Below are 144,179 nucleotides of genomic sequence, written 5' to 3' on the forward strand. Positions count from 1 at the left end.
GTTTTCAGTGTTTGGATGTCACATCTAGCACAAAGCCTCACTGCTTTTCCACCCCCGCTCAGAGTTTTTTTGCCAGGCTACATTTTGGGGAGAGAACCTGTTTTATACAAGGGATGAGAGGGGACCCACTGTGGAGGAGTGGGTACCAGTGTGGTGGCCAGGGAACAACAGGACATTGACAACAATACAAATCAGGTAACTCCAAGCTTGATAAAACCTGAACCAGCAATGGAGCAAAATCCCACAAGCTACAAAGCCCACAGCTCAAACCTGGGGAGAGCTGAGGCCACAATACCTTCCCAGGTATAGAACATCACCCCCAGTGCAGAACAGGCTGCAGGACACAGATGCGAGCCCAGCCTGTGGTAATTCAGCCAGCGAGGATGGGCAGGCACACAGAACGTCTGGCTGGCCTCTTAAGGCAGGGACACACGCTCACAGCTTCTGGCCGGTGACTCTGTTCCGAAAAAAGGAGCAGAAATAAACAACGTTGTCAAAAACAAAGCCCCAAGTGATGTTGGGAAACATCAATTGCCTCTTACACAATGTAAAGCAGCTCAGCATCCCCAGGTTGCTTGCCTGTATGTTTTGGAGCTTGCACAGTATTGGGAGAGAGCAGACAGTATGCTAGGAGGTGTAGCTGTTGCTATGGCTCCCTAATTACCTTCTGTGAGGTTACCATAGAGAAAAGCCCAGAGCTGACTTCAGAAACAATAGCACTTCTACTTTGTTTACATGGACATTTCAGTTTTTAAATAAAACTTTACATGAGCCAGAAATTGAGCCTTCAGTCCGCTGCGGAGCAGGGAGGATTTTATCACTGCAGAAACTAAACAAATATTTAAACAGTTGTTTCTCTAGTTCAGATTTCATTGAAACACTGAAAGCAAGATTGGGGGTGGAGGTGGTGGGGTGGGATGTTGTTTGGTGGCTGGCTACTGCGTTACTGCTTCTGTGAAAAGAAAACAGCCTGGCCTCTGATGATGGGCGGTCAGGCCCCTAGAACTATTTCTAGCCAAAACAAAAGAGGTATTGTTGGTCTAAGAAATTTTTGCTTGCAGAAAACATGCATTCTCTCAAAAAGCTCAAGTGTAAACAAAGCCACATTTCCGAACAAGAACCTGCTTGGCAGAGCCATGGCTTTGTTTGACACCATCCCCTGCTTTACAGCTCCTATGAGGGCATAGGGTGTGCAGATCTGAGGCAGTATAAAAGCTGCTTATAACCATGACACTGCAGAGTGGCTTCTCTGGTGGAAATAAACTATGTTTACTGCCCTAAAAACTTTTTGTATTGCATAAGGGTCAGGAATAGTTGCAGCAACTGAAAGAGAGAGGTGGCTCCCGTCATCAGTCCCTTGGCAATGGGTGGGTTCGGTGTGCAGATCATTGTGAAGAGGTAGGGAGGGAACTGAAGAGTTCACTTGGGAGCAGATGTCTGTGGTATCTTGCAAAAGGCATCCTGGGATCACAAAGCACCTTATCACTGTAGTCTGAGGCTGCCTCTCCGCATGTACTCTGCCATGCACTGACACACCTGGGTCCTGAGACTCAGCCCAAGAGCTGGCTGAGAGGCTGGCACCACAATGAGCCGGTCATGGAGCCTCCTCCACACCTCACCCACCTCAAGAGAAGGTGGCATGGGTGTCCTTCAGAAAGGATTTAGACTAGACTGCACAAAAATGGAGCCTTCTCCATTGCACACAGATACTTGCAGTACAGGCCACCCTGGTGCAGGTCTGGTTGATAGAGCCAGTACTTCCTGGAGTGTGCTTTATGTCCTCTTGAAGTAGATGTCTACACTGGAGAGAAGAATTGCTCCTCACAGTGCCTATTTCTCTTCACTGACTTTGAAAGCAGTCTGTAGGGTCTACTTCAGCTGTAGCAGCATACTTCACTGACTTGTAGCTAAGTGAGATGAATCCTACCCTGAACTTAAGTGCTGCCTTTAATTTCTTGAATGTCTAAAGTTACTGTGCATCTTAGTGATGAGGCAAACATGGACAATTCACCATTTAACCTCTTTAATTGACCTCAGCAACTCCACTGACTCTGAAGAATTTGAGGGATGGAGATTGGTATCAGGATTTTGAGAAAAGCCAGATCAGGGTGACCACAAAGTTAGTAATAGGCTAAAAATTGAGAAGTAATTCCTACAAGGTGTCACCTCCTGCCGCTTGGTACAAAAGGAAATTCAGAAAACTCTTCTTGCTGCTGCAGTCATAGACATAACTTCTCACAACACTGTCAGAAAGACAGAGAATGCCATACCCCCTTTTTGGCATCAGTAATATAATAGTTTATTAATTCTCCAGCAGAAGAAGTTAATTGGCTGGGGATAAATTATGAATGTAGCAGGAGGCAGGGGAGGTCTGTATTCCTCTTGCTCACAATAAATGAAATAGAGTATTATTAATACATAGCAAAATTAAAGCAATTTCTCTCTGATTCATGGTCCTGCTTTCTCTAAAGACAAGTGAGAGGGACAGAATTGTCTGTTTCTGCTTTCATGTCTCAAAGGTTTCCATCAAATTTGCACTTGTTTTCTGTCCTATTGAAGAGGAGAAATACTACTACTGCCTGAAACCAGCTACTGGTGGTCAGAAAAGAAATCACGGAACCATAGGACCATTTAAGTTGGAAAAGACACATAAGATCCTCAAGTCCAAACATCATGCTACCAAATCCACCACCAAACCATGTCCCTAAGCTCCATGCCCATACCTCCAGGGATGGCAACTCCACCACTCCATCCTGTCTCGATGCCTACCCACCCTTTCTAAGAAATTTCTTTTTCCCTGATATCTAATCTAAACCTCCCCTTGCACTGCTTGAGGCTGTTTCCTTGTGTCCTAATAACGTAAACTGCTTGTGTGTTTTGGCCTTTTAGATTCTCTAACAAACAAACAAACAAACAAATAAAAGGAAAAAAAAAGCCTCTGAAACAAATCAAGCTGACTTAACTACCGGTAGTGAAAAACTGAAAAGAGTACTGGTGCAGTTTTACACTGTATGCTGGCATTGAAATGCTAAATAACCTGCGACAAGCAGCACTTCTAAGATGTGCTATAAGAGAGGTCATTAGCCCTTTTAAGAAATAAAAGCAGCAATTCAGTTTGCAAACAAGCTAGAAAAGAGGGAAAGCAGAGGACCAAGGAGGTCACTGAGGAAGCTAACAAAAAGTGCCTAGTCCCTTCTGCTGAAAAGAATGTGGAGAAAGACTGCGAATTAAACCTTCCTTCTAATGGGCCGCCGTGGAGAATAATGGGGCGAAGATGACAGCAGAAAAGTTGTTTTTTCAAGTATTGGAAAAATGACAGGCCCTTCAGGCTTCCCAGAGTAACCCATGACTTGCAGAGCAGCGGAGGAAGCGCAGGACCACCTGCATTATCTTGCAAGCACAGGTTTGCAGGAAGCAGATGTGAGGATATCAGGGTCTGCTGGAGATTCAGCTAGGTTAGTGATCTCCTTTCACCCGAGTCTGATGCGAATGCATTCATTTTGCTCATGATTTGAGAGGTATTATGGCCATGTTGCCATGAACTAGGTGGCCTTAGCTTGAGAGAGAGTGTGACCATGTTTCCCTCTAGTAGCTACCTCTAGCAATGAAAATTACCTCCACCTTGCTGTCTTCAAATAAGTGAATTTTCCATTTCTCCATAAGTAGAGAACTCTGGCTTTCACCTTGAGGATATTTGGTTTGATTCACACCATCTGTACACCTCCTGTCTGGCCCACTGCACCAATATATTGCTGCAGTGCATAGGAGTGGTCCTGGCCACTGAAGAAAAAAAGTGCATGTTGCGAGAGTAACAAGGATACAGCTCCATCTGTCCTGAGCTTTCTCTTATCTTTTACATAAGTAAACATGAGAACAAGGGAAATGTGAGTCATTCCACTGTGATTCAGAAAAATTTTACACCCTGCCTGCATGAATGGAAATGGTATGAAAGAACATCAGAGAAGAAAACGTCTAGCAACCTGCCTACTAGCTATATGAATACATATGTCAGGTTCTCTCTGCATGTACTTTTTGAAATACTTCACCCCGATTTCCTTCTCATGGCTCTGCAATGTCTGCTTTCTCAAAAGCTAGTCATTTTTTTCACCTCAATGATACCAATTGTTCTAATAGAAGCTATTACCGCTCCTTGCAAACCTTGTCTCCATGGAATCCTTTGACCATCATGGTCAAAGCACCACTACCATTTTCCACTCCTGCACATCCATCTCATTAACACACTTCCATCATTCCGGTGCTTCACCACGTTGTCCTCCAGGAGACTTCCAGCAGCCCTTATCCACAGCCCCATCTGCTCCCATTTTTGGCAGGCTCATGCCTCATATCATTCCCTGTCACATTTCTCTCTTCAATAGCCCATGAAAATAGTCAGATGGATGACCTTTTTTGTAATGCTGAATAGAAAAGTCCATTCCCACACGTGCAAGTCTTTAACTTTCTCTCCATAGCCCCACTGCCTCCCCCCTGGATTCCCCAGGACCCTTGATGGCTGTCACATTCCCAGAGGTAAGGGAGCAGGCTGCAGCCTCTAAACCAGGAAGGTCTGGGTGCAGCAGCATTCCTTTGGTTTTGCAATTTTCTTTAATCTCACAACAGCAAAGAATGTGCTTTTAGACATGAGATCCAAGGACCAGCTACTGACACAGGCAGAGAAGTTGCTACAATCAAATTCAAAGACTTCTCCCCATGCTCACCACGAGTTTGTTTTATTTTCTTTTAAAACCAGGAATCAGAGCACTCTATGTTTCTCTACAGAACTGTAAATTGAAACTAAAGGGTAGATTGAAAAGGAGCAGCTTGTACCATATAACCACTGACCTTCCTGAAGAACTTTAATGCCTGAAACATCCTAAAATTTGTTTTGAATCAATTCAATATCACCTCAGCACAAGGCAATCTCTACATCTGAAAAAGGCTTCAAGGATCAACATGCTTGTCTAAGCCAGCCTGGCAGTGTTGCAGGTAGCAGTTTGCTTACAGCAGTGTAGATACCACTTCTCTTTAATGGGATTGATTAAAAGCTTCAAATGTATTATCCTTTACATGGGGGTCAGTTTTATCTAGGGGTATGCATTTTTTTTCCCTCACAGGTGCAGGTTCATCACTTCTGCTGATGCTAATAGATGCCACGTGTTCTTGTTGGCAACAGGGCCACAGAAAGTTACACAAATCCTTTTACCCTCAAGTCAAGTTGGCAATGGCTCCTCTCAGAATAATAATGTACATGGATCAGAAAGGGCTCCAGCCTACAGAGGGTCCTGCAGTAATTTGGAGAGTGCTGTGTTGAAAGTGCCTGCAGTGATTTGGGGTAAGTCACTTACAATTTGCATTGCACTTTTTTGCATTGCAGAGGACAAAACCTCTTTTTCCTGATCCTGCTTTCCAGTTAGACATTTGTACAAGTCACCTCTTGCAAGTGATTTGAATCATACCTAATGCAGATCTGGGTCTTCCCACAACCCACACTCTTCGGAATTTTACAACAAGGAGTAGTGCTCAGATACAGCTTCTCAGGCCTGACACCACAGTTGCACGGTGTCCTGAATGGGAGCCCATCAGTTATTCAGTTTAACTTTAGAGTATACATAGCCAGCAAGTGGCTGCAAAATGCTATGATGTATGTGAACCCTACATTTGTTTCGCAGGAGTCAGTGAACCCCCAAAGAGGTGCACTGGAGAGAGAGAAAAAAGTTGCAGTAGAAGGGCAGTGTGCAGGGTTTTCACATCCCTGGACCATGAGTGTTCCACTTCTGGTATCATCCACAGGTGATACCTTGATACTCGGTTCATCTGCCAGCTGCCTGGTTTCAGAGGATGTAAATGATATCTCTCATAGGCCAGGGAGAAGCTGAGGCTTTGCAGCTGAACCCAATGGCTTGTCAAAGAAATCACAAAAAAAAAAAAAAAAGAAAAAGTAGGAAACATGAAGCATGCCAGCCTGGGAGCGAGCAGCAGCTGGTGCTGGCCACCACTGACACCAGTGAAATGAGCTGACAGCCTGAGGTCACCAGGGGTGTTGCAGGTGGCCGCTGCCCTGTGTCCCCGATGTCACTTATCCCAGTCACTGGAGAGACAGCACCATCTGCAGACTTGGGTGATTAAGGGAACAGTGAGGCACGGCAGGGAAATGGCTGTGTTGGGAGCCTGAGCCACAGTCTGAAGGAAACTCACCTCTGCTTTGGTGCTGACAAGATTTTGGTTTGTGCTTGTCAGCAGAGGCATTGTGCTGAAACAGCACAGGTGCCTGGACACTCTCCTTCCCTTATGTTGTACTCAAGCCTCAGTAAGCCAGCAGTATGTGGAAGCCTGGGGCAAAGGTGCTGCTGCTGGACACTCAGCCCAATACCCTCTCCATTCTATTGGTTACAACAAGAATTGGAAAACTTGCGACTGGTTGTTACTAGTCCCAGATGGGCAACTCTGTCCTGTGAGCAATTAATGGCTGTATTGTTTGTTTGAGCTCCCAGGAATGACTGGTCCTTGATGTCAGCCACCACTGACCAAGAGGAGGATCACTGGAAACCCAGCTGAGACCCAGATCCCATAATTTTCCCCTACATCCCCATTTTGTTTGAATTTTATCCATTCCTCTTGCAGAAAAATGATATTGTTTTTCCCCCTCTGCCAGAGTACATTAGGAGATCTTTGATTTCTGACCTTGTCCATGTCTGGATGAGTTGCTCTTCCCTTATATTTCCTGACAGCTTCCTCTTTGCCAGTCTGCATCTGCCCTAGGCTGCATTCTCCCCTTGGGCATTTCAGCATTTTGGTGCTCAGGGGTAATGGGTTAGGAATTAAACAGATCAGTATGAATGTTCTCTTCCCTTGTCCTCACACTATCTACCCTGGTTGGTATCGCTCTCATGAGCCTGGCATCCTCCATTCGCAGTCAAGCCTGAGCTCCGTGTGATGGATCACCCCTCCAGGCAGCTAAACACAGTCCTCCATTAGCTGCCTGAACCCTGGCAGTGGTATCAGCGTCAAATTGAGTATGTGGTACCTGAGGCTACTCTACCGATAGACTTCACAAGCAGCTAGGCTGGCATGCCCTCACACTTCGATGACGCTCTCCAGAATGGATGGTGGCAGGCAGTGCAGATGAGAGGGGGGAATTTGATTAATAAAAGAAGCATTTCTTACTCCCCCGCTCTTCTCTCATTACTGGCATTTGAAAGCCAGGATTCACATTTCTTGTAAGCTCTGGTGTTGTGTACAGATGTGGAGCTGTGTCTCCCGGGAGTGCTTCCACCAGCAGAATTCTGATGGGAGGAAATGGGCCTGCGACACCCAGCAGACAATAATCTATCAGAAAGTATCCTCTGCAGATGTGCTTCCCACTCTCCCTCTTCATCAGCACTTATTATCAATAGGATTCCTTCCCCTGATGCCCCACGCTAAAAAGTGACTGATATTTTATCTTGTTTTTCCAGAAGGATGAAACAAATGAACAGAAGAAAGAAAAAGCGTCTGTTTGGATGGGACTGACTTCCATGCAGAAAAGATGAAGCAAGCTTCTGGGTCACGCTAGTTCCACTTAGGCCTAGATGCCAGCTTTCCTAAGCAGTATCTGTGGGTCATTGTGGTCCATGGGTTTTAACTGTGACACACCCTGGGCAGGCTTTCACTGCTTCAGTAAAAGCACAGAGCCTTTTCTCCTTCTGAAGCTTTTTGGGGTAGGCCTTGATGCTCCCCTGAAGGTTATAGTGGCCTGGTGGACTTGCAAGGCAAATCTGTGGCAGGTCTGTTATCTTCCTGCTGTGTGGCCCTTTTACCACAGTTGCGTTTTATCCATAACACAGTTGTGTTTTATTTTGGGGTACAGCATTGTTCTTTGTCAGATGGCAGCACCCAGTTCATCAGCACCTGAGCTCAATTGGGTCCTGAGTGGCTGATCCACCATTGTAAGTCCTCAGCCTCATCAGGCTCTACCTACTAAGAACGCTGTTGAGCCTTGTAACTGCTTGTGGGTCTCAGTCCTCCCAGAGGTGAGAAGGGATGTCACAATGGTGTGGCTTGTGAAGTGCTTTGGGACCTACAGCAGGGATGTACAAAAGGACAGCTGGTGCTACCACAGATGGTGTTGGCTGAAGGTGCAATGTGATGAACAGAAGCTGTGAAGGAATAGAGAATTGAAGATAATCAGCGTATCAGAGGTCCTGCAGGATGAGACCTTAATTTAATAGGAATTCATGGTGCTATTCTTTGTAAACAGCTCTCCTTCAGAATCTGTACAAAACCTTTACCCTCAATGATTTCTGAGCCTGGTTGCCAGAAAGTCTAAAAGGCAGAGCTCCACTGACCACAAAGAAGCTTGGACCATCACAGAGCTCAGCAGGAAACAAAGATCTTTCCCACAGAAAATGTGGTGGCTAAGCCTTTGGTTAGACATGTTTCAAGCAAGCAGGATTGTTTTGTTGCTCTAGTTTTTTATTTAAATAGGAGAAACATGAAACTTTGAGAGGGTGAGAGAACAACTGAAACGAGAACAGTTGGCTGTGCTTCAATACATTCACTTGAAATGATGCTGTTTGTTTCTTTTCAACCTAAGCTGTGATTCTTGATTTTTGGAAGCAAAAAAAAAAATCCATGCTAAAATTTTGGCATGTGGCTTTCCTCCCTACTGTCTTGGATTTACTGTATTTATTTATTTTTTTTTCCCACAGAAAGCCTATTTTTTTCCCGTTCCAAAATCCCAAACAAAACATAGTATTACAATTATTGGAATCCAAAATTATTTTCTGATGTCTCTTTTTGGAAAGTTGGACTATTTTTTCTAGTAGAGTTCAAATATTTTTCAAGGAAAAACAATCGTAAAACTTTGTTTTGAATAGGGAAATCTAAATACTTCATAGAAGAAACAGGTCCAGTATGTTTTTCATTTCATGACATCTATTTTATGTATTAAACATTCTGAGTGATGGCTTTCATTTAAGTGAACCTTGTTCTTTGTTTGATTCAGGGAGGGCTAGTGAAAGGATCAGGATCTTTTCTGAAGTAACAACTGCTGGAAAAGGTTTCTTTCTTGAAGAGAATGAAAATGAGAATTTGAATGCTTTCTCCCACCCTGGGAATTCTGGAAGAGCTTCCCCCCTTACTACCCCAACCTCAAACAGTTGTTTCTGTTTGATTTTTCTGAAACAATATAAAGCTTCTTGTTGCCCTGACTACTGGGTTGCATTCCCATGGACATCACATACTAGGGCTGTAAATAGGACCCCATTGACCACCCCAGGCTTTCAGCCTTGTAGCCTCAGCAGGGCCTGGCTCCAGTGCAGCCAGCTGGGAGCAGCTCTCGGTTTGAGCAATGGGCCATAACTCATTTCATGCAGGCCACCAGACATAAACCATGCACATCTGGGCTCCCGCTTCAAGTGGTGAGGATGTGGGACAGGAACACTGGATTTTATTTTCCAGTCTGTCTTTGTCCTCCTCTAAATTGCTTCACTCTTATTCTCATCCACCCCAGCCTAAGGCACTTAGGAGGATATTTCAACCCAAGACGAAGCAGATGATCCCTAGCAAGCTAAGCTCTAGTTTCACCGCTGTGTAATCCCTGTATCTGAGCCAGACACAGCTGGGTGACCTGGAGGTGAAAGAGTCTTCCACAGTCTGCTATGGACAAACAAACCAAGCAAACAAAAAAAATGAGCCATATTGCTTGATTTTGCAATCTCCATAGATGTTGGAGGCAGTAACGGACACAGAATAAAGATATCCTGTTCAGAGGAAATAAATAAGATGTTGATTGGCAAGCTAAATCCTCCACAGTGTTGCTGCCTCTATGACTGGAATTCCAAATGAGCCAAACTGCAACATGTTTTATGCTGTTTCCGCATTCCTAATGCATTTTTCAATCTATTTCTTTAAGCCTGCAGAACTGCTGTCTCAAATTCCACTTCCCGTTTCTCCACTTGGACAGAAACACTAAATACAAGCTCTCCTTACCGACAGCACCTTTCATTTCCTTTCTCAGATTTCTAAGCACATCGGAAGGGTTAGCCTGTGTTAACAGAGCCATTGTCATGAGATAATGGGCTGCTATTAGAGCATCTTTTTTTTTTTTTTTTTTTTTTTTTTTTTTTTTTTTTTTTTTTTTTTTTTTTCCCTTTTGATGGCCGTGGGCCATTTTCCTGTGATATGAGAAATGATGTCTTGCAGTTCCTGGGCATATTATGGGATCAGCCTTCTCCTGTCTCCCTGTCACACAGCACAAGCAGTTCTGCGATCTCTTTTGAGAAAGAAAGAAGAAAAATGTCCCCCTGGGATGTTGTGAGATACTGTGACCAACTCAGGCCACTGAAGAGGGAACAACCATTCCAAGTCTGAATAAACCCCGAGCCTAAAGATCAGCATCCCCAAGCAGGGTGCTCTGCAAAAGCACTCTCGCCCTCTACCTTTAAATGAGAATGTCTCCAAGGGGAATGGAGCTACTTGTCCTCCTCTGCACAGCCTGGAGAATTGGAAAGCTTCAGCCTAAGCAGATAAATGTTGAGGTCAAAGTCTAAGGCTTTATCAGCTCCAGTTACAGTCTCCACTTGCCTCTCCTTAAGGAAATAAAGTAGCTTAAATGACCTGGAAATATTAAGTCTGAGATGAGCAGCTAGGTAAAACAAGACAGAGGACATGGGTAGAGGAGCACGGACTGCAAACAATAGCTTACAGCTGCTATAAGGACTGTCCATGGACTGCCAGAGGGATGGCCCTGATTCCTGCATGTAGATCCAAAGGCAAAAATGTTCTGCCTGTCCCTGAAGCATGGGATTGGGGGGGGGGGGGGAGGGGGGGGTGGCCCTGTGGAGAAAATGGTCTGTCCAGCAAGGCATCCACCCTTGTTCCATTTCTTGTTTGTGCCCTGTAGTAAGGGGTGCAGACAGATAGGTGAGAGGAGCTTGCAGCCTTAAGAGTCCTCCAAAAATCTGAAAGAGTCTGTGGTTTGGGACTGAAAACCTCCCAGCCATTCCTTGCTGGTGACCCAGGCTCTAGGCTAGGACACAGCAGTTGCAGAGGCTTCTGTAATGCCATTAATCTTCTTGCAAGAGCTTCTGTGCAGCATTGCAGAGTGATGACAGCTGGATGGGAGATATCAGGATCCAGACAGCGAGGGCTGAACTACAGGCTTGTACAAGCAGAGCCTGGAAAGGGCCTGGAGGAGAAATGTTAGGACACGGGGTTGTCTGTGTGGGAGGAGACATCTGGAGGTCTCTGGTCCTGCAATTTGTTCAAAGTAGGGCAAATAGAGAGCAGGTTGCTCAGGGCATTGTCCAGCTGAGCTCTGAATGCGTCAAATGCCCCCACCCTTATACCGCTACTGAACCTCTGAGGACTGAAAATCTCACACTCATCCTTCACTTGTGGCCAGATCACGCTGTTTGCTTTGGCTCCCTCCTCCCAGGCTCACTCTCCCTCTGGCCATTCTTGTTCTTTGCCTCTGGCATAGCTCCATGGGCCTGGGGGGATTCACGTCACATCTGTGCCTTACTTTCTCTTACCTGGGGCTACCTGACAGCTTAACATCTGGGTTAATCCATGCTCCCAGCATGAAAATCAAGATGGGAACAGTCAGTACTTCCAGCTCTGACACCATTTTCAGGAAGAGACCAGTGTATTTTCCTTTCAGTGAACTGCCACCAGCAATTCCCTCCAAGAACAGGGACAAGAGGGGAGCAGAGAGGGGCCGGGGGAAGAACCCCACCGCCCTGGTGGTGCAGAGAGCACGCAGGATGCCAACAGGCTGCACCAACTTGGAGTAAAGGTCTCTGAGCATCCTTCCCTTTGCCCCACGTCCTTCTCGTAGCCCCACGTCGTCCCCACCGCCGCCAATTCCCTGTTGGGCTCTGCACGCCCTGCCGAGGCTCTTATTTATTTATTTAACTTTTCTGATGCAAAGGTTAAACAAATCAAACATTACTGATTCAGTGCAAATGACAGAAGGCTAAGTGGTGTTATCTTTAATTACTGTCAGCGTCAAGGAGAGCAGCCAGGGAGCGGTGTGTGGGGGGGTGCGGGGCTGGGTTTGTGTGCGTGCTGGAGCCGGGGGACGGTGGCAGGGTTGTCATTTGTATTCAGATGGGGCCATCTAGTGACCGCTGTGCCATGTTGCAAGGATAGAGCTCAAAGCCCTACCTGACAGAACTGCTTGGGAAGCAGTTCTTGCTGTGGACAGTGCCCCCCACACCTCACCTCCGCATCCTTCAGAGGATGTCCCCAGGGCAGCAAGATCTGACCCTGCTCTGATCCGGTGCTGTGTGGGGCAGGGGAAAGGCCCCCCGAGCAGAGTCCAGTGCAAGCTTTGGGCTCCTTTTGGTGCCCAGGGGTGTACACAGTGCCAGGGGATGTCTTGGGGTCAAGTGTTGTTCGAAATTACACTGAACATGTCAGGGTGTGACGTGAAGAAATGGGACTGAGGCCTACTGCCCCACGTGCGATTTGCATGGTGCTGGATGAAGGCTGCTCCCTGTCTCTCTTTGTGCTGGATCGGTCCCTTGGTCCTACACAGGAAAGCCATCCTGGCTGCTGCTCTCTGCCCCTTCTCCAGGGCTGTTTCTTATTCAGTGTATGACCAAGGCTGTGGGTGGGCACCCGGAGCTGGGTTTTCTGCAGGGTAGGTGTGTGTCTGACCTCCTGGGAGCAGGGGGCCTTTCATCCAGCTGCTCTGCAGAGAGGGCATCTCTGCCTCCTCTCCACTGTAGCTGGTGTCCCAGATGTCTAGAAAACTTACCTAAAAAGAAAAAGCACAGCTTTTTTCTTTTATTCATGCTCTAAGGCAGGCAGCCTCATCCAGGCCAGGATGCTGCCTGCCTTTCAAACCACCTATCCTTTCCCTCTCACACTGATCTCATTCCCTTCTGGCAGCTGTCTCCCAGTTTTGCTGTGCATTCAGTGTTCTGGGGATACAGAGAAACTGAAGGTTTTGGTAAAAAATGTGGCCCAGTATGATCCTACTGAGTGTGAGGGTGAGAGACCTCTCTGCAACCCCTCCCACTGCTTATATGGGGGAGTTCCCCCTGTTATAGCCTAGCCCCTTCTAGAGGCCAGCATGGTGAGAGGAGATGTATCCCCATCCCCTTTTTACATGCCAGCAGCTGGGAAGACACCGGCCGTGTCTTGTTTCAGATTTATTCCCACCAGTCCTTGCACTTCTTCCCAGTGCAGCATTTGGGGGTCTGCAGCGTGGCATGTCAGATTGTCCATTTTAATCAGGTGTAGTTTTGTTGGCTTAATATCAGCCTGATCTCCCCTCTCCCCATACTCTGATTATGGGGACAAGCCCCTCAGACGTGGAAGGATACCTCCTTATCTCATTACCTTCTCTTTGTGAGTTTTATTTGTTTAGTTATTACTGGAAGGAAATGGCCTCTGGGTTTGAGAAGTCTCAGCTGCCGTCCAAGATGCTAAAAGGATTGAACCTTAATTCCAAATACATGTTCACTTCTAAAATTGTATCTCTCTTCCCACAATTATGTCAACTTTAAATTTTCTTTTCCCCTTACACCTGCTGCTATCAAGATCTCCTACATATATATTTGAAATTAATCCTTTATTTCCCAAAGAAGCCCTTGCTATCAGCTCCAGCAGTAGTGCCAGTAATTACTTTCCTCCTATTAGTTGGTGAGACACCGTGGCTAATTTGTGGGTATACTGATAAAAACGAGAAGTGTCAGGTGATTACATTGAAGTTTGATTGCATGAAAGGTCAGGAAGTGATTTCCCCCATGGAGGCAGTTTACTAATTTTATGCCTGTCTGAATGGTCTGCAACAGAGTCCCTGAGACTGAGAGGCCTGGCACATGATGTGAGTGGGGCCGCTGCTGCCAGAGGGGCAATGCCATTCCAGATCCTCGCTGTGTGCTGAGATGTCTGTACTCTGAGTCACCAGGAGCTCCAGGACAGGATGTGCCCACATCAGCTACCTGGTAGCAGCTCGACTCATGTAAGATTGTGCTGTGGTGCTGAAGACCCTGTTTCCAGCTGATTGATGGATATGGGGACATTGCCCCTTTGTCTCTCTGTTGCCCACCATATCGGGGGATTGCTTCTTCCCTTGCTGTACCTGCTTCTAAGGCAGTAAGAAAGAGGTGGCTGTAGTATGAGCCTGCAATGGTCTGGGCTGCAACATTCAGCCCCAAGCATGGGAACGGGCCTTTTACCCTTCTCTTTGAAACTGGGACTTTTTCATCAGGTGAAGGTCACAGAGCTGTGCAGTGTGAGAGCACAATGTGGGAAGCAGTCTGCTGTGACCCCAGAAATATTACTGTGAGCTTTGTGTTGGGGGCTGTTCCAAAAGCTGCCCTTTGACAACTGTAGACAGGTCTCTGTCATCCAGGATGGACAGTCAGACGTGTGGGAATGTGCTCAGTCGTATGGGAAGGAGAGCACCTCATTGCTCACCCGTACGTTTACCTACGTGCTTTGTCCTTCACTTTTCTTAGGATAGTCTGGGAGAGCAAAGACTCTCTGTCCCTACCCATTCCTACAGTGCCTTGTTTGATGCCTCAAGCACTTTATCATGCCACCTGCTCCCTATCATTAGGGTTAATTTTCTCCACGAAGAGAAGAGGGATAACAATCTCCACTGAAGAACATAGTACTACCTGAGGACAGATAACTGTTCAACATTTATTGTTATTTCCAGTCTAATCTTTGCAGTATATAATAGTGGGAAGCAGGCCACAGAACAATAAAATAACACAGCAATTGTAAAACTCAAAAAACAGTTCTGGCCATGATTGGTGATTAAAAAATAAATAAATCCAAATGTCTATCTGAAGTGTAAAGCCATTTAAAATTTATTGCCAGAGCTCTGATCCTTAGTTAGTTCATTAAAGGAATTGCGCAGGGTAGTGTACATTGGCTTGTTGAAGCTTCTTCCCAAGTTGAACATTAAATGACAAATAATTTTCACAACATAAATTTACTAGCACCTTAAACTGTCTGTTCACTGAATTACCTCAGAGGACCAGGAGAGAGGAAGTTCAATGCTTTTCACAAGGAACAGTAAATTCATACAGCCTGAGACACTTTTCAGTGCCTGATGTTGCTTGGAGAAAAATCATAATAATAACTGGTCTGCTACCTACCCATTTATTAGCAGCAATTATGCTGTATTAGTGTTACAAATTGCTATTGAAAGATGTTATCAAACCAGAAGCCCTCAGTTTAATTGAAAGCACTTTTTATTTGATTACTAATGGCCCTCTGTTATAATATCAATGACCTGCATGAGAAAATCACTTCCCCGGAGGGATGATGTTGGCAAAAGAGCTCTGCTAAGAGATTAAACTTTTCCCCTGCCTTTGGGAAGAGTCAGGCTCCTGTCTTCTGATGCCCAGGGGGAGGTAAGGAAAGCGTGGTCAAGGATATTTTACCAGACCCAAAAGACAGTGTTTTAAAAACTCTTTTGCCAAAAGATCTAAAGGAACTCAGGACTTGGTGGCAATGTGGTGAGGTCATATTTAGGACGCAGCAGCAAAGAGAGGGAAAAGAAGTTCCATGTCAGCAGAAGGATCTCTTTCCAACCTTCAAGAAGGAGGCTTTCACCCTAAGTCCATTATTCCAGAATTTGGGACAATACAAATAATTTTTTTCATTGTGTGCAGCATCTTTTGTTTCCAAGATAAGCATGTAATTAACTGAACGAAAATGCAAAGGGAGGCTCATCTAGTAGGTTTGCATCTTGCTGCCTTTGGCGATCCATTAATGAAGTCTAATTACAATGTCAAAAGCCTATGTTCTAGCCCAGTGACTAATTGACTTTGGAGAGGCAAGAGCTCTTTTGTTGTTTTAAGCAATGAGAGGCAAAAAGGGAGGAAAAATAATTGTTAATTAGTTTAGTTCTGCTTTATCTGTAACACAAAACAAAATATTAGTTACAGAAGTAATTCTATGCCTGATAATATATCTTGGCCCTCACATCACTGGAGAGCATTGGAAAAACATTTCTTTCTGTTTATACTTGCAAATTGTTTATGGCCCAATCTTGTGTTGTGTTCCTTAAGGAGGATTTTATTGTGTGAGGTGGGTCTGCTGACACCAAAATGTTAGTTTGGGTTATGGTTTTCCATGAATAAGGACTATTGGATTGAGAAATATGAAGATAGCTACCTGGCTGCTTGGATGGTTGCTTGGATAGTTGGATGGGTGGATGGACAGGAAGATTTTAGGAATGATAGCTAGGGGAAGATGTATAATGTTACATTCTCCATCAATACTGAAAACAAGAGCTGCCATGTCTTCATGTAGGGGCAGTTCTTTGCAGCATCCAGGAGCGCTGCTCTGAAACTCAGAACTTGGTGATTTAAGAAGACACTGTGTCTGCTAGGTCCTTCCTCGAGGTGGCTTGCAGAGATTTGAAGGAGCAATGTTTGATATCTCAGCCCTTCATGGCCCAGTTTGAGTTACTGGCCCCTAGGCATGGCCTAGAAAGAAAAGGGCTGGGGCTGGGTTCAGTCCCAAAGACATGAACAATATTGAGTTTTATGGTGCAAGTTGTTGGATTAAACTGGCAATGGTAGGCTGAATGGATGTAGTTTTCTGTGAAAGTGACAATCCAGCCCTCACTTTACATACCTTTATCCCATTACCAAAGAAGTCAGCCAAATGGGTTAAACTGCAGAGTGACAATGGTAATATTTAAACATATAGAGATGTGATGTCATGGGTGCTGTGACAGGAATTCAAATCAAATCCATCTTATAGTTCCTGAGACTGCTAAACTTAACTTTCAAGGTATTTAAAGAATAAATAGGCATGTAAGAAAATTAAATACAGGAGCTCATTTCCATGATTGGCAAACTGATTATAGCTGGGGATAAAAGAGAAAAAAAAAAAAAAAAAAAGAGAGAGAGAGAGAAATAATGCTGTCATCATCAGGTGGAAGTGAATTGCCTCCCATCAGCTGATAGATTGAAGAGACATAGCAAACTAAAAGGGAAAATAAAATAAAATAAAATAAAATAAAATAAAATAAATAATAAAATAAAATAAAATAACAGAGTAAAGAAAAAGGCTCAGAAATATGTCAGGGATCCTGGGCATTGTATTGCCCCAGGACTAGATGAGTGGCAGACTGTATGAAGATGACAGAAACAACAGTTTTACTGGCCAAATAGATCCTATTCTCTTTGAAAACCTGTCTCAAGGCAACAATTTCAACATAGCTACAGTCTCATCTGGTTTCTGAGAGTAATAAATGAGGCTCCCAGTCACCCCCAGTGGCTTCATCCCCCACCTTACCTGCTGAGATCAGCCTGCCAAGCAGTGAGGTTTCCAGTCCCTGAGCTGAGGTTTGCCTTGCTTCCTCTGCATTTCTCAAAGCCCTTTTTTTTTTTTTTTTTTTTTTTTTTTCCTTGCTTTCTCTCCCCTGACCAAGGATTGCTGTTATCTCTTCCCCTGACTTTTCCATAGAACAAAACCACTTCTGACTCATCCCAGGATATGTGGTGCTGGGAGGGTTTTTGAGCCCAGTCCATTTCCCAGTGAAGCCAGTAGGGGTCATGGTAAGAACTGTTAAATATTTCCACAATCTTTGATGTTTTCTGATCTATATTTGAAACCTAGTTGTAAACAGAGAGGCAGAGATTAGGATCAACAGCTCATTAAGTGACAGAGAGAAGAGCTGATGCAAAGCCTTGTTCAGTTGTCTGCAACCTCCAGATCTTCTCATCCACAACCATCATGGGTTCATTATTCCTGACTCTTGGAGATGAACCTTTACAGCCCTGAATGTTTCACCTTGTTTTCACACCAGCCGCCTGAATTGCTACTCACTCGCTTCCTCGCCAGCAGCTTGTTTGTGTAACACTTTCTATCTGCATGAATACAGGACCCTGGCTTGCAGATGCTTTTTTTCTTGAACTGTCTGTAGCACTGTGCTGAAACACAATGTTATTCATTAGCAAGGTGAGATTCTGAACTGTCAGGAGCTCAAAGCAGGCAAACCTTGGTGAAACGAGAAGTTGAAAACCAGCACACGCAGATTCTTTTCTTCTGCTGACTGTGGTGTGTTTTTTTCCCCCATTATAAATACATTCTCTTTAAGATGGAAAGTGATTCTGCAAAACCAGGAAAAAGATTCCTCAGATGGCAGCAGAGGAGGCTCGGTTGCCCCGGGTGAGGTGTTTAGATGTTAGTTGCATACATTTGAAGGAGTCATTATAATCTATAATGAGAAATAGGCTCCGGCACTGCTTTGTCTCACTAAGACATGCACATTTAGACAATCCTGAAAATTATGCCCTGTGGTGTCCATTTCTACTGAGAAACAAATGTAACATGAGAAGCTCAAGCTAAGAGGTCTAGATTTTATATGTGAATAATTAGACAATGGAAATCTTATCCCTGTAAGTACAGGAGTTGCTAGGGATTACTCTGGATCTACAGACTGTACACTATTTGACTGAGACAACTAGGTTTGGCTATCAAAAACTGACTATAGTCTTTGAGATAATGTTTGGGAATGTGTGGCCTTATTCCTCCAAGTCCAAGAGTATAATAATGGATTTTTGTTGTCAAAGATTTTTGTTTTGAGAGAACGGTCTCAGTATCTCTATGGATGTGCTTCTTTTCTAGCATTGAAATAAAAGGTTGTGGCTTGAGATGGAGGCTTTCCTACCCACTACCAAGCCTATGGAGAGGTGTTGTCAGGCAGTTACGTCAAACTTACGCAAAGAAATACGTCTAAAATCACTTTTAAAATTTTCAGCAAACTTTTAATATTTACTCAGAAAACATCTGCTATGGTTTCATTTCTGAACAGGCCAAGTTATTCTGAAAAGCTTTTCACATAGTCTCAAGTATAAATATTTTGATACAAAAAAAAATAAAAATAAAACCCCCTCCAAACCCAACCCCTTGTGCTCACATTCAACAGTGCGCCATCGTGGCATGCATAGCCATGGCCTCTTCTCTCCTCTCCTAGCCAGACTGCAGCACTAGGAGACAGGCAGCATTAGATGCTTCTGGCCCACACCATTTTCTTTTTCTTTATTTTTTTTCTTGTCAGCATTGGGAATCCAGGAAGGGCAGTCCAAAAGGTGTTGAGATGAACTTACTGGTTTTGAAGGTGCTTAGCAGCGTGGGCTAAGGAAGGAGCTGTGAGCCTCTGGGCACCTCTGTGATGAGAGCACCCTTTCCATCAGCAGGCAGCAGCTTCAGCAACAGTTCCCTATGTTTTAGGTGCTAATGATGCTTCGGAGCTTGGGTTTTGGATGTGGAGACCAGAGAGCTGAGGAGGAGCACATCTCCTGGGGCTGGTGTTAACAGGACTGCCTTTGATCTACAGAGCCATGGCCACTGGCTCATTGCACATTATCTCAGGACTTCACCAGAACTGGCCTAGTTCGGACAGCTGCTAGTTCACTGAAACATTGTGAGGGCATTTGCTAGTTAGGAAAGCTGAGCTTTTGTACTTTCTGTATTTTACAGTAGCTATGGATAAACCCAACTAGCAGCAGCATCCTATCCTATCTTATCTGTAATGCACACTTAGAGATCATTATTATATTTCATCTACTTACAGACAAATGCTTCATGTTTACAATAACAAGACGATCAGCTGCTTGGATTGACTTTTTACACTCAGCATCTGAGTTGATTTTAAGTCACTTTGACTTTTAAATTAAATTACCTCATGCATAGAAACAAAAGATGCAGAAGAACACAGCAAGGATTCACAGAACTCGTAGTCAAGTACCTTTAAACACACACACATATATATATTAAGCTTTAAATCAAAAACAAATCTTCCCAGGTTTTTTATATATGCACTCTACATGATGCAATGAACATTAGCATGGTCTAGCTCTCTGTCACGCACAGTGCTCTGCCTGTTATACAATGTCTGCTCTACTGTTATACTTTTTCCCTTTTAAACAAATGCATGTAGACTAGACTCTTAAAAATACAAGCTGGCCATAGCACTGTGGCTGAGCTGCCCTCCATACAAAGGAAGGATTTCTAGTTTTGTTACACTCAGAAGGAGAGAAATAATACTCTTTTGGGATCTTAGATGATCTTGTTCTCCAGGGCTTCAATCCTTTTTGCCACAGCTTCCAGTAAGCAAGAGTTAAGGAGAAAAAATGACAGTGTGCGTTGGTGATTGATTGCTCAAGGCTTATAGCACAGATACTGGAACTACCTGGCTGGGAGCAGGTAGCAGAGGAACACCAAAAATCATCTCCCTAGCATTTCCCCAACTGTTCAGGCTGAACAGGTTTGGTTTTGTTTGTTTGTTTTTCAACTTTTACTGAAGGTAAAACATTCACACAAACACACATACTCACATGCATCTATATAAAACACTATAAAAGGAAGGGTAAAAAAATACAGGAATGGTTAGATTGTATTTTGAGAGGTTGACAGAGAATTCCTGACCTGGAGCAGTATGGGTTGCGTGAAGAGTGGAGCAGGATGCTTTTCTTGGAGTTATACCATGTCGCAATTTTCTGCTCTTTTCACTAATTGCTTTTTGTGATGTGCCTGGGAGCGGCAACCCGCTGGGTGAGAACTGCTGATTTACTCTGACCTTTTGCATAATATAAGTCACAGATTTCGCTCAATTTGACTTAAAGAGGAGAAAATATACTGTGTAACTGACATAACAAACCACAGAAATGTGTGTATAAATTAGAATATTGTTTTTAAGATGCTATGTAACGAAGCCTGTCCCTAACCCTGTTGTGAGTTGCTCCAATGTTTCACTAATTCCTTTCCTCATGAGAAGGCTGAATCTTACCCACATCTCTTTTTCTTTTCCTTATTTCTCTTCCCACCACTTATTCCTGGTCTTTGTGCAATATGAAAGAACCCAGCATAACAGAATGCAATCCCACAGACTCAGTTCAGATGAGATCCTACCCACCTCCCCAGAGGTGTTTACAGTTATGTGGGAATTAGTCCCTCAGGATGGAGGCTTAGACAACTAAGAAAAATTGGACCTATACAATGCAATTTGCCTGACTTTAGTGTCACTAACAATACGGCAGAAGTGTTGTGCTCTAGATGACCCTCCTTCCCTCCAGTTCTGTGGAGAAATTCAGGCAGCCAACTCAGATGCTTGCATGGCAGACATTTACCATCATAAAAAAGAATCCCATCCATGGAGTTTAATGACTTAGCAGCTGCATGCACGCACCAGTGTTTTCTTCTGTTCACAGTCCAGTGTTAGCCACTGGTGCTCTCAGCCCTCACATTCTGGCCTGCTTTGCAGGACCTGCAGCCCGCAGAGGCAGCAGCTTTATCCCATGCAGGAACCATGCTCCCATACTTCTCTCATTGGCATCATTTAAGCATCTTCCTAAAAACTGACCCAGGTCTTGGTGCCTGCAGTTCATTACTTCCCAGCAATGGGTTGGCATGTTCTGCTTTGGCTCTGTTGGTTTCAGCCTATTCTTATGTCAGGCCAGAATCTTGCACTCTGGTGCAGGGACTCTTCCTGGTAGACACAGTCAGAACACAAGGGTCTCACTTCCCAGCTTTCTGACCACATATCTAAGTTGCTTTCCACACGTGTAGGCTTTCCCCACTGATCCCTCCAGAAAGCCCAGCCCAACCCACTAGGTTCTGAACAAAGACAGCTTCCAAAGGATATATTTCCTTTGCAATGAATCGATGAGTTCTTCTACTTTTGTCTGGAACTTCACAATAGATTTACATTCACATGGATCTTCCTCTGTGGACCAGAGTATCAAGAAGATGTGTTAAGTGGAACAACAGTGAAAAAAATACTGAAATATAAAATAAGGCAAATCTTATATTCTCTATCACAAACATGAAAGAAATCAAAATGCCATTCCTTCTAACTATCTGACTGATCACTTCTGTCTTTAAGCCCAGTTGTCTAGAGACTCCCACATTTCATTGTTATATAGGGCAGCCTCAGTGCAAGAAGCCTTTCCTGGACTTCCAGTTTCCTGAAAACCCATTGAGTCTTAAAGCGTGCCCCCAGAATTTGAATCTGACCAAATGCAGGGCTCTTCCAATGAGGACAAGATGCCTGAGATTTGTGAGTGGCTGCGGTTCAGGCAACCACCCAAATATGAGATGTCTCATGACCTTTCTGAGTAATCTGCAAACTTGATACCCTGAGAATGGAGAGCTCTTTGTAACAATCATCTGAAGGGGGCATTTTTGTCCTTTTGCCTCAGTCTTCTAGGCCTTGTTGCTCTCCAAATGCTGTGACTAATTCCTTCCTTCCCCCCAGTCCAGTCCCCCACTCTCACCAATGCAGATCTTCATTTGCAGCTTTTTCCCGATGTTGCTGATGGTTCTGAAGTCAGCTGTGTAGAAGTAGTGCTCAGCTACTGGTTCTGAAGCAATTTCCCTCAGCTCATCCTCCACTGCGTTACCAACTCCCACAGCAAACATCCTAAATCCTGTGAGCAATAAGAACCAGTCAGCTGGGCAGCTGTGGAGCATCGTGCTGCTGTGGCACCAGTCCCCCATCATCTTGTACATCCTTGCCTTTCTTCTGCACCCCCAGCCTACTTGAAACTCCGCGGTTGTTAATTGGGAAACTAACTCCTTTACTCTCTACTTTTATAGACTTTTTTCAGGTCACCCAAAGTTCCAAAATATTTTGCAGGCTAAGTTTTACTAGAATTATCCAGATAATGGCCACTATCACCACAAGAACAATGTTTTAGAGACACAAGAAAGGACAGATCATTATAACACCTTGACAGCATCATGCATCCAGCTAATATGGAAGCAATGATACAGCAAAAGGAAACGGTGGAAGTTTTCATAATAGCCTCCAGCCATCATTATCAACCTATGTAGTGGCAAAGTTCTCTGCAACAGAGACCTGCGGGTTCAGTAAAATTGTACCTGGACGGCTTTCTAAAATTGCAACTCATATTTTCTATCACAAGCAACCCCTACTGTGAGTTAAGAACATGTGTCCAGGTACTGTGCTTCACTGCCAAGAGACTGATTGCCACCTCTGGTTTCAATCCGGTTTCTATTGAACTGAACTGCAGTTTTCCCCTTGACTTGAATGATAACGCTACTTAACACCTGTTTAGAAATATTTGTCTCTACTTGTCCACGTTTAGGTCTAGACTTTGGTAATGCTTTCCCTTCCTCCCCTTTTTTCCTTGTCTTTCTGCCTCTGGTTGTGTCCATTTATTTCTCCCCGAAGTACAGTACAAGGAACGTGTTTGGAATCTCGTTGTAAGTATCTTGTTATTTATCCCAGTGAAATCACTTAGTAGCAGCTGTTGGGGATGTCTGCGTGGGGAGAAGAGAAGAGGAAGAAGCAAGGCCTGAAGTCTTGTTTCTATGCATGCAGTTTAGGAGGACCTTTTGTTTTATGAGAGCTGAACAACCACATAACCTGTCAACTTGTTTTGTAGACATCAGCTTTTCATAAGCTTGTATTTGACCTGCATTGGCTATGTGCTAGCCCTTAGTCACATCCAGTGGTTGAGACCAAACTTAAAAGGAAGTGAAGGATTTAACAGTTCATGAAGGTATTCACACGGGCTGCATCCATTTAATGGTGAGGCAGAAGACTGCGAACTTGTGCAGCAGGAGGTCAGCAAAGGGGCAGATCTCAGATATGCTTGACAGTATTTAGACATTTAAATATATCCATATGTAGCCTTTGTACTCTTTTAATGTTCCATAAGAAACTGAAGAAAATTTCTTATTAACATGTCTGGGTGTGTCTAGGATTTGGGCAGAGAGTCCACATTTTCTCCCTCATTATGTGTTTCTGCTTTGTTTATTGTTTTATTGTTTCTTATTTTTCTTTTACAGGCCTTAAGGCTGATACAGACAAACCACGTTTGGCCCTGCAACTCCTGTTATTCTCCATGTGGCTCTCTGCTGGTTGTCTTTGCCTCACTGTGAGTGCCACTGATGGTGGCTTGAATTTGACTAATAACAACAGATAGATCCTCAGTTTTCCCCTGAAGTTTCCTTTTTATTTGTGTGAGATGCTGCACCAGTGTGTATCCCATAACAAATGTATGAAACCCCATTCTGTCCAGCAAAGAGACATCCTGCAGACTTAGATCAAAGACACAGAGGAGCTGTGGGAGCACAAAACAGCTGCTGGCAAACCAAGGTCCAGCTGAAGCCCGAGCCAGAGCTGCTCCATGTTTTGTATGAGTGCGCAGAGACAGCCAAGCAACATCTGGGAAAAGTTGTTCTATAGTATCCTATTTCTGTCCTAGGTAAGAGACACCTGGTAATGAGTGATGCCTAGATTGATACTAGATGCAGCATTTGCTTGAAGGGAGAAACAAACCACTAAGAATTCAGTAGACCCACCTAAATCTTTGGCTTTCTTGGCAGCATCGGTGATGTAATCTTGTGACCGTCCATCGGTGAACACTATGCCCACCTTTGGGACCCCAGGCCTCGCACCATTGGCAATGGAAAATGAACTGTCAATGAGGTACTTCAGAGCCTGGCCAGTCATTGTTCCTTTCTCCATGTAGTCCATTTTCTTGACCGCTGCTTTGATGTCCTTCTTGTTCTTGAACTGCCCCAGAGGAAACTCCTGCCTGACAGAACTGGAGTATTGAACCAGGCCAACTTGGGCCTGTTTTTCTGACACCTCCAGCGACTCCACGATCTGGTTGATGAATTTCTTCACCAGCTCAAAGTTCTCAGGCCGTACACTCTTGGATCCATCGATCAGGAAAACAAGATCCAGGGCAGATCCTGACCCACCACTGCAAGCTGAAGCAAAATATGAGAAGAGGGAGAAAGGAGACAGCAACTGGGACTGCTTAATTATGTAGGAAAATATAAGCCTAGTATCATTTTATTGCTCATGACATATGTTTGATCAATCAAAAATCACCAACAATTCCCATTATGTGGTTTCCTTCCCTGATTTTTCTGAGCAGAACATGTGTGCCATGTCTCAATCTTATCCCTACCCCATGACCACAGATCGCAGCTCAGCTCAGTGCAAATGAAAATCATTACGTACCGCTGCAGGTCTTCCCATCATTGTTCAGCGTGAAACCCTCTTTACAAGCACACTTGTATGATCCTGGAGTGCTGATACAGATCTGCTCACAGTCGTGGTCTCCAGTGGCACACAGGTCTGACACCACTGCAAGAAAAGGTGCAGATTAAAAACAGGGACCTTGCCAAGGCTTCTCAACCCAGAGCCAACACAGCCTGTGAAGAAGGTATGATATTTATCCTATACGCTGAGTGATAACTAAACCCACCCTGCAGCAATACAAAGCAGCAGGAAGCCATTACTCTTGGATAGTAATTGAGATATAAGAAGCAAGGAGAAATAGTGACAAGTCTCCTGACTCCAAGACACAGCCAGGACTAGAAATAGTCTCCACAACAAGGGCAAAAACCATCTGTCTGTTGGGCATATCATAATCTACTTCACTCTCCAAAGCTACGGGATGAGATCGGGTTTCCAAACTACCATCTGGGCTGGCCAGTACCCATTTTCCCAGCTACATAGTACAGTTATGATTAGTGAGTTCAGTGCCAGGTACAGCTGTCATTCCCGGATGGGCTTCATGTCCAAACATACTTGGAATTCACTTCAGAGCTACCTTCACACGTACAACTTTCAGACTCACTCTTTACAAATATTTCTGCCTGCTGATCTTAACCTGGATCTGACTCCTATAAGATGCTGAGCAAACAGAAGCTGAGCTGCAGCAGTTTGAGCCAGCAGCACTCAGTGACTGACAGCACTGTCATGGCTACAGCAATGATGATGGAAAACAAATCTGAAGCTAAACAAATCTGGTTGTAGCAAATTTATTCACAAAGAGCATGGAAATCTGTGCAGAAAATGGAGCATTTTTGGTTTTATTGTAATAATGGGAGGTGGTGTGAAGTCTTTCAAAATCAAGGGGATTTTGCTCATTATTTCTATTTGTTTGTGTTCTGCTCTACATGTATTTTGTACTTTTGGCCTTCCCAGTTCATGCACCTGCATATTGTGCCATATAATGGTAGCTGATGTAATTAGGAATATTATTAGCTATGCAGTTGGCTATAACACTGGGCTCTCAGGTTGAGTTCTTTGAAGGCTACAGAGATCTTATCAGTCTAACTAGTAGCTGGATCATTAAAGGTCTCACTTTTCCTCATGTGTTTGTTGAGCATTATGGGGTAGCAGCTTGGACAGTGCTGCACAGCTCCTCCTGCTTCCACTGCACACTGCTTCCACAAGCTGTGCTGTGCAATAGCAGGTGGTGTTTGGGTACATCTCCAAGGACAGTTTTGTGCAGCTGCTTGCATAGCATGATAACAACCCACTTGGCAGCTAATATGGTGCTGCTGTCTGTTAGTTGTAATAATCCTTAGCACAGTGCTTCCCTTGGATGCATCTCTGAGGGTTTTTACCATGGGGAGAACTTTGTCAGCTGCATGTTACAAATCTGAAAAGCGAGGCCCAGAAAAGGTTTTTTTCTTCCTCTTTTTGAATGACACCAATGCCAGAACTTCAAAACAGATTTTCAGGTCCTTGGCTGACTCCTGACACCAGGGCAGCCAACACAAACTCCCACGAATATTCATGGCCTGGATTCCACCTTCTTGAATATTGTCTCTGCTCCCCTTAGTATGTAGTATTTGTTCCCTTCTTTCATGAGCTTCTGCTGTGGTGACACCTCATTATAATACATGACTCACTTTATATTCAAAGTTTTCCTCCTTCCTACAGAGGACAAAGTTTTCCTCGACAAAAAGCTGCTCCCCCCCATCATTTGTAGGCTGAAAGTTGAATCATGAAATTTTACACCTCTTGAAGAAATCAGTCTCAGAGAGTTTTACAGGTCCATCTGTGTGTACGTGTTTGCAATACTTTGCCGTAGGCACTGTGGTGTATTGCACCTTTCAAAAAAGTGTTGCCACACGTCTGTGCTTTGGCAGGATGGGCGTGTGAAGCCCCCAGGCCGCTCTTGCTGACACAAAACGGGTATTTATAGACCACCTCCTACAGCTTCTGGGTACGTTTGAAAGCAATAAAGCTCTCTCATTCCATTCACTGGTTCGTGTAGGCGTGAATATGTGTTTGTAGGATAGTCAGGCTCTTTTTATATACTATGCAGATAGGTGTTAGGTACTGTACCAACCAGGAGAATTTCCTGCTGCACAGGGCTTGCAGAAATAACAGCACAGTCAGGCAAAGGTCTCTCAGCCTCCAGCAAGCAAGTGAAACCATCCCTTGTTTAACAGGGAATTCAGAAGATGCTGGCAGGGGAAATTACCAACCAGATCGTCAGCACTGCCCAGATAGGCTTAAACATAAGGGCAACGATTTTAGCTATTTAAAGCTCCTGGTTTTGAGGTTCTTTTTCTCTGCCTCAGGTAGTAGATGGGTCCTGTGTACAAACTCTTGGGTGCAAATGAAGTCTGGAGACTTCTGTAAACAAAACCTGAAATTCCCTAAACAAAACCTCAGACTCTTGAAAAGCAACTTCAGAGAGCACCTCTCTGCTATACTGATTTGTTCTGCAGACCCGAGTCCTTGGAAAAAGGAAGCAGATGGGTGAAGGATGATCACATGTGACATTTCTGTGAAAAGCTTGCTGGCAGCCACTTGCACTTCTTGGCTAGGAACCCAGGGGTTGTGGCAAGGACTTACCACAGAAAGCTTCTTGAAACTTGTGGGTCAGTTTCTCTATAACACTGTAGCTCTCCACGTAGTCCACGTGGTCATCCAGGGGCTCGCTAGCAATTTGCCGCAGGGTGTGCATGTCCACCCGGCCAACCCCGATGGCAAAGATCTCGATGCCAGCTGCTCTGGCCCTTGCTGACACATCCTGCACTCCATCCTGGGGACGTCCATCGGTCACAACAATCGCCACCTGCACAGAGAGGGGCAGAGAGCAGGGGTGTGTGTGAAATGGGCTCAGTATCACTACTGCGCATGGAACAGCCTGGAGTAGTAAAGAAGGGTTCACATTTCTAAAATTAAAGAAAAAAGGAAATGGCACCTCCTCCCCCTCTTCCTGTTCTTCCTGAGATCACACAAGCCATTCTTTTCATGTGCAGTTTGTTTCTTCCTGAGCTGGAAAGGTTAAACTGCCGTGGACCTGACTGTTTTAATTAAGGGACATCTGGTGCATCTCGGCCCTATTGAAACCAAAGTAAAGGTTACATTCTTCATAAGCAAACTAATGCTCAAACCAAACTCTAACTATTTTCATGAACCCCCAGCTGACACTAAGGGCACCTCTGGGATGTGGTAGCATCTTTGTCCATCTAAGAATCTCAGGAATATGGTAAACTTAAGGAGGTTAAGGCTTTTTCCCATTTTATGGATGAAGAAATTGAAGCAGAAAGAGAGGAAGTGATCTGTGTAAGGTCACACCATGTGTCTGTCGGTGCCAAGTATGATTTCTGATTTCCCATTAAACCACAAAGAGCAGTGGTGAAATCCTACCCCTACTAACATCAGCATTAAAATGACAGCTGATATAAGTGAGAACTGGATGTCACCATGGATGGTGACACCCTAAACCAGTGGAAAGCCTCCAAGAGCCCTGCTCCTGTTGCTAGATCGCCTGTTTTCCTTTTTATTCTTCTTATGATAAGTAACATTGTCACAAAACCTCCAGTTCCATTCTTTGGCAATTCATCTGCTCCTGCCACTTTTCCTTACAATTGTTTTATTGTGACACTGCTGTCAAGTCCCAAGCAACTAATTGGGATGTAATGCAGTATGGAGAAACATAATGAGCAGTAAAAAAAAAAAAAAAAAAAAAAAAAAAAAGAAAAGAAAAAAAAGAGAGAGAGTGAGAGAGAGAAAGAGAAACACAGATGAGTCTGTCTAGCAGCACCAATGGGTTTGAGTGAGCCATCGTCAGGTCACCAAAGTGGTATTTGCTGTTGTCCTCTAGGCCATATATGCTCTCCATCTTTCTGAAGATGAAATCAGGAGACCCACCAGCTGCTCAGCTGGGACAGCATGATGGCTGTTTTGCGCCCTCGGGAGGGAGAAGAGTCAGCTTGGTAAGGTCAGGAGTGGGGTTCCTATTCCCACGGGGCCCAGGCCATGCTGCTGAAGTGGTTCCTTCCCCTCTGCCCACCCGTCTGCAGAGGGATGACTGAGTGCTGCACTCATCTGCCCCAGTGCATTTGCAATGATAAAATAACCTGCTGCCCTGTCCAGAGCTTTCCTTCTGTACAAAAGATGGGTGAAGCTGGGAAAATGCAGAACTTTCAGTCTGGTGAAGGGCTGCAAGCTCAGGTTTATCTGCTCTTCATAAGGGCTACAGGATTAAAAGATTATGGACATGAGGATTCTGCAACTAAATGCTTCTAAGAGAATAAGTAAAATACATGGAACTATTTCTCTTTTGCTCAAGACTGAAATAAGAAAAGAGTCACCTGTGGCAGCTGTCAGTGCTTGTTCACGGGAATGAATGTGGCAAACACAGACTGACCAAGAGGAGCACTGGGCTGTTTCAGGAGCAGCAGCCATGCAGTCGTGCTTTCTGCCAGGAGAGAGAGCCCTTGGCTCAGCAGCGGGTTGAGCAGCTCTGAGATGGAGCTGCCAGTCAGAGCTTAGCAAAAGCCTGTCAGAAACAAGATGTGCCACCAAGTCACATCTGCGAGGAGCTCTGCCCTGTGAACAGGTCTCGATCAGCAGCTGCGTATTTTTCTTGCAGTGCTTGTCACAGGACAGAGGTGTTCCGTGTCCTCCTGGCATTTCCCTGTCTAAGCAAAGTGATTCTCCAAGTTTAATCAGTCCCTGAGTTTCTTCACATCAGAGTGGCATCTCCACATAGGCCAGAGCCCCAGACACAACCCAGGAGATGTCTGGTAGCAGCATCCACATCTGGATCTGATGGGAAAGATTTTCGCAATGGATCTGTGTGAAAATCTACTACAGTGCAGTCAATATTCATGCTGCTTTCTGACCTGCTGTTGGAATTTGGAGAGAACAGAATTTGGACACAAAAAGAGTCTGGCATTGAGAATTTAGCAGCAAGCCCATGGCTAAAGTAACTGTAACAGGAGTCAGACCCAGCACTGGCCAGACAGGGAGGCTTTCTGGGACTGTGGACAGAACCAGGTGCTTACAGAAAGAGTGTGAGAAATAGAAACAAATTTAAAGTGAATTTGCTATTGTATATATTTACGCATATATCTTGATAATCAGGAAATCCTTATTTTTCCCAGAATTCCGCCTCTAGACTTTTGCCCTTTCTTCCAGCCTGAAGCAAAGAGTTCCAGCATGAAAAAAAAAAAAATACATCTTTTTATTTTAAACCTACCTCCAAATGATTTTCAGTCACAGGATCTCTGTAATTCTCTGTGTTATGACCTTGTCTCATTTAAAAAACTGGAAGTCCTGATATGTGCCTTGCTTGGAAAAGAGCATGACGGGTCAGAAGCAAGGAGCAACCACCACACCTGCAGAGGCTGCTTTTGCTCTGCAGCAGAGGTTGTGCTGGGCTCAGCTGGTGGCCGTGTGGGAAGAATTAAGAAAGGGTGAAATCTCTTTGCTGTCCTGAATAACTCAACAGGATCTCCAGATTTTCCCTAGGGAAACTCAGAAACGTTTACTTTTGAGGTCAAATTTCTACTCATTCTACCACCACCTTTCTTTTTTTTGCTGTGAATTCCTCACTTTCTGGATCCAGAATCTCTGTCTTGTGTTACTTCTCTCATATAGAAATCCCCTATGTTCTCATGACACAATTTATTCTCGGTTAACTAAGGCACTAGAGTATTCACAGGCATCCCTAGATATTCATATTTTAGGGCAGCCATGTGTAGACAATCCAGCAGCTAATGAGGGAGCTATGTCTCATTGCGCAGCATATTACATGCGTGTTGTAACAGCAGTGAAAGGGGAATTGGGAAGAAAGCTGAATAAGCCCCTGATTTTCTCATCAGTTTGACAACCTATTTGTTGTTCTTCCTAAAGAAAGATAAAAGTAATTGGGCACCCCTGTAGTTTTGACAGAGGTATAAAGAGACTTTACTTTGAGCTCTTGCAGAAACAAATAGTGTTTTTCACCATCCTGTGGTGACATTTGCAGCACAGAGCACAGCAAGACCAAATGATCTTGTGATGCTTTGGCCAATCCCACGTGGTTAAAAATCCTAGTGCCAATTTTCACAAGGTCTTACTGGATATCTGCCGTGTGAAGGAGCAAGGACTGTGCCCAGCGTTTCTGGAAGCTTCCCCTCCTTAAATTACTGCATGGTCTATTCATCATCCCAGCAGATGATGGGGCCATCCTGAAAAGCAAGAAGGTCACAGAAGGGAAAGAGTTTGCTAGACTTACTTTGTCTTGCTTTGTGCACCTTGGTCTGGAAGTACTGAGCAAGAATTAATGGAGTGAGATAAAAAATAAGCTTTAAGTAAATGGCCTTTTTGTCTGTCAATATTCAACAATTGAAATGTTTCAGTGGTCTGGCATTCAAACTGTTGGGATTTTTTGTGTGGAAGGCAAAATGTTTTCTTTGTTCTTGTTTAGCTTTTTTTTTTTTTTTTTTTTTTTTTTTTTTTTTTTTTTTTTTTTTTTTTTTTTTTTTAGTTTCAATCACATTAAGAATTTCTGAAAAGCAGGAATAGATACTATCACCCAGATAGTTTTGTTGTTGTTGTTTTGGTTCAGTTGCCTAGTTTTGTGCTAAGCGATACCCAGAAAAGAAGAACATTTCCCATAACATTTTTCTTCTGGACAGAAAGTCACTGTTTGTACGTGGCTATGGATGATCCTGCTTAAAGGAGACCTGCAGCCCCCCTCTGCTCACATTTCTCCAGCACAGGGTGCTCTGGCCAAGCTGGGCTCTTGGCGAGGTGGCAAAAGAGCTCTGCTGGGGAGCTAGCACCTTCCCTTCATTTCTCCTGGAATAGTTTCACTGGAGGAAACGTCTCTTGCACGCAAGATCTGGAAAAATTCTTCAGTGAAGTGGTTCATGGAGAAACTGGGCAGCCCCGAGCTCACTGAGAAGTGAGTCTCCTCCAAGTCCTGTGAGCGGTGGGAGTGGGCAGCGTCTACCACTGCTGCCTTGCCTGGTGGCTGGTGGCATGTTTGCTGCTGCTGGGGCAGTGGGGAAATGCAAAACACAGCTTGGCAGCTGCAGGAAGTTGTTTGTACCACCAGAAAACAGCAGGCTTGAGTGAAAGTCTGATTCCACACTTGATTTCTTTGAAGTAGTTGAATGAGAACAATTAGTCTCGCACCTAAAGGATTTTAAAGCTCTTTACTAAAAATTAATGACAATAGAATATTAATAATGCCTTGCCATATTGCAATGCTTTCTTTCAGTGAACCTCAAAGCACTTGACAAGCAAAAAACATTACTCCTTTTGAATAAAAAGCCATCAGGCCCCTGAGCTGCCCTGTGAGAGCTGGGTTATTAGATTTTGACTCCTAAGCTCGAGGAGTGATGTGATTGTGATGGCTGGTCAGATGAGTTTTGCTGAAGCTGATTACCAGTGAAACTTAGGGAAAGTTTCTCAGAGTGTAATTTTCTTGGGCTATCACTCTTGGTTTTCTTCCTATTGTGTGAAGCCAGATTTAGACTAAAATACAGATAATTTCCCCAATCTGAGCCCCACAATGAAAGACAATATGAGGATGGATTCATTCACATATGCAAGTTGCCTGTGGTTGAACAGGGTGAAGGAGCACACAAGAAAATTAATTAGATCATCTTTTGGGGAGATGGTCTCATTTTTCAGGGGTGTCTTGTGAATTCCAGTCCAGTAAAGCTTTCAGGATGCTGCTTTTTGCAGATGACAGATCATTATAGGTGCCTGTTTTACACTTTTCAGTATTATTTTTGACTTGCCATCCCTGGGCATCTTTCCATGTACTGCTCTGCCTTCCCTAGAGCATTACCAGCAGTAAGGGAAATGGAAAGCATCCGACGTTCCAAAAATGTTGTAATCAGGAGAAAAATCCCAAGCTTCCTCACTCCAAAAGCTGGGCTGTTGTCCAGCTGGTGGAAAGCTCTCTCTGCTAGCTAAAGCCTTTGCTTATTTTTCTGGTCTGGTCTTATAGCAGAGAGCCAGCAGAGAGACCTGGCACAGGACAAAAAGGCCTAGGAGGTTCATTTATGATGTTTAGATAAAACATATATTGCAAATTATATGCATTTTCCACATGCTCAGAAGAGAGTTTTCCTGATGACTGTCACTGGGCTGAGGTCTGGTTGTCTTCAGGGCCAAATCTGGAGGGGATGAGTGAGGTATCTGGGGAGTATTTTTTTTAAAGGGTGAGTTTTCTGAGCAGGGAAACTGGGTCAGGAGCAGTGATGGAACCACGTATGGAATTAATCTGATCTTATACCACAGCCTTAAAAGCTAAATAGTCATTAAAGCCAGTGTACAAGAAGGAAATACCCTGGAAGGAAAACATAGCCATTAGCCAGCCTATGAGTAACTGTGAGAGAAGTGGAGGATACAGAAACAGCACTTTGCTTTATATATGCAACTGAAAGGGCCCATTTCAAAGGAAACTTTCAGAAGGTTGTCTCACTTTTCACTATGGTGGATTCTGAAGCATTTTTATTACAGTGCGCTGGGGAAGATTTCAGATAATCATCAAATACATTCAGGCCTAGGAAACCTGGCTGAAACAAGCATCTCAGGGTGGCATGTTTTGGAAGCCGGGAGCCATGTACCACAGCACAGACTTTCCAGCCAGGGAGGAGAGCTGGTGAAACTGGGTTAAATTTACCCCAGCAACTTCTGTCCAACTCTTTGCCCCATGAAATCACAGAATCACAGAATCACAGATTTTTCTAGGTTGGAAGAGACCTCAAGATCATCGAGTCCAACCTCTGACCTAACACTAACAGTCCCCACTAAATCAAAGTATTTAACATCTCAAGGATGTCTCAGTATCGTCCCACACAAGCAGAATCACCTTTCCACCTCTCCAATTTTTCAACCATACCCCCTGAAAGAGGGAGCTCCCAAGCAAGGGATAGCCTCCTTACCTTATTAATATTGGGAGACCTCAGCCTGGCCCCTTCTGAGTCACTAAAAGCCCGGCTGATGGCAAACTGGATGGCCAGGCCAGTCATAGTCCCAGTGGATAGCGGCTCTATCCTCCGGACCGCCTGCAGGAGCCCGGCTTTGGTTTGGTGTGTCTTGAGGGAGAACTCGTTCTTGACGGCGCTTGCATAATTGATCACACCCACCCGGGTGGAGTTGGGGCCCACGTCCAGTCCCTCGATCACCCGGGACATGAAGACTTTGACTTTCTCGAACTCCTGTGGGCGCACGCTTCGAGAGCTGTCGATGACGAACACCAGGTCGGTGGGTTTGGTTCGACACAGGGTGCCTGGAAACAAAAAGGAGGAAGACAAAAAATAAAAGAAAAAGAAGAGAAAAATATACGAGGAGGAAAAAAAAAAAATCTTACAGCTGAGGACCTGCAAGCTGCAATCTTTTCTTTCCCTTTCTTAGAGAGGCCCACAGAGACCAGTTTAACCTCATGTTTCTAAATGTTCTTTTCCCTTTCATAGAAAAATGTCTGGAAGAACAACACATTTACCGGTTGACAACATGTACTTCTACAGCAGTGAGCTGATGAGATACCAGCTCTGCGCTTGTGGGAGCAGGTTGCCCACTTGTAACACCAGGCTGCTGCTAATGTTGACACGAAACTTAATTCACTCACAGCAGCACGGAGGGAGGAGGAAAGCTGTGAGCTGGAGCCCGTTATATGCACTTCTGTATCAAAGGAAGTCTCAAAAGAAGTTACTGCGTTTTGGACATGTATAAGCAAGCCACATGGACATTAATTAATGAGCTTGTGCCTTTGTCATGCTTGACCAGAAGCAGGCATTACACTTGGCAGTTCGGTTTCAGTTGTGAAGCAAGAGCCCCAGATTAACTAATGAACATAACACAATCCAGTCTCATGTTTTTCAGCTAGTGTCACTAATAATGAAATTCTGTAACATGGCAAAGACCAGCACTTTTTTTTTTTTTTCTTTGAGCTGTTGAGGGAGAACACAACAGAGATGTAGAACCATGCCATTGATAGATAATTTCTGCAAGATCATAGTAAGGCATGAGTATCCACTGTAAAAAATAAATGGATAAACAGGAAACATTAGCAATGCAAACAGCTGACTAATATTTTTCTTTTTTAATTTCTAATTTTCATTCTTTTTTTCCATCTTAATGTTAAGCTGTAGCAATGCATAAAAAGGACTAATATTTTTTATGAATTTCTGAATGAATTGCCCCATTTTCCCCACCAGACCTATAACATTCTGATATTATTATTATTATTTCCATCATTTAGCCTGTCTCTGAGGAATATCAAGCACTCTGCTAATATTTGATTTCCATAGAGAGAGATGATATAGGTTATATCATAAAGGAGGTTTCTGTGTAAATTTTTAAATGTGAGTTTTGGGCCAACAAAGCTGTTCCAAATTATGGCATAAATATTATAGCTGGTCCTCAGTGTGAAATCTAATGTGGCTTTCAGTCTTTCAGACACATGAAAATAAATACCCTGTGATATATCCATAAAGAATATAATCAGGTTAGTTTCCTGAGAGACACTAATGCTGAATCTGCTTCTGGCTCCCAGAAAAGGTCCCTCTAAATGATGCCGTGTGTAGAAGAGAAGCAGGCATCGGTTTCTTCCTCAGATGCTCTAGTTTCAACTAAAATGCAGTCGAACCTTTTCCTATATAGGGGACTTTTGATTTGCCATAATAATTCATTGCAGAGGAAGGAAAAAGTCCGTTGGCAGTCCATTTTCTACAGTATTGCAAATCCCCCTACCAGGGGTTGGTTATGCCCATTTTACAGGAGATAAATGAAGATACAGAGAAAAGCTCAAGGTCTTGCAATCAGCTCCTCCAGAAATAAAGTACATATTCCCCTTTGCCACTGTAGCTAATGCATCACATCCATTTTTAGGGATAAACCAAGGACCAAAAGTTATTTTTTCCCTTAGGAACAATTGGATCCTATAGAAGTTTTGAAGTATATTTTCTTTTTTGCATAGGAGCTCTGTGATTTTGCTCTAAATAACATTTTAACTTTTTTTTTTTTTTTTTTTTTTTTTTTTTTTTTTAATGGGAGTGAAGTATATTTCAGGGAAATGAAGAGAAAAAAGTTATAAAGCATCAGGAGCTTTGGGATTTCAGCCTGTCTGGTCTCAGCTGCTGTGCACATCTGGCTCTGCAGGACAGGCCTGCATTATCTCCAGGAGGTGACAGTCAGGCACACTTGTTCCGAGTGACATCTTGACTCAACATTGTTTATTTTAAAGTAGAATTAAACCAGAAGTAAAATCCTCCACTAGTATTAAAAATGTCCACACTTGAAGTTATTCAGGAATAGCTGAACTTCATGAACTGATTTAGCAGAAAATCTCTCTTAGGGCACCTTTCCCGTATTGATTAAGAGAACAAGACTCTTGCCTAGTAATTCAGAATGAAAAGATGTTTATTTTAGAAATAGTGATGGCTCACAGTAGGGCTGGGCTGAATGGCTGCTCTGTTCGGTTTTCTGACTTCAGTAGTGCTTAGTGGTTCCACATCAAAGATAACTCTCCCTTTCCAAGTTAGTAAGAAAAATCTGGTCAGTATATCAGAAAACTCCCCTTCATAAGCCACAGCCTGCCCCTGGAAGAGAAGTTTTCTCAGTACCAGGCCACCAGCCCTTCCCTTCTGAGTCCAGCACTTTCTGACACGAATTGCAAGCAAGGATTTAGAGACACTGGAGCTGCACCCTGCAACCTCAAAGAGCCAGCGGCTCCTCTCCCACCTGGTTGCTTTACACCCCTCTTGAAATACAAACAGAGCTGGGTTTTGCTCAAGGATGGCTGAAGTAAAACCTAGGGAAGGCCCGGCCTCAGGAACCTGGCCCAGACCTTCCTGCTCGGTGAGGTTAACCAGAGCTGGAGGGTCTGGCCAAGTCCTCCACAAACTCCCAGCCAAGCCAGCCTTCTGCAGAGCTGTGCCGAGGAGGAGACATTTCGGAGGCACAGTGAAACCTCCTCCAGCCCAAAGCAGCGAGCCCCAAAGCTGCTGCCACGCCACAGCTAGGGCTGACCTGATGCCACCTCTGCACAGCATCCTGCTTCTACTCTAAAGCAATGACAGAGGCAGAAGAAAATGCATCTGCAGGTTTTACTGCCTTGGGAAAATACCTGAGAAAGCTCCTCTGCTTCCCAGACTGATGTTGGGTATTGCTTCATCCTTCTCCTTGCCAACAAACCCATCCCAACCCTAGGCAGCTGGTGACCAGCAGCTGGGGACAGACCCCCAGCTCCCCCAGGAGCTGCTCAGCTCCCACTTACCTCTGGGCTGTGGAGGTGCCCCCCAAACTCCATAGCTCTGGAGGAGAAGCAGCAAAGAGAGCAGCACGGTGGAGAAAATCCTGTCCATGGCTGCGGAGGAGCCGGAGGCTGGATGTGGAGTGGCAAGCAGGAGCCTTGGCCCGGAGGTATTAACCTGCCCTTCCTCGGGGAGGCATGGGGCCAGCCCCTGACACGTGTGAAGTGCCGGGGGGGGGCACAAGGGGCAAGCGAGAAGGACTGGGAGAAAATATTGCACGAAGGTGGGGAGGAGGTGGACGTCCAGCCCTGCCGGCCCCCAGCCCCTCCACAATGGCTCCATTGCTCAGCGAAGGGGATGGGAGGCTATAAAGGGACCCGCAACAGCACGGTATGTGGGGAATCTGGGACCGTAACAGTGGGACCAGTGAAACCAGCCCTGGGGAACTGGGCTTATCCTGTCAATCACCAGCTCCCGTCTGCGTTTGCTGGGCTTTGCCACTGTAAGCAAACGCCCTGCGGTGTGTCAGGCTCGTGTCCTTCCTGCGGCAGAGCCCGGGGAGGGGGCGGCGGAGGGAAGGGGGATGCACAAATCATCGCTCAGTCCCCATGCTGGCCAAGAGCAGGGCTGGAAACCAGCCTGCGGGACTGGGGGCTTCACTTTCCTGCCTTAATTTGTGGGTTAAAGCCCTGTCGAGGGAAGGGGGAGAGGAAGAAAAGAGCTAGGCTTGGGCAGGCACAGGCAAAAGTGCAGGATGGAGAACAAATTTCTTCCTGCAGGGAACAGGCACTTCTCTATGAGGCTGTGCTCCTGCACAGGAGAGCAGGGGGAAAGAGAGAGAAAGAAGTCAGTAGTCTAAACTAGATAAATAGACAAGGAACTCAGGATAGACAGGCAGATTATAAGTTTGATTTATTTTTAACAGCAGAGCGTTCAGGTCCGTACACACGAGGGAGATACAGCTCCTGCCACAAGAAGCCAATAATCTGAATCAACAAATAAGACAGATGATGCTGCAAGTGAGCAGAAATCCAATGTCTTCTTTATGGAAGAACAGCAGGGAGATTTTGTACTAGAGTAAGATGAATTTAATGATGGATCCATCACAAAGCAGTGCATCTATTTTCTTTTTATTAACTGCAGTATTACACTGCTGTCAGCTGATTAAAGCCCTTCCACTGTGATGGATTAGTCTTTGCTCACCTTTCAGCTGCACCCTTGGAGCACTCATCCATTGCATCTGCATTGTGTTAGTGCAGTGCCATGGCAAACTACCTGTAATTCAAAGGCTGGTTTCCCTTCCCTTATTCAGAGTCTCTCTTTACTCCAAAAGTGCTTCAACAGAGACTGAGACTTCCCGGAGAGAAGGGCTCTTTGATTAGGAAAAAAAAAAGGACCTGCCCTTAGTGCAGTTGCCAGACTATTCTTAACTCTTCCAACATTAAAAGTGTTAATTAAAATATTAAAACATGGCTATGTTTTCATGCAAAATCAGCATGGATTTGACCCACTGATATCCCAGATACACACAAACACAGCCAGGGACATGCTTTCCAGCCTCTCTGGAGCTGGCTGGAAATTTTTAGCCTGGAGGAACAAATGCGTCACCTGAACTTTTTCTTGCTCCCATTTCACCTCTTTCTGTCACTGAGGTCTGGAGCCACCTTCCCTTTTCCAAGCTTGGTGGCATCTTGTTTCGTTTGGTTCCTACTTCAGAGGAACCCCTGGGATTAAAAGGGCTACTGTGTAGGATGTGAAAATTGCAGAATATGAGTGTGGATTAATATAGAAAACACATGCAGACCTTCACCTATTAGTGTGCATATACAAATGACCCTGCATAAAACCTGAACATATAAATGCTTATATATCATATATATATATATACATATGAAAATACATGCAATACATACATCATTGCATGTGTTTGCTCATATATATACATTTGTATGTGGCATATATACAGACATGTAGGTCTCTTCCATTCATGCTTTTTGTGGATGTGTTTATACATGCATGGGTGCAAATAGGCATAAATCCTACACACTGATATCACCTGTGTGCTCATATGCACACAGACACATTTGTCCCTCAGATATACAAAACAGATAGATAAACAGATAAACAGATAAACACACACATTTACAATTAGTAGGGAACAAAGTGAAATAAAAACATAAAATCCTGGAGATTTTGCTTCCAGCTGTCTCTGTGATGGGGTTTTGCCCATTGCTCTGCCATGCATACAAGGCCCTATTGGTGCAGACAGTACTTGCTTGCCATGAATAGGGATCATTCAGAGCCCTCCATAAATGAAGTCTCTATGGCTGTTCTTGCTGAGGAAAATATAAAGTTTCTCTGTGTCATTTTGCTGCTAATTAGCAAAGAAAGATAAATACATTTCAGGTGAATATTTTCACTAGCAGAGGTTGGGGCACACAAGCAACATTAAAGCTTTGAAAATAAGGCAAGAGGCAAAGGTGTGCTGGATACTATAGGTCTGCATTTATACCTCTGTAAAAGCAGTGTTTATTTTTAAAATATGAAACATAATTTTTCCCCAGGCCTCCGAAAATGAAAACACTGGGTTCAATATTTCAAGAGGAAAATATGCATTTAAAGCTCTTCCCGAGCCCGCTTGCAACGTAAACAGACGAGACATTAATGGCTCACGCCGGCCCCAGAGCGGCCCTGCCCTTCTGCAGAGCTGCTGTTGGAGGCTTCTCGTGTCCCAGTGCGAGGAAACGCCGCTCTCCCCACACCTCCTGCATGTCCGAGTCCCTCGGCTGAAGGAGCACTTGTTGTACAGCCCAGATCCTCACTTCTCTTCCTCTGCTGGAGAATCCCGGGCCTGACTTTCTCCTGCCAAAATCAAGTGCTTCAGCCTTGTGGCAAGCTGTGTAGCCAGGGAGATTTTTTCCCCCATGGTCCCGTTTTGTTATTATCCGAGTGCAGATGGAAGAGGAAAGGCACGTATGTGCTTTGTGTCATGGCAAGGAAGGGGGCAGGGAAAGGCAAAGACTGTACCCACAGGGATTTTCTGGCTTGGGTTTGCAGCAAGTTCCCTTGCTCTTCTGTGCTCAGATTATGGCCCTGCCTGGACTAGTCTCAGGCTGGAGGTGACAAATGTCATTTTTGGAGAAATCTCCAATATGCGACCTCTCTATAGGAATGGCCTGTTGAGCTCCATCAGCAGTGGCTGGGCGGAGGGGCTGGAGATGCTGGGGTTGTCTCATGACCACTGGTGTGAGGCTGTGCTCACTGATGCCCATTGGGAGGCTCGGCTGCGATGAGTTGGCTGCAGTGCCTGGGTGTCACGGCACAGATGAGACACACTTAGAGACATGGCAGTGTGAAATGAAGCTCACCGTCAGTGCTTGAACCGCTGGGAGACTTCGGCTGGAAAATAATAAAATTGGAAGTGCTTAGTGGGGTAGAGAGCTTTGCACTGCCGTAACAAGTGACACAGCCAAGCTATAGCCAAGGCTTCTGCTTGCACAGATGAGACTGAATTAAAATCAATGCCTTTCCAGAGGCAGTCAGGGACAGCAGGAGGAAATTAGGAAACACAGCTTGTCCTCCCCAGCATGACAGATCAGGAAAGTAAGCATCAGCCTCTGCATCCAAGCAGGAGATAGGCTTTCCTTCAGCACCTGCAAGCTCTGCATGATGCTCCAGCACACTGCAAACTTTGTGGTTTGCTCCTTGTGCTGTGCTCTCCTTCCCATCTTCCCTTGCTTTTCTAACTCATTTTCCTGTTTCCTAAAACCCCAATCCTACACTACCCTGCTGCTTGGTGCCTTCATGCTTTGTATCATCACATTTGCCAGCCTAGGGATGGGGCAGGAAAGAGCACATCCCAGTTTAAGAAAAAGTATTACAAGGAAGGAAACCCATACTGATACAGGTAGTGATCAGCTGGGAAAGCTGCTGGCTTCTGCTGTCGTACAACAAGAATGTCTGATGGCATAAACTGTATAAATTGAGATGCTTTCTCTATCATTATATGCATAACATTTCACAGGATTGTAGATTGGATGGAAAAAGCCAAGAAAAATGACATTTTAGTTCTGATAATGCAGAAACGCTTTGTTTTGATTTGGCATTTTAGTTTTCCAATTTCTTTTGTTTGTTTTCTTTTAAAAAGGCATTTTAGTTTTATATTTACATGTTTCCAATAAATACACCATTACCACATTTAATATGGCAGCATAAATGTCACGCTGCAATGAATTGAAATGACAAAATCAAAATGAATCAGTCCATAAGTCACTTCCATGCAAATGACCTAGCAGAAGGGAGTGGTTTTCTGTGCGAAAAAGGAAATCAGACCTCCAGGATGTCAGGACATTTCCAAATTTCCGCTAGGGTTCAGACAGAAGGCATTTAAAATGTTGGATTTTCCTTAAAAAGAAAGCACAGTGTTTGTAGCCCTGGGCTGTAAATACTTCCTAGAGGGAATCTGGCAATGTGGCTAAGTCACGCCAGTTGGCCATGGAGGCAGCAGAGCAAGGAGAGTGCTTGGGAAGAGACAAGCAGCCAAATCCTGAGTAGTTTACTGTTGAGTTTTATTTCACTCTAAACAAACGTGGTGGTTGTAGTAAACACAGCTTTCTTGCCCGCCAGCCACCAGAAAACTCCTACGTTTAGCAAAATACTCAGTAATTTTTCTGTCTTTTTCAGGTTTCCTTTGATGTTCCCATGTGAGTGTTTCTGAGATGGATTCATAGCCTCCATTTTTCAAATACTCAGAGAAATAGTTACAAAAGCTGCCATTTAGTCAAAGCTCCAGTTCCCATGTTTTATCCCTGCAGTGTTTCTGTACAAGTTAGGGGACTGGAGGAGTCCCTCCCAGTCTGCTTCTTTATCAGAAAAGTTATTTGCTGCACCACCACTGTACTGCAGAAGTGATATTTACAGCAGTGGGATCAGTATAAAGTATAAAACAAATGATGTAAAGGGTGAAAGACTGGAGAAAGGAATGGCTTTAAATACAGTCCTTTTGACAACTCAAGATCAAAAGAACCACTGTTTATCCTTTAAGCTGCAAATGGCTGGCAAATATCCTCCTGCTCTGATGCTGTAAATAGTAAATGCTGTTTATGGCTAGTCAATGTTTATGTGTTTTATGGGTCACATTTATTTCAGAGAGATTGTTTTCATTTGCCGTGTTAACCTTGCCCACATTCCCCTGAGGCCAACGTTGCCTCCTGGGCGCTATTCCTGGCCCTCCGGCAGACCACCACCTGCAGAGCTTTGGGCAGATCCCTTCATGCCTTGACTTTTCCACCTGGGCAGTGCCACCAGTGCTGGCCTGGCCCAGAAGGCTCTGTCCCTCTAAACTGCTTGAATGAAGCAGCAGGAGAAGACTTACTACCTGTGAAGATGAAGGTCACCATGTGGGCAGTTTTTCTTCTCCAAGGTGAATGAGCCAACATAGCAGAACAAAGCAAACCTTTCAAACAGACCAGGAAAGGTCTGTGTAGTAATAAAGACTGTGGGATCAGACGAGAAGAGCTTTATGAATTAAGTTTCACCAGCAGAAATGTTGCAGAAATCCTGTGGACAGACAGAGGGATGAGGGAGATCCTCAGCTGGAGTCCATGCGGCATCTGGCCTGATGGATGGATGGGCACACAGACAAAAACAGAGACAGCACAAGGATTTGGGTTGATGCATGACCACGCTTGTCAGTGTCTGTCATTCTGGGCCACCACTGGGGACTTCAGTTGCAGCGACTTCGTTCGACTGATGTAAGTAATTACTTTAATGAACTGTCTGCAGGAACGCTAAAGAAAAAAAAAAAAAGACTTTTAATGATGTTTGATTAATGCAATTATAATGGCACCTGTCCCAGGCTCTAGGGTCTGATCCTGGCAGGTTTGTAGGTGCCACTCAAAGCAGCAGGAATGAAGGCAGGGAGAAAGCCCAGCCGGGCAGCCCCGTCTCCCTGCGGTGCAGGGCGGTCTGCGGTGACAGGGTGCTGGAGAAGCGCCACGCATCCATCACCGGGATTCCCTCAGCTGCTGCAGAGCCAGTCAGCACGTGGGCTTACATCAGCCTGAGGAGGTGCCAGGGAATGCCGCCAAGTTGCTGTCTTTGCCCTCTTCAAGGTCTATTTATATGTCCCTCTGATGGACATCAGGATACCCTTGGGCTAGGAGAGCCCTTTCCATCATAGTGGGCGCTATGACTAGTTCTGCCTGGTTTTGAGCGCTGTCGTTCCTGTCGCATTATGCACTGTTTTTGCCAAGTTGCTAGCAGTTACATCACGTTTCCAGATGCCATTTCAAAGTCTGATAGCAGCCGGCACCAGAAAAATGCTTCCAATCCTCCCCGGGCTCTACAGCCCCTGTACCGCCTGCCAGCTTGGTGATGTTTACCCTCCAACGCGATTTGTAGAATCAGAACTTTTACTGAATTTCTGTGCCAAATCTCTGACAAAATTATGTGGCCTGGATGGCTGGGGCAGCTCATGGTGGTTTTCTTCATCAGAAAACTCTCCCAATCACTGGACAGGTTTATCAAACATCTCACTATGAGGCTGTGAGTGGCAGATGGGAGGATTTCCAGCACTTGTCTTGGGTTCGCAGCACCATCCCAGTAGGACCAGCATAAGCCTGGGGAAAGGTGCCTCAAGTAGAACTACCTTCTGTCAATAAAACAGACAGCCATGAGGATGACCTGCAGGCAGCCTTTAGGGATTTGCTTGCACCTTTAGAGGCCTTTCTTGCAGTCTCAAGTACTGAGCCTGATTCTCAGAGCAGCCCAGGACCACCCTCACCTGTTTTGCAGTTTCCTTTCCTCCTCTGAGTGGTCCCATTATATTGCAGGAGCTGTTTCCTTTTCCTTCATGCTTCAGTTTCCCTTTCTGTGGCATAGGCAGAACAGCGAGGTGTATTTGGTTTAGCTTCTTTTCTTCAAGCGTGTAGTGGGTTTACGTGGCAAGGTTTTGGTAGCAGGGGGCCATAGGGGTGGCTCCCTTAGCCACCCCTTTTTATTACAAAGCAGAGGGAGAGGCCTTCACTGACTGAAGGCAATGGCACAGGATGCTAGGAGAAGAAAAATAAATTAAACCCAACAGAAGTGCTCAAAGCAAAGTGCAAGACAGCACAGACACTTAAAACAAAATGCCCTCTTCCCACTCATGTCAAACACATTTCCAGCTGCCAAGTTCCCTAATTTTCATTCTGCAAAAGGGGAAATGGGAGAGGGGAAACCAAAACCAAAAGCTTTTTCTTCAGGTCAGGTGGGGGAAAACCACAGTCAGACAGGGAATCTAACGGACATCTCTGGAGTCCCAGAGCATCTCTGCCCCCATGAGATGCTGCTGTTTCTGCAGGTGGTTCTGTCACTTTCACTTATCTGGCCTGCCAGTACTGACATTATCAGCTCAATCCTCTATCTGTAGCAAAGAATTGCTGCTCATTTCTCTTCTGCTTTAGGGAAAAAAAAAAAAAAAGAAAAAAAAAAAAAAAGGAAGTGCAGAGCAGCATTAAGCATATCTGTGTGAATTGGTTCGCAACCTATTTTAGAGAGACTCACATCCATAAATCAATCAGTTCAGAGGTGAAAAAACAGTGCAACAGTAGCATATTAAAAAGAGTCTTTTATCAGTCTCAAAAACAGCATTGATAGTGCCATCATCTGACTTCTTAGCAAACTGGTGACAGCTCGTGTTTGGTTTGTGTTGGCCAAATCATCTAACATTTCAGAAAACCAAAACCATTTCCTGTCTAGAACTCAGCCCTGACCTGGCTGGAAACTCACAATAAATCTATACATTTTATCAGATTGTAGGTTTTTCTGAGCCAGGCTTTCACAGGGAGCTATTCTGAGCCCCTCAGAGAACACAGTGCACGAAGCAGAGACGGTCTGGCTTGCTGAAAGCCACAAAACATCAGGTTCATTTAGAAGATCAGGTGTATACCTGGAGGCTTGACTGCTCATGCACTTTGAAACAAACCTCACCTCAATGAGATGCTGAGTGTATTTTAGTTACTTCAGTTCTGTTATCAAAGTCAATTAACCCAAGAGGCTTGGGGCGTTCTAATTAATGGGAATTTAATTAGGAGCAGAATTTGAGCCACTTAAAGAGATGAGAAAGGATTATTAACACCATTCAGTTGGATCACATTGAGGAACTCTCTTCAGTTTATAAGCCAAGTAAAACTACCTGCATTTCTCCTAACGAGGCCTTGGGCAGACCCAGGCCTGGTTGATGGCAGGCAGTGGGGTGAAGATGTCACACCCCACCTCGGCACCTACAAAGGGAGGGACTGTGCTTCCAAATATCTCCCTAAACAACTAACAAGGGGGGAGGCTCCACACAGGTTTGTGCCTTGGAGGTCACCCAGCCCCATTCCCCCTCCAGACCTGGCCTCGAGGACTGCAGCCATAGGGGCTGGTAGCTGATGGGATTGGAAGCAGCCAGTTTCGGCATCCAGCCTGGTTTTCAGGACCGTAACCAAGAAGACAGACAGGCGATGACTGGAAGGTGTTGCAGACTAATGATTATTCATATTTTCAAAACCAAGGTTTTCTCTCTCCACCTGATTAAGCAAGAAATTGGTTTGGAACTTGATGCAAGAAGCTGGTTCTTCACCTATTTCTGAGAAGTTTCCTGGCTGAATTTTGGGTTGGTCTCTTGCTCACTGGTCACAATTAAACAAATGCCAAATTTAGGATCAGAAAGTTCTTTTCTGTTTGTGACTGCTCTAGGATTTTGATGGGTCTATACTTTGAGTGGTGATTTTAAGCACATTTAAAATCAGTAGGAATGTTAAGACGACAGTGCACCCTTCCAGATTTCTTATCTATTGTTGAGTATCCTGGTCCCCAGAACTAATGAGATGAAGCACAGAGAAGGGAAATCATCCCTTTTCAACAATGAGAACAGCAGCTTAAGTATAAGGTCGACATCGTTATCTTCATCACCATATACATGTACTTTACTCCTTCAGTCAAAAGAACATGGGCAACACTGATACTTATTTATACTTTGGCAAATCTTTCATTGAAGGTTTTGTTTTGTTTCAGAGCAGTAAAAGAATCTCAGGCCATGGCCCACACTGTAGATGATATTGGAATAGTTATTACTCAGCAAATCACACTTTCATACTGATGTAATTTTAAAAAGCAGGGAACCATCCAAAAAGGTGAGCAGATGCTAAATTCCAGCTACTGCCCACCTATTGTTAGCAACATTATTCACTAACATCTACACAGACTGACCTGTGCAATCAGTGGTAGGGTCATGGATGTGCCACAAAAAGCACACACATTGCAGGATCTTTATCAGCAGTGATAATGTGCAAGAGGAAGGAACAAGCAAGATTCTCAGGTGAATATGTAGGGCTGGCTGGTGGAAATACCAGATTTTTGTTTGCAAACAGCATACACGTGAGCTGATGCCAATAAGATGACATTAACCTAAACCCAAAGTACCGTTTTTTGTGAATTAATTTTTCAAAAAAGTGAATTATTGCTCCCTTGTGACATGCTTCACACAGTAAGGACAGCACCCCTTTAGAAATCAGAGAGCAAAGTATTGAAGCTGTTAACAGTTTGTCATTATTTTATTGAAACTTCTCTTTCAATTCACACTAAAAGCAAAAAATAAAAAATAAAAAAATTGCAAACACTCAGATATAAAATGGCAGAGCAATACTGTCACAATTCCAGCATGTTGTATGTTCTGAAATACACACTATTAATCATTATCGTAAGCAGACAGAATGAAAGCTGCATCTTTGTTCATTTAAGAACTTCATTTTTTTGCTGATCACTTTCCCTTAGGTCCTCATTAAAAGATGCTGGTTAGCATAGCATACTTCAGGGTTGGCCTATCTCAGAGAAAAGCTTCTTGCTTGTTTTTCCCCCCATTCCACTTCCTAAATGCCTCATCTGCTGGGTTAGAGATCTAAGACAGATGAGAAGCAGCATTCTGCCTGACAAGGGATCCAGGCCAATGCCTCCATTTCCACATTAGGCAGATGTCAGAGGCCAGTGATGGGAACCTCTGATGCCTGGTGTCAAATTTATTACAATTAGCACTGCAACTCAAAACTGCTAGTGTAGAATGAGGCACCAGCACCAGTGGTTCACCATCACTCTTCACAGGCTCATAAAAGTGAGCTGGAGTGTAATAAGCATGATATGCTATAAAGTAAGGACTTCTCAGTGAGGCTGAGTATCTGACAGAAGGGGTAAGAGGCACCAACAGCAGTACAGATGTCTTCTCTCCAGGAGTAGAGCTTAGATTGCTATGTAGGGCGGTGGGCATTCCTTGGAGGGCAGCTCTAAGGCTTCCTCATACGATGGCAGCACAGCCTGAAAGAGAAGAATATTATAGTCATACTCTGGGGATCACACAAAGGGTTCCAAATGAATTTATCTTGGACATGTTTCTCTTCCCATTTCAAAGTAGGGGAAAAGAACCAGGTGGGTTGTAGGAGATGGAGGGCAGAAATCCAGAAGAGTTGAAGGTGAGCAGCACTTTACAACCACTTTGCTGCCAGTCCCACCTCTGTGTCCCAAAGCATTGCCGAAACAAGTGGACCAGAACTCTTTAATGTCCAGAATATAAGGCTCACTGCCTAAGCAAAGAAACTAAGCTCAGATCATTGCTGAGGGCCTTGATGCATGCACAGCAGGGGCACACACTGCTGGCAAGACAAGGCTTATATTAACCAAATTTCAACGAGACAAATGCCTAAGCTTAGCATTCCATATTCTTCCTCTTTAATTCTCATCCCTCTTTACAGTATCCCTCATTTTTGGAAAGTTTTAATATTCTTCCATTGTGTCAGAGCAGCTGGATGCTACTATTAAAGAGATCACCGATAATCTAGGTAAGGACATTGATGAATATATAAATAAATAAATATATATATATGTATATATAATGTGCACACATTGCACACATATTTTAGCATACTTAAAATGAAGGGCAATAGACCAAATCTCTCAGACACTGATCCAGAAAAAGGTGAAGACAAACTTAATTTTAAACAGGGGTAGCACTGTTAGGCACAGAAACCAAAGTTGACCCAAAATTAAAAACACATCCGCAGATCAGAGATTAAAAGTCATATATTCACATTTATCTACTTTGTCTGAAATCTGGGTATCAGCTTCCTTGCTGATACCATTAAAAAAAAATAAAACCTTCCAAAGGCAAATTGAATGAAATATTACATAATTGTAAATTGGTTATTAGTACCTGTCAATGAACATTTGAAGGGTTTAACCATATCTCAGACCACCAAAGGAGTAAAAGTAAGGATCATCATGCATCTTGCCATCTAAACCATGCCTTTTCATGACAAACCTAAATCAGTCTTCACTCACCTTTTCAGCTGCTTGTGGGTCAACTTTCACACTGCCTCTCTTGCTGGCTTTAATATACTTAAAGCAGCTCAGGACACATTTGAACATATAAGCCTGAAAAGGAAAAAAGGGAAGTCCACCGTTTTACTGCATGCCAACAAGAACATTTCCACTATTGCCATCAGTCTGCCACTGTCCTCTCCTTGAGAGCTGTCTGGGACTGCATATCCCAAGGCCTTACATCAGTCTGTATTGATCCTTCACTAGAAAGGTGACAATTCCATCTATTCAGAGCAGTCCACTGGTATGGGAAGTCAATAGGACTATTAATGTAATTAAACATAAAGCACAAGCTTAAGACTGCTGAGTGCTCAGTGTCTACCAGGTGGGAAAGGAAAGCATGTCCTAATTTTCGTGTTATTTTTCTTAGCAGGCTACAAAGTCTGGATGTCTCAGAAACATGTGGATGGGCACAAAATCCACCCCTCAGAGATCCAAGGCCCCCTGGTCAATTAAGACTGACCTGAATGGCCAGCTCATTCAAGAAAATCCTATATTTTCATTAGCTACATTTTTCTGAGAAGACTGCCTTGAACCTCACAGAGTTACAACATGCAGTAAATAGAGAGCTTTTCTGAGAAAAACGGATCGATTGACAGATTATGGCACAAGAAAATAAGCAAGGCTTGTGAAACATACCATATTAAATAAATATTTTCCCTACGTTGCGCAGTGAGGCGAAGTCGTGTGCCTCTTATTTTTGTTGGCGTAAGACTGTACTTTAAAAACAGTTGGTATTTTCAAAGGAACATAGGGAGTTATATGTCCCAAGAACAAGCCATGTAGCTTAGGATTTCCTAGAACAATGAGGACTGTTTGTCTTGACACAAAGCCAATACAAAGAATGAGAACAAGGAACGAAGTATCTGAGTTAAAGGAATCTGCCTCTCAAACAGACTCACAGAGATGAGGAGGTAAATCCAAACTTTAAGCACCTTCAGGGAATACTGCAAAAACCTTCTCCTTCTAAAAGCCTTTTCATACAGAGAGCAAACATGCAATACACTGAAGCCATCATACAAACTGTACAAAAAAAAAAAAAAAAAAAGGAAAAAAAAAGCACTCAACCCCTAAAGAAACTCCAATAAACTAAAAAAAAAAAAAAAAAGGTAATAATTTAATAATAATAAAAAAAATCTTTTTATTTTTACTTTGATTCTTCAGAAGAATTTGCTATAGTGCCAATCCAGAATCTGCACTGAATTCTGTAAGAGTTGGCTTACATTAAGGCTGCTGCAAGCAATAGCAGGCTTGAGCAGAATGCTGTAGTACACACAGCTTATGCAAAGGGATCCAGTCACCTTGGGATCATCCCATTACTGGCTAACTTAGAAAACACTTGAGTTGGTGTAGGATATCTTTTTTCACACTGAATTAAAAGTGGAAAACATCACTGGCAGCTAGTGGCATTACAAGTGGATAGGAAGCTTGTCCTAAACATCAGGAGGGAACAGCAGTGAGCTACTTCAGAATTAATTATATTAAATAGTTTATTTCATCTTCCATCAGAAATGTTCTATTTCCTCCTGGTTTCTGCATTCTTATCATCACGGTGGTAGAGGGGATGATTTAGATGCTGTCTTGGTGGGGGTAGTCAGTGAATTAGAGCTGATGGGCCCTAAATTGGTCAAATGGCTGTTTTAGCTATAAAATATTTCCTGTTGTAGCTTTGTTCCTCATCAGATCTGTATCACTGGGAAGGAACTCTCATGACAATGGTTTTGCTAGAAATAAAAGATGGAAGGGATTGTCACTAAGTTTGAAGGATTGATTCCTAATGATTTGTTTTGGGGACTTCTGAGGACCTCAGTAGACCAAAGAGTACGTGCACCTGTCCACTTCATCTTTCAGATTATTCTTCCCCAATCCCTCCTCTTGCAACCTCCAGCACAAAAACTCATTGCAGTTGAATCCATCTTGTAACTAACTCTGTAGAAAATTCAAACCAACTGATTTGCCAGGTCAGGGAGACTTCTGCTGAAAACCCACACAGCCAGCTGGGTTTCAGGGTTATCTCCACTCTTATTGCTCAGTTTATGCAATTAAAATACATGCTAAAGACATGTCTGCAGTGCAATCATTCAAGAAGCTCCATTCCACACTTGCTTTTCTGGCCACCTAGGAAGAATCTAAATAAAAAAATGCTTTCTAACCAACAAGTAGCAACTTTCTCTGTGACAGAATCTGCTTGAGTACCTGGAGAGATGAGATTTTCTTAGCTGGTCTGAAACCCCTCAGTGAAAAATCTGTTCTGTGATCCACTGAAGCAGGAAGAACAGAAACCCTCGCACAGTGGAGTTTTTTCAGATGTAAGCAGAATCTAGCAGCTCACTGGTTTTAATTAAATTTCAGACTATCAGCTTGCATTGCTCTGTTTACATCAGTGCACATAAGAACTTACCCAAGTGGAAGATCTAACCTGCTGCTTAATTATCTATTTTGTCACACAATAGCAGAATAGTTTCCTATAAGTTGTTTTCAAACATCTTATCCTTTTAGAGATGAATGGGCAGTAATAATTTCTGAATATGAGAGAGAGCTTGCTTTATAACTCACACTTGCAGAAGCAAAAAACAGTGACCTGAGTATCAGACCTACACTGAGGCATATGTCCTATTGCACCCAAGGAGAGACTGAGAAGGCTTTGCAAGGCCCTGGAAGATCTGAGAGAGAAGTAGAACCAATCTTCCTGTCCCTCAGGCTAGGGAACTTTATTTCAGCCTTCACTGCTCACCACACCCTACAGATATTTACCTTCAGGAAGAGGACAGCAATGAATGCAATGGTGAAGGTGACCATCACTTTGGCATATTCCTCTGTTGACAACTTCTCCAGGGTTGGCAAAAAGCCCTGTGAAAAGAGGTAGAGGGTGTCAGTCAAACACTTGTTCCCTTTCCTAGGGTCACACAATGTGGTGGATATCCCAGCAGATTTGTCAGCCTGCCTCTCACAACAAGCACATCTCCAGTTACTTTGGGGTATATCATTATTGTTGTTATTGCTGTTAACACTCCTTTGGCAAAGATCTTCAGAAGACTATTTAAATGAGAACTAAAAGTGCGACTGTTTAATAAAGATGAAAAGCTGATGCATTTTCAATGTATGCAGGCAGGCTCTATCCAAATCATTTTGCCCTGCAATTTGCATCCATAAGATTCTTACAAGAAAAACAGAGTGTACTTTTAAGAAACACATGCATAAGCAAGCTGTCAGTCAAGAACACTGTGTTGGTGAGAACATATGGAAAATCCTCTTTTATCATCAAACAGAGCAGTTCTGGATACACCATAGAGATCAGAGAAAGTTTACTTTGTCATAACAGCCACTGAAAGAAACTTAGCAGTTCGCAGCATGACAAATCTGCTGGGCTTGCTCACCACCTACCCCGTTGTCTGAAGACTTGAGGCTGAGATAGGTGGGGACCTCCATGTAGGAGCTGCAGAGGGTGAGAATACTCAGGCAGAAGTCCAGGAGCTGCAGAGCCAGGAATGGGATCTTCGAGCGTCCCTGCTGCAAGCGCAAGAAGGGCAGGGAACAGGGTTTTGGTTATGATTAAAAGATTGTGTCACATCTATAGATTTCCCCCATTTACACAGGCCTCTGCTTTCATCTCATTTACAACCTAAGTTATTTAATTCACTTATACAAGCCAAAATGATTAGCAAACCATCTTGTTGGGTTCATTTATACTAGCTCTTCTGAAGAAGCCTCTAGCTGGTGCAGTGATATTCCTAGCTTGTCTCCAGCACACTCACAACAACCTCCCCAGAGCCCTGAGACAGAAAATAAAATCAACAGGAAGACTCTCAGACATGGGAAACTAAACACTGTCCCAGCTGTCACTCGATTTCCTTGTGGATCCTCTAACCCCTAAGAATTGCATCCTGCCTGCAGCCAGTGTAGGATCCACCTCCATGAAAAGCTGTGGTCCAGGGCAGTGACCCTGAACCCCTACATTTTGCGTGGGCATCCATCCCACAGAGGACACCAAACACCATCCCAACAGTGAGCTGTGACCTACCATGTGGCTAAGGGATGACACAGAAATGATGGCTGGGACTTGTATGTAGGAACTGAACATCGTTAGGAGGCTGAGTAGAAAGTCCATGATTTGTAGAGCAAGGAACGGGATCAGGAGACGTTCCCTATTCTGAGAAAGAAAAGCAATGCCAGTTATTTCTGTTCCGAGTGAGAGAAAGAGAACAGCTATCGATACCGGAAAGGATGTGTATTAAGGTACTTTGAGAACAAATCCTCTCCTACAATTTCTGCCTCCAAATGCAGATATTGTGTTGACAAATGCTTCAGAAACAGTGAAGGGCATCAACATTGATATTTTTCAACCCCCTCAGAAAGTTTCCGTCAACTTTCACATTGTGACCTTGACACTTGATCCCACCAGAACTGTTGTTCAGCTACCCCAAGTGTTGTGCTACAAAGAAAGCCAAGTTCCCAGACCAATGCACAGTCACTTCTTCTCCTGAAATAGAAAATGAATCCTCATGTAATAGGGGAATTACGGCTCCCCTCCAAGACCTGACTTGCAAAATAGCAAGGAAATGAGGCAATACAGCAATGTTTCCAAATCAGGATTATTTCCACCCCATAACATAAAAAATGGCTTTGATTTAAATGTCACTCAGTTTTGGTGAATCTAGCAGTTAGCAGCCTTGCAAATGAGCCTGAAACTGTAAAACCAGTTGCTCTCCCTCTGTTTTAAAAGAGCAGAGATATTTATCTATCATTTTGGTCTTACTTCAGCATTTTCAATGAGCATCCTCCAGTCCTTCCCCCAATACCTCCCCTAACATAGAGAGTTCCTGGCAAGTGGCTGAACGTCATTTGTGGAGAACATACCTTCACCACACCAAGGAGCAGGTTGAAGCTGATGATGAAAAGCATGATGATCAACAGGAAACTGGTGATGACATCAGCTACAAGTAAGAAAAGTAATTTCCACATTACTAAAAGCTGGAGTCTACTGTACCTATTCAACCGTGCCTCTAGGGAAGATTTTAAGTGTGATAACCTGGCAGAAACAACTGCAGATGTGACAGAGTGAATGCCATGCAGCCAAAGTGCTAGAGATTGCCCCCTTTTCACTTTCTGCACTCACTTTTTCATCTGTCTTTGAAGTTTCTGTTATTTTAGCCCTCTCCTTGTGCAGGCTCTCAGCTCAGGCACATGGAAGCAAAAAGTCTTTATTGCTTGGACTGAAATTTTAAATATCCTGGGCTACAATATTAAGGTAAAACAGTAATAATAATGAAAGGCAGAGTAGCTTTAGGCATGCTAGATTAATAAGTCTGAGCAGGAAATTATTTGAGACTCAGATAAGCTAACCAACAGCAAAAGCTATGGGACAATCTGCAAGATACTTCAGCAGGCAAGAAGCACAAATTTCAACCACCCACCACTAGCATGGACCACAGAGTTTCAGAGTGAAATACCTCGCCTCCATCCAGTGTCTGTAGTTGCCAAATGCAACATCCTCCTTTAAAAAATGAACGTGCAAGGAGAACAACATGAGGTAGTTCTGCCTACAGGGCTAGGTAATCGCTGTCTGCTGTTGTGGGCCCAGGAAGGCGATCTCTGCCGGGTGTGTAGCTTCCTACTGAACAGTTCCCACAAAGCAATTTTCCTTCTTGGTATCGCAGCCTGCCCTGATAAGGTCTACCAAAGTTTTGCTTGCACCGAACACTATACATATTTGACCTCTGTAGCAGTCTACATAATGTCTTTTTTTTTTTTTTTTTTTTCTTAAAAAAGAAGAAAAAAAGCAGCTCTCTCCAAAGGCAAAGTACTGCTACTTTCTTTATCCACCTCTGCATGATGCACAGTCTTTTGTAGTGCCTCCTGCAGCTCAAGCCTGATTTCTTTCTTATTGCTTTACCTGGATTTAAAGTAGCAACACATTATTTGGGTCTCCAATTACAAAATGCTTGAATAAAGGATATAGATTTATTAGAAGAGAGTCAAACTGTTATTTTTTCTGGCTTTTTTAAAGCAACTGTTGCTTTCCAAAGGTACAACATCCCTCAGACATCAGAAAGGTTTGATTACTGGTTTGTTTGCCCCGCAGACAGCTGCACAATTTATTCCATGACTAGTGAATAAATCCAGTCCTTAACTATATTCTTCCATTACCTCTTTAAGCCCTTCCACTTGCTTTCATAAAGAAATATAGAATTATGTTGTCATATATTGGATTCCTTATCTATTCCAGCTGCAATGAAATCCTTTCACTGCTCCATATTATACAACTCCACCCCAAACCCTCTCTCAAAGACACCACACCACCTTGGACAGCTTTGAGAATTTTTGCCTACAGCTTTGGTAGCATGTTACCAAACGTGGGGATAGAAGAGTATATCAGTGTTTGGGCATATATTAAAATGCCTTTAACTCAACTCCTATCTTTGCTAACAATAGTTTTTTGTTTGTTTGTTTGTTTTTGGTTTTTTATTAAAAATATATATATATGTCAAGGCAGTGAAGTTCCTCTTTTTCTGGCAGGTAATCCCAACACTGTTGTTTGCAGTAACAAAATATTTGCCCCAGAGCAGTTGCAGCTATGCCATAATTTGGCCAGTAAGGGACTGAAAAGCACTCAGCTATCCCCAGTCAGAGCAAGAGCTCTGCTGGAAAAGGACAGACCTTCCACCCAGCCATGCCTGTGACATCTGGCAGGAGATGAGCCCCCATAAGCTGCAGGAACTGCAACGTGCAAACTGTCAGGCATGCCTCTAGCTCTAAGCAGGGTGGGTATGGACAAATGCAAGCTAAAGAAAGGACCAAAAATGATAGTGAGGAGCTCTGGAGCCCTTCCAGGGTTGTAGAAGACCTGCCTGACAGCTGGGCTGAGCCACAGCGGGCAGCCAGAGAAGGCAGGTGGCACCAACGCTCCTCGCTGCACAGCCTTTGCTAGCAGAGGGCACCCACTTTCATTTAAACACATAGATACAGCAGTCAGATATTCTAACTTCCCTTACTTTCTTCTCAAGTAGTCAGCAGCACGCCTGAGATTTTCTGAGAGAAACCATTAGCCTGAGAAGAAGCTCTGACCAGCACTTCCTTCCCCAAGCATGAGAAACTCCTTTCTCTTGGGAGTTCGAAGGGGAAAACCCTCCGAGGAGCCCACATCTCCTGGAGGAGCACAAGTGGCTTATCTGGAACAGGAGAGGCTTGCTGCTGCAAGAGCAACAAGAGCTGCTGCACACGCAGGTGTCAGCCAGGAAAGGCCAAAGGGAGCAATAGAAAGTGTCCAACAAACACTTAAGGTGTATCAGGAAAAAAGAGAGTTTGACAGCACAAAATAAGGGAGCAGCTTTTACAGCTTTCACTTCTATTCTGGAAAATAAATCCCGGTGTGTGTGTTGTTTTTTTTTTTTTCTCCCCGCTTTTTTTTTTTTTTTTTTTTTTAACTGTAAATTAATGAGAATTGAAACATGTAAGAAGAGGAAGAAGTCTTAGGAAACAGCAGGGAAAGGAAACCCAAACCCAGCAAGCCCTAAATGAGAACAGAGAGAGGAATGGATGTGGTGCTGTACTGCAGAAGAGGCTGCTCACAGCTTTGCAGCTCATGAGGGTCACGGAAAGAGCCCGAGCTTCAAGGCAGAAAACCAACCCCACCTCTCAGAAGCAGGAGAGTGGAGACAAGGCTGAGGTGGTGCACAGAGAAACAAAGGTTAGCACAACGACAGCATAAACTCCAAATAAAGAAGAGCTTGACAAAGACAACACACTCAGCATTTGCAGAGATGGATGAAAAAGCAAACAGCCTAGCCCCACTAAACCCCATTTTCCATTGTTCTCCTCCCAGAATCAGCAATCAGCTGCCCGCCCCAGAGGGGATTTCTCTCTTTAGCATGGTGTTTCCTCAGATTCAAGGCAGCTGTGTTTTTCTGCCTCTTTCAGCCTGGTCTCATGCTTCAGCTCTCTCGGCAGGCTCGCTAATTAATGGGATAACCAGCCATCGCTTCTGCAGGCTAATTGTCCAGCTGAACTTCCCAAGCAGAACCTAGATTAAAGAAAAAACACAACACAAAGAAAACCCAAAGAAACAAAAAGTCTGCAACCTGACAGACACAGAGGGATGGAAAGGAAAAGGAAAAGCAAGAAAAAGCAACCTTCCACCCACTGCCTGCTTCTTCACAGCAGATACACTCGCCCTTTCTGCTGGCAGCATGTCTCCCCATTCTAGGGATGTTTTAGCACCAACAGATCTGGCCTCAGTAATCAAAGATTTTGCTTTGACAAAATGACTTCTTCCTTTGTGAGAGCACATCCATTTTTTTATTTTTTATTTATTTATTTTTTTAACAGAATGGGCTAAAGGAGTGAACCCTTAGGGAGTGGTAGCTGCTGGCTCTTACCCTGCCTATAAAAATCCTCTGTAGGATGGGAACACAGAGCATGTTAGAGGGGCCAAATGCCACCTGAAATACTCCACAAGGGCTGGCAGGTTGCCTTCCGGGACCAGGAGAAGAGCAGCAGGGTCCCTGGGGTTGGAGGCATTCGGCCACAGCAGACCCCACAGCCCAGCTTGGAGTGACCAACAGGCTCTTTCCATGCTAAGTATCTGTGGTTCAAAAATGTTAAGAAAGTAATTTTTAACTCCCTTCAATCTCTCCCTTCATGCTTAGTTGTCCTTTGTAGGATGAATGTTTGTCTCTTTTGTACTTAAAGGGCCTCAGAAAATGGCCATATTTAGGACTCTTATAGCAAGGCTGAGCATCTGTATAATCTCAAGCCCAGGGGCATCACTCCACAATTTCCCCTTTGTTCCTCTCATGTTCATCTGCTGCCTGTCTCAGGAATACACTGTTTTCTTCTGTAACACCTTAAAAAAATACCCAAGTATTCAGGGAATAACAAAGTTTGCCCTTGTAGGAGGTACATGGGCTCTTTGAAGGCTGTTATTGCAAGCAAAGACTCATTTGTCACAATAATGGAAACTCTATAGAAAAAGAAAAAAAAAATCTTACAATAAGTGATGCATCCTTGAGCAGCGAAGCAGAGAGTTTATGGAATCCCCATTTCTGGAAATCTGCAAACAGCAGCTGGCCAAAGCCCTGGGCAAGTTGCCCCAGCTTTGGAGTCAGCCCTGGTGTGAACAGGAGGTTGGATTGCAGACCTCCAGGGATCCACCTTACTTCTGCTCTGATTTTATGAGTCAGGCACGGAAGAAATGTCACTCCTCACAAAACCTGGTGCACTTGTACAACCTCAGAAGATCGTACACATATTTCCGTTCCACAGCCACCTCCATCCTGGCAATGGCACTTCATCGCTGGCAGAGCATGGTGAGAGCTTGTCCGTTTTGAGGTGCCTCTTCCAAAAGCATACAGCAATAAACTGCTCTGCCTTATTTTTCTTGTTCAAACTCTCTGAGACCAGCTGAGTCTCCCAGAGATCCCAAGGAATTTCATGAGGAGGAATTTAGATGCTGTGAAATAAATGCCATTTCCCTCAGGGAAGTGGAGTAACCTGAATGGGGGCTCATATCAGAGCCTCTGCAGGGCTGCACTACTAGCAAGTGGTACCAAATAAGCCCACCCAACGAACAGGAAGGGAGATAATTTTTTAGCCGAATGTCTACTTTTGATTAACTTCACATCGGGCTTTATGTTCTGAATATAACCAGGAGGGACTTTGAGTGACTCCTCATATTTGCCATGGATGCAGATGAACTCCTTTCTATTTTACAGCCAATAAACTGGCTTGGGAAAGGCAAGGCTCATAAAGCTGTGGTTTAACAGTTGTATTCACAGATTGTCGAGGATGGTTGTGTGCTGCTGATAAGCTGCAGGGAAATGTTTCTGGACAGCCACATTCAAAGGATGGGCAGCTCTAGCAAGGGAAAAAAGCCTCCTAGTCCCTTCAGCTTGATCCGCTTCTGATCAGAGCAGGAGGGACTATTTTCTGCGTAGGATATAGGATGTACACACACACCGGTCCAGGCATACCATGGTATTTTTCTTGGCTGACAGGGCAGAAATTGAAACAACTTCTCCAGTTGTACTTTGCCCACAGTGATGATTTTTATATAGCCATTAATGAAAAATAAAAGTGATTAAAATTCAGGCATACGAAAAGACATGAATTGAAGACATACTAAAGACCTGAACTATGGCAAGCAGTGGGGCGTTACATCTCCAAGACAGAAAACCAATCATGTAAGTGGCTTAGAACTTGTAAGGAGGTTTTAATTGAAATGTTTTGGGGGGATTAGTTTTTTTTTTTATTATTTTTATTTTTTTATTATTTTTTTTTCCAGCAAGAAAATCTAGTCAGCCAAAGCTCATGTTTTTTTTAAAGACTGAAGCACTGCCAAGGAGACTTTTGCTAGAAACACTTCTCAGCTCCAAGAGGAGGTTTCTAATAGCCTGGAAATGGAGGAGCTGCATGGGAAATGCACGCCAAGCTTTCTGCTGTGTGTGAGACAGAGCCTAAAGATGTGAACCTGATTCTTCAAAATTGCACGTGAATGCCCCAGATCACAACATAGCAGAGTTTATTTCCTGCTCCCTCTGCCTGGCCAAATAAATCTTGTGATATTGCTTAAATATTACATAGGTAGTAAAGTCTGACCTGCTTTAGACTAGCTAACATCTTGGCATTAACCCCACTGTGGGTGGGAAGGTCATCTTCAAGGGTTCCCAAAGGACAGAGAAGAAACTGGGTTCTTCTTCCCATTTTAATTGAACATTTTTAGTAGGTCTTCTATTAATCTCTTGGTCACCTTTAATTGAAAAGCATATTTCCAAGGAGTGCTCTAGGATCCACCCTGCCTGTGGCACCTTGTAAACCAGCATGGAGTGGCAGGCTGCTAAGGACAGAGCATCCTGCTTCTGAAATATATTTCTGAGATATCCTGAGTGAGCTGTGATTATTTATAAAGAGCTATCTGTATTTTTTGTACTGTATCATTTATTGGTGGAAAGCATTTTCCCATAAACCTTGCCTTGTTTATATTCCTGGGCCGTGACTACAGTGTTAGCATTATATATTCTGAGACGTGCTTTAATCCGGCCGAATCTACAAATAGAGCAGCAGATGCTGAGGGCATCTACAGAACCTCTCCCCAAATTGTTCTCCAACTCTTCCATCTGGGTTTTGAAGTCGTATTGAACTTTGTGTACCTCTTAGCTCTCTTGCTTCCCTGCTACTTTCTGGAAATAGAAGGGTTCCGCTGTGTTTATTCCAACTATATTCAGAAAGCACTCTCAATCTCCCAGGCAGAGCCCTTTGAAAGCGCTTGGGAAGAGAAGCCAAGTGGAAGTGCTGGGGATTTCATTATGAAATGTTCCTTTTTGTGTAGGAGGCAGTGGAAGAGGGGGAGGGGGAAGACCTGTCATTTTGATTGTGTGGGAAGAGGGGGGGCTGTTAAAAACAGGGCCAGTTCCACTCGGAATGGTTCTGTTCTTAAAGAAAACACTCCAGATTTGCAAAAGTGCACATATTGCTTAGAAAGCATATAAAGGTTTAGTATGGAAATTATCTGGAAAATCTGTCTTAACAATTTGATTCTTTTTCTTTAAAAAAAAATATTACTTAGATACTGGAAGAAAAGTGAAAATTATTGGCCTCAGATTATCATTCTGCAAAAAAATCATGAAAAACACTTGTCATTTTATGTAACTGTGTCTGTGGGAAAGTATTCAGATCTGAAAATATCATGTTCAGTTTTCAGCACTTCAGATTATTGAATTAGTCAGAATGCATGTACATATTGTACCATCAGGAAAAAATATTTCCCACTGTGCCCATGTCCATGCCAGGTGTACCAAAACAACAAGAAGAAACATAAAAAAAAAAAAAAAAAAAAAAAAAAGCAACAAGAAAAAATGAAGACCTTAAGGTCACACTTGCATCATATGATTTTTATCTGTAAAATTAAAATTAGAAATCTATGTTACAGAAATGGATAACTGGGTTCTCCTACCTATGTTGTGCTGATCCCACCAAGGAAAGCAGCAGGGCTTTAGAGCCTGGTTGGTGCATTGCATGTTGTCATAAGGAAGCCTCTGGAAAGCTCCGTAGAACGCATCATGCAAGCCTGCCCTGGGTATCGAGATGAGCCACAGCTGCAGAGGGGCCCATGTGGGCCACAGCCAAGCAAAGTAGCCTCCAACCCACCCAGCCTGGACTTGGTTGAAAATAAAGCCCCATGTGGAATATGTGAGCCATGAGAGCAGACCTTTGCTCCACACCCTAGTAGCAGGACTCACCCAAATTTCCATTCTTCACTTAATGTTGATGCCTGTCAAAATAGCTGTGGTGGATCACAGTAGTGCCTCCCAGAACCCAGCTGGAGTTTTTGACAAATCCAGACCCATCTGTCAGCACTAACTTTGCCCAGACAGCAGCTATACTTGGTGCTTTCCACAGTCTGACCCCGACCACGGGGGCAAGCGAGGCTGGGATGTGCAGGAGGCTGCTGGGCTTGGTCTCCTTTTCCTCCCCTCTCAGGGGTCTCTCTGCACATTTCTGCAGCCTGGGGGAGAACAAGCTGGAAAAGCAGGGAACTGGCAAGTCCTTGTTGCTGTGGGTTGCATTTTGTATGGGGCTCCTTAGGACTTCTCCGCAGGGAGAGGCGATGCAGGCTGGGGGAGTCTGGTTTCCTGCTTTCTGAGCACAGTGGGGAAGGGTTATCTCAACTTGTGGTTTTACACCGAAAAGTGACTAAGAAAAGGAAAAAGTACCCATGTGTTTGTTGTCTCCAAACAGCTTCATGCCAAATTAGCCTGGCTAAGTAATTTTTGAGGTTTGGGGAGTTATTTTCTTCTAAATGGCACCCTATATGAGAAATCTGCCTGTCTCTGAATGCTAAGCTAGATCCTCCCTAGCTCAAGGAGTAGGAATTCAATCAGCTGTGATGAATGTGATGCTTGTGACTATTTGTGAGATATGAAACAGACTGGCTGCTTCTTGCAGACAACTCATTTTCTGAAAAAAAGAAACAGGAGGGATTTGGGGCAAAGGGATGGGAGTAGGGAAGTGTATTGCAGAGAGAAGGAAAGCTGGAGCAATACAAAAGGAGTTTGTGCTGAAGGCCCAATCCACACCCCTCTGAAATAAAGAAATAACAGCTTCACTGGGCTCACATTTGGTCTCCAAACAGCAAACACAGCCATGGACTAAACCAAAATCCAAATCTGTAGAGGCTAAATTTTCTCTCCAGGTCTGAGCTTTTGGTCCATCTGCTCTGAATAACAATTTCCATTTCTCTTTGATGAAAAAGAAAATGGACCCAATGCTGGATTTTGGGCTCCCTCTCAACCCCCATGTCCCTCGCTGCTTTCCAGCACCCCTGCAACCTACCAACTCTGTAGTAATCCTTGTCCAGGTCTTTGCAAAAGCCTTTCCCGTTTGCCACCTCCAGGGAATACTCGATCAGCAGCAAAATGCTCATAACCTAGGAGAACAAAGGCAAAAGACACAATTCAGTGGGCCACAGGCCAACTTCCCATCAGCAGATTTGTTTCCAGGGAGCACACAATGGCCCCAGTCCTAAGTGTGGGGTGGCTCTCCAAGTGAGACAGCCATGAAGGGTTTAAAATCCTTTACAAGCAAACACTGAGGGAAAAGTTATCAGTTTATTAATGGTTTGGGTTTAACTGCCATTTTCTGCCAGCTTCTGAAAGAAGATGGAGGAATTATAAAGTTATCAAGTTTTGTTTCAGTATGTTTTATCGCAGAAGTCCTGGCTTTACATGTTGAAATTGCATTTTGCTTTGGAATTGAACTAAATGTAACAAGACCATTTCAAATTGCAAAAAGAAACACAAAAAGAATAAAGATCTCTCTGTAAGTTTGCATATACTACTTCATTGACAAAAAAATATCATTTTCCTTCTTTTATTAATTTGAGAAAACCTTGGAAATGTACTTTTTTACACTGAACCGAAATGATTTTCTCTTCTCCACCAAGTTTCACAGGAGCTGTGGTCTCAGTCCTAACCCTGTACTTCTGCAGTGAAAGATAATTTCTAACCCCCAGGTTAGAGAGAGCTCCTGGCTCACATGTAAGGCGCTGGGCAGTCAGGCTGAAGCTCTCTAAGGCTGGAAACCTCATCACGGAGCACCTCAAACAGCAGGTCCAGGGAATTTCCATGCACGTAAACCCAGAAAACAAAGAGCCACAATGCCAGACAGCCTCACCACAGCCTCTCCTGGGGACAATCCCACCCTGCCAGCCTGTATGCTACAGACAGCACATCCCAGGGCATCACACCTGCTGTGGATGCAAGAACCAGAAGTCCAAGGCCACAAGAAAGCATCAGTCAGTGCCCACATAGTGTTGTCAGAGCAAACACCTCCTCCTGGGGTGTACTGCCCTGATGCTATTTATTGCTCCTTCATGACCTTTCTGATACTTTCAGCACTGTGTATTTTGAAGGCACATTTCTGCACCACCCTGCCTCCCATATTGTTCATCACTTTCTTCCTCATCCTCCGTTCTCTGCTGTCCCTCATGCTTGCTATGTTCTTCATTTCTTCTGCATTATTTAGGCAGGAGCAAGCTGGACCACAGCTCGGCCCGCCAGCCCTACACACAGCTGCACTTTCCATAAGCAGCAGAGGGTGTGCCGGGTTATTTTCAAATTGCCTTCACAGGATGGGGAGGAAGGCTGCTGCTACATTCCCTGGGGAAGCAAGGAACATGGGCTTGTCATCCTGCGGCTCCACCTCTCACTGTCTGGACAAGCTCTCTGACCTCTCTGCTGCTTGCAAAGACCTGCCACGTCTTCTCTGCCTGAGCTGTACCTCCATCCAGGAGGACCTCTTGCCACAGCAACAGCCTGAGAGCAGAGAGCAGGAGTCAGACCAGCCAGACCAGAAGATACACAGGGACCATTGTGCCCTGTGTGATTTCCTGCAGAGGCATGAGAACTGAGTCTGCAGGAGAGGAAATCCTGTGCTGTGCAAAAATGTGGGAACCTGTGCAAACGTGGCTCCATCTTCACCCCACCAACACCAGGCCCAGCTTTGGGAGCACCCATTCTGCACGCTATGTGGGCAGGAGGCAATAAAATGACTGTCAGCAAAAAAAAAAAGAGGTCACTGTGCAGAGGTGAGTGAGTGAGAGAAGCCATTTTACATGGACTGCACAGCCTCTGTCTGGGAGTTATCTGAAGCCCGCAGTGATGCAGGAAGCCAGTATATCTGCCACCAAGATCAACACAAGCTCACATACCGTGTATCTGAAACAACTTTTCTGCAATAGCTGTAGCAGCCTTTCATTTCAACACTTGCTGAAAGAAGTGATGCAGGCAGGGAGGAACCGGAACAGCTGCGGTTGTGCTATGTTTGCAAACGCCGCGTGTGGGAAACAGCACAAAACAAGCAACTGCAGGGAGATGAGACAAGCCTAGCTGTTATGCAAGCAGAAGAGAGAACACGTTTTGTCTTTTGAAGCGCGGTGGCTGGAGGTGCAATGCAAGATCTAGACAGAGTTCTGGCTGGAGTAATGCCATCAGATGCCTCCTGTGCTATGCTTGACATTGCAAGCAAGCAAGCAAACAAATAAAAAAAAACATGGCAGGAAAGGCTTTGCATTGGCCCAGAGACGGGGAAGGAAGGCTGGGAGGGCAGCAGTGATGATGGCCTGTAGCAGAGACAGGAACTGAATGCAGACTCTCCCGCTGTCTGCATTAGCTGGAGAAGACTAGGAACTATCCTCCAAACCAAATTCATCAGCTTTCTTTGCCACAGGCTGTAAGCACAGTTTCCAAAAGAACTGGAGCACGTCCACAGGGTTCCTGGGAGCCCCTCACCTCTTGAAGGAGCATCCACCAAGCCCCACTTGTTGCAGTGGGGACTGCAGCCCGGTGTCCCGCCCAAGGCATTAGCCATCCCTCTGAATTTAAATACTGTCTAGAGTCAAAGTTGGATGTGTCACATTTTCTCATTTTCTTCTGGATTGTCCAATATCCCGAAGTTTTTATTTTATTTTATTTTATTTTGTTTTCACTGTACAGTAAGCAAGCACTGCAATTTGTTCGTGAGGCCGACAGATCTCCTTGCAGGGGCACAAGAAAATTAACATGAACTCATTTTAATGTAATAGTGTTTAAACTCTCATGGAAGCACTGAGCCTTGCCCAGGATGAAATTGCAGCGATCTCAAGTTTCTTTACACTTGATGGTCTCTCCTGAGATGTAAAACACCTCTTAACTAACTACACGTGCAGATCCCACACTTACTTTGCCTGCCCTAACTTTTCTGAGGATTCGTGTATACGCTCCCCAAGAGACTTCGCTTTCCTTATTGCTGCTGTTGGTCAAACTCTTCAACTGTCAGCATGGGAAATACAAGAAGAAATTGCTTTTTTCGTGTTTCTGTTAAATAGAGGCCTACGTATCAGATAGAAAACCCAAGCACAAGCAGAAAGATTGATGAGAAGATTTTTTTAAGTGAAAGTCAGTTTAAACTTTCCATTTAAAAGGGCTTTTGCATAGAGAGAATGAGCCACTGAACACAATAAGGTAAGAGACGAGGGTCCCTGGGCCGTTCCCTCAGCTTACCATCACAAGTGCAGAGCCTGGACCAGGAGATGTCTCTATCACCCAGCCCTGGGTCTTACACCGTGCTGCCTGGCGTGAGTCAGTCGGATCCATTCCTGCAGAGAACATACTCCCCGGGGTTATGTGAATGCTCTCACTCGAGATACACCCTCCATCTCCAGAAGAAACCAAATGGTTCCCATTTCAGACAGACACAAGAGCTCCTGTTTCCTTTTATTGCTATGTCATGATAGCAGAGAGAGTGGTTTAAAATAGGAAATCTCACCTCCCGGCAATCAATTCACAGCCTGCTCAGTGCCATGCCTCGCCCAGCCCCTCCACCAGCTTCCACTTCTTATTTTCTCTCCTATGGCCACATCCTCTGGAGAACACCTCTCTTCCTTCTCAAATGAGAGCTGCAAACTGCTTGGCAAAAATCCAACCCCTGCTGCAGGGCTGTTAGATCTGTAACACGGGGGAGCGATTCAGGACCGAGGTAGAGCTAGACCCAAGGCAGCTAATTTAGGCAAACAAGGGGGTGTCTTGCAAGGCAGAAACTTAATTGCACAATGCATGCAGCCCCTGTTCCCTGGGGAATAATTCTGCAGCTGCAGTGGGGTTAAGCTGCTGTCAGAAGCTGCGTCATGTGTCTTCTTTTTTTCTGAAATCTGTGCCACTCAACTAATCTCCAAATTATTTATATTTATGCACATGGCCTTGGTGTGATGGCTGCTCCTTTTTTGACACCCAGCCTTTTCAGAGAAAAGAGCTTGAAGCTGTAATGAGCAGGGGTCAGTGGGGATAATGACGTGCTGCTCTGGCAGTGCACTGGGTGCTGTGAAGGCTCCTGGCAGCGGTGCGTGCAAGCTGGTGACACGTGGCACTTTGAAGGCAAATCATACCACATATAAATGCTGTACTTTCAGTGCTTCACCTTTTCTTACTTTAATATAAAAGTGGTTATTGTGGCAGGGTAGTTGAGGAGTGTTTTCAGCTCCCATTTGGTTTCCTTTCAGAGCATTTCATCTTTTTCCTTCCTGCTGCCTCTTTTTCCCCCTCTTGTTTGCATGTTGGAAATGCTCTGGGAAGGCGAGGGAGCAGCACAGGGGCTGTGGAACATCCTGGGTCAGCCACAGCCTGGTGAAAGCACAGTGAATTACAGCTCTGAGCCATCATGAGCCACATCCACAGGTGAAGACTGGAACTGGGGAAGGTTCCAGAGATGGGACTTTGCTCCCTGAGATACCAAAGAGAAGAGTGCTGTGACAGAGGCCAGACCAACCTACTGAGATGCTACTTTTCAAGACCTTTGTCTCTAATCAAGAACTAGTTGAAAATGAATTGCATCTTTTCTGCCCATGCTGTACACACAGAAGCAACTGCCAGGCTTTGCTCTTGAAGCTGATGTCAAATAACCTGAAACATCTGCAGGAGCCAAAGAGTGGAAGGACAAATTCCTCCACATGCTTCCTTTGAAAGTCACCTGCAAGTCACCTCACAACACCTCGTGAAGCTCTGCTAACCACACAACTGTCCCTTCCTCATCCCCCTCCTTCTCCTTCCCCACTTGTTTGAGCACACCCATGATTTATTTCAACTGCCTATGAAGAGATCAGCAGTAAGACAAATCTAATTTATAGGAGGACAAGACACCGCCACAAAGCCTGAGAGCTCGTGTTTGATGGCATTGCTATCACCCAGCATCACTATGATTCATCACTGGGACTCCCAGCAATAATTTACACGGATACAAACCAACAGTATTGATGTAGCAAATCATCCATGTCACTGCTGAGTTATAAATTCCCTTTCTCTTCCCCTTCCTCTGCCCACCTGCAGCAACATCATCAAAAAGGTAGAGACGAGGTAGGAAATGAAAAAGGTTGCTATTCCTCTGTGTTAGCTCATAAAGCAGGAAGACAACACAATCTACTCCAAAAATCAAACTGATTTTCTTGGGGATCTGTCTAAAAGAAACCGACTGAGATGACACAGGAGGTACAGACACACGGGGAGCAGGAGGGACTCGGGGAGTTAGAGGCTCTGGGATTGCAGTGACAGTCACTGTTAGGAGCCAGCAGCAGCGGGGTAGAGGGTTCAGAGTGTCCCTGCACATTCCCCATATACTTTCGTGGGTCAGCCCACATCTTCAAGAGCATCTCTGGCTCCTTAATCTATGTCCCAGCTGCATATTAGCTGCTAATGCTCCCTGGCACCACATGCCCTGCATTGATATTCTAGAAACCAATCTTCTGCTTTTGTAATGCTGTGCCACGGAGTTTCAGAGGCTGATCCTAACCCCTCCTGCCACCAGCCACATCCAGCCAGACACCATAGCAGCAGCTGAGCTACACACGAGTTATTTTCAAACAGCAGCTTCCTACCCAGGATACCAGCAGCCATGGGTGGGCAGAGGGAGAAGGACCCAGCTGTGGCCCTGCAGGATCTGCTCCAAAAGCATGGTGAGATCCCACGGTGTGTTTATGTGGCTGGTGCAGGGGGTAAACAAATTATGTCCCAGCAGAGCAGAAGGAGGGCACGTGCTGATGGCTTTGGCTGAAAAATGAGAGAGTTTAGGCCTCATTACAACATGGGTTATCCTAAGTCCATGCCTGTCCATGTGCTTAAGACACAAGGTGAGTCTATTTTACAAACATGTTTAGAGTCACATTCAGCTGCTCAGTGCAGGCTTGTCCCACGTAAGAGGGCCAATGGGTAGCTCCAGCACTAAATCCCGATTGCCCACACTGCTTAATACTTAGCTTGTTCCCTGGTTCTGGCTTGAGCCACTGCAACTAGTTTCCTTCAGGACTAACCTGCTCCAAAAGGGACTGACCCCAAGCCAGACAGCATCTCTTGGCTTCAGGGCCCGGGATCAACCTTTACACTCTTTTAGCAAGCAGTGCAGAGAATCTAGGTGTCTTCTCACATAAACCTACCCTTTTATTTATATAGGACAAGCTGTAAACTACAACTAAGTGTACCATACAGTTTCTGGTTTGAATCATGTCTCCACTGCTAACAGCCAACACTCACATCAACATAAAAGACCTTGTAGGAAAAAGCCTCTGCTCATGGAGAGCCCTGTTATGCTAAGGGTTGTCAAACTTGGAAAAGAAATGATTGAGAAGGAAATATGAGCACAGCAGATCTGGAAATTTTTAAACTCAACAGCTAGAAACTATGAGAGATTTTCATGTAACCCCAAGCAGTCTCTCATGTACTTACTACAGAGGATGCATAGGGCAGGGATCACTTGTCCTCCTGCCAAGACCTTCTTCTCCAGGCAGCAGTGGCTGGCTGCTGTTGGAGACTGGTTGGGAGGCTGCTGGACTTCGGGGCTGGCTCAGGATGTCTGTCTTATGACTTCTGCCTTTGCCATCTTGCAAAGAAAAGCAGTTTTTCCTGCCCACACTGAGTGGCCTTTGTACCTCTTCTGCAAAGTCCTTCCTGAAAGCACTGCAAAGCCTCACACCAAGGCTCTGCCTTTTGCTGTTTAAAACTCATCCTATGCCTTCAACAGATGTACAGAGCTTTATTTAAATAACACATCTTTCAAATAATGTCACTGGAGCCGAAGGTTTCTCTGTTAGCCACCAGCACCATGAGCTGGTGTCTCGTTCTCTGCCATCTCACACTGGCGAAAATCGAGTCCCTTCTGTTGTTAGGAGCATCACAGTGAAACAATTATGAGAAAAATGTGCCTCATTACAACACGTTTGCGGATTTTGCAGAGAGACAAAGGACATTTCTTTATGATTTCCCCCTCCCAGCTGGGAAAAACTAGCTCCCTTTCTCTCTGTGCCCGTTTCTCCACTGACACCAGGCAGCTCACATCGCAAGGCATGCTTGTAGCTCTCTGGAGAAATCGTGTCGTAGCTCCCTGTCATGCATTTCCTGCCTTTGCTCAGATCTTTCATTTTGCCAGTTCCTCTTCAAATCTTGGGTAGGCTTCCTATGAGCTCCCATTTCTAAACAGTTCGTGACTGTCCCTCTGTGAAGGCTACACGTTTAATTGGTTGTCAGAAATTGTTAGTGCTCCGCTGCAAACCCTCAGCTCTCATATGGCTCAGTTTTTGTGTCTTGGGGTCATGAGACTGCACAAGAAATTCAGCAATTTCCTTTTCTTTAAAACAGAGAGATTATAAGTTTTGAGCTTGTGGTGAGAAGATGAGAAGCCTGCCTGGGGGGTAATCTAGATGCTCAAAAAGCAGAAGGCAAAAGAGGCAATAAAATTGCATGATTCTTTAAACCAATCTCATAATATTTTGAGGTCCCCAAACAATTAAAATTTGGCATTAGCAATGCCATTACAGCACCTGGCTTTCGAGAAATGCCAGGGGAAAGATGTTGGCAGCTAGGCTGCACAAAGATGTGGTGCAGACCCAAATGTCTCTGCTCTCCTGCTCCTGGGTGGCACAGGGCCACCTCCTGCCCCACATCACGGAGCTGCCAAGACTCTGCTCACCCAAACACAGCCACTGCCTTGCTCTGAGCACAGCCACCCCCTCACTTGCAGCCTCCAGCAACCCCTGGTGCTGCTGCTCCTGGCATGTTGATATCCCCTTATCCTTCACTGAAAGCTTTCCCTTTCCCTTACCTCACCAAAAGCAACTAAGCTGATCTTCAGATTCTGTTGCCCTTCTTTTTATGAATCAAATCCTCTATTGATGTACACGGAGTTGGTGTTATGGAAGTCAAAACTGTTACAGCAACACATGCTGGACCTCAGCCTCGGCTTTGTGTGAGTGAGGAGGGGACTATGGCACAGTGAAGGGATGCCTGGTTTGCTCTGGCTGCCCCATGAAAGGTGGTTAGTTGTGTTGTAGGACCATGGCACATCCTTTTGTGCATGGCACAGCTGCCACAGATGCCAAGCTTCGAGTCCCCGTCAGCTGTTATCACCCTGTGGGCTCCCAGCCTGTGACTGTGCGCACTGAGTGCAGCAGAAGGGATTATTTAAAGTGCCTCTGCTGCACAAGAAACCACATCCTCACCATGACTCAAAGCCACCTGAAAGCACTTCTCTGCCACCGGGCTGGGGCCAGAAGCATCTCCCCCAGGCTCCGCTGCCTCTTCTCACTGCCATCTGCAACCACCCCGAGCAGCTCGCCAGCTGCTGGCAGCCGAGCACAGCCGCATGTCAAAACGGAAACCAAAAGGGTGTGTATTGGCTCCAAGTGGCCGTACAGAGGGGAACGAGGTCACTTTGCCCACCCAGACATTGCTTGCCCCAACATTTGCATTGCCCTGCGCCGCCCAGTTCCTAACCGATAGGTCCAGGTGGCCGTGCTGAGCCCTGCAGGAGCTTAATGCTCCTGCATTAATGCTCCTGCATTAATTAATGCTCCTGCATTAAGCTGTAAAGGAAACAAGAGGAAGCAGAGGTAGTTCCCACTCCAATGGGTATAGCTGGGGAAAAATAGTTAAAAACTCCTCCCAAGACAATAAATTTCTTCCTTTCCCCCACCTCTCTCCCACCATTCCCCCGGACTTGTTCATCCCTTTAAAATCATTTCTCTTTCACTTTTGGGAGCACAGAAATATGAACGGTCAGGAAGCCTGGTGATCTGCAACAATTACACCTTCTGCAAGGACTGCACCTCTGCCTCTCCCTTCTCGTCTCCCCTTCCCTGTCCCCCCTTCTGCAACTCACCATGTGGAAGATCCCTAGAGCGACTGTTGCTGTCTTGATGTTGAAGAAGCAACATTTTGGGGGCTCGGTGGTCGTTTCAGCGGTCATGTTCGGATTCCTCTGCACAGCTGGGAGTCAGAGGAGTTGAATTTGCAGCAGCTGCCCCACTGCAAAGCGAAGCAAGCAGTGCAGTTCAACTTCCTTCCTGGTCTATAAATGTGTTAAGTCATCTACACAGTCACATGAGGTCTTTGATTTCTCAATAATAAAGAAAGCAAAATTGTGTTGCTTTTCTGACAGATCTTTAACTGCTTGCACATCCCAGATGGCAAATGCAAGCACAAAAGCTGCTTCGGGCAGGTAGTGGCCAGCAAGCGGGGTATATGGGGAGAGGCAGGCACCGAACCTGGATGCAGCTTTGTCCTACAAAAATCCTCGGAAACAAAAGCAGGGGGCCGAGAATTTCACCTTAAACTTGACCCACTGTTTTTGCAGTGCGGCATCCAAATTCCTCCATCTGAAGCAGCTGCTTCCTTGCCAGCAAAGTCACCGTTCCCTGGAAGTGCTCCTGGGAGCTGGTGCCTGAGCAGCCCCAGCCTCCAGGCCCAGCAGGGCAGTGAGACAGCAAGGGACAGGGTCCTCGGCTGTGAGATCCACAGGTTCAGGACGGATGTGATTTGCATCAGCCAGCCCCTAGATAAGAAAGATGAAGCAGCAACAAGACCTGAGTCCAGGTGACTTAGCCCCGTGCAGTACATTTGTGTCTGCTTGAACTCATTAAAACTTGTTCTTTGCTATATATTTATCATCATTCTCATGAAAACCGTTGTTTTTTTTTTCCTTCTCTTTTTCCTCCTTCACTCCCTTCCTTCTCTTTTCTGTTGGGCAGTGCTTTAGGACATGCTTTAGCCCTCCTGCAGAGCAGAGTGGCTCCAGTTTCTGGCTTCGTGGTATGGCTGGGCAGGGTGGCAGCTCTGCAGCCAGCGTGCAGTGACAGCCAGGGGACACTCACACGAGATCTCCGGGGACTTGGGTGCCTTCTTGCAGCATATCAAATGTACTCACCAAGCTCCCTGCTTCACTCTCCCAGGTACTTTGCCCAGCCAGCATAGCCAGCCTTACCTGCTTTGGAAGAGGCTTCTCTTGATTGTTCATCACGAACCTACGAGTACAAATTCCACCTCAGTGCCAGGGAGTAGCTGTCCTGTAAGCCACCAAGGCTGTAGGGAGTACTGCAGGTCCATGGATGTGCACTGGAAACCTTCAGCCTGGCTGAGTGGATGCTCCCAAATGCCATGGAGGTCCCACGGTGACGCGTTTTTAGAGAAAGTCAGGAGTTCTGGGCAGCATGAGTATGAAATACAAGAAGCTGAATGCCCCTGGAGACACTGCTGCTGAGACAAGCTAAACTTATAACTTAAATCATCTGAGACATAAAAGCTTTTATGTCCAGCTCTCCCTCCAGAGCCAGGGATCTCTGCAGCACAATGACACGCCAGGGCAGGGCAGGGGCAGTGCAGCTGGGCCCCGTTGCATATTCCCATGGTTTTCTTTGGACTTTTACCAAACTTAACAGTTTATTACTGAAGTCCCAGGTTTTGGAGTCACATGCTTTTTTTTTTTTTTTTTTTTCCTCCTCTGTGCTTCTCAGCCTTGCATTTTTGGAAAACAGTTTGCAAATGACAGCTAAGCACAGCTGGGGGAAGAAGAAAAGGGAAAGGACTCTTTTTTTTTTTTTTTTTTTTTTTTTTTTTCTGTTTGGTGATTGTAACAATGAGGTGGGGAAGAAGATGGACACATACTCTTCAAAAGACCAATGACAGTAGCACAAATCCTGCGCCGTGGCCATCAGGAAGCCAAAGGCAGCCTTGAGGTCTCCCTGGGACCAGCTGAGAGCCAGAGCCTCACCCAGCCATGGACAACTTGTGCTCCCTGCTATCCCACTGCTTCGACAGAAATGCTCACAGCCTCCAAGTCTCCCCATTGCCCTTTCACCATGGGGCAGCAGCACAGCCCTGCCTGATGGGAGGCTGGTGGGTCACGGACTCTTAGGAGGGCTGCAGACAGCCTTGGAAGCCTGCAACTAAGGTAGGATGGAGCCTGCTGCATTTACACTCCTACATATGCTGCTTTTCTGGCTCCCAGCAGGTCAACCGCCTGCACGTGGGCCATAGCCTCTCTTTTTTGAGTCAGAAGAGCACAGATTGAGCAGGGCCTCGTACAAGGGTCTTGCAGGTGTGCCTGCAGCCAGGGGTTCTCCATGCCGCGCTGGAGACCCTGGCAAAATCCAACACTTGGCTCCATTCACATCTCATCCCTGTTCACCTCCATAAATGTCACTGTGGCTCCTGTACAAACCATAGCACCTGCAAAGGGTGCTGTAAGATCCCTCTTGTCTGGACGACTTGTCTGGTCTCAGCAGGCTCTGCAGAGGTGGGCAGGCATCTCTACCCCTTATCTATAGGTGGGGAGGTGAGAATGCAGAAATACCCCAGTTTGTGGCCACGCTGCTGGCCAGAAGGGAGCTGGGAAGGTAACCAGTGCTTGCAGATTCCCAGGCTGCTCATTTTACAAGGAGAGAACTCTTTACAAGGAAAACATGAAATTTATAGACTCTGAAATTACAATGTTGGCAAAAGGTGCCATCGCTGTAAGCTATATTTCTGCAATCCACTCCAAACCTGCCTACCTCCGAATTTCAAAGATACGTTTTTTTATACAGAGTAAATTTGAAATATGTTTGGTCCCATTACTTCCTGGTATGAGCTTTTGCAGATTCTGCCTCTTTTTCTTCCAGGATGGGAAATAAGTAACTTCTACAGAGTATAGCTCTGGGTGTCTTGCTACAAGAGACCTCCTGCGTCTTCTTGCCTTCATATGCGAACGCAAACCCATGGCAGCAGCTGGGAAACACTCCTTCAAGATAGCTTTTGCTTATTGACAGAAGTAAAGATTTTATCATGCATTATCACTGTGCTGAAGGGTTTGGGCTGAAGCCCCCAAGATGGGATCACCTGTTTGCTTAAAAGCAATATCTTTCATTCAGTCTCTCTTTAAGTATGAAGGGAAATATTTGCAAAGGTTTTTAACCACTGAAGGGGTTTGTCTGCATTTGCTTCAAGTGCAATTGCTGTAGGTTTTTGTTTGTTTGTTTTAATAAACAAAACAGAAGAGCAGCCACATCTCCTGGAAACGCCCTGTGATCTCAGTGCTGTTGGTGAATATTTACTAGCCTTGAGAAACTGAATGTGCCTGCAGTCTTGCCTGTTGTTTTAATTTCCATGCTTTGAAGTGAGAGGAGGGCTTGTCCAGGGGTCAGGGCCTTGCTCTCCAGTCCAGCTCTGCACTGAACATTGCCAAGGACAGGAGACATTTCTGACGCCTCCCCTTGTCCCACCCTGGGGTTACGAGCTCTGAGCAGGACATCGCCTCACTGTCTGCCCCTGCCTTTGAGCCCTCACCCCGACCCAAACCTCTGTGATATTTATGGCTCTGCAAAAACTTTGCCTTCCTGAGGTCACTACTGCAACGGAAGGAGTGCAAAAGCCTAATATTAGTCCCCAAGCCTAAAAATTGTCTCTGTCCATGAGAGACAGCTCTGTCCCAGATGTTTCTCCATGGGCAGAGCTTGCACTGAGCACAACACCAAGTGACTGCCATCCCTCCAGGCCTCCGGAGATGTTCAGCGCTGAGGCAGCAGACACCTACAACACTCCTTTAAACACAGCAAGAAAGCTCCCTACTCAGGATGCAGTTTATATTAGGAAAAAGAGCCCTTAATGGAGTACAACATCCGCCTTCCTCATCAACATCACCTGGCAGAGCAAAGCAGCTCTGTGAGGGTAGAAACTTCAGCTCTGGAGGTGGGGAGAGACAGGTTGCTGGAACATTATCTCTGCCAGGAGCTTTTTTTTCCCCTCCAGACACACTGGGGCAATGTTACGAAGACATACAGTTTTCTTGTTGCTTTAATTCCAAGCAGCATTATGAATATAGACTCCAGTGTTTCAGAGGTCCTGCTTCCTAGCCTCCAGGAAACTGTCAGGTGAAAAGAGGAAGGAATGGGAGATATAAGGTGAACAGTGACTGCATGTTTTCGTGTACCTCAGAGCAGGTTTTGGCTAAATCCTGTCGCTTTGGGGTCCCTGTTGAACCAAGCCACTTGTGACAAATAACTGGTAATATTCTGATACCGTTTCTGGTTGTCTCCATTCCGGTGGGTGATCTTTGAGCTAAAAATGAGGCTGTTTTAGTGCATTTCAGAATAGATGCAATAATTTCGTCTAACTACTGGACAAAAAAAAAGAAAATTCCAGCTGCCAGCATTCACTGGAGGACCCACTGTAGAGCATGAAAATGAAATCTTTTCATGCTCAGGGAAAGCACAAAGTCTTAGATGAGGACTGAAGGCACCACAAGCTTCAAGCCCTGCATCTATCAGAACCCCTGGGGTACCTAGCGCTATGTCAAACCACAATAATGTCTGGGGCATCTCTGGGGGGATACAGTTAAAAATAATATTTGGCTTTAAAAATTGGCCTGTTTAAACATCTTTCATTTACAAATCAGTTGCAAAAACAGGCTTTGCTTTTCCTTCTCCACATGAAGTATATTTTCTTTGGGGGTTGCCTCCCCTCAAAGCCAGTTTGTGGGCCCAGCTGAACGAAGGTGCAGGAGGATCAACTATTTCCTGCTAATATGAAAAGCCGGTTCATAATCTGAACCTGACTTTCCTTGAAAAGCGTACTTTCCCTTTGCAATTCCCCCATCCTTTTAGAGGCAGACAGAGGCTTGCTTGTGTATTTGAGCATACCATACCCAAACTTAGCTCACAACGTGTAAAAACAAATAGAAAGTGTGGCCCAGGCTGGACTATTGGCTTCAAATAGTCCTGCACTGCCTAAATGCCACTGCATACTTGGCCTCCAGCATTATCCTGAGTGGCCCCTTTCAGTGGTCTGCATACCAGGTCCTTCAGACACCCAGACTGCTGCTGAAAGATCAGCGTTGTAGGAAGTCAGTCTGCTCTGAGGAACACAGCCCTAGTTTTTCCATAGAGTTACGGACATGTGTTATGTGCTTCTCGGAGCCTTGGCCCTGGCTCCTTCCTGGAAGCAATCCCAGACAAGATCTCTCATTTGAGGGGTCTCACTGCTTCAGCTCAGGGTCCCCAGCTTGATTCATAGCCTGCTGCAAACAGCAAGCATCTCCCATCAAGACGTCTCCTTCAGACAGAGCACGGGGAGAAGCTGAACCTAAGCCATGTGCTGGGCTCTTTTGCTCCCGCAGTGGAGACCTGACCAGGTTGGGTTGTGGTGCTTCTCACTGAGAGCAGCATGATGGAATCACTTAGGTTTTAAAAGACTTTAAGACCATCAAATCTAACTATTAACCTAGCAGTGCCAAACAGGACTGTGGAACAGCCACTGTGAATAAACTGGAGCCACCAAATTGCCCATGTTACTCAGAAGGGAATCAGCACAGCTGCGCGTTCCCTGTCTAAATCTTTATGCCCCATTCACACCCACGTTCAGGCATGCACTGCTCTATGTAAGGCAATTACTGAAGAAGTGAAAACCCTGCAAGCGGAAGGTCAGGTTAGAAAGATAAAGTTTTCAGTCTAGATGAGGAAACAAAGTACAAAGATATTAAGAAACTTTTCCCTGCAAGACAACAAGCCTACAACAGAGCTGGCTTGCACCTCGGCTTCCGATGTGCAAAACCCCTAACACCTGTAAGAGTCTCCCAATTTCCATGCAGCCCTGATCCTGGTTAGTCCTGGGCCTGGCCCCAGTCAATGGAAATGTTGCTTCTGTCCTTCCTAATTGGCTTGCTCCAAAGCATCGCTTAATATATTTGCACTTTAGAAGAAGCCAAACAACAATGTGAGAGCCTTAATGAGAGAGGTGCTGCATGCCAGCAGAGCAATAAATCTCCGGCAGAGGCTGGCATTAGGTTTGATACCGCAAATTCCTGTTGCAAACCAGTTGGGCTCAGGCATCTGCCGCTGCCAGGAAAAAGGGAGAGTTTGGTTAAGTGGCTGACAAATGGCTTCTGCTTGTCGAGTCTCATAATTAAACTAAATGCACTTCCCTTTCAGATCTTTTTGCAAAAGAAGGTTTGTGAAAACGCAGCTTGCAAAGGACACAAGAGAAGCAAGAAGCTGTGCAGTCACTGAGAGGCTGCTGCTGGTTGCCAGATTGCAGGTAAAGGCTCTGGGGGGCCAAGGGAGCATGTCAGGCTTTCTCCACAAGTGAGATTTGCAGCTGCTTGTGAGCTACAAACAGCTCTGCATCATGGGATCCTACCTTGGATCAACATGGAGGGTGCTCACAGCTTAAAATATTCCCCATTCAGTGAGTTTTGCCAGCCTGGACTTTAGTGACATCTCTGCCTGAGTCCATCCAGCTGAACCCCACTGCAGCCGTCCTGCCACAGGGGCAGGTGGTTGGGTTCCTCCTTTCCCTCTGCAAAGCCTCCTGTCCCCCCAACAGTGCTTTAGTGGTAACAAGGTGAAACCTTGCATTCAGATAGAATCACAATGCAACTTGTGAAATACACCAACATGATTTAAAAAATGCTTTCAAATACACTTTGAACAAAGGTAAAAAACAGTGAGAACGGCAGTCCATCTGTGCTTTTCTGCCTACGTCTTACTGAGCAGACTGTGTTTCATCAGGGATATTTGGGGAACAGATCTTTGTGCAAACACTGGGGATGTGGCCATGGATGGGCTCGTAGCAGCAGCATCGCTGGGTTTCAGCACACTCCAGCCTGGCTCAGTGCGTCATGCTGACCTGCTTCCTCCCAGCTCCCCCTGCTAAGCCCAGCAGTGAAGGTTTTCATCCTGACAGATTTCTAGACCTGATGATAATATTCAGCGAAAGGTATTTGCAAGTGTCAGGTATTATTAATTTCTGAATATGAAAACTGGAACCCCCTCCCAATAGTCCTGTGTAGCCAGAAGCTCTCTGAGGGCTCAGAAGACAAAATGATCATTTTGCTTATTCAGAGTGACAAGAGTGATCTATCCATTAAAGTGACTTTCATCCATCAGTTCATTATGCTTTATGTCTATGCTGATGCGTGTTTTGCCATTTGCTACTTTTTATCGCCATTATGTGACATGCTTTATTCATTGCACCAGGATTTATATCTGGCCTGTTACCTGCTTTATTCTTTCATTATATTTTATATCAGTTTTGCTATGCTAGATGTCTGTACAGCCTCCCTCTAGATATACCTTACCATATTTTATACATTACTTTACATGCCTTCTGCTTTATTCAGACATAAAAAATAATCATCTTGGAGTATGTTTAAGTGCTCACAGAGGTAAAAGACTATTGTTTTGATTCAGCTGGATAGAGGAAGCTGCTGTGTTAGCTTTTACTTACAAAGCTACACAAGAAAAATGCCATCCTTTGGTTTTAAATAAGGCAGCAGTTTCATCTAAATCAGTCAATGAGGATAAATTGATGTGCCAATATTTTTGTTCAATCGTTCTTCGTATGCAATCACAGAATCATAAAGGTTGGAAAAGTCCTCCAAGATATCTGGTCCAATCTTCTCCCTACCACCACTATCATCCACTAAACCATTCTCCCTACCACCACTATCATCCACTAAACCATGTCCCTAAGTACCACATCCAACCTTCCCTTAAACACCCCCAGGGTGTTTATATGATTGATTAAAGGAGAGATCCCTCCTACCTTGACCTAACCTTATAAAATTAAATATGGGATTCAATTCCAGATTATGACACTTAAGCTTAGACGTTTCCATGTGTGCTGGATGTCTAAATTCCCAACACATTTGCTGAAGATCTGGCCTGAGAGTGGGAGCTATTTAGGTCACCTTAGAGCAGACATGCACCCAGCATGCAGAGGTATCTCCAGTCAACAACCAAAATGCTGCTCCTTAATCTGGAGCTAAACCCCACCTTGGCTGTCCAATATAAGATACAGGATATAAGATATAACGGGCTTGTTAGCAGAGAGGAATCCCTTCTGCAATGGCAGCTGGAGCTGTCTCCACATCATGGTGGAAAGGATGACTGAGGAAGACTCCAAAATGGAAAGGATAGCAGGGGTACAGGACGACTTTGAAATGTATCAAAGTTCTGGAACAAAATGTCCCAGACTCCTACGGCATCAGCACATGGTTGTGTGAGCATCCATTGGACTCCAGAGGACTGCGGGTGCTGCTGAGTGCTTGTCCTCCAGCACAGAGGCCAACCCAGGATCGGGTCTGTCCATGAGACAGGCACACTCCACAAGAGCAGTTCACATCCAGAGCCAAATTCACCTTATTTGAGGGCAAAGGAGAACCCTGTTCCACAGTTCAATCCTGGACCCTGCCCATTGCAAACTGCAGGAGGTTTGCCCAAATAGTGGCTTGCTGCTTGCCACAACAGAAAAACAACATATTTCAAGAACTTAGTCACCATATAAAAATCTCATCCTTTTTGCATTTTCCATCCCCAGGTTTGTTCATAACCTGCCCTTGCTGCTCACTGTAAGCATCTGCAATTACCTCCTATGAATGATATTTTTGTCCCTGGGCCTGATTTGTTCAGGAAACAAACAAACAAGCAAACAATGGATTATTTAGCTGCAAAATGGAACAAATCTGCCTGCTGCTACATTTGCAACCCCCAAAAGATTTATTAGGAGACACCAAAAAAGGTGAGTGTTTTCTGCACAAAGCTGGCAGAACATACTGTATGAATAACTGAATGACCTTTCAAATATTTACACGTACCTAGGATCCTGCATGGAGGCTGCTTCTGCTCCTTCACCCACTCTCAAGCTTTTCACCCAAGTTCTCTTGCAGCAGATAGAGAAACACTGATATATGTTTTTAACAAAACAGCCATGGCCAAGAACAATAGCTGAGAAATGTAGGAAAACAGTCAATTTGCACTGTAGAGTTAAGCCTTTTCAGAGCTGTGAATGTCAACTGAAGTCCCAACTGAGCCCAGGAAAAGAGAGAGCTTTTAGCAGCTGGTCACACTGAGCAAGAAGTTGTATGGAGGAAGGAAAATGGGGACCATAAGACTGCTGTTGGCCTGGTTAGAAATAAACCCTTGCTGCGTTAAAGACTAGCATCTCAATAAAATTTACCTGGTTGCACTTCCAGCACAAAGGATGATTGCATATATCTGACTAATTCCCACCGAAAATCAGCAGAAAGGCTGTGGAGGGAACCGTGCCTGCTGGTAGCAGAGGAGGTTACCGAGGATGTCAGCAGGAGAGAGGGTACAGCCCTGGCCAGGAGTGGTGTGCTACCGGGACACAGGTGCTGAGCTGTTGTTGTCCTCCAGATAGATGGCCTGTCCCCAAAACTGCCCTGCAAAAAGCAGGGCAGGCAGCAGGTGCATGCAGCTGTTGCTGATGTACTGCAGATCCCAATTCTGTTTGGGAATGTCATCACTTCAACAGACTAACCAATTCTGACTCCTTAGATCATATTTTTGGATAAACATGATGATTAAAATTAAACTACCTCTTGAATAAGAAATCTCTCAGGGAATAGCTGTGGCATCCTTAGCCTTTGGCATTGTTTTTATTGTTTAGCCATAAGACCAAGCATTTGCTCAGCAGGAAAACAGCAATTATTCCTCCCCACAAGCATATGGAGAGTTGAGGCATGGGATTATCTCTGACACCTACATACCAAGAATTCAACCCAATCTGGTCCCCCTGGAGCACCTTTCTGTGAGTAGAAGGAATCTGTCCAGCCAAAACACTCAGCTGTCCTGTGGCAGAGGAGCCACATGGACTTGGTTGGTACCAGGCAGGACTCTCTCCCACATCCCAGGGCAGAGGCCACCATGCTTCATGGGGGAGGGATGTATGGAGTAGCACAGCCATGCATACCCCAAAAACCCAGGCACATGAAGCCAGTCTCCTGGGAGCACAATCACAACACTGGTTCTACAACAAGGGGATGAACAGGTCTCATTCCACTCTGGCTTTTAATTGATTAATTTCTAAGCACTTTAGACTGCTACATATGGAAAGTAATTGTGCTAATTATAATACTAATTATATTGTTCAAGTTATGCTGTAGTGCTAAGAGATTTAGCAGTGCTACAACTAAAGAGGGTGTCTGCATAGTGCAGGTGGGGTCCTCTGTGCAAAGAGCTGTAGGAGATGGAGAGAGGGGTGTGAGGTGGGTTAGGCAGGAAGCCGGGCAGAGAAGGGCCTGGCCAGTTGGTGTCAGTGCTATCAACACTCATCTTCAAGGAAATAAAAAGAAGGATTTGGTGGCTACTGCGTGGTTCTGCAGCAACACCTCCCTGTATTCCTCAGAAAGCCCTGTATGAAGGTGTTTCAGAGGCCCAGCTCATCCCAGGCCTGGCAGGCTGCCCTCAGGCAGCAGCAGGCCTTGAACCACCCTGCCTGGGGAGGGGGGCATGAAACATTAAAGCTTCTGGGTGACTTTAACAATTATTTAGCTCTGCATGCTTTTAGCCCTGAAAGCCTGCCTCAGATGCAGGCTCAGGACTGGGAGCCAGGCTTTGGGAAATGGCTGTGCCCTGGCCACAGAGAGGGCCCTGAGCAAGCCCCTCTCCCCCAGTGTCCCTCTGCAAGCTCTGCAGAGCAGTTGTGTCCCCTGCGGTGGCCTCTTGATGTCACTGTGGTAACACCGATCGGTTCCGTGGCTCAGGTGCTTTTGGATCAGGCCAGGAGCATTTTTTTCCCGTGGCAGAGAGAAATCTTGCGTTTTGCACCCATTCCTGAAAGGAAGCATCAATCTTGCAGGGTTGCAAATGGTCTTTTCTTGTGACTGTCCCCAGTACTATTGGTCTTAAAATATTGCTGCAGTTTGTGTGCATAGATTTCAAAACATTCGTCTTTTCTGCCAAAACGAGAACAATCCATTTCCCCTTACATGGCCACTATACCTACCCCCACACAGACAGCCCCTCTCATGCAAGTGCATCATCTCCAGCAGTAGCATAGGAAAAGGGGTGCAGAAAGCCCAAGCCAAACTTTTCTAGCCAAAAAATCAGATGAGGATCAGCTTGTACCCTACACAAATGTATTGCAACTTAGAACTTTTTCCAAAAAACCTCCACCCCCAAATTATAATATAAAAAATGGGAACACTTTGTTTTGCCATTTTCAAAATAAAAAATTTCACCTTCTCAGGTTGAAAAAGAAAATTGACCTCAAAATATGTTTCAGTGCTATATATGGAAAAAAATATGTTGCAACCAAACCAAAATGTTTCACTTGATCAGATTTTGAGAGTCTTATTATGCAAGACACCACACTTTTGGATACTTTCATTTCTGTTTGATTTTTCTTCCCCTTTTTCTCCAAAATTCAGAACTGCCTAAGGACCAAAAATGCAGTTATTCACAGATGTACTGTAATTAGCTAGAGCTTCTCTGTATCTCTTAAGAATCCAATCAATGATTACTCAAGTGAACTACAGAGGCCTTGCAGGAATTTAAGTAGGGTAGAGTCCTTAAGCTGATTTTCTGCATAGAGATTAATTTCATCCTGGTTAGAAACAAATGGAATATATCCTGCTGTCTCTGTCCCCTTGTGACTGTCCTTATTAAGGACCTAAGCTTAAAATTCTCAGTTGGACCAGGCTCCCACTGAGTTAATGAGGTCTTTGAATGGGATTTTGAATTGGTTTTGAATAGAGCGGTTGGAGCTCTGCAGTTAGCACAAAGAGCCCTCCTTGCAATGGAGGCAGAAGGTCCTCACCACCCATCTGTCATCATTCAACTCTTGGCAAAGTCCTGCTGCAAAATCCTACAAGAAAAAAGTTTTAGTGAAATGGTACCACCCTCCCTGGTGCAGAGGGCGCTGACTCTGCTGATGGGTTCCAAGTCACCAGTAAGACCATCCTTGCACTCATTTCAGAGGACAAAGGTGCTTTGCTGCCTGCAAAACTATTAATTCTGGTGAAGTTATCTAACCCAGCAGCTGAGCAATTTTTGATCTGGTTTATTAAAAAAATAATTACTCTGATATGCAAGGTTTTCAGCAGTCAGTAATGCTGTGGGACTGCTCTTGAGGATTCAGTCACCATGTCATTAGCTTCATGCGTGACATTTTACTGTGTTCACCTAAAATAGAAAACTGAAGATGGAAGAAAATATAATCTGGTGAAGAATCCTGGGACAGGTCCTGCATAGACTTCATTTGGAGGCAGGCTAAGTAGGCAGCTCAGCTTAGATTCACATCTCAGTTGGGCAAGAGATACAGAAACAAAATTAAAATACTTCATTGAATCGAATCTAGTGGTGTTTTTTTTGGTTTTTTTTTGTTTTTTTTTTTTTGTTTTTTTCAAAAAAAAAAAAAAAAAAAAAGCACACCACAATTATCACATGGAGTTTTATCACTGTAAGTGGAATGTATAATAATTAAGAAGTTTCGATAAAGAGATCTTTAACATGTACAAGGGAAATTCCTGCCATAGTTTCTCAGTGTGGCTGTTGCACTATAGAGCTGATTGAAATCTTAAAAAAAGAAAAAAAAAAAAAAATCCAATCAAGAGAAAGAAGAAAAATAGCTGAAAACATTCAGCAATTACTGAACCATTCTTCTCAAGAAGCACAGACTAAGAACAGAAGAAAATACACAGCAACCACTTTCCTCTCCTTTCCACACTCCAAGAAAAATGATCTAAGCAGAGTTTTATATAGCCCAGTAGGAGAAAAGAGCAGAGATTCCATTAAATTCACTGATGACTTCATCTATTTTATATGGATATAGTTTGGAGGGCTGACTGATAGCTCTCAATGGGAAGTTTCTATGAAACACAAAGATACAATTTTTACATATTAATTTGCTGTTCTCATGGATTTTAAAAGTACTACGTGGGTAGCAGCTACATGTTTGATAGTAGCTATAGAGAAACCCTTTCAGCTGGGAGTTTCTTTTGATCCTGGTAACTATCCAAAATGTTACGTTTTTCTTTTAGGTCTTCAAAATCCAGGCCAGGAGTCTTAGAAGAATTGTTTGTGGCAGAATGGCCTTTTTCATGTCCCAGGACCTGAGAAGGGGCCTGTATTTAACCAACATTTGTCATCACAATCCAACATTTATGTCTATTCCTTTCCCATGTCAAATGCTGTGAAAATAAAAATTTGGAAAACTTCTCTTTAAATTTTGGATAACAATCATTTTGAAAAAAAAAAAAATAAGTTTTTTTCCCCCTCTAAAGCAGATGTGCAATATCTAGATGGGGTTTACGCCACTGCCTCCCCCCCTCCCCTCCCCACTTTCGGCTACTGGACTTCAGAACAGAGAGAACTCAGAACTCCCTGAAATGTCTCTCCTGCCACTGTGTACATGTTTACATCTATTTTGCAGATAACGCCTCAGGATCCCTGGGCAAAAGCTTTTCTTGTCCGCACAGATCAATGCCCTGAGACATGAGCCCACCAGCCTGTTTTCTCCGCTGGCCCTGGTTACTTAGTGCAATGCTTTGGATGCTTATTCATCCAGCTGGCGTAGGGAACATCTGCTGAAAACATATATCATCCTTACAAGTCTGTTACTGTACATGAATTATGGAGAGGTGAAGGGAATGGATTGTGTGGTCCAGTGGTCGGGGTCATAGAGCCAAATTTTCCCAGTATGAATCGGCAGTGACTCCACCAGCTCCAGCAGAGTGGATAGGTGTAACGCGCAGCTTTTCTTGGAGGAAATCTCTATTTACACCTGCATGAGTCAGAGGAGCATCTGCTCAGAGAGCTCCACCTCTGCCAAGTCAAAGAGCGAGTGTGGGAATCCTCAACCCTGCCGCGCTCAGGGGGCCACCACCCAGGAGCGGCTCTCCAAAACCCCAGAAGAGGACACTCCTGGAAAGCCCTACTGACACATCAGAGAGAGGATTAGAAAACCACATTACATGTATTCAGAGAGGAGGCCTGGCCTTGCCCAGGGCAGTGGTAACCACCACGGGCCCTCAAGCAACAGCTGCTAGCAAGGAGGACACTGCTGCCTGTGCTCTCCTTGCTTGCTTCACATAACCGTGACTTAGGGCTTCAACATCAGAGGGGTACATCTGAAGGGCCAGATTCTGCTTATTTTTTTATGTGTATCTTTTTAGTGCTTTTATTAGCACTATTCGGGTTCCATTGAATTCAGGGTTGTGAACACAAAGCAACTCCACTTAATTCCATGGTGTAAAACCTTTCCTAAGAGGGGTTTTACTCTAGTTTTATGGCAGCATAACTGCAAACTTGATATGAATGAAAGGAAAAGTAATTTATATTCCTGGCCAGCTTTTCTTTCCCTGCCCCTGCCCAGCACAATTTCATATCTATAATGCTCTTTTGCAGCAATGGGAAATAACAGAGAAACCTACTCCAATGTAACAATGGTATTAGCTGCACAGTGCTAGACTTTAAAATGAGGAGATTAAAGACTGGCACTCTTTTATAGAATAATATAAAGAAACAACCTGAACTTTCTCCAAAAATAAATTAGCCTGCTAAAATGTTGAGAAATAAACATAACTCTTCTGCCCACAAAAGGAATAATGAAATAGGCTTTGTTTCCAGTCAGATTTCTTGATTGCAGGGAAAATTCTAAAAAGAAAACACAAAATAAAACAACTAAGCAAAATTTTAACATGTTAAGTCCTTGATATTTTTCAAGAGTGCAGTTATTTTCCTCTCCTTACCTTGCCACTTGCACTGGGGAAAAAGGTACAAATAAAATAATACACTGTTTTGTAGAGAAGTTGTGATGCTCTAGAATGTCATAAAACTCTAAATTAGGGGTAGAATTAATTATACCTGCATATATAACCTATTAATTATAGGTTTCACCTGTCCTAACTAGCTCTTAAAAAGACCCTGCGGTGTTTGTTTTTTTTCTAATAGTCACGTAAGCTCTGGGAAAAGGCATAGAAGAGACAAAGATGTTTCCAGGCATCTGTCCCAATGGTGCAGGGCTCATTCCTTATCAATGATGTGAGAAGATGAGACCTCCCACCGGATGACAAAAGTCCATTTCACATCAAAAGGAAAGCTTTCCTAGCTTCTTCAATCTCTCATTTCACTTTAATCTCTCGTTTTCACCTTTGTCTTGCCTTTTTGTTTTTAGATTCTAACCATAGCTAGAAACAGAAACAATCAAAAGCAAAATTAAATTATTTAGGAGGAGGTCCTAAATAGGTTCCCTGCCCTGGGAATGGTGCCTTAAGCTGCTCTTCATAAGCAGGTATGTCAGATTTCTTTTCCACAGGAAAAAACTGACTAGTTTGTCCACCTCCACTTGTTAGCACCTATAGGTAGTCTTGAAAAGATTCAGGCTTTGTAACTGACAGCCTGCAAATGAGATTTGGGCTTTTTGATTGCACAAAGCTTGAAATCCCATCACCACGGCTGGTTTGGACATCCGTTTGTGGACAACGCATTGTGCAGCTGAACAAAGGCGATGCAAGAAGCTGGGTTCCTTGCTTAGGAGGAAGGGTGGGGTTTTGTTGTTATTATTGCAACATTTTTTTTAATTTTTTTTTTTACTAAAGAAATAAGAATTCCAGAAAATCCCTATATATAAGTGTATGGTTCAATATACCTATTCCATTGTTGGCTGGTAGAAAACACGCTCCAGTTAAATACCAATTTCTCTCAATAGTCGTGTGAAAATTATTAGATCTGTTGAAATAAAAGCAATAAAAAAAGGGAAGACAGGATCTTGGTTCAGTACCCACTGTACTCTGAAGCAAGGAAGTATTCTAACAGTGCCAAATCTCTGGTAATTCTTGTTACAGGTTGATTTGTCAGGAAGAGGACCGTGACAGTTGTCGATGACCTTATCTTGAGAGAACAGCTCTCAGATCACACCCCTCAAATATGCCCTTCTATCTCCTAAAACTACCCCAATTTACATATTAATTTATTACCTGTGCAGTGTGTCATCCCATAAGATGCACTTAGCGAGACCTCATTCTACTGGATAAGATTGCATTCCTATCGCTTTGACCTTGACAGCAGCATTAAGACCACCTAATGCATCATTTTCAGAATTCACAAATATATTAAGAATGCTTGGTTCATTGCAGCCTCACTTCACTAATGTCTCATAAGGACACTTGATGCTAAAACAGGGTATTATCTCCTCTCTGCACACTCTAGATTTACTAGCTAGTATAATACAAGATTAATTGCTTTCATTACTCCACCATATTCATATTATTATGTTACAGTAAACATTATACACTTATTTCTATTATACATACAATGCTACTTCTGCTAAAGAATTTAGCAAATGGTTTGGTTAGGCCAATTAAGATTTTCCTTGTTTAATGCATATCCCTTTGTCACCATTATTTTTAAAGGACTTAATCTACAGAAATACGTTACTACTGGCAAAGCCAAAATTGCATGATCCATGCTGGGGTCTAGGGAGGTTTTTATAGTGAGACTGAGCAGTGGGAGCTGGAAAGGCAGCCAGAGGCAGGCGCAGCACAGGCTCCTTTCTGTGTTTTACAGCGGAGCAGAAACCTGGCTGCTTTCGAGGCACCGGATTTTTGCTGTTAGGCGCCAGATGATAATTTAGCTCTCCAGCTCCAGCTGTGCCAGACACACTTCATTTTCATAAGCAGTTACATCAGGGCACCGGGAAGTTTGGACAGACTGAATATAGAGTTCATATGTCTACGGTAGAAAGCATCTGGGACCAAACTGTGCTTATGTTCACATTAGATATAGCCGTATCAACGGCAGTCCAGCCTCTTGTGGCTGAGTGTACAAAGCCGTCCTTCTTTCTTTGAAGGAGATGCATTGTTTTTACAGCAGTGATGACAGGCAGAGCCTGCCTCCTGAAATCCAGGCTGCAGGGGAGAGGTGCAGAGCTTCACCTTAAAGGTTATAGTGCTTGAGAGGTTACAAGCCATCAGCATGACGGCTCCTTCCTCACCTCCTGTTCCCTGTCATCTCTCAATCTGTCTCCATCTCTCCTACTCTTTCACTCATTTTCACATCCCCAACAAGCAAACAGTGAGAATCTCTGTCGTTCCTGTGTGCTGGTGCCAATTTTCAGCTCAGAGCTTGGGTCTGCAGCACAAGAGACCACGGTGCTGCTTGCACTGGACGCCGTGAGCCTGGCAGCACGAGCCAAAACAAACCCTCCCTCCGATCTGTGCAGGTGAAACAGCCCATATTGTTCCATTCAATAAATATTTCCGAGCCACTTGCACTAGCCTGAAGGCTCAGTTGGATTTAGGAATTAGGAACTATGGCAGCAGGAGCATTGCACCTGGATATGGACCAGCACTGTGCAATGGTAAGAGCTGCAAAGAAACTGCTCGCGCCAAACTGCTGGCTGTACCACAGCTCAATCCCAAACACCCAGCAATCAGTGAAGGAGAGGCCCTGAACAGTAAGCATTGTGCATGTATTCCCTTGGGGAGACTCTGGGGCTTCCTAGGATGCTGCAAACAAGCTTTGTGGTATAAATGAAAATCAGCGTATTTGGGGTGCTGATTTTAACTCTGAGCACACATCCTGCCCGCAGGCACCACCAAGAGACAGTCCATGTCACACGCACCCTGCACACCAGGCATTGAGCAAGCTGCCACATGTGCATGAGAAGAGGTGCTCTTTTAAGATTGAGGAAATCAAGGATTTAACGTTCCTGACAAAATCAGTTCACGCTCTTGCTTTCCTATTTTCTCCTCTGTTATCTCTAACCATGCTCAAAAATCAGTTTAGTTCAGTGAGGCTTTCAGCCATCCTGCCAGGGCTTGTCCTGTACCCTCTGGTCCACAGAGCCTCCCTCCACCCCCCGTGTGTTTGCAGAGCATGGGAGAGAGCTCCAGAAGTCACCGGGGGAAAAGCAGAGGACAGCCAGGAGCTGGCAGCTCCCAGCACTGGGTGTCACTGAGAATTAAAAACAAAGATGGAAGAAGAAGGAATTCCTCTTAAATTTCTCAGGTATACCTGAATAATAGGGATTTAGGATGCAAGTGAAGCTGGGGATTGAAGGGGGCTGCACATTTCTGTCCAAGCCAAAATGATAATTACCTGAGCAAGAATGTGATCAGCTGTAGTACAGAGCTGTTGGAAGCTTGGCCTGGATGTCCCTAGAGAACTGGTCAGGATTTATGTATTTATTTGTCCCAGCTGGAATATTTAGAAGAAAACAGAGCATGATCCTCGGAAATTTATTGTTTGCAGAAAGAAATGAGCCCTGATTTTTTTGGGGGGGACAAGATCTGTACAAGTCTTTGAACATACCAGCATTACTCTATTGCCTACGTCACACTTTCGTTCTCTTGGACTGAAGTTCCCTCAATATCTCACAATCCTTTTTCCTCAAAGGTGCAAGGCCATACATCTCAGGATTTGCATTTGGGGCACTGAAGGGAAACATTCAGCTGGAGAATCCAGGTACCTTCTGTTTGAATGAACAAACAAACAAACAAACAAAAAAAAAACACAAAGTTTTGAGAAAGGGTAATGCAAAGTGTAGTGTTTCTTTATTTTTTCTTGGTATTTAATATCCCTTTTATCCCAGAGTAGTCCTCTTTCTCTTCTTCCTACTCTTCAATAGACTAATTCCCACCGTTACTTTTAATCCTATTAAAAGTGCACACGCATTGTGGCATAACTGATAGTTAAATGTTGTTGCAGCACCTGAACAGATAACAGGGGGTTGGAGCAAAGTCCTCAGGAATGCTGTCTACACTTGTGCATCCTAATAAGGCAGACCAGGTTTTGGTACCCAGGTGTTAAATTCAACAATTGGTGTGTTTTTTCTACAAATAAAAGTATCTTGCAACAATCCGTATGAATGCAGAGTGTCTGTCACTCTTAGCCTACAGCCCTCCTCTTTGACAGTTACTGTTAAAAAAACAAGATCTGTTTCATACCAGACTACTAGATGCTGGAAGGTCATAAATCCCACCACACACCTTTTTAAAACTGGCGATTTTTTTTTGAGGCGCTCCTGTGGGCTGGGTAATATAGACCCCGGCGTTGTGCTGGGGACCATCGTGAGACTCCACAGCAGCCTCCCCAGTGAATTCTTCCTCCTAAAAAGTGATTCCAACTCTGTTACCCAGACTGCTTAAATAAAGACACCCTTACAAGGCGTGTTTGTGTGCTGGCTTTCAAGGCTTTTCATTCATTTTTTTTTCTTTGCCTGCAAGAGGAATGACTGGATGCTTCTTCTCTACCAGGGGAAGGGGAGAGAAATGTTTTGAGGATGCAGCGATTCAGAAAATCTTACTGATCTGAGGTTGAGATTTATTCAAATTCTTTATCGCAGAAATTACCCTTATCCAGAACACTTCTGCCCTGGACTGGCTCCCAATGGTGTTCCTCAAAACCTGATTGATTCCTTGTATTTTTGTGTGGCTGAGGAGTGTTTAGTTCCCTCTACATATCTGTTTCCCAAGTTCAAGCCCTTTGCAGAAGTCTTTGCCAGGCACAAAACTTGCATGAGGTGATGAAGGGATCTGGGCAGTGTGTGCTAAACAGATTATTTTTTTCTTACACTCTGTCCCAGCCTCTATTGCAGCTGGTGCCAATGGTCAGGAAAGTAGCCCTTTGCCATGGATGTCTGAGAAGACATCTCCAGCCATGCCGTGGCTTGTGTGGGCAGTGGATGCTGTGCGGTGGAGCTCGAAGGAGAGGTCAAACCATGGAAAAAATGATTTGCTCTCCACACCACTTCCAGGCCAGTAAAAACTGCCAAAGGGAACATCCCAGTAAACCTGTCCCCGGGACACCTTTTCCCTGGGAGGTGCCTGGTCCCGGGCACCTGTCACCATTCCCAGGCAGGGCACAGAGGGAGGCTGCAGGTCTGCGAGGCTGCCAGGATACCCACACACACAACTCCTGCTCCATTTTTACTTACAGTGTCAGAGCAGGGAAGTCATAACCACTAGAATTAGGCAAGAACTATTTGTTACTTCTTGGTGATGGAATCTTTGTTAAGGAATTGGAATACTTCTGATCCTGGACCAGGGCAAGAAGACTTGCCTAAACTAAACTTTTGAGAAATGTTTGGGCAAAGCTTTATATAGAGACACATACATACATACACAAACACATCTGTGAGTCAGAATGCTCCATTGAACTAATTTTCATTTTCAGAAACATCTTCCAAACATCAGGTAAAGCTTTATTATTTCAAAGGGTTCAAACTATCTGGTTCAGGATTTTTGTTGTATTTTCTTTTTTGCTTTTATACCTCAAGTAAAGGTGACAACATTGATTAAAATACAGCCATTCTGTCAAAAACCTTGAATTCCAGTGAACAAGCATTTTCCCAAAGAAGACAACCCTGGGAAAACCCAGCTCCATTTTCCCCCCACCCCGATCTCCCCATGTAGAACAGGTCATCTCTGCATGTTTGCACCAGACATCCATATATCCTTGGCTATATGTCCAGAGACGAGAGAATTTACATGTGTTTCTTCTCTTTGCTGTGTCCCCTTACTTAAGCCTGTGTTATACTCCTATTCAAGATGTTCTTTAAAGATACTGACTTAAATATGCATAAATATATAAAGATACATATGTGTGTGTGCGGATGTATATATACTCCCACCACAGCCCACAGCAACCACGGCAATTTCCCCATTGGAAAAAATAATAACCCATTAAACATTTTTCAAATTACTGTGGCAAGAAGGTGGGTTGGTCCACGCTCCCATTTCCCCCCTCAGGGACCAGATTTCATACCCTGCTGAAGCTCACGCTGGTGAGCTTCATTTGATGGTTTCGGCAGGATTGCAGGCAGCTGTTTGTGCATCCCATAATGCCATCACACAGAGTGATCTATGCGTGGGGTGACGGCAGGTCAGGAGGGAAACTTGCCACCTGGGGACACATCACACCCACCCTGTCCCTGCCTCTGAATCCCCCCCTTGCAGGAGAAGTGCTATTTTGGTGCTATTTTCACCCACAGCATGGAACAAAACAGGACTCTTCAACAAGCCATCACTTGCACCATCAGAGCCAGCAAGTGCCTCCTAATTCCCAAAGGAGGCCACATCCTGAGCTTTCATTTATGAAATAACAAAATACTTTTTTTTTTCTGAGTCAGATGACAAAAGATAATTTATTTATATTTTTAAATAAGTTAATTGAAAGGTTAAACAAGTCAGGCTTTTTAGATTATTATCACATCCAAAATTACCCATCTCAGATTGCATCAGAATGAAGCATACTATTCATCTCAAAACAAATGATTTTGTCTAATTCATGTTTTTGTTTGCTTGGAAATTGGTACTTAATTTAAGAGACAAAAACAAGTTTTCATTCAAAAAATGTTGCCCAACTTCTCCTAGAAGCAGAGCACTCTGTTTTCATGGTGAACTGTGGGCACTGAGCAGTTTTTAAACATCTGGTTCTTAAACTCTAGGATACTGACTCTTTTTTTTTTTTTTTTTCTGTTTTTTTTTTTTTTTTTAATAAAAAAAAAAAAGAAACTTTTGTTCTCATGCATCCTTTCATCTTTTGCAGCAGCATCCAGGTGAGTCACAACCTGAAGGTCTGACTTTGACATTTTTTAAAATTAACTATTTTGATTTATGGCAGCATAAAAGAGAATAGATTTTTCACCTTAAGCCTCCAATTCTCTTTTTGTGTGAAACGAGCTGAAAGAAGCAGCATTAGAGACTAGTGCTTTTAAATAAGTCACTTCATATATATTCATGCAATTTGCGCTCTGAGAAGCTGCTATGTCTGGATATAGATTTCATGACTATTCAGTAGATTCTAATCACTTAAATGTTCACATCCCTCCATGTGGATATGTGTTTGTTTTAAAAGTAAATGAACCAGTATTAAAAATATCCAAGGAAGCTATCACTCTCTGGATTAGTGACTCTGTGCCATCATCAGGGGCAGTACATAGCACAAAAGGGCTTTTGTCTTCTCAGAAACCCAAACTGCATCAGCTCTATAAATAGCACCTCAATAATGCTGCCTGTGTCCAGGCCTCTGAGCTGTGTTTATCGCCGCAATGGCTGACTACAGAGTTCAGAAAACCTATTCTTGAACAAAGGCTTTGTGGGTTGGTTTCAAAAATATCCCCCCCTACAAATCCCACGCTCCCAAATCTGTCCATTGCTAGAAGGAAAACGAGGCTAAAAATCTCCATGAGCTGCCAAATGGGTCTTGAAGAGCCAAAAACCTAAGATCTTGATTTTCAGGTAGGTGAAGTGAAAGCCCAAGCTATCACTTGGCACAAGTGCAAGCTCACGTGCTCCATCTTCTCTTTCTTGCAGCCATCCAGGTGATACTACCAGCCACAGATCCCCACTGCCCTCAGAACGCTGCTGTGGCCACCGTATTTCAGCACAGGATCCCATGTTCATGACAGAGGATGCGCCACAGGAGTAAAGGCCAGCTGGCCATGGGGAAACCCACCCTCTAGAGACAGCACAGACACAACCATTGACAGTGCCACTGGTCCCAGCTCACAGAGCCAGTCCTTGATCCTTGGAGACAGTCACGAACACAGTCCCTGCAGCATTTGGGTTCAGGTATCAAACTATGCACATTCAATCCTCCAGGCTCCAGGGGTTGGATCTGTGCTGGGATTGACTGAGATGCTCACGTACAGCTGGCCAGTGGTGATGCCTCCATGTCATGCCCAAGGGAATCACAGTTAGCTTCTGACTGCTGTTCCAGAAAGGCTCAGTCTCCTACAGGTCCTGAACCATATCAGCCAGTCCCTTGTAGGCATCTTGGATGTTCTAGAGCACCTGAATTTGTAGTAGATATTTAAAAGCAACAGCATCAAGCTCTGGACGTTCAACAACTACAGAGATATCTTAGATTCCTAGATTATGTGTAGATGCCTCTATTCAAGTGTCTTAATCCAGAGCTGAATCTTGATATGGCGTGTGTTAGATGTATTAATCTGAGCTGATCATTGTCATCTCAGTGAAGAGGAATAGATACCTCCTGGCAATTGACTGCATCTATGACAATGTCTGATTTAGGAAGAGACAAATCGAATTTCAAGGGCTGTCTGCCTGCTTCTCAGCATCCAGAGGATGGATTCTCTCCCAGTTTCCTTTGGTGACTACTAATCATTCACTGACTCTGAATCTGACACATGTAGAGATGAAAGCTATCTCTCATCCTACATCTGCAAACCAGCTATGTCCTCTGTTTGACTACCAAACCACAGACTGAAGAGCACAGTGCTCAGAGACAAGACTTTTCCAGGAAAAATGCCTTTTAATGATGCATGCCTTCTGGAGTACAGATTATTTAACAAAGCAGGGAACATTAAAACAAGGAACAGGTGGGTGCTCTGATGGCCATCATTATCATGTGGAGGTTTTCTGGGCCATGGTTGTACATTCAAAGCTCTGTTGTTAGCAGCTGGGTGGAAAGAGTAGGATTCAGGTCTGTACCTCACAGTCATTAAACTTTTGGCCTGGCAAGAAGGTTTTGGTGTAAGAGAACATCTTTCTTACTGTGTGTCACAGTTCTATATTCCCCAAATGTCTTTCTGTATGTGTCAATATTTACTTAATGACGTTTTCCTGTGGTTGAGGAAGGTGGAGTGAAGAGTGGAAAAGCATCACACCCAAAACACACTAGAGTAGAGGTCCTGCTCTAGGGACAACTGGGAGGGACTGGGAGGCTTGAGGAAATACGGGGGGGCACTGGGAGGTTACATGGGGACTCTAGGCAGTACTGGGGGGCACTGGGAGGAAACTAGGGTGATCTAGGAAGTACTGGGGGCATTGGGATGGTGCTTGAGGGCGTTCTGTACAGTGCTGTGGGCCACTTGAAAAGCACTGGGGAGCTCTAGGCTTTACCCGAGTGTACTGTGAAGGTACTGGGGGCCTCCAGGCACTTCTGGAGAGCTTTGGGCCATGGCCCATGAGTGCCCCAGTGCTGTCTAGACCCTTACAAATCACACACAGTGGCCCCCAGTGCTCTCTGAATAGCCCCAGTTCTCTCTTGGTGACACCCAGTGCTATCAGGGCCATTTAAAACACTCCCGGTGCCCCCCAGTGCTGTCTAGAGGCATTTAAAGGACCCTCAGTGCCCTCTGGTGCTATTCCAGCCATTTAAAACACTGCCAGGGTGCCCCAGAGATGTCCAGAGCCATGTAAACCACTGTGAGCCCACCCCCCGCCCCCAGGGCTGTACAGAGCAATTTAAAGACTCCCAGTAACCCCCACTGCTGTCCAGAGCCCTGTAAAGCACAGCCAATGCCCCCAGTGCTATCCAGAGATATTTTAAATGCTCCCAGGGCACCCACCCTTGCCCAGAGCCATTTAAGACTCCCAGGCCCGCCAAGTGCTGTTCAGAGCTATTTAAATGACTCCAAAAGGCCTCCAAAAGCTGTCTAGAGCCATTGAAAACGCTCCCAGTAGCCCCCACTGCTGTCCAGAGCCATTTAAAACACCCCCAGTCTCATCTCCCAGTGCTGTCTAGAGCCCTTACTGGGGGGCAGTGCCCCCCACTGCTGCCCAGAGCCATTGCAGATCCCCTCGAGGCATTCCTGATCCGCTTCAAACACTGCCAAGTGCCCCCAGTGTGCTCCAGAGCCACCTGAAACACTCCCAGTGCTCCCCAGTGCTGCCCAGAGCTACTGCAAGGGCTTCAAGGGCCCCCCCCGCCAGTGCTTTCTGGAGCCGTTTAAAGGCTCCCAGCGCCCTCTAGTGTTGTCCAGAGCCATTTAAAAGACTGCCAGCCCTCTCCCCCCCCCCACCCGCCCCGGCTGTCCGGAGACATTGGAAAAAATGCCAGTAACCCCTACTGCTGTCCAGAGCCATTTGAAACAAAGCCGGAGCCCCTGCAGTGCTGCTCAGAGCCATTGAAACACCCCCAGCATCACCCCACGCTGTCCAGAGCCATTTAAAAGATACCCAGGGTCCCCCCACTCCTGTCCAGGGGCATTTAAAAGACTCCCAGTGCTCGCCTGTGCTGGCTAAAGACACTTCAGACACTGCCAGTGCTCCCCAGAGCTGTCCAGAGCCATTTATAAGACCCCAAAAGCTCCCTCCAGTGCTTTCTGGAGCATTTAAAATGCTCTCAGAGCCCTCCCCTAGTGCTTTCTAAAACCATTAAAAACATTCCCAGTGCCCTCCAGTGCTCTCTACAGGTCCCCAGTACACTCCCAGTGCCCCAAGTGCTGTCTGAAGCCTGTTAGTATAACCCCAGTATCCAATCTAGAGCCCCCCATCAACATCCCAGTGCACCCCAGTGCTGTCTGGAGCTCCTCAATAACCTACCATTGATCCCCAGTAATGCCTAGAGCACTGAAGTACCCACCCAGTGATCCCAGTACAAACCAGAGCCTCCCATCAGTTCCTTCCTAATGCCCCCCAGTGCTCTCTGGAGCACCTAGGAGCCACCCAGTGTCCTACAGTACAGCCTAGAGTCACCCCTCTTTGTTCAATGTGAGGCAGTTGGCCCTCAAACTGGGGGTTTGGTCTGAAAAAGGAGGCTGATAACACTGAAAAGAGGTTCTGGGTTCTTTAGATGGGGCTTTGAGCCCTCAGAATGGGGTGCTGGACTGAAAAAAGGAGGCTTTGTTCCTTGAAATTCACCTTTGGGCTATCAAAATCAGGATTTGAGCACTCAAAACAGGGTTTGGACTGAAAAGATAGCTTTGGACCCTCAAAATGAGAATTTGGACTCAAAAAGGATGCTTTGGGTCCTGAAATGAGGATTCACACCCAGTAATAAGCCTTTAATAGTGAGGGTTTAGACCGTAACAATGAAGCTCTGGACCCACAAATTACATTTGAAACCCTAAAAACAAGGCTTTGGCCCCCAGAAGTACATTTTGGACCCTTAAAAAGTGGGTCTGAAAGGAGGGGGTCTAAAAAATGAGGGTTTGGACCAGAAAAATAATTATTTGGACCTTCAAAATGGGTGTTTGAACACTTTAAGGAGTGCTTAGACCATAAAAAAAAAAAAAAAAAAAAAAAAAAAGAGTCTGTAAGCCAAAATAGGCTGTGAACACTGAAAAAGAGGAGTTGGTCATCAAAAGTGAGGTTCTTGTAACTCTCAGATCAGGCTTTGGGCCCTAAAATTATCCTTTGGACTTTAAACTGAGGCTATGGGCCCTATAACTGAGGGTATGGACCCTAAAAGAAAGCTTTGCATGCTGAAGACAAGGCCTGGAGGCCTCAGATGGACTCCTTGGCTTTGACCAGGAGCTGCTGCACATTGAGGAGGCCCTGGCACTATGTCTGTATCAAAGAATGAAATAATTTCATTGCCAGCAGTGTTCAGAAGTGTGCTAATCAAGAGCGTCAGGTGCCAAAAGCTATAGGTGTTAACCTTGAAGGGAAGCCTTGAACCCTTAAAATAAAGTTTGTTACCATTCAAATGAGGCTTTCAGACCTCAAAATGGGGCTTTGAACCCTGAAATAAGGCTTTGGGCCAATTAAATACGAGTTTAAGTCTTCTAACTGTGGATTTGAAAAGGAGGCTTTGGACCCAAAACTGAGGTTTTAGGCACACTAAATGGGAGCTTGAGAACCCCAGAATGAAGGGTTTCACTGGAAAAGGAGGCTTTGGACCCTGAAATGAAGCTTTCAACCCTGAAACTGAGCTGGTCAAGAGAAGATAGTGTTCAGAATTTAGGATTAAAAACTAACAGATGGTCAAATCTCCAGACTCTAAGCAAAGTGTCAAAGGAGCTCAGGGAGCTGCTAGAACTAGAAAGACAGTATATCAGAAACTTCCTTGGATAATGGAAAATTAACAGTGGACAAAAGTGATGTGTACACACCACCTGCCAAGGGAAAATGCTGTAGGGAACAGCAGAGCAAAACTTCAGGCCTGTAAAGCTTGACATTGCCAAAGGGGAAGCTTCTAGGGAACACAGATGAGGGACAGATGAGGAAAAAAAATGGTAAATTTTGATTTAATTAAAGAGAACAGGTTTAAATTCATAAATGGGAGATCTCGTAGAGCAATCCAGGTGAAGCATTTTTGGCAGGGAGAGCCATGGAGATAGTTTAATGAAATTTGAGGAGGGCTTTGCAGTGAAAGGAAACTTCCAAGGTCATTGTGTCATGGAGTTAGGCATGAGAAAAAGAATTGATGAAGAACATTCGCCCAATATAGTGATTTGGAGGAAGGTGGGAAACTGAAGGAAATGGTTAGGTACCCCGCATTCAGATTAATTCTTTTCCTGGTCTTGTAGTACTTCTTGAAACTACCTATAAAACAGTACAGGGTGCTGGACCTTCCTCTAAGCTGGGCAACATGCTAAGTAAGTATATATCCTGATAACACGCTGGTGTAAAATCCTACCAGATTAGGACTGGGAGACAAGATGAATAATGTGATCTTTGTACCCATTTTGTTGTGGTATAGGTTGTGTTGCCAGGGCTTCCTCAGTTTCTCAGTTTTGGAACTAATGCAGAAAAAGTGGTGGATATGTTTGCAGTGTTGCTCTGCCTGTGGACAGAAGCTAAGATGCCACAGAGGCAGTTTTGATAAGATCTTTGCCTCTCTGTTTGTTCATGTCACCCTGGCTATTGATCGATTATCCCAACATCTGTGCTATCTCCATTACTCTCCACAACAGCTTTGGTTCTATTGTCAACTTCTTTGACCACCTTTTCTCCTTTATTTATTTATTTATTCTGATGCTGGCTACAAGCTTTCTCCATTTACTTATGCAGACATTTAAGATAGAACAATCAGAATCATTTGGGTTGGAAAAGACTTCTAAGGTAATCTAGTCCAACCTTTAGCCTAACACTGCCAAGTACACCCCTAAACCATGCTACTAAGCTCTACATCTCCACATTTATTGAAGACCTGCAGAGACAGTGACTCAGATCTACAGATATTGTTCCCAAGGGCTTCTTCCTAATCCATACCCAGGCTGTTCTCTCATTCTATTTGTAGGAGTCTTAAATTTAGATACTGTCTTTTGGAAGGAAGCTATGTTTAATCTCCTCCTTGTTCTTCCCAGTGCTTATTTGCTTCAGCTGTGTTACTAGAGCCTGAAACCGAGTTACAGCAATTCAGATGCTCCCAAAACAGCAGTGCTCCAGCAGGGAAACTTTCTGCCCTCTCTTTCCATCGCCTGTGCTGCACAGAGATTTAGTTCTGGATGAAGGTTCACTCCTCACTTCTCACATGGCACTTCAGAGGTCTGTTTTTGAGTATGCGGGCTGGCTGGCTGGGAAAGTAGCAGCCTTTGCACACAAAAAGGTGTGAGCACACGTGGCAAGGTAGGTACAGTCATGCTGTCTGGGCCAGCCTCTGGGTTGGTGAAGCCTTCTCCATTTGTTCTGGGCCCAGCTGACTCCCATATTACAGTCCCTCAGGTTCAAACCTGATAAATTTGCCAAGCACAGCACCAGTTGCACATGCAGATGTGGCAGGCACAACCACCCAGCTGACATGTGAGATCCCAGGATGGGAAAGAGGCTGTGGCCACACTCAGACCAACCTGCACAGGAAACCTCACCAGTGCTGCAGGTCTCCCCCATCACATTTCCTTCTTCCCTCCCTCACCCCCTTCCCCTGCTTGTGTGACTTGGCATCCATGCGACACTCCCATGCTGAGAAAAATGTATGAGAAATGTGCTAGAGAGCAGCAAAGCACTTCGTTTGCAGTACAGTGTGCAGGTTTACAGGCACGCTTCGACATTTCGCCAAAAACTTTGAACTTGCACGCTGAAATTATGTTTTGACAGTATTTGAGGCAAATACTCACCTCCTGATGTGTTTTGAATGACTGACAGGAGCTGAAATAGTGAGGTTTTGAAATCAGCTCTTGGCCTTGCTTTGAATTATCACAGCTTTTATTACCTCTGTGTCTCCAGCTGAAAATTTATCTTGCATTCCTACAACACAACAAAGGTATGAAAGCATAAGAGTTACCTCTGCGAGCATAGATATATCACTGACTGAACAACAATTATTCTTCAGGAGTCTGTTGGTGGGATAAAGGTGGTCAGAAATGAGGCAGGTTGTCCTGAACTGACTCAAATGTTTGGTTTTGCCTTGTTTTTTATTTCTGATCTTACTCACCCTGGCTTATATCAAGATTTCTTCCACTGACAGCAACACCACTGCTCCAAATAAGACTGTGCAAATAAAAAGTTAGGCTCACACAGCAATATTCAGGTTTTATTTGTGCTGGAGCCATCCCACTGCTTTTAACAGCCAGATTTACAGCAATCCTTACAGGAGGTTCAGGTACTTTCTGACAAGAAATGGTCCATTATTATTACGTGCTGTACCATCACCTGTGATGTAATGCAGAGAGTTTCTGATTTGGTAATTCATGCACAGGGGACTCATGTATGTTTTACATGTGATGTATTATAGATGTATTTGGAGTCCGTGTTTCTTATGTGTTTTTCATGAGCCCACCATTGTCACAAAAATCTAACATCAGAAAGATTTTTTTTTTTTGATCCTTTGAAATAAACTACAGTTGGCCTGTAACACCTCATAATTTCATTTTAAAAAACAGGAGGATTAAAAAAAAAAAAAAAAAAAAAAAGCCTGTGAATTGTGTTTCACAGGATACAGCTTTACTATAAAAGGGATGGAAATAGTGTTAAAAAAAATTCTATCTGCTTTGAGTTACGTTCTTTTATTCCTTTCCTCCTGAGCATTACATATAGAAAAACATAATATAGAGGCAGATGTAGCTAGATAGTAAGGTAAACAAGTAGAATAAAATAGACAGAGAGATCAAAAAAATTACAAAGTCATTAGAGGAAAAGCTTTGGTGTCAGGCAAGGACTTAGGAATCATCCTCAAATGAAAAACATAGTCAAACTGCAAATTAGATAAAGTTTTAACATATCAGCTTTTTGATTAAATGTGCCAGATTGATTGATTTTGGTGCCAGACAGAATGACATCCTGTTACTGGAGCGGAGACTAGCAGATACTGTAATGATGCAGAGAAAGCAGTCGTATCATCTTTACTGGCTCCAAGACGGTGTGTGGCCTGACAAGGAAGTCCAGGTCCAGCATTCCAGTATCTTTGGTCTCCAGCCCATCATTCCCCACATCCCATGCTCTTATCCCCCCATTGCAGAAGGCAGGAGAAGCACGGGCTACAGCCGGCTCCCACATGAACAGGATGGGATACCCCTGAGGGTATCTGTACCCCCTGCAAGATGTAAGGTCCTGAGATGGACCCCTGATGCATCTCCCTGGATCTATGCCATGGGTAGCATCAATGTCACCTATAAGCACACAGCTCCTTGTAGCTGGCATGCTCCTAAGTCACCTTAAATACCCCTCCACAAAGCAATCCAGTGCCCGGTGTCAGCTGTAGCTCTCTGCCAGGCTGAAATGACCACTGCTTGTGGGGTTTGCGCTGCACAGCCCAGCAGGAGCAGCACCAGGGCATTTCACCAAACACCTTGGTCAGTAAACATGTTTATCAGTGACGTGCTAGGTCACCTTAAATAAATTTAAATGGATTAGCGGCTATAAAGCAAAAGGGACTGGAGTTTGTTTTCCACCTCTGTGACTCTGAAGAAGTGCCGTTGCTCATTTTTGTTTCCCTGCAGACAGGGCCTTACTGCCAGCTACATATTTATTTATTTATTTTGCACCAGTAAAAGTGATGGGGGCATGTTCCTGCATTTCATTGAATTCCCAAAGAGACTAGAGGCTTGAACTCAGATGCTCCTGGCAATGCTTGGTCTGCTAGGTCCACAGACAGAATGTCTCTGAAGATTATTCAATACCTGCATGAGATATAAGTTACACAGCACAGTCTGAGCTTTGCTACTTGACTTGCAGAAAGAAAACTTTGCTGGTTTACACATTTGACCTAGCAAAACTACAAAGATGCATTCTCTGTGGAAGTCACTGGAAATGACAGACAGCTTTCCAAGTGCTGGTTAACCTGCTTTGCAACCAGATATACCTTAGAGACATCTTCCTCCCTTTTCTATGCCGTGTCCCTTTAAGCTAAAGCATGTCTGTTTAGTCATTTTACATATCTTGGACATTGCTAATAAAAACTATTACCATAGTAATAAATATTATTGCTCTAGTGTTTTTCTGAAGAGGTTTTGAGGTTTAGAATCATTGTTTCTGTTAGGTTTAGAATCTAGTTTTCTAGTGTTACAATCTTTCTTCCAGGCTATATCCATTCAGTGAACAAACAAATCATGTCCTCCTGCTGTGCACTGTATCTGGAGATTTTGTTATAGAGCACCAGCAGCCGCATTTTTCTTTTCCCTTTAAAGTGTCTGGCCATTCGGTATGATGAAGCAAGAAATCAAAGCTTGCAATCAAAAGTAAATCTATTATTATTGAGATTATGAGATTCTTGTCCTAAAAGCAACATCTAAATCAATATTATGATGAATATATTTTCCCAGTTCTGTCTTTTTGCAATAATGTTTATGGTTTAGAAATATCTATGTTTTAACACACTGTAGACATGAAGTGACACTGAGTCTTATGTCTAGACTCTGTTCATTAGGGAGAAAGACTGTGCATAAACTGCAAATATATGGAAGTGGAAGCATTTGCATGTTACCTACAGTCAAGAAAATGTCACAAATGAGAACAATGCAAGACAAAGTTCCTAGTGTCATTCATTCATCAGGGACTTTCTGAGTTATGCAATCAAAGTGACACAAATTAAGTGTACTAAATACAGGTTTTTGTAGATTTGAATAAGAATTGGGAGGAATCTCCTTCCAGAGGCACCTCCATTGACAACAAATGTCTGGCTGTGATTAGAAGTCTAATATCAAAAATATAACATTAGGGAAAATAATTTCCTACCCAGGATACCTCTGGGGCATGCTTCCTCTCATCTTACAGAACATTTTTCCTTCTGACTTTGACTTGATTTGACCAAGACAGAGCAAAGGGGCTCAGATGACTTTGCATGAAATGGTTGAGGAGCAATGACACAGCCACAGCTGCCTCCATCAGTTCATCTGTGGAAACAGTGACCTCTGGGAGGGGAGCTGTCACCAGTACCTCTCATGTAGGCTGCAGACATCCTTATAGATTTTGTATGACTGCATAGGGCTAAATGTCTTCCAGGGTTAACTCTGTACTCCTATGAGGTCATTAAACACGTCCTGTTTGTTCCTGTCTACTCCTTGCATTAAAAAAATACATTATGTGATGCAAACCCAAAGCAACAAGAAACTGAACCCTAAAATCTCCCAGGCTTATAAACATTGCAATGACCTGGGATTCCTGTGCTTATTCATTAGACTGAACATGGCTTGGAAGCTACACTGGCTTTTCAAGCACCTGAGAAAGAGTGCTGTGCTTTTCTGTAAGCCTTTACCTTCAAATCCCAGAGATTTGAAGCATCATGACCATAGGTACAGACTGTTTTTTGGCTCAGACCTAGGGAGTAGCTGCCAATGTTTATCAGCAGCCTCTCTGGGGGCACTCAAAGGAAAACAACAGCCCTTCCCTCATATCTGCTTGCACATTCACAGGCATTTGGAGCATGATGAATGAAACCTCAGAGAGAGGCTGTTTATATTTTCCTTTATGGGACTGGTGCCTCTAATGCTTGAGGCTGTAGGGATCCCAACAGATCACATCTGCACTCCCTGAGGGATTTGTGGGACGAGAAAAATGTCCTACAAATGCAAACTCTGGTCCAAGAACACACATCTCCTGGGGATATGGTCTCCTTATGTGCATGAGGAAGATGTTTTTGAAAACCACCTTACACTCACACAAAGGAGAATTTGTATCAGTCACTGTTTATGCTTGGAAGGGGCTTTTGGACATCTTGTTACCATAATAAACCTGTTTACAGAAAGAATTAACACCTTCTCACACCTGCCTGCATGCGAGAGGAACACATTCCTGCTGGTCTGTCCACAGCCCCATGCATTATGTAATGTCTCGTGGACATTTTTGCTGAACCTATGATGATCCCAAAATCCTCACAGAATTGCCTTTCAAAGGCCATGATTGCACTGTATGACTGTATGAGTCCATAAGCACACAAGCTGTGTATCAGCCCGAACACGGTGGCACTGTGTGTTCTCTCATGCTGACGTGCACACGGGGATAGATGCTTTAGTTCCCAAAGCACCATAGCATAACACCTCTTACATACAGCAAAGGCTGTACTACCAAAACAGTGACTCCTTGAACCAAACTATATAAAGTCCTACTCATGGGGCAAATTGAGAGGTGCTTTTTTTTTTTTTTTTTTTTTTTTTTTTGACCCTGCCACATTTCCCTTTAATGCAGTTGCCTAGAAAAAAGAACTACAAGGAGCAAGTGAGGTGTTTTAAGCACTCTGCTTCCTCAGATGAAGTTGTGATCAAGAGCATCAGTAACTTGAGGGCATCTTTCCCCAAGAACTTAACATGAACATTTTAGTACCTGTTTTGATCTGCCTCAGCTCTGTCCCTCCTCCTCACACCACATGTTCTATATGAATGCTGAAAAATCCAAGCACCCTATACGTAGCTGGGGCTAAACCATGAAGTCTGGGTCTAGACTGAGATTTGCTCCACATCCAGAAGTGCAGGCAGCTACCCTGGTGGAAGAGCAAGCTTTGAAGGTCATACCCACACCCAAAGGTGGGAAGGTGGAGGGCTGCTGAAGATCAATTGCTAAGATGTCAAGCAGTATTTGAAATACTCAGAGTTTTTTAATTATTTTTTTCAGTGAATCAGACTTGCATCAGCACCATATCAGATTCACTTAGAGTTCCTTGATTTTAGCATTTTAAGGGCTCAGCTTATCTTGTCTATCTGTGCAACAGTCTCAGTAATGGTTAAATTTAGATAATTACACTGAATATTACAACATCACTCAGGTTTGGAAACCTCAGGTTTTTCAGTGAAGTTTCAGACCTGACACAGTCCAATCCCTTCCTAATTAGCACTGACAGTGGAAAGGGCCCTACAGCATTCAGCTCTCTCAGGGTCATTATGAAATTAGCAGGGTGCCTGGTTTTGCTTTGAAGTCAGCGAAGTGCATCTGATGTAAAGGTTGAGACATGGCGTGAGGCCACAGACTCTTAATATCTGTAAAATGATCCAATAATGAAAATATTTTTTAAAAGCACAAATGTTGGCAGAAGTCAAAGATACCAAAATGATTCTGGAAAGGGAGCAAAAGTCCTAATGAGATCATTAAGACTGGTATCTAGATCCCAAAGGGTCCTATTAAGAAATATTTGTTATAACATTAATTTCACTTGTCTAAAATCTCACCTGTCTAAAAATTTGGTGCTCGCTCTAAGGCAGGTATCACATCCTGGGCACGCATAACACAAACGTCCTGTTAAAAGATTTTGGCCTAGCTCAGTAAAAACTCTTATTCCCATTAACATCACTATAAGCCCGCTGTTAACAACACTGATTTCAGATTTCTACACAGACACCACCAAGGAGAATCTAGCCTGGTGATTTAACAAGATACTTAGTAGTTTTTCTGCATCTGCCTAAGTCCAATGAAAAGACCTGGAAGAGAAATGGCACTGCCTGTCCTCCTTCCAGCAGAAATAATAATGTTATTAAACATTCTGGGTTTCAGCTTCCAACGACAGGCGTCACACACAACAGCACAAGAAGAAAACCCGTTTTCAGCAGCGCCTGTATGGCAAGCCTGTTGCAAAGCTCCTGGCTCCCCTCCCAGCACTTTTTCTTCCCACCGCTGGACTGAATTATATTTCTTTGGGTAGGTCAAAGCACTCATGCCAGGGTCAGCTCAGAGCAGACATTCTTCACCTCAGCTCACCCTGTGAGCAGCTGAAATGTTCTGGCAAACTGTGTCCTTGGAGCGGAGGAGCGAGGCAATGCTCAGCAGAGAAAATTGCCCCATGCTTGCAGAAAGCACACAACTATCTTGTGACTTTAGGGTTTCTTGTTCTTCTATCTATGGAGAAGGTCCTGATAGAGACACATCAGCAGATCTCACTCGTGCTTCTCGCTGCAGACTTTGGGAGGTAGTGTCTTAGCAACCTGAATCGCGACAGCCTGTGAGCAGGCTCCGCGGCTGAGCTGAATGTGTGCGTGGGATTTCAGCATAAATAAGGGATGTGATGAAGGAAATGAGCAAGGCATAAAGCTCATGTGCTGTCACTTGAGAAATATGAAATCAGAATCGAGATGGATACTCTGGAATCAGTGGCAGACACCATGGCTCAGGCAGGCTGGGACGATGGAGGGTGGCTGCCAGTCTCGGCCTGGCTGCATGAGTCAGGAAAACTCTGTGAGATCCCCAAAATACAAATCTCACAATGCAAATTCTTTTCCTAGATCTCACAGCATCCTTTTGCAGACTTCAAGTGAAGCACTTTGGGTGAAATTCATCTCCAAATGATCATAAAAATAGATGTCCACACATCAGTGTTTGAGTTCCCATTGGAATAATTAAAGATCAACTGCTCTGCCTAACCAGGGGTGTCTGGGGCCATTTTAGATGCCCAGGTATCTACATGGAGGGGATGGAGGAGGGCAAAAATAGCACAGAGCACTCCTGTGCCATGGCAGCAGGATTGTCTTAAGCTGCCCATAATGGCCCTAGATACTGTGTGGGCCAGTGAGCTGGCCCTGATATTCGCAACCCCAGCTGTGATTCTGTGACTTTCCCACCATATTCCAAAGGAATTGGCATTGGGACAGTTCCTTCTCTCTGATAATCCAAAGTCCATGAACGTTTTCTTGGTGAGAGGAGAGACAAACCTTCACCTGGATGACTGCAAGCAGGGGCAGGTTTATCATCCAGAGGTAAAGCCAACATCCAATTCCCACTAACTTCAATGGGAAGGAAGACCATGGGCATATTTCTAAGGCAGATGTGATAGGGACATCACTGAGTCTCTCTACACACTAAAATATTTATTTCTTGTCTACCAGCTAAATTCAGTGAGGTGATTTTGTTTTTAGTGATGTGTTTAGAGGTTCATCTGTCAAGCATGCCCCACTCCCTTGTACACCTGGCTCCTGCAGGACAGAGTGAGCCAACGCTCTGCATCTGCCAGCCTCTTGCACAGCAACTGAATATATATTTATAAGAATAATCCTGCACTCCCGGGACTCCTCCTATGCCACTGGCTATTAATGATGATGGTTGCCTGGGGAGTGACACTGAGGAATTCAGGTCCTCTCTGGCACAGAGGGAAATCATGAAGTCCCTGGCGGGATCCAGATTTTCCTTTTCCTTTCCAGCCCTGTTCCAAGAAAAATGAAAATTACTGGTTTCATCTTAACCTGTGGTGACATTAAAAACCTGTTACCTTTTCAGTGCAAGGCAGGGCCCATTTGTATGGATGCTATGAACCATGAGGGCAGAAGCAACAGACAAGTCAGAATTCCCAGACTCGGTGAGTCAGTCCATGTGATGAATCTGTTTGCTAATGAAAATGGCTAGTAGTAGAGAGAAAATATTTGTCAGCTTGAGCTGTATTCATCAAATAGGTTGGTTCAGAAAGACAAATGGGTGAAGAATTCAGATGTGATGAAACTTCTTTTCCTGCTCTCTCCAAAGTGAAATGAATGGGTTTTCATTTCCAAATTTTTAGACACGAAAGATGGCAAAACATTTTGCTCAAAAGAAAAAGCAAATACCAAAACTAAACAGAAGGTTGCATTGGACCAACATGGTACTTTAGGTGAGCTGAGGTTTGATAAGAAAATTGAAGTACTTTCATTTTTAAGAGACACAGCATCCTCCTTCTGAGCAGTAATTTGGACTGCCACACCCTGGGGATCCCAAGGCTCTAGTTTTGGACAAGTATCGTACTGGTGTCACTTCCCCCATCACATCCCAATTCCCCAGGACACAACCCAGGGACCCTGCTGCTCTTTCCCCTGGCACCTGCATCTCCACCAGGAGGACACTTGGTGCTGTGATCCAGCTGGGTGTGCTCTGAGCAGACACCCAAGGAGCACATGGTGCCTGAGCATGGGTACACTCAGCTCACCTCCAGAGCCCCTCTCTACCTGGATTGACCAAAGCAAACACCAATCCACCATGCCAAGACTGTTGAATCCCTTTTTGCAGCCCCGTGAATGCATAATGAAATTCAGGATCCAGACATAACATCTTTTTACCACTTTTTCCTCTGATAACAAGTCCAGTCAGCAGAACATTATTTGTAGCCAGATTTATCTGTTATTACAAGGTAGGGAGTGTTTGTCCCCTGCCAAATGCACCAGATATTCCCAACTATGAGGAACTTTATGTGCCCTGAAACGTCCCTGAAGTGGCCAGGTACAAGACACCTGTTCCCACTGATGATCCCATTACACCAAGGAACATGGGATTGTTTGGTTGCCAAAGATTACAGGTGCCTTGGGTTAAAAGGCATCTGCTTAGCAAAGCGCATCCAGACAGAAGTGACCTGCTGTGTTTCTCAACGTTTTAGGTGAATGAAGATAGAAAAGAGGCAGGGGAGTCACTGGCAGTGATGCTTCCTAATGGGATGGCTGGGAGCAACTTCTTTCCTCTTCCAATGCCTTAGTTTCCACAGATGGAAAATGGGAACACAGCTGATGATTTCCTTTCCAAAGCACTCAGAACTACTGCTGAATATATACATGAATCTAATGAAAGGCCACATCCAGGTGAACAGAAAAGACTCTGCTGTGCCTCCAAGGGTCCCAGGTGAGTTGTGCTGGAAAAAGCCAAATGCACACAACTGACGATCTCTGTTTCAGCGCTTAGCATAAAGTGCTAATGAGCAGATTTTGCCCTATTTTGGACACGTTTTGCAAACACACTGCTGATACTTGATGAATTCTGTCCTAAGCATATTATTTTATGAGCAGCTAACCAGGAAAAATAGAAATGAGAGTAAGCACCTGCTTTTAATAGCAACATTAGCAGCTTCGGCCAGTGCCAGTTTTCAGTATTTATTAAGGACTGAAGAGAAGAAAGAACATTTATACCTCTCACTACCCTGTGAATTTAAGGCTTTTGATAGTTTACAAACAGCTGATCTCTAACACAAGTAACTGCCTGCATTATTTCATTAAAGAATATATATATATATATATATATATATATATATATACATATATATATAGTTTCCCTCATAATTCGGGGCTATTTCTTTCCCAGCTATTTGCATTTGAAAAATCTGACTGAATTAATTTCAGACAAAATGTAAATATGGCACCTGGATTCTGATCAGGAGAACAAACCGTCTCCGGGTGTTTTTTTCATGACTGAGGCAAAATCTTCAGGAGGAAGAGTACTGGTTGGGCCCCATCTCCTTCCCCAGATGTGTGCTTTCATAAAGTCCCTTCATTAAACATGGGAGGAAAATGTGAAGCTGTGTGACAGATGTGGGACAGGTCTTGTCTTTTTATCACAGGAAAAAAAGTCCAAGATGAACCATCTTGATGAAGTAACGAAGGCAAGGAGTATCAGGCCACTTGGCTTGGAAGAAAGCATCTCTTGTTCCATGTGTGTTGCGCCCAAACTGGGGGACTTGGTTCCAGCTGCAGCTGGGTTACATCTCTGATGAGCCGAGCTCCTCTCAGGTTTGTGGCTGTGGCACAGTGCCATGGTCTGAGAAGATGCAGGAGGGTTGGCCTTTGGGTTTGTCGCTTCAGAGGGACTTGTGTCTGATTTCAATCCCCACGTTTCTCTGATTCCTCATCTGGCACTGGATTACCCCTTGCTGCTTGCCAGCCCATCCCAAGGCTCTGTTGCTATCCCCAGTTGGGATAAGGCATTCATCCTGCTGCTGTGTTTTTGCACTGAGCTCAAAACCTTTATAAAACCCAGACAGTGCCCTGACACCTAGCTTATGCATGTTTGTTTTTCTGTGGAGGACATTTAGGATCCTACACAGAGAACCTCAGATGAAGAAAAAGGGTAAAAAAACTTCCCCCTGCAACCAGTGACCATAGATGCTCCTAGGGCTTTCCAGAAACACTAGAAGGAGGGCTGCTATGCTGCTGAAAATCAGAAAGAGCCTTAAAAAGCAAGCATTGATTTAAGGCAGCTGCAGCCTCTGTAAGGACACAGGCAGTTTGTTTTCCACAGCCTGCAAGCTTTGCAGACCTTATTAACCAGGAGCGGGCATGGGCCGGAGCAAGGCGCAGTCCACAGCAACATCTACAGGCAGAGCAGCACAAGACAAGCGACGCTGCTCCGGGGTGCTGTGGATCACTTTGCTCCTTGTGATGCTTGCTTGTTGTTAAAAAGGCTCTGCCTTGTGTAAACCCGCAGGTGGGCTGGTGACTCAGTGCTCTGTGTGGTGTCCCAGGGGTTTGGTGTTAGAAATGCTTTGCTCTGTATGGTGAGAACCAGAAGGCAGGGAAAGGCAGGGATTCCCCTAAGGGACAGCACCTTGTAGCAAAGATGGTCTTAAATACCCTCCTGTGCTATGCTCCAAGGAGCTGTCCTGTGACAGGGGCTTCATCAGGCAGGAAACGCGACAGAAAGCATAACTCCTAAGAAGTTAAACCAGCAATTGCATCGGCTCATTCACCAGGGTACTGCACACTGCCAGTGATCTGACCTGCAAGATGCAGCAAGGCAGCTCAGTCTCCAGGCAAGGCCCAGGAGACATGAGGTCTTTAGGACTGCTTGGGTGTGGTGGCAAATCCACAAACCCTTCTACAGCTGTTGCCGCCCTGCCAGATGCCCCTGGGAAGAATGGATGACCCAGTGTCTCCGAGCCCATCTCCAAAGCCATGTCCAAACCCATGTCCATGTCCATCTCTACTCTCAGTCTTAGGTTTCCTGTGTCCTGCTCACAAGCACATGCTCAGGACACAAGCAAAGCAAAGGTGACCAAGCCTCAAGGTCCACTTTGGTGAGCAGCAAGTTCTCTATCTCTCCATGGACTACTGGTGAGGAGCTCAATGTGGTTGCTCATGTACAGAGCCTGGTGCCAATTAACTGCCCTAAGGGATCTCTCCCAGCCTCCTAACATCCCTCCAAAAGATTACTGGTCCCCTGAGGTCCTGTGTCACATTTTCCAGATCACTGCATGTCTTGTGTGCCCCCAGGACGTCCCAAATGAAACAAGTGTTTTTGCTTAAGTAATTCAATTGCTCCCAAGATCTCTATTGATTCTGATGGGAGGACAGGGGCTCAGTACACAGAGCCATGTACATTAAAGCTTCTTAATCTGGAGATGATTCTTATCCAAGTGAGTCCCATGTGCTTAAACTGTCTGTCTTCATCTCTCTGTAGATGGACATTTTTTGTCCCCTTCAAATCTCTGCACCTGTGGTGACAGCTTTCTAGCTGAGGAGCTCGTTTCCAGCCTCCCCCTTCCTAAAACCTTTGGGAAGGGAATGCCTCCAGGCATCACTCTGCAATCACTTCTACAGGCTTGCAGCTTTTCTGTGGGCTTAGCTCAATATGAAGGCCATGACGGCTCTGTGCATTTCCAATTATAAATTTTGCAGCATCTGGTCTCATGAGAATTCACTTCCATGAGCATCACTCTGAAATCTCAGAGCTGAAGATACAGAAACTTTGAAAATGTTTCTAGAGGTGTAATTTGCACAGTGAGATGAGCACGGGGCTGCATCTGTTGAGTTAGATCAAGGCTAAACAGCTCACGGCTGCACACATATCCTAAGAGAAGTATTGCATATGTTTCCCTAAAATGCTGTGGCAAAAAATGATTAATGAGTAAGTGTGCTAACTGAGCAGAGCATGAGTGTCTTTTCTCCTTGTGTGCAAACTGCTGATTTTTGTTGCATAATCTCTTTTGGACTCCAAATAGAGCAATCCAAAGTTTTAAGTAAAAGAAACCTCCAGGGTTATGTCTTCAGTTGTTTTTTGTTTGTTTGTTTGTTTTCTGAAACATTCAAAGTGAATCTGAACAGTTAAAACCGTTTTCCTCTTAGCATGTTTGCCTTTGTTCACAAAAATGGAAACAATCCATAAAAAGTGACAGGAGATGAATGTTTCAAAATCCTATTTTTCTGCAAGAAAACAGTTTGGACTCATTCAGCCCTGGCCATATTACACCAGGGTGTTTTGCTCCCCCCCAAACACTGCTGCTGGCCAGGCAGGGGTTAACACCTTTCAATCAATGCAAAAAGCCCAGAGTGTGCGATTTTCCACATCAGTCAATTCCCTTCCCCTTCCCTTGCCAGTGGTCTGCCTTTGAAGCTGGATCTTGCAAAACTTGCGTTCATTAAATGGGGCTGAATTTGGAAAAGCCTAAAGAAATAGCAAAAAAATAAATTCAATAAAATCCCCCAAATCTTTGAGCCTGTTTCCTTATGACCACAGCTCAGCCAGGCGGCGTGGGCTTAGCCACCAGGGAGGGGGGCGAGCACCCTTCGCTTTGCATAGGAGGGAGGAGACAGCTTCGTGGATGATTTTCAGACCCATTCTTTGAGCAGATCTGTGAAATTTTATGCCAGCATGGTGTGCAGCCTCCGAACCTACCTCCTGCGAGCATGGCAGCCTCCAGCACACCCAACTGCATGGCACAGGGGTGTTATAAATTAGACCACACAATTTACTGGTCTATTGAAATTATTTTATTAATCAAGTAAGCAGACACAAGCAAAACAGCGCTGGGCGGCTGGGGAGTCTCCACTCCACCACAGCACGCAACTTCCCCTTTCCAGTGTCGCTGTTTTATAGCATTGAAGTTCCGGCTTGTCGAGACTTGTCGAGACCTGTCGAGACCTGTCGACTTGTCGAGACCTGTCCCGAGATTGCGCAGTCTGTTGTTGGGGGTCGTTGTTCTTCCTCCGGTGATCATGCGTTGTGCTTGTGTTCAGGTGGGGGCAAAACAGGATGTCTTGCTTTGTCCCCATGTTACAATGCCGTGAGTTGTGAAACCTTATCTCCTCAGTAGATTCTTTAAATTCTCAAGGACAATGAACAAACCCCTACTAATTTATCACAAGGGGCAAGCTCAGGAGCTGCATCCCTCAGGCCTGGGCTCTGCCTCCCTTCCCCGCAGCCCCTGCTCCTCTTGGCCTTGCTGCTTTATGATTGCTGAGTCAAGTATTCCCTCTGCTGACCATATCAAGTAACTCTTTATTGGTACAACAGAGAATTATATATATATATATTATATATATATATTATTTTTTTTGATGAAATAAAGCATCATTTCCTGGGTCTGCAGTAAATTCACCAAAGCCAATATATTCAGGGATGAATGAGCTAAATAAAGTTTGGGGTGAGTTTTTCTGCACGGAAAGGTCCTGTGGGTTTGCACCCAGCTATCGGTCGAGGTATGTTTGGAAAGCTTAACAGTTTGATCTTCCTCTGGGCTATGTTTGATGAGCGTGGAAAGCCCAGGTATTCATTTTTAAGCTAATAAACCAGCACACATGGTCTGCCTCCTCTGCCTGTGTAGCACTGTTAGCATTCAGAAATGTTTCAGCTAAGCAGTAAATTTTGCTCATAACTCGTGTTTGCCTCTAGAAGACCCAATTGTTCATTCCCAGGTTGTTATCTCTATATTTATTTTGACCAAGTTTCAAAAATAGTAATGGTACATTAAAAACCAACTGAATCCTGGCATACAGCACCATCTGAAAATTGCTTTGGCTTTTGAAGGAGGAAGGTAATCTTTATTGTTATTTTTTAGTGACGGGGATGAAGCAGACAATAAACAAGCCAAACTAGAAAGCAAAAACTGATTTCCAGCCCACAAAACAATGGGCTTTAAAAACAGTTTTCCTGCAGCTGAGGGAGTGAGATAATTTAATATCAGAGCCTCATGATGCACATCTTCCCATCCTATGCGTGCCGTGGGGCACATGCACATTTATGTGCCATTCTTGTGGGACCAGGCATGTGTCCTGTAAAATGGGGTCATGGGCTCATGTTCTGGGCAAACAAGAAACAGAAGAGCAGCAGTGTGGCTGGATTACATTACTCAGCTCAGTGGGAGAAGCAGCTTTGCCTGCTTAAGATTAATCTGAACTCAAATTAAATTATTTGATCTATAAAATTGAGTTGATAATGTCATGTTTTGTTCTCTCTGTGGAAGAGACCAACCACACTTCTAGGAGCAGCTCTATTCTTGGCTCCCCCAAGAACAAAACAATGTAATTTTACATGGCAGTTATGCTTTCTGATGACTCACATTGAGAGAACAAGTTGGGATAAATCTTTGGAGCACTGTGTGCATCTAGCACAACCCCTGTTTTGTTGAGGGGTCTGAAAGAGGAGTTCAGGCTGAGTTGTTACACAGGACCAGCTTCCAAATTCAAACTCATATTTGGAATTAAGAGTTCATGAGTTCTGGAGGTGTTTAGCTCCAGAGCTATGGATATAGCCCAGCTTCAGTCCAACAACAAGGCAGGAGCTGCAAATCTGCACTTGATTTCTTAAGGCAGCTCATCACTTCTTAATGTATTCTTGTAAATCCACATCCACCCTAGCACTGGATGCATATGTGTTGGAGACTTAATTTTGCAACGCCAGGGCATGTTGAACACATCCATCTCTCCTGATTTCATTTTAAATTAGGTACAATCGTTCCCCTCCCAAGTCCTTAAATGCCTTGTGTATTCTGCTAGAAAGATGCTACAGAAAAACTTAAATTAAATAATTAAATTTGACTTCTGTATGCAAATCACAGCACAGTTGCATACACCAGTGAGAACATAACCTTAACTACTGTCCTCCAAACAGCACCTGGGGATGAAATGTGTGTAACTCTGCATTAACCTTAAACCTTCAGGCCTCGGCCAGTCAGATATTAAGAAGGGCAATTCCTAATTAGGATATTTTTAAAACCATCTGACATTAACTGTTGTAAAATGGAAATCTGCTTTTAAAGACTTTGAATTCTCCTTTTCTAATAGTAATTCTGAAGGCAAAAATCTTCAGAATCAACCTGGGGGTGTCATAGCAAAGAGTCCCCTGCCCGTCTCACAGGTGTGGTTGGGGTATGCACACCTCTGCTGTCTGTGGGATGGGGGGAAACCTCTCACTGAGGCCGATGGAGACCCCCTTTGGGACAGCCTTGGATTCTGTTGTGGCCACAGTCAGATTTCCTCCCTGTCCTACCCGTCACCGGAACTCTCCTTGGGACCACAACACACAGCCTGGTGACAGGCATGAAGGCCTCAGGGGTATGAATTTATCACAGTCCTGATTTTGTCATTTTCTTGAGTAAACTTGGGCGGAGACACCATCAATATGCATTTTAAAGCTCTCCCAGGAGGGAAATGATCCCATGAGGACTGCTTTTTAAATGCTAAGGAGTTTGCTCTACTCATAAAGACAAAACAAAAGTCATTACACAATGAAGTTACCCCCCCCCAGTGCTGCAGTGCCATCAAGCCCTAGCATGGCTAGTATTCAATTAAAATGTAATTGTATCAAAGGCATTTTGGAGTTGTATGACAATGACTGTACACAGCACTAATACTGTAATGACACAGTAATCAAGTCTCAGTTGCATCCTATTCAAGTCCCAGCTGTTCTGAGTGAGGTATAACTTTCATCAGAGCTAATTATTTCATATTAATCTCAATACTTTAGCCCATACAGCTCCATAATACGCAGCTAATGAGGGTTCTCTTGTTGATGCCACAAACAAATGAGTTGAACCTCCTCTGCTGCATGGCCATAGGAGAGAGACAGAGTGACTGATTGAGACAGGGCTCCCACGGAGGGATATGAACAATTTAATTGTGATTGGGTTTTATAATTGGATTTCATTTTAATGGTTCATGCTGCTCCCAAAAGGCTCTTGGTGTGGGAAGTGCTTTATAAATAACATTTATTAATTGTTGTAACCTCTTTTTCTTTCATGGTGGGAGGGCTTCCAGAAAGCAGCTCTCCACCCCTAGTTATGCCATCCAGAAGGATCTCTGGTAAGGATACAGCTTAAAATCGTGTACATCACTTTCCATGGTGCCGCTCACCCCCACAACTGGGGAAAAACATTGTTGCTTCATCTGGATTTTCAGTGGGGATTGGGTATCAGACCTTTCCCATTCAAACCTCCCATTTCTGCCACCTGAGCTAAGGAATTAAACCAATGAGTTTCCAGCAGCAGCTATTTCTGTATTAAAAGAGCCACTTGAAGAATCCTGTGACAGTTTGGGTTAGTCACATGGATGATTAGTCATGAGGCTTTCAGCTTAAAGCTTTAATCCATTTTCCTTTAAAGTTGATGGGAGCTTTGGCCCTGTATGTGCTAGGGTGTATATTGCTTATGGCAACTCTAGTATAGGTTGCAAACCCTTATAAATCCTCTCTTGCCATGAACTCCTAACATTTACTGAACCTTTCATCTTTTGGACTGAATTTTTCATGCTTGGTCTCTGCCAGGAGATTGTTTTTAATGGATAATTTGAACACAATCCCTCTGGCCATTTGAGTTCAGGGACAGTTAGACACACAAAAGCTCGTCTACATTTAAAAAAGAAAGAAGTATTGTGATAGAAGTGAATCAATTTAAACTCAATCTTCTACAGACGTAAACTGGCTTATTTCTGCATAGCTCTATGCCACAGCTTTGTGGAACATCGACACATTCACATGCCCCAATTCCAACATGTGTGCGCCATCATTTATGCGATAAAGAGATCACTGTGACAGTACCAAATCCATCTGATCTCACCCAGCTGCGTTTCAGACCTGCTTCCCTCACTGGGGACTTCAGACCCATGGAGAGCAAGAGAGCAAGCCCCATCGCCATTTGGTGGAATTAGAAATGCACAAAATGTCCTCAAAAAATGCAGTAATATAGACGGGAGGGAATTAAATAGCAGAAAGTCCATGCATTTGGGAGGCTGAGGACTGGCATTTTTACCCTAAGCTGGAGGTGAGCAAGGAGGAAAAATCCCAGAGTATGTTCTGGCCAGAGCTAATGAGGAAAACAGGGCATTTTGGGGGAAGCTGCCCAGGTTCAAGAATGATAAATGGAGGCACAGGACTACTGGGCTGTCTGGAAGAGCTTAAGCACACAGACATGTCATCCACGTTCTCATGCACCCCTGTGAAAACATTTCACCAAGTCACTCATTTCTAAAACAGAAAGACACTCATTTCACTGCAGAAAATTAGCTGTGAACTCTTGCAATCTTCATTACTGAAAAAAAAATAAAAGGGGACCATTTTCCACCAAAACCAGTCAGACAAGGTCACCCCGTGAACAGCCTGGAGAGAGCTTGTCTGAAGGAGGCAAATCTCGTCTTTCCCCATTAGGTTCTTCAACATTTTGCAACCACAGTCACAAATAACTATTACCGTCAATTAACTGTGTCTCAGGGCATTACTGAATGGCATCAGCTTGTTACCTGCTTCTTAGATGGGACAGTACTGTGCCCAGATAAACTGCTCTTCACAAGCAAAGCAACAGCAGGCTTGGGAGCAGAAGTCGTGATCTCTGATTAGAGAGGCTAGCTGTTAAAAAATAAAAAATAATAATAAAAAAAACATTTCAAAACTCACGATTGCAAAACTTCAATCAAGAGCCAGAGCATCAGAATTTCCTGGGAAATTGCCATTCTTGAGCATTTCAGCTCAGAACTGTCAGCTTATTGCAGGCAGGTGGCAATTGAACAGCTTCCCATCATGATGCCCAAGCTCTGTGTTTTGGTGTACCGTATAAATATGTTATCAATATTAGAATTTAACAGTCAGGATTAAATTGAACGAAGTGATTAAGTTACTTCAGATGTGTTAGGCACAACTGAAAAGAAGACAATCGTGTCATCTGCTTTCCCACCACACATTTCACCAGAACTGCAACATTCCTGCAAAACAACTCAAGATAAAACCACATTTTGAAGTCAACAAGGCTACCCCAGCTTCCAGCTCCTGCGGATATTATACCAATTACTACTTCTGTCTGCTAATGCAAGAGAAGCGTCTTTAAACGCAGACTAATTGCTCTTATTTCTCTGAATGCCTATAACTCTTGGGGAAAAAAAAAAAAAAAGAAAAAAAAAAAAGAAAAAAAACAACCACCATCTCATTGCAAAACCAGATTTCAAATTATGTTGCATAGGTAAATGAAAAGCCAAGATGGCTCTCATCTGGGTGTGATAGAGAGGAAGGACTGGATCATCAGGGCCAGTATCACACTGGACAGGATCACATCCTAACAGGAGAGCAGTCAGCAGTGGGCAGAGCAGGGCTGGGTCCAGAGCAGTTTCTCCTACAGCAGAGCCTTCAGAATATGTTAATGGCAACAGCTCCCAGCACGGACCACATGCATCCTATTCATGTCCAGAATCCCTATCACTCTATTAGTGTCACAAGCTATTAAAAGGACATTTCGGAGATAGGCCCCTCCAAGTGGGACCAGGAAGAAGTAACCATGGCTATTTGATATAGTCATAGCAACACCGGAGCATCACCTTGGCAACACACCAGCCTTATTTACCGAGGTGCGTGTCAAAGCATATTAAAGTCATTTATATCTCAATGAGTTCTGATGCCATCTTCTAATCCTGCGAGCTTCCAAGCAGCCCTGCGACAGCTATGGAAAAGTAATCAAAGGCAGGGTTTGTGTCATATAGCGTGCACCATGCTCACAAATAAAGGCATTTTCATTTCTGTCAGATTTCTGACCCATTCAAAACTAATAACTTGCACGTGACTGAAATAATAAAAACATTGTCTGGAAACAACTGCGATGGAAAGCCTTGAGGTGCAAATTAAATGCAGAAATTAAAGTGGATTATCACATGCCCCTGCCTAGAAATCAAAAAGGGAGAAATCTGGAGATATTCCTTGTGTCTGGAACACTGCAAAGCCTCACTGTTGTTAGAGAGTGAATTTAGAGCCCGAGCCAAGGACAGCAAGCTGGCAATTCCTCTTGCCACCCAGGGCTGTCCACAGTACCACTGCCACCCAAGCTAAGCTCCCTGCAGGGCCTGGGCGGGCTTCTGGTGAGCAGAACAGGCCTGCTTCAGCAAGCCAATTTCTCTTTTAGCCTTGAAGCTGAGGTTTCTGCCAAAGGGAAACTATATTATGGACAACTTCCTCGGGCAAGTAACCTCCTATTCCCTGCATATGCAGGCAGAGAGCGCTCACTGAGTGACCCCTGGAGGGGACAAGGCTGTAAGGTTCCTGCTCTGCCTTTAGCTCTGCCACCAGAGCCCATGTCAGGAGGAGAAAAGAGCTGGGTGCTCACTGGGAACCAGGTGTCCCTGATTGGATTTACTGCCCTGGAGGATAGATTTGCCTCCACACGTGCCCACAGGACTGCAGCTGTCGTGGCAGGAGCAGGCAGCTTTGGTGGTAACACATTCCTGAAACACAGGGAAGTCAACGTGGGGTTTCTCTTCCCTTAGAGTACCAAGGTACAAACCCCTGAGATTTCCATCATTAAGCAGGAAGCAGCATTTCTAATTAAGCTAATCAACACGGACCAATTACTGGAGCCCAGACTGAGTGGCTACCCTGTGTCTGTGAGAATTCTGCATCCGTACAAGAGCACGCACAGCTTTAAGCCCATAGGATCATGGTGCTTCAAGTCCTTATTTAAAAAGGAAACCAAACAGGGTCACTGTGGTACAAGCACCAGCACACAGTTCTGCAGGGGCAAGTGTAAACCCTGACAGCATCAATAGCACAGGGAGCACTTGAATGCCAAGTGGGAGGCATCTCAGGGCCCCTCAAACAAGGCTTGACAGCACTTGGACACCAGCACCTTTGTTCCCCCAAGGCCACAGCTGCAGGGCCCATTGTCATTCATGGGCCTCCCCAGCAGATTAGGTGGCAGAGCAAAATGCATCTTAATAGCATCTTGTGTGGCAAAGACGCTTTAACAATTTAATGCAATTTCTTTACAAGCATGAGGGGCAACAGAAGCTTCTTAAACAGTCACTCAATTAGCTTTATCCCACTTCATCTGCTGGAGTTTCCTTGTGAGAAGTCACCTTGATTAATTTGTCTTTTTCTGACCTCTCTCTTTTCCCCTGTTAGTGATGCAAAGAAACTGGTGATGAGGAAGAGAAACAGCTTTCTTTCCAGTTCTCTCAATACCACAGGCCCCACTGGTGTGGCAGCATGGCTTTGGGAGCAAGGCACAGCCCCAAGCAAGGGGCTCTTTGCAAACTGAGCTTGAAAAAGAAGTCAAAAGACACTCATCCTCTCCGCCTGTATGGGATTTTCTCCTCCCTTTCCCCTGAAATCTCATCTCCAAAGACAGATCACTTCCCAGCGTTAGGATTCACATGGCCAAAATTCAGACCTCTTAGAGGTGCCCAGTCCCCAGCTGCCTGGCAAGGAGGGCTGGCGATGGGCAGAGTAGCTCCACACGTGCTCTCCCCATGCAGCTTTTCCTTCCTCCGGCTTTTGTTTACTCCTCTAATCTCTGCCTTTGTTCAGCCTGATGCTCAGAGAGAGAAGTGACTCATAACAACGCACGCACTCCAGAAACGCAGTGAGATCTTTCAACTGCTCCATCTCCATTATAACATTTTAAAGGTTTTTTAATGGATTGGATCATCTCAGGTACATGCAGCATAGCTCACTGGCAAACCTCAGCAAGAGCTTATGAATACTTGCGAGGGAGGTCAGATTTCCAGCTCAAATACTACTCAAGGCTCATGGAAACGTCACCAGGCAGGCAGAGATGAAGCAGTGACAGAGCTGTTCAAGGTTGTTATTGAGAGATGGCAGTGCTGTGCTTGTGCCTGCATCCCCGCACTGTGCAGTCCTGGGGAGAGAGCTCAGCAGGGGCACCAAAGAAATTAAAAGGTATCAAGGAGATGAACACACCAAGAGACTCATCTGCTGTGGAAACCACTGCCCATGGGACAAATTCAGCTCTCACACAGGCTGGCACAGCTCCCTGTTATTCATTCTGCATTTGGAGGGAACTTCCAGAGCCCAAATTGAGGGTGTTAGGCTGCTGCTACTGCCTTGAGTGCCTCTGCAACCAGCCAGGTATTAACTGACAAGCAGAGCAGCTCATTAGAGCAGCAGCAGCAGCAGCTCTGCACCCTGGGGAAGGGACACCTTTTCCTATTGGGCAGGTTATTAATTAATTATGAAGAAACAAAGTACTGTAATAATGCACAGGGCACCTGCAAGCACCAGGCTCTGCATCCCAACACGGGGAGATGGAGAGAAGCTGGAATGAGGGGAGCCAAAACTTCTGCAGGGCACAGCAGGCTTGGGGGGTGTCGGAGAATAATGGGACTCTGAGCCCATAATAACACAAGTACAAGCATGGACTCCAGATCATCATTTATATCTTAATGGGGCTTGGGAGTCCATCTTACCCATGCTTGGGAGTGAGATGGACTCTTTATTTAGCTTGTTCACTGCCACAGCTGACGCTATGGGGGAGCCTTTGGAGCGGCACATGCGGTATTATCTTAGCTCAGAAGTGGGGGTGGAAGTGGGGGCTGCAAACAATCACAGGCTGCTGGGTTGCAGTTGAAAGGAATGTTCCTTTTGTTAGGATGAACTCCCTAGCCAGACCTCTCAAATATTAAATATTAATAATTTTCCCACTGCATGGGGCAGCACTCACAAGGGGCTGGTGTCCACTCTGGTACAAGCTCATGCTGTGAGCTCAGGAAAAATGCTTCCTTTCCTGATTTCCATGCCAAATGTAAGCTCTTTGGGGCAAGAGATGTCTCTCCCCTTAAATGTTTGCAAAGGACCTAGAAATGCAGCTTCTAAACACCTCTTGACATCGGAAAAATCTGGCTGAGCTGGGGACATATCTGCGCAGCTAAAAGACAGACCAGCACATGCAATCAGGCACACACCTGCAGCAAGCCTTTCTGTGCCTCATTTATGGGAAAAGAATTGCAAAGGAGCCCGTGTATTTGCTTGTGCTTGGTGGTGGGGTTTGCATTTAGCTCTGCTGTTGAAAGCGACAGAGTGCTCTGCAATGATAAAAAGCCTATGAGCAGAAGGCATAAATTCATCGTAACAGACCTTTATTCCACTGGACAATGAGCTGGGGTCTGCAACTGCTGAAAAAAAAAAATAAAAAAAAGAAAAAAGAAAAAAAAAAAAAGCTAGAAGAATAATATCTCAGCCACTTAATATTCAGCAACCATGAGAGCTGTGAATGCTCTGAATGGAAAACTGAGGTTGCCACCCTCATCTCTGTATCCTGCATCCCCGAATGCGCCAGGTGGCTGCTTCATCTGCACTAAAAGCCTCTGCCTTTGCAATCTGTAGGATTCATCCACCCTAATCTGGACATTTTACATGACATTTTACATTTCACTGTGTTGTCTTGTTGTCAGTAAGCAAAGAAAAAAAAAAAAAAAAAAAGAGAGAGAAAAAAAAGCACTGTGGGAACAAGATGCATCCACCCTGTTTTTGACATCTGTCTTGGGCTGTGCTGAGTCGCTCTCTGGAGCTGCCTGTTTCTGCTCCCCATGTAAAGAGCCAAGGGAGACCTGCTCAGATTTGTACGCTGAAACTTCTCTCACTCAAAACCCCACCCTTTACATGGAAATGTTATACCCCAAATTCCCCACCCTGCATGTCCTCTCTCAGGCTCCCGAGCACAAACTTGCTCTCCCTCCCTCCCTCCATTGGGATTTCATTTATGTGTCTTCCTGAAACTGAAATAAAAGGTCTCCGAGGCTGTAAATAGATGTTTTGCAAATATGTTTTTTTTTTTTTCTTTGTGTATATGGAAAAGAGCATAATGCCAGGGAAGTTATTTACTTCTTGTAGCATGTCTGAAGCCTTTCATGCATAAATATAAACAGCCTGCAGTGGAGTGGGGCTTCAGATTCACAAATCCCAGTGAAATACTTTTCCATGAGTTCTCAGTGGGGTGGGGGAATTTACAAGTTATATATTCTTACCTTGTTACTGAAGACTATTAGAGATTTAGTCTGGCTCATCCAGATCAGCTAAATAAATAGACTTTCCATTCCCAGAAATGCCATTTAATCAAACCATGTGCTCTATGAAAGAAGCCGGGCAGGTCACCCCGAATGGTGCGCAAAGGCAAGGCACGGCCGTAAATAATTGAACGGGTGACAGAATTCAAGGAAGGGAGGAAGATTTGTCACTGATCTTTTGTTCAATCTATAGTCTCAACATTTCTTTTTCTGTTAGTCAAAACAAAAGCCTGTGGAGATACAGAAACCGACACTCACACACTTATGTGAATACCCAGATACATAACGATTTTCTGGGAAAACTTCAGTTATATTCCACCAACTCTTTATCTTCTCTACAAACAAAATCCACATAGGCCAGTTCTTTGTAAAAAGCATATTCTGTGGGAACAGATTTCAGATGTGCTATGTGTAATGGGGCTGCTTTGGATGTCTTCAGGCATTTATCCAATCCTTCTTCAAGGAAATTGATTGGTGTTTTAATACTTCAAACTTAATAGCTCTTTTCCATTATTTTTTCTTTTCTGGCTGTGTCCTTGATTTCTGTTCAGAGAAAATGTTCCCTCACAGCTCTGCTGTTTGATGATCCCCAGCAGGCCTTCATTCTGCAGAGGAAGGCTCTGGAAAGGGGGTGCTAAATGCCCATTTGGATTCCAAAAAGGCCTTGTTTTGGATCCTGGGTGCTTTGTGCCAGGTGCTGGGTGCAATGGGACAGAAATGTTCCCAGAGCCACTGCAGAGAGGCAGCACGAGGATGGGGAGCAAGGAGGGAAAGGCTGTATTTCCTAAGCCGTTTGGGCTTTGTAACACCGAGCTTGTAGGAATACCTGAGGGCTCCAGCCCTGAGCTTAGCCTGGATCCCTGTCCAATGCTAGGAGGTTCGAGGCAGCAAGACCTGCCAAGGAGAGGGGTCAAGATGGGAAGACAAGGTGCAACGTTGAGTCAACAGAGACATTTCTGATATTTCCCCATGTGTTGGAGCCCACAGAAAAACCCTTTTCCTGTGGTTGAGCAACACAACCCCCAGTACCAGAGAGTCCTTTTGTGGGGTAGGGATATATGTGGACAGAAATGTGTGTGTAGAAATTGTAGAATGATGTGTCTGACTTTGTGAAGGTGTCCAGGTGTCCTCCAGGTGTATGCACCCATGCTGCAAGGGGACATACAGGGACCCTTTGGGGACCTCGACCCCAGGCTCGCTCACAGACCCCTTCTATCTCAGGGCTCATACTAATCCCTAGGAATAATCCCAGGGAGAGAATTTTCCATCTTCAGAGATGGCAAAGCATAGGCAAAGCACATATTGCTTCACCAAGCAATGAAAACCTTTCTCCCTCACCTCCAGCATCCTTTGCTGGTGCTGTTCTCCCAGCTCAAATCACGTTTCCTTATTGTGTTCTCAGAGCAGGCTCAGTCTGGTGGTTCCACACTCACTTTCTACATGAGTCGTGAAACCAGAGGAACGAGGGGATTTTTTTAGCATGCACCAGTGCCAGGAGGAGCTGCCTTCCCCACACATCATTTTCAGGTTCCTGCCTGCAGCCTCTCACTCCCCCTGAGCATCCCAAGCACTGGGAGGAGGAGAAGCATCACCCAGAGCTCATGGGTGCAGCTCAGCCCTGGGAGAGCCCAGCCAGGGACAGCATGGCCCTTTGGGACTGGAATTTGCAAAATTCTAGAAATACATGAAAACATTGCACCCTTGCAAGCTGTCATACCGATTTGCAAGTGGCAGTGGGGTTCAGCACTGCCCACGGGAGGATGGCAGAGGGAAAGACGACTCCATCCCCAGGGCTTTAGGGTGCAGCAGAGGGTGATGGAGAGTGCACGCAGCTCCCCAAGCCTTTGAGGTGCAAGTCCGGACACTGCACCCCATGTCCACGACGTTCAGCCACAAGAGGGAGATCGAAGCTACTGAAAGCACCCCGGAGGCTCCTGAGGTTTGCATGGGAGCGGGACCCCCGTCTGCAGCACCCCTCTGGTACCCCACAGCACCCCAGCTCCAAGTGTCCTCCCCATCCCCAAGCAGATGGGAGCAGCAGGACTTGGTCGTGGGATCTGATGAAGGTTAGGGATAAATTCTCCACTCCCTGTGACAGAAGTGTGTTTACCTCAGCCTGGGAATAAAGTAACACTGAATATATATTTATACATATATATATATTTTTGGTTTTTTTTTTTTTTATGAGACCTTTATATTAATGAGGTTAATTTTGCAGCAAAGACAGCAATAAATAATAAACGAGATTTAAGTGGACTTGTCTCTCTGAAAAGAAAAGAAAACAGAAACTTTTATTTTTCCTTGTTAACAATGTAAATGGAAACAGGCTGGGTACAACTGACCCTTCTCTATATTACAAGTAATAATTACTTAATTATCATGGGTAAAAATATCCCATTATCCGCATGCCCTAATGAGCCTTGGCAATACTGCAGGGATCTGTATTTGTAAAGAAGAAGAATTACAGCCTGGAGCCACATTTGATAAGGCCAAATTCACACAAGGAACAATGCGCAGAATAGCCAGCCCCAGTAATGTCAATGAAACAATTTGTGTAAGGCAAGTGGTGACACAACAAGCCTCTTAGAGGCAACGGTTAATTAACTGACAAAATTACGTACTTAAAAACCTAATTTCCTCCATTTCTACCTGCTGCCTGGCTCCAGCAAGCACCTGTTTGTGTCGCTGCACTCACTTTGATTTTGACCCCAAACTACTTCCCTGAGGCTGCGATTTCCATTGTGGAGGGGTTTGTCTGAGCAGGATCCCTCTCCTAGAGTTTGGGGTCGATTAAATGCACTTTTACTCGTTTGGGGGTGAAAGTGTTTGTGTCTGGACAGTGAGTTTCTGTCCTCAGCCCAGTCACCAGCAGAGGGGGAAGGAGCAGCAGAGAAAAGGGGAGTCACCTACAGGTCTGATCCTAAGCACCATGGCAAAGAGAGAGCAGACAAGGTCAAACCTCACCCCAAAACACATCTCTGCAGCTCTGCTGGTGCCCAAGAGGCAGTGAGAGGAGGTGGCCAGGAGGATGGGGCTGTGTGCCACGGGGCAATAGGGGCAGCAGCCCCTCAGCCCCTCTGCAGCCCCCGTGCAAGGTGTCACCTGAGATTGTCACCATCAGGAGAGGCTCAGGGCTAAGATCCGTCACAGGGGACTCAGCTCTTCCATTAGGCAGATTTTAAACCAGCTTTTACATTAATGAGATCCTCAGAAGTGGGGTGCCTGTGCAGGCTGGCGTGTGGGTTCCCCTTCCAACCGTGGCTGCAGGAGGAGGTTTGGTCCCTCCTGAGGACAGGTGGGATATGGGGCTTGGGTGGGGCCCACCTGTCCCCAGGACATGTTTTTTATGTCCCTCTCCTCTCCTCCAGCAACACCCAGCTTCGATTAGATGCTTAATTTGTACACGTGGAGCGGGAGGTCTCTGTCTTCAGATAATGCGCTCTGTTTCCCTGAAGAGTCAGAGCAATTTTCAAAGCAAGGTGCTCTAAACTTCAGAAGCCAGATGAGATATTTTTTTTAGGAGGAAGAAAGAGATGAATTTCTGCATTTCAAGGAAAGGGGTAGGTTTTCTCTCCCTCCTTTTTCAATCAACTCTTTATAGAATTGCTCTGTGAGAAAAAAATATTACATATCAGCTTTATTTGATCATAATTGAATATCCATCAACCTATCCACCTATCTAGCTATCTTTGTACAGTGCTGGGCACACCAATCTCTGATACAACAGTAGGCCTATTCAAATTTAAAATTAAATTGTTATTGTCATTGTTAATGGATGTTCATATGCTACAATGCTGAAGCTATAGAAGAAAATTGATAGTTTATCTAGATAGATCATCTGACCCATACGGATAACATTCAGAGCTGCCAATGAAGGCACAAATTTTCCTGCATGTCATTCTCCACAGGAGCAGAGCCGTGCTGTCTCTGCAATCAAGGTCTTTCCCATCTCAGGAATATATACAAGGCACTGTATAATGTATTTTTCTCCTCCTCCCATCAAAACTATGTCCGTTCTGTACACATCAGCCTCTAAAATTGCATTGGAGCACTGCTCAGCTGCAGAAGAGCTATTGTCATCTCACTGCTGTATTTATTTAGCTGTGTTGTGTCTGCTGGAGAAAGCATAGGCAATTTAAAAAATTGGGCACCTGTTGGCCAGACAGCTGGGGATGGATGAGGAGCTGAGGACCAGGCAGGTTCTGTAGTTGCTGGTGGGTTAATTTTCCTTCCCTTCATTTAGATTCACACCCTTTGCCTTTCTGCTTTCAATATATTCAGAAACTAGAAGGGAAAATTGCTCCCATGGTGTTTGCTGTTGCACAGCACTGGATTCCTCTGGCAAAAAAAAAAAAAAAAAAAAAAAAAAAAAAAAAGCTTTCTTAGCTCCAAGTGCAACACGCATTTAGAAAAGGTTAACAATTAAAAGAAAATAGTGCCAGGAAAAACACATCACTGTGCACTTGCCTGCAAAACAAAAGAAGTGGCAAAACTCCTCCATGTGCTGAATATGACAGCCTGCTCACACCCCTTGGCCAGCATCTCCCCATGATGGTCCTGAGCACGTTTCCACTGGGGACAGCTCTGATCTGCTCTGCTCTGATCCCAGGAGCCCAAGAGAACCACGAGGGGATGGGGATGCTGGGCCTGGAGCCCTTCGTAGCAGCTCATCAGCAGCTCTAAAATTTTTAATTCAGGTGGAAAAACCTGGATTTATGAACCATTATAATTGCACTTAGAGCCCCTCTGTGAGATCTGAGCATCTCTGTATGTGGTAAGGCGTAGGCACGAACTCATCCCCTAGAGGCTTCCAGGCTTAGCAATGTGAGCAGGTCAAGACCTGCTGTGCTCATGCAATGGTGTCTTGGTCTCCCAGCCTCTCCGGCTGGTGTTTTACCCACTTGAACACAAACTGCAGGAATTAAATGGCTCTTGACTGGCTCTCCACCTGCTGCACAAAAAGGGCTATGAATTCTAAAGAAAGGGAGGAGGGGACTTCATTAAAAGGAGCATTTGCTTTCATCCCAGAGGGGGCTGGAGCAGGAGTTCAGTGAAATGAGGCATGGAGGAAAAGTGCTCGGTCCCTGCAGAAGTATCCAGACCCTGTCCCTGTCCCTGTCCCTGTCCCTGTCCCTGTCCTTGCCCTCCTGGGCAGCACCCGCACTTCTGGGGCTGGGGTTTGGCAGGAGGCAGGTTTGGTTAGTTGCTCTTCCCCAGCACATCTGATACTATCTCCAAATTTTTCAGAGCTCCAAATCGCTCAGCAGTTTTACAAATGATCCCAGAGAGCGAAGTCAAGGGGATATCAGGTAGGCAGGACTTTGCCTGCAGGCAAGCATATCTTAATATGTTGCATTAACATTTAACAACCAAAGTCATTCATACCAATGGCAGCGGTAATTACACTGCACTTGACACTGCCCCAAGGTGGTGTCTAGAAATTATATAAACCAACAGATCTGAATGACACATGAGGGGTTTCCCACTCCCCCCACTTATCCTTAAAACCCCTGTGATGTTGGTGTTTCCCCTTTGCTTGGTCAGGCCCCAAGGGCTCATCAACCCATCAACCAAATGTATTGCTGTGTTGTGTCTGTACAAATAACTGGATTAGCACAGCTTTTTTATTTTATTTTAACCCTTGTTAGCTTTTCCCTGCCTTTGAGGGCAAATATGCACAGCAGGAGCTGCCTGAAGCTCTCAGTTTTCCTAGGAGCAATGCTTTTGCAGGCTGAAATGCCACAGCTATTATTTCCATCACAGCACAAGCTGCAGGTCCTCTGCAGCACACGGAAGTGAAGGCACCTACCTAAAGCTGCAAATAACCCTGGCAGTACTAGGAGTTCACTCCAAATTTCTCAAGTCCAAATTCAGCCTCTCTCAAAGGCACTCATGCACAGTACAGGCTGCATCTGTTGTAGGGAAAGCCAGATTATTGTCCTCCCTGGTTCGGGCAAACTTCAACCTCACAAACCAAATATTACTGCACTGTGTGTTACATACCCTGCAAAGGAAAAGAGGAGAGGAGAGGAGAGGAGAGGAGAGGAGAGGAGAGGAGAGGAGAGGAGAGGAGAGGAGAGGAGAGGAGAGGAGAGGAGAGGAGAGGAGAGGAGAGGAGAGGAGAGGAGAGGAGAGGAGAGGAGAGGAGAGGAGAGGAGAGGAGAGGAGAGGAGAGGAGAGGAGAGGAGAGGAGAGGAGAGGAGAGGAGAGGAGAGGAGAGGAGAGGAGAGGAGAGGAGAGGAGAGGAGAGGAGAGGAGAGGAGAGGAGAGGAGAGGAGAGGAGAGGAGAGGAGAGGAGAGGAGAGGAGAGGAGAGGGAAAGAAAAAGAAAGAAAGAAAGAAAAAGAAAGAAAGAAAGAAAGAAAGAAAGAAAGAAAGAAAGAAAGAAAGAAAGAAAGAAAGAAAGAAAGAAAGAAAGAAAGAATCAAGACTTCTTTCACCCCCTGCTGAGACCTTTCTACACTTTCCCTCTCCCATTCCTCGTATCAAATGCTGTAATAGATAACTGGCTTGTTAGTGTTTTAAGCAGGTTTTCCCATGAATATCACGTAACCTTGAACTGGGTAACGGAGACAGCTATGCTTTTGCTTGGCCACGTTACAGAGAGGCTTGCTGAGCAGGGAGGTGGTGCTGGCACGAGTTACAGAACTGGCAGATTCCTGCCGTGGTGGGGACCTTCCCCAGGTCAGCTGGAGTTCTGCTCACCCCAGCCCTTCCTCACTGCCATTCCCCAAACTCTGAGTGGGGAAAAACTGCTGCCAGGGTGGCTACCAGCGCAGCCATACGTCTGTACTGAAGGGAAGCTTGGAAGACATTAAAACGTCATAAAACTGCTGACAGTAAATTGCTCATACCTTTACCAACCTTTGGACATTTGGGCTGAAACGGAGCATTTAGGGAGCTTTAAAGAAGTGGTTCAGATGTGGCCTGGCACGTCTACGGTACCCAGGCTGGGTGCCAGGAACCCACTGACTTCAGCAGCTTGGTGTCAGACCCTGCGTCCATCAGGGAACAAAAAATATCTGTATCTATCTCGTGGTGACATCGGAGCTGCTCGCCCTCTGCTCCTTTCCCTATTCATGGGACAGAAACAGACTCTTCCAGAAAGCTGTCTGGGCAGGCACCATCAGCACAACAGTTTGCTAACCCCAAGGGCAAGGGACACAGCCTGGCCTCATTTGTGCTCATCTCTCTAATTGAAGTGTGTAAGTAAAACCTTCTTCCACCCTCGCCAAGAGCCCCCATCCATCCCACCCACACAGAGAGCCCGTGGTCCATGCTGGCCCATAAACTAAGATTTCAGGGAAGGCCATAGCAGTTAAACAGCCTCACACCTGCCAACCTCTCTGTGCCCCTGTTCTCAAGTGAAAAACAAGCTAGAAGCAAGAATAATGGGCAACAGTCTCTTCTTAGAGGCTTTGTGCCAGGGCTGATCCTTGGTCTCAGCTGAGGCTGCTCAAAGCATCCTCACAGCTCAGAGAAATCAAATATCTGCACCAGATCTGTGTGCTCATCTGAATTGAGCTTTGTTTTCAGGGAAGAAATCAAGGTTGAGCAGTGTTGGTGAGCTGTGAAAAACAATAACTAGAATGTGCTGCTCTCAAGGGGATGGAATTTACACAGAAATAAAGGAAATAAAAAAAAATAAAAAAATAAAAAAAAAAAAAAAGAGAGAGATGTGTTTAGCAGGTTTGTTTCACATAGGTGAGAAATCATTGTGAGGTGAGCAAAAACTGCAGAGCGGCACACAAAAGCTCCCATCCATTCCCACTGATAGTGCACCTTTGCTTCCAGGGTCTAAATCGCTTCATAAATGACTAAAATTGTATTTTGGTCTAAAACTTTACGTTCTGCAAATTACAGACATCCAACCTTTCTTAAACATATTAAGGGAATTTCCTGAGGCAGCAGTTGCATGGTGTAAATCCACATAAACCTTATTCAGAAGATCTTTTCTTTTCTTTTCTTTTCTTTTCTTTTCTTTTCTTTTCTTTTCTTTTCTTTTCTTTTCTTTTCTTTTCTTTTCTTTTCTTTTCTTTTCTTTTCTTTTCTTTTCTTTTCTTTTCTCTTCTCTTCTCTTCTCTTCTCTTCTCTTCTCTTCTCTTCTCTTCTCTTCTCTTCTCTTCTCTTCTCTTCTCTTCTCTTCTCTTCTCTTCTCTTCTCTTCTCCCTTCTCCCTTCTCCCTTCTCCCTTCTCCCTTCTCCCTTCTCCCTTCTCCCTTCTCCCTTCTCCCTTCTCCCTTCTCCCTTCTCCCTTCTCCCTTCTCCCTTCTCCCTTCTCCCTTCTCCCTTCTCCCTTCTCCCTTCTCCCTTCTCCCTTCTCCCTTCTCCCTTCTCCCTTCCCTTCCCTTCCCTTCCCTTCCCTTCCCTTCCCTTCCCTTCCCTTCCCTTCCCTTCCCTTCCCTTCCCTTCCCTTCCCTTCCCTTCTCCTTTTTTTTTTTTTTCTCTCCTCTCCTCCCCCCACAAAACTATACTACAGGCTACCTTCTCAGGAACCTTAAATCATCAGCACTTCCCTAAAGCCAACAAGGCACTGCCAATGTACACTGGAGGTGGGTATGTTTCAGATAACATCAGCCAAACACAAGCTAGACACCGAGTCCCTCTCCTCAGAACAATTTTTCCTGACGTTAGAGACCCAAATCTGCAGCTGAGAAAGAAAACCTCCTTGCCTAAGGCATTGCCATATGAGGTAAGAGAGAGAAATCCCACCTGGCAGATCTTTATTCCCCTCCAGATTTAATCCTCATAGATATCATTTCTATAACCTTTTCTCTTCAGCAGCAGAAGGTACCATATTTTTCTTTTCCAATAACAGCTGAAATCCTCTGTTAGCCACAAGATAGAAGAGGCAGGGGCTGAAGAAAAAGAAGTCAGCAAAGAGGACCAAAGGCAGTGGCACCACTGGATGGCCACCGTCCCTGCCCTGTTGGGCCACTTTGTGCTCTGTGCCCCTTTTCCAGCTCTCCAGTGAGCGTGGTGTCCTCCAGAAGATCCCACAGGGATGATCAGTATGATATCTGGTACCCTGCCAGGAGGAAAGGGAACCTTTTGGTAAGAGCAATGCTTGCAGCAGCAGAGAATCTGTCTCTGCACCATTCCTGATCTTAAAAACATGCAGTTTGGCTGAGCTTCTTGGAGTGTTTTACTGGGGGTCAGACCAGATGTTCAAATGGGCCATGCCTCCTGGTTCTTTTAGTATTTGTTGGCAGTGATAATTATCCAAGACCAGCATCAGATTTTTCAGCCCACTTCTGAAAATGAGAATAGGTGTTTTGAGCACACTGGGAAGCGTGGGTTTGTTCCACTGGTTTGGGGGTTTTACAGGCGTGTCTGAAGGTGCTGCTATGGAAAAACTGAGACGCAGCAACATGCTACTGCTTCTCCCATTGAAACCTTTCAGGCTTCTCAAATAGTCAGTTTTCTTGCTGGTCTTTGGGAAGAGAGGGGTCTTTCCCTGCTCTGCACCACGTGCTCTTGGGGAGCGCGATGACAGTGTCTGGGACAGAAAATCAGACAGGGGGATGGTGCTGCCGTTGGCATTAATTAGGTGACCCAGGAAGTGGGGTCTCATCCTGCTTTCTGCTTGCATTTTAACCAAACCTATGCGTGTTGTCACGGGCAGGGGAGAAGTGAGGGTAGATGTTTTTCTGATGTGTGTTCATAAACAATTTGGAGGACTTTGAAACATGACTCTCCGTGGCAAGTGAGTGGCTTGTTGATTAACAGCTGCGAGCGGAGCCGCAAACCTCCAAAGATCTCCTGTCAGGTCTGACTTGCTGAGCAAAAGAAGTATTAAAATACAGATGTAATTCAATTGTGCCTGGATTGCCATTGTCTGGACCTTTGTGCCGTCACTTCTATAGCAGCAAAGTGGATGGGAAAATGTCACTGACCAGATTTGCGGAGATGCTGCTCTGCCTCTTTACCCTGACACATAAATAACTGCATGAAGTGCTGGACAATGGAAAAATCAGAGCTGCTCAGAGCAAATTGTTCTCAAAAACTGGACCAGGCCCGGCTGCAGCGTGGTTGCCCCCCAGCAATGGTCACCTTGGAGAGCCCTTGCACCTGTCTGCATATGGCACAGGGAGGGGTGGCAGGACCTTGCTGCCTGCCAAAGCACTCGAGCCCTCAAATGGATTTGTTTCCAACAAAAGAAAACTCAGCAGCAGATCAGGCCCTGGGTAGGAAATGCAGTTCTTGGTAAACTCATACGAACCCTGCAGAAAGCCACCTTCGCGCGCATGCGTGCACAGAACACATCACTAACATCAGTCTGGTTTTTAGAAGCAATAAATCATGCAAAAGCGAAATATGGCTAAGTGAAGAATTAAGGCTGATGAACTCTCACAGAGTGACAGCTAGACATCTAATCACTTCCAATAGTGCAAAAACACAGTGCTCAGAGAGGCACGGTGCACTGGAAAATGAAGTAGAATCACTAAAGCCTCCCGAAACATAAATCACAGCAGAATTTATTAATCACACAAAATACAAACAGCCATAAATCTGCCACAAACAAGCAGAGCAGGCCATTCGGAAGAGTGGGGAAAAATAAAGTGGAGGGAAATGAAAAAATATGAAGTAGAAATCAGAAGAATGAGAAGCCAATGACAGGGGAACAATTCTTGAGCTTAACATTTCACAGGGGAGCGATTCAAGCCTTTCCTTTTGCTGCTGTTAACGCAGGATTTGTGCAAGTGCCCTCTCATTCGCAGCAGCTCCTTGTGGCTTGGGCCACCTCTTAGCAGAGTGGGATGGTAGAAGCTGGTGTGGAGTTGGACATGGGACTGCTCACCCTGGGCTCCACTCTCTGCCCACAAATTGGAATAACGCTTCCATCCTCACTGGTGCGAGCTCCAGGGCTGCAGGGAGGCTGCACAGAGCTCAGCAGCCCCGTAGACACAGCCTCAGGTGTCTTTGTTGCCTTTATTGGAATAATGCTGGTTACAGGCGGGATAAGTGAGCCTTAAGCTATGCAAAAGGCTGTAATTTTGACTGAGACTGCTCTTGGCAGGAGGTGATTTTTAAGTAAACTGTTGGTTCATGGAAAAGCTTCATTTCTTCTGTTCTAAAATTCCTGAGAACTTGAAGAGAATTCAGGAAATGGTCTTGGAAGGAGAAATGCTAGAGTGGGGAGGTGAAGGGAGTGTTAAAGAGACAGAGGGTGCAGAGCCCTCCTCCTCCTCCCTCTGGTGCTGGGGGATGTGAGCCCCCCTCCCTCTCCATGAGACACCAGTGGCCGTCCAACAAGGCGAATGCTCACAGGCTGTCCTGCTGATTTTCACTTTGGATGCATGATTAAACATTCCCAGGAGCACGGGCATGACCTCGCCACACCCTGACTTTGGGGAGCAAAGTCTACCTCCTCCTCTAGCAAAGATTCTGGGTTTGGGGTTTCTGCTTCTGGCAGAAAAGCGTCCTTCTGCTCATCTCACACCACCTTTCAGAGGGGTGATGCTCCACGTGGCATTTCTTCTACCCATGTTCACTTTTTATCTTAGGAATGCAAGTGGCTTTGAGCTATAAACTAACATTATGATATTTTGCAAGTCATGCACCATAAAACGCTTTCTGCATTTTTGCGGGTCATGTTCAGTCATCCTTTGTTTTACTGTGACCACAACTCTTCCTTTTAGGACAATTGCATCACGTCTCCTGCCTCCCAGGGTGGGCATCGTTGCCTTTAATCTCCAGGGCATCCTGCTGTAAATCTTCCCCAGGCTCTGCTGCAGCGAAACAAAGAGACCAACTCTGCAAATTGGCTGAAAGAGCTCTTTGTTCTCTTTGTCATATGGGGCTGCAGTACAACTTTCCAGACCACGAGCAACTACTTTAAGTTTTACTTTTCTTTATTATTATCATTTAGTAATTTTTAGTAATTTCCAGCTACTTGCGGTAATTATTTGGAGTGTGAAAAGTTTTAAAGCAGACCATGAAAATTTTCACCCAGGAGTCCTAAAACGAATTGGCTACGGTGAGCTCTGGCACACTCGTGCTAATTTTTCATAATCTCGGATTACCAGGAGATCTGCAGGAAGTTGAATGAATGCCAGTAGCCTATGAGTGTTCGAAAAGTGTCTGTATAACTTGTCAGCTTTCTGCTTTGTTAACTTCAGGCCAGTCCCTGTAAACTGAATGAGAGAGCCATGAAGGACACAGCAGAGAACAAAAAGATGAGAGTGTGATTAACACCAGTCAATAAGTTTTGCTGTTTTCTTCTCCTTTATTTTGCAAAGAAATAAGTCTCATAAAAAAAATAATAAAAAAAAATTAAAAAAATAAAAAAACAACTGATTTCTGCTAAGCTTTGGGTGTCCAGTTGCACAACATTTTGGTGTATTTATAAGGAACCCGGTGCCAGATTAGCAGAGTACACATTAAATGGGCTGAGCCTGGGTTCACTGACAGCTCTCAAAAAGCAGTTAGCAGCGGGGAGGCATTGCTGAGCAGGGATGTTACTTGTGGGTTCTGCCAAGACCACTTCCAGGCCAAGCCATTCAATATTTTTAGTAATGATCTGGAAGAAAATTACCTCCGACAATTACAGATGCTGCAACAATTGGCAAAGCAATTAATACCAGTGAAGACTGTGCAGTCAGAATAACCTGATTTCATTAATAATTCAGATCCATTCAAATAATCTGAATACCAGCAAACTCCTGGTCACTTGTTGAAGAAAAAACAAACCAGAAACTGTCTGTGGAAGCTTGGCTTCCCCCAGGGCATGGGGCTGAGTCCCTCTGATGGGCGGCCGGGCAGGAACATGTTGAGAAATGGGCTTACACGATGCTGAGAAATATTGAAAGGGGAATTAATGAGTGGGAGTTTGGGGCTGACTTTCCAAACTTCTCAGAGCTGGAAGAAAGCCCTCAGTTTTGGTGTTGACATTTCAAAAATGTTATTAAAAATAAGGGGTGGAGGTTGAGGGTGGGAAATAGGCAGTGAAAGGATTTCCAAATACTGTCAGAAATGTCTCCCAGAGACACAGTGTTCGGTCCTTTTAGCTCATCCAAAGAAGATCAAGAGGTAACTTGATTATACAGTGTAAGAACCATCACAGGGGAAAAATACCAAGTACTAAAGGGCTCTTTAATCTGCAGGGAACGGCAGAGCCCTAACGGCTGCAAGTGAGAGGCAGACACATGTAAATGAGCGAGGCGGCTGGCTTCTGTAATGATGGGGCTGATTAGCCACCGAGACAAATTGTGGTCATTTTCGGAGAACATTGTGTCAGCATTCATAGCACCTCCTGCCTTTGTGAAATATCATTCCTGCTTGCTGTAGCCCTTAGAAATTGGTCTGTTTGCTTTGCAACAGACCGTGAGCTGGCAGCATTCGTCTGGGGCCATGGAGCATCCCGCAGCTCTCTTTGCTGGAGGGGACTGTAGGTGGGGATTGGTGGTGATTCCTGCCCCAAAAATGAGGTTTGGTACCAAAATCTCCTGTTGTGTACTGGGCAGGACAGCAGGGCTCCCCCAGACCAGGCATGGCTCTGATCAGCCGTTCCAGGCAGACAGGGCTTCCTCAGCTCATCCCTTTCACCGTATTTAACTGTGCCCTAAATACCAGCCACGTTTCTCAGTAACTCTGAGGAGAGACCAATCTTCTAAGATTTAAGGTCAGATTTGTAGGAACAAGATTGGAAGCAAAAGGTGAGAAGTAAAACAAATACAAAACACAAGCCAAGCTGAGGTTTAACAAGCATATACCTCCCCTGACATGACTCCGATCTCTGAGCTGGCGATAAGCGTTCCCAGCAACAATCCATCTTTGAGGTGTTATCCTCATCTCCAAATACTTGTCCCCTCCACCAAGCCCCAGCTACATTTCCTTGGGGGTTTGTTCCATATATGAAGGTAACAGCCCTTGATCGCCCTATGTGGAGCCAGGTCTCCTGGGTTCTTGAAGGATGTCTCATCAACAGCTTGAATGCTGGTGATGGCCCTTCTCAGGTGGAGCAATACGTGTTTTAAAAGCAATTCCCACTTTGCTCCGAGCTGGCTTGCTGGCGTGACTGCCACCCACCCGGCTTGTTTTACCACGGGCTGCTGAGTAGCTCACACTAAATATTATATGAGACATCAGGTACACAGACGTCTCAAAAGTGCCTTTTGGCTCATTACCAGCTTCTTATACAGACCACACACCACACGCAGAAATACAGATGGCAGCGTGGTAGCGAGTGGTTTCCCCACCTCTTGCCCACATCAGGAGCACAATAGCACAGTGTCCTGGCACGGAACGAAAGTCTCCACTGGGAAATGCTGCCAGGACCTCCCATGAAGGGACCAGACCCGTCTTTCTCCCCCAAAACAAAGAGTCTCTTTGCAGGCACCTGTGGGGCACTGTGATTCTCCCAATTTGCCTCTCGTCCAGCCACACTGCAAAGCTAGGACATGGGAGCAGCGGCGCAACTCTCAGCCTTTCCAAACCCTGCAAGACTTCAGGGAAGGGAAAAGCTTTCTGAGAAGGAGATGGGAGAGGAGAAGAGGCTTGTGACAGGGTGATGTGTTGGGGGAACAGCATCCAGGTTTTCCTCGTTCCCCCTCCACCCCCATCGTAGCAGTTCTTACTCTGAGTAATGCCACGTCTCCCCCAGCGTTAGTTCCTTTTGCTGACCAAAATATTCTCAAAAAGCAGGGAGCAGAGTAAGATGAGGTAGCATGTTAGGGATGGAAATAACCTGCACATGCTGGAGGAGGGTAGCACTGCAGGGAGACGATTCACCTTGCTGCCTTTGAACTTCTGGTCTCGTGCACCAGGAGCCCCCTGCACACAGATGATCATTTCACTCCTACCATGAATCACAAAAGGGGAACTGGAAGGAGTGGAGGGAGGTTTGAACTGTGGAAAGCACATTTTCTCTGTGCTCTGCCTGTGTGCATTTTATTTGATTTAATAAATTAAGCATTACAGCAGAGACCACCATCACTCTCTGCAAAACACCTGTTTTTTTTTTCCTCTTTTGCAATTACTCCATCTGCCAACGTAAACAATAAATTCTGTCAGACCTCTTTTTAGTGCATTGTATACATCTCTGACTGGTGCTTAAGGCAGGATGCTCTTCCTTCGTTTTAGCAAAGACTTTGATTAAGAAATGTTCAAGGGGGAAAGAAACAACACTTATTTTAATAGGGCAAGGGTGGGGGAGGGCGATCAAGTACAATGAAAGAGGAAACCTTGTCACTGTGTCATGTTTAATTTGGTTCCTTGCCAGGTTGCTAAATTCAATTCAGATGCATGATCACACCTTAATAAATTCAATGGGGAAATTAAAATTTAACTATCTGCTCATGAAATGTTCATGCTGTTGGTAGTGTTTAATGACTAAAGACAGGATATGTTGAGTCAAAAAAAAAGGGAGATACCAGTCTGTTTTGCTATCAGGACACTCTATAAAATTTATTTAATCCTCTGGGTTTCATATTGAAAAAGTAAATATGGGTTTAAGCAGAAAATGGATTCCAGACAGGCTCCTTCTAGGAGCTTTTGGGACAGGGGTTTCTTGCAGGTATGAGAGAGGGGTAGGACACGAGCTCAGGACCTCCAGGAACTCCAGAGGAGTCCAGAGGCTGGAGCAAAAACCTGCGGTATGGGCGGTTGGACTTCAGCTGTCATTTGCACCTCTCAGGGGCCCTTGAGCACAGTCCAGCCCCAGCTCCTCCATAGCTCGTCGTGCAATGCAGGGGATGGAGAGCGAGCCCCCAGCAGTGCCACCAGGGCAAGATGCTGCAGCCCTCCTCAGATCTGTGCCCTTCCCATCCCCAGGGCACAGGCACGAGGGCAGGGAGGCCACAGGCTCATGTTGACTCTGGATGGGACACATGTTCTTGAGTAAATCCTTGCCATTTCCCTGCAGCTGTAAATACACAGCACTATATATAACAACCTGCACCAGGGAGAGCAGCATCTGGGTACTGCGGGGATGAACGCACCTGAAGGAAGGAGGACCAGGTTAGTGTCACAGCCAGAGGAGGGTTGCAGAGCTTGCTGCATTACAGCAGCAAAGCATCTGGTCTTGAGCTGCTCTCTGGGATCTGAGCTGGACAGAAACCTTGAAGAACTCACAGATATCCCTACAGGACCCTCCCCAGCCCCTCAGATCTAGCCTCAGATCTGCACACAGAGCCTCTGCTGCCAGCAGGGAGCTTAAATCAGCTGCAGAGCTCACAGGGCAATACCAGCAAGCTCTAAACTACTGTCCCACTCAAGAAGTCAAGGTAGAAGGAGATGGCTTAGCAGTGCAGCCAAATTGAAAACATCAGCACTGGGGTTGCTTTTGCTCCATATTGTTTGCAAAGTTATACAAAAACTGCTCTCCTGATCACTGCACACTCCATAAAACCCAGAGTGGGAGGCCTGGTGTGCTGCTAAACCCAGGAAAAGAGCAATCTCACTGCAGATGTCTGATAAAAGAAGCATAAAAGGCAAGAAGGAAAAGGTCAAATAAAAATGGCTGTGGAGGCGGCTGTAATAGCAACCCATCCCGTCCCCCCCCAGTGATCCCAGGGGAACATGCAGGAGATTCAGAAACCTGTTTGACCTCATCAGTAAGAACTGGAAATACCAGAAATATCTCAGAATTTTATTCATTTCTTCAGAGATGAGAAATAAGCACTTTAGTTTTTGGAAGGGAAACTGCAAAGGAACCTTTGCATTGGTCTGCCTGACACTCACTATTATAAATGTTTCCTGCAGCCTTGGGAGAAACTTTAACCTCTCCATCCTTTCAGGATGCTTTCAAGTGCTGCAGAGGACCTCCTGCCTTGACAGGCACGTCCCCCGTTTCTTTTCAACTTGAAGTAGGAGTTACTTGAGGTGAAAACCTGGAGCATCTTTTAATTTTATTCATTTGGAAAAGTTTTAGAGGCAGAATGAAGGTTGGAGGGATAACTATTAAACTTGGCAATGCTTTGACTTTGTAGTCTAAATAGCTTTCTTTTAATCAAGTAACTTTTTTTTTTTTTTTTAATGGAATATTCATTGCTATTAGAGAACCCAGCCAAGCCTGAAACCCCTTGTGCTAAGTATAGTACACACGTAAGTGACTGTCCCTGCCTCCAAAAACCTCCAGTCGGGGTAAACAAGGCCAAGGATGGGCAGGGAATGGCAAAGACGGTCAGCCAAGGTTGCAGCACAGTTTGGTAACCCAGCCCCATGCTGATGATGAGCACAATGTGAGGGCAAGGTGATGCACAAGCAGATGCACAGGGTTTAGGATCAAAAGGCGTCACCATATTCACCAGGCTGGCCTTCCTGGCCAGCATACCAGTCTCCCAAAGAGTTGTCCCCCACAGCATCAAAGCTCCAGGACGAGATGAGCAAGCTGAAGGTCTCAGTGGGTTTTCTGGTGCTTTAATGCTCCCCATGAGTGCCTCATTTGCAGTTTTTCCAATTTAAACTTCCTGCTCCTGGAGCTCCTTACAGACCAGAAAGCCAGGCTTGCTGGGATCTCATATAAGAGCACACCACAACGAGGATCAGGTTTCAGGTTTTTTGACATAATGCCCAGCACGCCACACCGTGACCATCAGGGGTGTGCAAGGCTGTCATGCTTTCAGCTGGGGATGGGGTGGCTGGGCCACAGTCGGGGAGGGGAATGCTGCAGGGTCCTTTCTGTGCAAAAAAAAAAAAAATTAAAATTAAAATTAAAAAAGAAAGAAAGAAAGAAAGAAAGAAAGAAAGAAAGAAAGAAAGAAAGAAAGAAAGAAAGAAAGAAAGAAAGAAAGAAAGAAAGAAAGAAAGAAAAAGAAAGAAAAAGAAATGCAAACCTGAGGCAGCAGAGCAGCATCTCTCCTTCTCCTTCCCCCCGTGTTTGCGGTGATTCACTGGTCAGGTTGTGATCAATAACTGTGGTCTAATGTAGGAAAAAAGACCGTGGTTTAGGGAAAGAGAGCTCAGCTCTCTCCAGGGAAGCTTCCTACAGACATTAGAAGTGTGTGCTGGATGCTCAGCCCCACCAACACCCCTGTGTGCAGCCCTCCTCCTGATTAGCAAGAGAGGACAATCCGACAGCCTAAATAAAACCAAGGGGACTCGGGAGAGCTCCTCACCTGAAAGGCAGAGACAGGAGAGCTGGGGGTGAGCGGGGGCTGGCGGGCAGGGAGCGGCTGTGAGTGGGGAAGCAGGACATGGCCCCATCCCTGTGGCCGTCCCATGGGACCGTCGGCTCCCCAGCGCCCAGCCCATGCAGCCCTGCCATCCCTTCCCTTCCCTTCCCTTCCCTTCCCAGCTTACTGCCTGCTGAAATGCAAAATAATTTAAATGAGGCTATAAAGATGTTAATTACGCTGAAGGAATTAACTGCTCATTAACTTAAACTTCCTGCTCGATTATTTTCATTACTGTCCCTTCCTTTAGGAGGAAAGGACACGTACCTGCTCCGGTGCTCCCCATCCGTCCTCTTCCCACAGCCTCCCCAGCGAGGCTGCCCATCCCTCCTCGTCTCCTGCACATCTGGAGGCAGCGATGCACATCTGGGCACCCACGGCCAGGGCAAAATCAGGCAGAGCACGGGGCAACTTGCTGCCTGGCTCTGCTCCCATCCCTCTCCCTCAATGACTGGGATTGAACTGGATGGTGTCCCCCCGTGCCTCAGTTTCCCCACCTGCATTATAATGAAGAGCTCAGAAAATCCACTCGTGGAATACCAGAAATGAAAGCCCGGGAGGATGTTAATGTTGAAACAAGATCTGGCAGCATGTTAGGAAATACATTGTGAGGAGTCGTTTTGTGACAGCCAGGGAAACAGCCGAGCGATTTAACGCCGATAGTCATTGCCATCCCTCGTTTTTGTCCACAGATATGCCTGGGCTGATATTCCAAGTCATTCCTCATGTTGGCAACTTTCATCTCTTTCCACTCAAGCAAGCCCTATAAACTGCCTGTATTAAAACAATTAAATTACGTGCGTGGCGTTTACACAAATACTGGCACCTTCATTAATGGCAGCACTTAGGGATGCGAGCGGTGTCTGCGTCTGCTCTGCAATCCATCAGGGAGAAGAATCGAATTTGCCAGCCAGTTTGGTTAAAATATTTAAATGAGAGGTTTCTACACTTCAAGACAGAGGAAATACTGCCAGGGAATGTATCTGAAAAATCAGAGCTTATCGTGACACCTCTCAGAGGGCCATTTAGTCGGCTCTGCATACGGGTGGTGCTCGCTGCTGCTCAGCCCCAGCAGCCTGGTACTGAGCTCAGTGCCACGGGGAAGGCAGAGCTGCCTCCCCCAGCCTGCTTTGAGCCTTCCTTCTGCTAGCAGCCCCCCAAATATCTCTGAATCCTATGCTGGCAGAGACAACACACACCAAATCCTCCTTTGTACCCAAATTCTGTCACAGGGGTGAGATGATGCTCCTTGAGCATCACCAGGAGGGGTGGTGGAGCAGGCACTGGGGTGAATCCCCTGGCCCTGGGCAGCACATCCCAACCACTTCTTTATCCTGTGACGTTTTTATTTTATCTCTGTATTATTTGTACAGGTTAAGCCATGCATTGCAATGGAGTGCAAAACTGGCCAAAGCCACGCTTTGCCTGCCTGTGTGCTCTTTTTGGCTCTGGTTCTTCATGCGACAGCAAAACGACGGCTGTGGCATACCAGAGAGATGCTTGGAAGGCAAATGGGCAGCCAGAGGTGGAACACATCCCTCCACATGGATGGGTGGCTGCAGAGATTGGTGCCCAGAAACCTTGGTGTCCCCAGGGGGCACAGTGTGGTGCTGAGGCCACTGTCCCAGCGTGGGAGGCGGTGCTGGAGGAGCCTGTAGGAGGCTGCTCCCCAAGCCTGAGATGAGCTGCCAGGAGAGGCTGGGAGCCGGGAAAAAGCAAACAGCCCTGGGAGGAAGAGACTTAACAGAAAAAGCCTGTGGTTTGTCGAAGGCAAGGTTGAACAGTGGTTCCGTGTGTTCTGTAATTACCAACAGAGGGAAAAGGTAGCTGGTACTGGGGGAGGCTTTCATCCAGCAGACAAAGGCCTGATGAATCCAATGGCTGGAGGCTGAAGTTAGGAAGATGGAAATGTAGAATGCAAATATCTAAGACTGAAGATAATTAACAAGCTTCCCGATGACTGCTGTGCCAGGCAGTCAGCAGGCAGAGCGGGCAAGCTGCCCTCGTTGGGGTTTGTTGCATTTCCCCACTTAGCATCATGTGGCATGTGGGCAGCAAGGCAGGGCCAGCTCTGTGCACAGGTGGAGCAAATGGGACATGTACCTGGAGTGCCCAAAGTCCCGTGAAGCTGAGTTGGGGTTTCCCTGGATGCAGGAAGATGAAGGGAGGTCCTCAGCAGCCTGCTGTCCACCTCACAGGGGGAGCCACTCAGACTTAAACTCTTTTCTGCTCTCAGCACCTCCCTGGGTAGCACCCACCCATGGGACACAAAGACAATCAAAGACACCGAGAGCCCCCCCAGCTGTGCCACACATGGGGATTGCAATGAGTAGTCTGTCACTGATACCTTCAGTCTTACGTGGGATGTGCTGCGCCACGGCATGTGTCACGCTGATGTGCTACAGGGCTTTAAATACCTGCTGTGATGGCTTTCCTTCAGCTCCTGTGTTGTAAGGACTGCAGATCTGTATGAGGCATATCGTGCCTGATTAATTTTATGAACTGCATTGGGTCAAGGTTGATTTCTTTTCCAAATAAAATACCAGTTTAAAGTAACTCCATGTGCTTGCTAGCTTGGGGACATGGGGTGCCATTTTATTGGCTTGTGTAGATTGCTTGCTGGCTGTTTTTATTCTTTAATAAAACCTTTTGGCAGAGCTGTGGCTTCTTGTTGCCTTACAATTAGGGAGAGAACAACCAGTGCTCAACTCTGACACAGAGGTTTATGAAACCAGCAGAGAGATGCAGGGAGACCTCTAAGAACAATGAAGGCAGAACTGCTGGCTGCTAACGAGAAGGAAATGTGTTATTTTTAGCTATCCAAGAAGGTGGAAGGTGAAAAAAACAACACAAAAACAAAGAAAATCTATAGTCTGATCCAGGAAGCCAAGAAGCAGTGCCAAAAACAACACGGAGCTTACTCCCTGGCAGGGTATTTCTATTGCTAAAGAGGTGGAGGAGATGGGAGGGCTGCAGAGCACCGGGGTGCGAGGGTCTGCTTGCACTTTGCCAAGGCCAGGAGCCCTGTGGGTTCGGGAGGCTGGGGTGGCAGGAAGGTGACACCACAGTGATAAGCCCATGGGATGAGCAAGGAGCCCTCCCTTGGGATGTGGGGTGACAGGGACCTGCAGTGGGATGCTATGACCAGGTGTCTTCAGGACCTGCTGTGTGCTCACTGCCTGGCTGCTGGCTCGGTTCCTGCTGTCAGGGTTGTAGCAGGATGGGGCAGAGATGCCTGTGCTGGATTTAGGATTCCAAATGTTGCATAAGTAAACAGTGAAAATTCCTCTGCCATGAGAGATGCATCTGTGAATGTCCAGGTGCACAGTGTGAGAACAGGACAGAGAACACAACCAGGAAAGGGAAGGGGGGCATTTATTCAGATAACTGATCCCAGCTCTATTGGGAATGATGGTTATGGGCTGGAGCTGACTCCCTGCCAGTGGAGCATCCTCCCACGGAGGCGGCGTTGCATTATCGCATGTTTTGGGTAGCCGGTGTCTGCACACACCGCCTGCAAAATCGAGCAAAACCCAGCTCCAGGGACTGCATTTCCAGCTAGAAGCTGTCTCACTGGTGGCACCCTGGAGCTTCCAGGCAGAGACACAGTGA

General features: G+C 45.0%; 2 protein-coding genes and 1 long non-coding RNA gene across 4 annotated transcripts; 1 reads left to right on the forward strand and 2 right to left on the reverse strand.

The window, feature by feature from the left end:
• Positions 1-18,923: 18,923 nt before the first annotated feature.
• MATN1 (matrilin 1) lies at positions 18,924-37,353 on the reverse strand (the record flags this gene model as incomplete). The annotated part of the gene is made up of 8 exons (XM_084497405.1): positions 18,924-20,072; positions 21,608-21,688; positions 22,239-22,391; positions 24,295-24,708; positions 24,965-25,090; positions 27,605-27,827; positions 33,931-34,277; positions 37,266-37,353. The coding sequence occupies 8 exons, from the start codon at positions 37,351-37,353 to the stop codon at positions 20,023-20,025; spliced, it is 1,482 nt and encodes a 493-aa protein (XP_084353531.1). The 3' UTR covers positions 18,924-20,022.
• Positions 37,354-46,792: 9,439 nt separating this feature from the next.
• LAPTM5 (lysosomal protein transmembrane 5) lies at positions 46,793-72,222 on the reverse strand. 2 transcript variants are annotated; one of them, XM_084497408.1, is made up of 9 exons: positions 71,902-72,222; positions 70,801-71,472; positions 61,960-62,053; positions 53,491-53,567; positions 52,655-52,783; positions 52,018-52,143; positions 51,388-51,483; positions 48,595-48,687; positions 46,793-47,574 (listed from the first exon to the last, which is right to left on the reverse strand). In XM_084497408.1, exons 2-9 carry the CDS (start codon positions 70,885-70,887, stop codon positions 47,500-47,502), a joined length of 777 nt encoding a protein of 258 aa, XP_084353534.1. In that variant the 5' UTR covers positions 70,888-71,472; positions 71,902-72,222; the 3' UTR covers positions 46,793-47,499. The 2 variants fall into 2 exon arrangements, with proteins under 2 accessions (XP_084353534.1, XP_084353533.1); XM_084497407.1 differs by having other exon boundaries at positions 70,801-72,189.
• Positions 72,223-72,568: 346 nt separating this feature from the next.
• On the forward strand, positions 72,569-83,862 carry LOC311423441. Its single transcript, XR_014685712.1, has 4 exons — positions 72,569-72,867; positions 76,880-76,985; positions 79,269-79,469; positions 83,734-83,862. It is a non-coding gene; the product is annotated as an uncharacterized lncRNA (long non-coding RNA).
• The last annotated feature ends 60,317 nt before the right edge of the window (positions 83,863-144,179 follow it).

This window comes from Aythya ferina (genome assembly GCF_964211825.1).
Source record: "Aythya ferina genome assembly, chromosome: 24".
NCBI classification, from domain to species: Eukaryota; Metazoa; Chordata; class Aves; order Anseriformes; family Anatidae; genus Aythya; species Aythya ferina.

What these genes read in the sequence shown, in the direction of transcription:
- LAPTM5 (XM_084497408.1), bottom strand. Translation starts at nt 70,887, where the DNA reads ATGACCGCTGAAACGACCACCGAGCCCCCAAAATGTTGCTTCTTCAAC. An exon ending in CTCTAGGGATCTTCCACATG is followed by an intron (nt 62,054 to 70,800) that starts GTGAGTTGCAGA and finishes TTGTTCTCCTAG; the next exon opens with GTTATGAGCATTTTGCTGCT. An exon ending in TTGCTGTCCTCTTCCTGAAG is followed by an intron (nt 48,688 to 51,387) that starts GTAAATATCTGT and finishes TTTCCTTTTCAG; the next exon opens with GCTTATATGTTCAAATGTGT.